The following is a 144179-nucleotide window of genomic DNA, read 5'->3' as shown; positions in this document are numbered from 1 at the left end:
ATAAGAAATCATATATACCCCAAACTCAGCCAAAAGCTAAAAAACTCCATAAAATTCACTGTGTGCTCCTCTAAGACCTATCACCCTTGACCTGCTGAAACCCCCCCAAAATTGAAACAACAAGGCTTTATAAACATCATACTAGGTGTGTTGTTTTTTGTTTGAAAAACCCAATTTGAAAAACAACCACAAATAGCCAGGCCTTAATTTGGTAGCTCACTTTTATGACCTAAATACTGCCTAACTTCACTACTGCTCCCCTAGCCCTAGGCAACATTCCAACGAGATGAGCTAATCTCTTTCTCCTGGTTATCCCCAGTCTTAACCCATCAATAATTGTTTGTATCAATCTAATTCCTCATTTCCCGCTAAACCATTTCAGTTCGCTATTCAATTTATTTAACTGTTCTCTCTGATTATGCCCTAATTAATGAAACAACTACTTGCTATCGTTGATTAGCATACATTTAATGATGTTTCTACCATCTGAACTGTACTGTCTCTCACCCTCCCCTTGCTCCTTCGGGGAGAGCGCATGGTAACCTTATAACACATGTGTCAAACTCATTCCACGGAGGGCCGAGTGGCTGCGGGTTTTCACTCCTCCCTTGTCCTTGATTGATGAATTAAGGTCACTAATTAGTAAGGAACTCCCCACACCTGGTTGTCTAGGGCTTAATTGAAAGGAAAAACCAAAAACCTGCAGACACTAGGCCCTCCATGGAATGAGTTTGACACCCCTGCCTTATAACATATTTTCATAGACTTTTCTAGAATACTTCTATTTAAGCTATCTAATTCAACCTTTCACATTTCTCAATCCACATAGTAATCTAGGTATATAGCCCCACTGCGAAACCTTTGTCTACTGTCCCTACCTGTGTTCGAACCAGGGACATCGCCAGTTACTCCACACCATCTACGATTCTCTCAAAGTAAATACTTTCACGTCGCACATCCAGCCACGTCATCACCCCCGTCTAGCCAGCCCTTCCGTCTCAAACACCCTAGTAGCCAAAATAAAACACACTCTCTAACAGCGTTCTGCATTTACCTCTATCATCGGGTTTAAGAACTAACGTAACAACATTAACTATTCTCTATTGCTGTAGTAACATCTTGTTTGGTTCAGTTTATTTATTACGGAGTGTCCATAATACTATAATAATACATAATCGAATTCCCCTCATGCATACAGATTTCACCTTATGCCATTGAAATGCCAAATAAACCATAATAGTTCAATGGAGCCCCCTATTGGCTCTCCCCTACCTATACATTACTTCTATAACCACTTTAGTTATGGTCCGATTACAAATTAAACCTTATCACATGATCAAACAACGCCACAACCTTAAACTCATATGGGGCGGCAGGCAGCTTAGTGATCAGTAGCGCCGCGCCAACAACCGAGAGGTCGCCGGTTCCAATCCCCGAGCCGACCAGGCGAAAAATCTGCCGATGTGCCCTCGAGCAAGGCACTCAACCCCAATCGCTCCTGCAAGTCGCTCTGGACAAGAGCATCTGCCAAATCACCAAAAATGCAAATGTAAATATTCTCTACTTTCTCACCCATCTCATCCCTCGTCAGAAACCCACAGGCACCTCTCAAATAATCACCCCGTGGTGTTCCCAGCCAACTCCAGTCTTTCCTCGCTCCAAAAGCCACACTTTCACTCTCTCCAGCCCCTCCCCTCGCAACTCTCTCTTCAGCTTTTGAGGAGCTGTGTTTCCAATATTCTGTCGTTATTTAAGGTACTTTCATCTAGTTATTTAAATCAAATTATTCCCACCTAATTAGTTAAAGTTGGTGCATGTTTATATTTAAACGATAGACCGAATTATTTCAGTCTAATTGTTTAACCAGTATTTTGCAGGGTCAAACATCAAACGTTAAATCAAATAATAAACCGAATTGCTTCAACACAACTATTCAAAACCAGTATTATGCTATGTCAAACATCAATAACAGGTTATACGGTTTTAAGCAACCACAAACCCAACAGTTATCCCCAAATTTATACAGTTTGGACAGGCACAGACGTCTTTGATTCCCAATTAGTTTTCTATCAAGGTATACTGGTTTATCATTCACACTCTCATGCATACATCACCCCTGTCTTAAAGAATTTTAAGTGTCTCCTTTGAACCTAGTCATATCTAGTCTGAACTGATATGTGCCATAGCGTCGCACTGCCTATTTATTTAAAGTACCTCCTATGGGTGTCTTTTGTTAACGTTTGCACAATTGAAACTTTGTTTCCTAATTGTAATTCTCATTATTTACCGTTTTAAAATATTGTTTGTATTCTCAGCCAAAATGGTACACAGTTATTACACAGTTAAACGTAGTATACAGTTATCACACAGCAAAAATAGTACACAGTTATCACACTCACTCACAATACACAGTCATAATCCTATCACACAGTCAAATATGTCACACAGTCATAAATGACACACTTACAATCGACACACAATCTATTTGGGCACACAGCCTCCTCTGTTTGGGCACACAGCCTCCTCTGTTTGGGCACACAGCCTCCTCTATTTGGGCACACAGCCTCCTCTATTTGGGCACATAGCCTCCTCTATTTGGGCACACAGCCTCCTCTATTTGGGCACACAGCCTCCTCTATTTGGGCACACAGCCTCCTCTATTTGGGCACACAGCCTCCTCTATTTGGGCACACAGCCTCCTCTATTTGGGCACACAGCATCCTCTATTTGGGCACACAGCCTCCTCTATTTCCCATGGGTTTAACCATCACAATTATCAAACATTTGCATAGTACATTATGAAATCGAAGTAGTATACTGTAATTGTTATTTATAGTAGAATAGGGTTCACTTACATCAAACAGGTGTTTCACAAAATTAATTTGGATAAAGACAATGTGCAAAACTTTAGTTATATTACAATAGGTGTTTTGCTTACCTTTTTAGAAGCCCGGGCAATTTGTGAAACACAGTTCGATGACAGTGATGTCCAATAGGCTGGGTGAATTCCAGCGAAGTGAAGTTACGCTACCAGATCACAGTCGGAGGTCACCAATTGTTAGAAATTGCGTAATTCAAATCTGGTATTGGAATAAGAGAAAACATAATCAAGAGATATTCAATCCAAGCTAAATTTATTATATGCAAAATGTATGTATGATAAGTATGAAGGTTCGTATACGGGCTCACTGAAAAACCACGCAGGGCAGACAGAGAACTATAATTATTGTTTACAGATTATTTCTCAAATACTCTGACAGAAAGCCTCCACCTCTTCTGTTGGCCAACCAGAGCAAAGGACTGAGTGTGGTCCAGACTCCATTCAGCCAATCCGTTGGCGCAGGGGTTGGTCCCAACTCCTCTGCACTCCATTTGTTGCCAGGCATAAGTTGCTATGATAATAACCTGCAGAGTCAGCACCCAAAAGACACCATTCCACTGTACTCCATGTTCAAGGACAGTTTCACAGACTACAAAGAGAGAGTGTTCGTATCTGTAAGAAATACAAGTCTTATCTGTCCTACCCCTAACGTTCCTTACATGAATAACAGCCTGTTATGTGAAACAATCCATATCAGTACAGTGCTCCTCATTAATGCATTCCTTCCAAGCTATTCATCACATACAGATCCAATTATGAGAAAAATCAAACCCAACAGTATCAAGCATTGTTCTGTGCATTGATGAAAATGTTATTTTTCTATTGCAGTGGAGGAGCTAGCCCAGTTGTTGAATGAGGCCATCAGCTGTGGTGACAAAGAGGAAGCCAAGAGGTGTTCAGAGCAGCTGGCAGAGTTGTGTGTACCAATGTCTGTCAGGATCTCCCACAAGGCTTACTCCCAGGACTCTATTCGGTATGTGGAATCATTTAGTAGTGTTCTGTTGGTCATACTTAACATTACATAGGATTGGCCTACACTGTATATGAGAGCAAACGCAAGTGGAATAATCAACATGTAACTACGAGGTACAAGCAATTGTGGATTACTTACTTTACACTTTAGCTCCCACCTTTCTCTTGAAAAACTGAATGAATAGTAAAACCTTTGTAACTGTGTTTTAGTGCGGAGTAATTTAGACCCAGTTACCTCTTCTGGTTGCTTTGCTGCAGGTTGAAGGTGGGAGTTGGGGATGCACATTCAGATAACTATGTTCCTTTTACCTTGTTGGTAACACCGACATGACCATTTCAGATCTGAAAGAGAAGGTAAAACAAATTATTGATGCAACTCCATTTTCACGAACAGCAATTGAACAATATCATATTTATTTTTAAAATATGTTGTATTTCTTCTCTGACATTTATTCAGTATCTTTAATACATGTATTTGTATGAAAACAAGGAGAGACCGAGACCCCATGTTTCTTCAATCTCTCTACAGATCAATACTGACTATGGATTTCATCGATCTCTGCAGAGCTGGGTGATCGGGAAGTGTCTGGCCCATGACTCTAACACTCTGTATAGCCATGGGTTGAGGAAGAATGAAGACTAGGCCTACCTGTACATCAAAGTCTGCCAAGGCTGTCAACCTCAGCAACTGAACCAGGAGGAGAACCGTCGGCTAGACCGTAAATGGACCAGCGCATCGCCATGGCCATCTGCCTGGATAATCTCCTGCGTGCCCGTCGTCGCCCATCCCAGGGGTTTGGGTCTCTCCCAGGAACCTCCAGCGAGACTGAGCCCATGGAGGTGGGCACGACGCACCTTCCCCCAGAGGAACGTCAACGCCGCCGTCAACAGGGTCTCTGCTCCTACTGCGGGGAGTAGGACCACCCCTGGAACACCTGTCCCAGAAAGAGAACCAGGCAAGGAAGTGACAGGACGAGGAGCGCTCCTGCACCTTCCCAGGTAGGCGTGGACGTGCCTTGCTCCTCTCTGTTCATCCAGCCCATCCTCCTCCCTGTCACCTTCCCGGATTACCCTGGTCCCCTCTGAGTCCTGCCCTAGTGGACTCCGGTGCTGCAGGCAATTTCCTAGACCGGTCAGTGGCCTTATCATTACGCATTCCTCTAGTCCCTTTACAACCCCCTATCCCAGTCCATGCCCTAGACAACCGTCCCCTAGGAACAGGACTGGTGAACCAGACCACGATTCCCATTTCCCTCACAGTTGATCACAACCACCATGAACGCATCACTTTCCTAATCTTAGACTCTCCTGCACACCCCGTAGGTTTAGGTCTCCCCTGGTTACAATTGAATAACCCCAGTATATCGTGGACAGAGAGGAGGTTGTTGGGTTGGTCGCAGGAGTGTCAGGGGACGTGTCTCTCTGTGTCTATCTGTGCCACCTCCGTGGAAAGTCTGGACCATGCCACCCACGTCCCTATCCCGGAGGAATACCGGGACCTACAGGTGGCTTTTTCAAAGACTCGTGCCACGTGCCTGTCCCTTCATTGCCCATCGGACTGCACTATCGACCTACTGCCTGGTTCTACCTTCCCGCGGGGGCCCATCTACCCTCTCTCACATGCAGAGACCGAAGCCATGGAGGTCTACATCCAGGAGGCGCCGGCCCAAGGATTCCTCCGTCCATCCACCTCTCCGGCCACTTCCAGCTTATTTTTCATGAAGAAGAAGGACGGAGGTCTCCGCCCCGTATCGATTACCGGACACTGAATAAGGCTAAGGTTAAATTCAGTTATCCCCTGCCTCTCATACCCACTGTAATCGAACAGATGCACGGTGCAAAGTACTTTACCAAATTGGATTTACGCAGTGCCTAAGCCTGGTGCGCATCAGAGAGAGGGATGAATGGAAGACCGCCTTCAGCACCAGCACCGGGCACTACGAATACAGGGTAATGCCCTATGGCCTGACAAATGCACCCTTGGTGTTCCAATCCTTCATTAACGAGGTGTTTAGAGACATGTTGGGTCGCTCTGTAGTGGTGTACATAGACGACATCTTGGTGTACTACACGCAAGCAACATGTCTCTCATGTCAGGTCCGTTTTGGAGAGGCTGATGGGGCATCACCTGTGCGCCAATGCGGAGAAGTGCCTTTTCTTCCAGCAGGCGGTCTCCTTCCTGGGCTTTCGGATATCCACCGCGGGAGTGGAGATGGAAGAACAGAGGGTCAGTGCAGTACGGTCGTGGCCTGTTCCCTCCAACATCAAGGCGGTGCAGCTCTTCCTAGGTTTTGCCAACTATTTCAGGTGCTTCATTAGGGGTTTCAGCACAGTGGTGGCCCCTCTCACCTCCCTCCTGAAGGGAGGTCCTCGACAGCTGCGCTGGACTGGGGATGCCAACAAAGCCTTTCGTGCGCTCAAGGAACGGTTTACGAACGCACCGGTTCTGGCTCACCCTGACCCATCTCTGCCCTTCATCGTGGAGGTGGACTCTTCCGAGGTTGGAGTAGGGGCTGTTCTCTCCCAAAGTACTGGATCGCCGCCTAAACTCCATCCATGCGTCTTCTACTCACGGAAGCTATTTCCCGCGGAGCGGAATTACGACGTGGGGGATCGTGAGTTGTTGGCCGTCAAGAAGGTGCTGAAGGCATGGCGGCACTGGCTGGAGGGTGCTCAACACCCATTCCTTGTCTGGACGGACCACCGGAACCTAGAGTACATTGGAGCAGGCCAGGCCAGGTGGGCCCTATTCTTCACCAGGTTTGACTTTACCCTCTCCTACCGGCCGGGATCTAAGAACGTTAAGGCCGATGCGTTGTCCCGGGTGCATGACACAGAGGATCGGAGGGACCGTCTCCTCGCCTGGGCACACACAGCACCTGTGTCGGGGCACCCGGGTATAGCCCGTACTATCGTCTGTCTCTCCGCCAAGTACTGGTGGCCCACCTTGGCCTGCACCACTTGCGCACAGAGCAAGACACCGAGACACCTCCTCTATGGCAAACTCCACCCGCTGCCAGTTCCACAACGACCCTGGTCCCATCTCTCCGTGGACTTTGTCACAGACCTTCCCCCCTCGGAGGGGCACACCACCGTCCTGGTCGTTGTGGACCGGTTTTCCAAAGCCTGTCGTTTGATTCCTCTGCCTGGTCTCCCTACGGCCATGCAGACCGCGGGGGCTCTCTTCTCTCACGTCTTCCGGCATTACGGGATCCCGGAGGACATTGTGTCTGACCGTGGTCCTCAGTTCACCTCCCGTGTCTGGAAGGCCTTCATGGAACGACTGGGGGTCACGGTCAGCCTTACCTCTGGGTACCGTCCCCAATCAAATGGGCAGGTGGAAAGGGTAAATCAGGAACTGGGTAGGTACCCTCCGTCACTCCTCCACTAACCTCACACCGTTTCAGTGTGTTCTAGGCTATCAGCCGGCCCTGGCACCGGAGTCAGATCGAGGCTCATGCGGTGGACAATTGGTTCCGGCGCACCGAGGAGGTATGGAACACAGCGCACACCCGTCTCTAGCGTGTCATCCTCCGGCAGAAGGCGCAGGCTGATCGTCACCGCAGTATGGCCCCAGTCTTTCACCCCGGTGACAAGGTCTGGCTTTCTATGAAGGACCTGCCCCTCCGCCTGCCCTGGCGGAAGCTGAGCCCGCGGTTTGTGGGGCCGTTCAAAGTCCTGAAGAGAATCAATGAGGTGACGTACAGATTACAGCTCCCCGTCAATTACCGTATCTCACCCTCATTTCATGTATCTCTCCTCAGGCCAGTGGCAGCTGGTCCCTTAGCTAGTGCTGGACCCCAAGATGCACCTCCCCCTCCCTTGGACGTCGAGGGATCCCCGGCATACTCCGTCCGCAGCCTGTTGGACTCAAGGCGTTGTGGGGGGTCTCTCCAGTACCTGGTCGACTGGGAGAGGTACGGTCCCGAAGAGCGGTGCTGGGTTTCCGGCGAGGGACGTCATGGACCGTTCTCTCATTCGGGTACTGTCACACCAGCCTTCGCTTTGGCGCCCCTTCCTGTCCAGCTCAGGCGTTCGGCGTCACCAGCCTTCTAGCTGCCGAACCTGCTGCTGGCAAACGCCCTTCACTCATCAACCCCGGACTTGTCTCGTCATCATTACACACACCTGGTTCCAATCCCCACTCTATCACTGTATATATATATACTCCCTATGTCATTTATCTTTGTTGGTCATTGTATATGTTGCTTGTTTTCCTGAGAGGAATCTCTCCTACTATTTAGTACTTTATATTTTGTACTGTGGGTTTCGTACCGCTTTAAGCTGTGGTGCTTTAATAAATTCAGTGGTTTTAAACCTGCGACTGCCTCCTCCTCTCTACACTTGTGACAATAATTGTATGTGTGGGGTACAGAGATGAGGTAGTCATTCAAAAATCATGTTAAACACTGTTATTGCACATAGTGAGTCCATGCAACTTATTGTGTGACTTGTTAAGCACATTTTGACACCTGAACTTATTTAGGCTTGCCATAACAAAGGGGTTGAATACTTATTGACTCAAGACATTTCAGCTTGTCATTTTTAATTAATTTGTAAACATTTCTAAAAACATAATTCCTAAATGTAATCCATTTAAATTCAGGCTGTAACAATTTTGGTGGGATAAAGTCAAGGGGTGTGAATACTTTCTGAAGGCACTGTATAGTTGGTTTGAGGTTTTTAAGTCATTGAAATTTGGAGCTATTGACATTTAAAAAATATTGTCCGATGTATATTTTGTAATTTACTGATGGTCCCTAACTAGCCCCATAGGTATATCGAATGTCAAACCAAATTGACCATGGACATTACAATCGGGTCCCTGTGGGCAGGTTTGAAGTAAACCCAACCCAAGGAAAACTGTTAGGGTACCCTTCATTCCGTGACATACCATTTTTTACTATCATCTTGCAAATCTCCGTTTTGGACAAGACTGACTTTATGACCAAAATTATCCTATTTGACACTGTAGTCAATTTTGACACTAGAAATGTTTTTGACTCATATCGATGCCACATAGGCCGTTTTCAAAACAAGAAGTGGTTATTTAGGGGCTATCGCTAAGTAAATTACCTGCAATCCTACACATTTTGCCATAGCTTATGACGTGCTCACATGCTATCTGGAGGGTCCCGGACCTCCAGGGGGCCCACAACTGACGTGTTCATACGCTATCTGGGGGGGCCCGACCTCTAGGGGGCCCCCAACCGATGTATTCATATGCTGTCTGGGGGGGCCCTGACTAGAGGTTGACACGGGAGTGAGAATTCATTCCTGTCCATCTTATCCTGTCAATTTTTCCCATACTGTCCTGATCTCGCAACAGTTATATAAAACCATAACAGTTCTATTACTTTCTTGTCCTGTCCCGATACAAATCACTCCTGTCCCGTACCGTGCTAATTTTAACCGCATGCTCAGTGCTCACGAGATGAGAGAACTGTTAGCTAGCTACTGTTTGATGCCTGCCAGCTGATAAAGGCCTATTATAATTGTTTTAATAGTAATTGAAGATTGAAGAACATGTGTTACTGTTGGGAGAAGGAGTGGCATGGGCAAAAAAAAACATTCAAAACAATATAACCTTCTAAAATGGCTTATAACACAAAAATAACTCAATTTTAAATCATTCCTGTACTGCCCATCCTGTGGACTGTTGATCCTGTCCCATCCTGTCCGGAACTTGCCTCTGGAATTTCACTCCTGTTCCTGCAGGAATCCTGCGGGAGTGCTGTTCCCGTGTCAACCTCTAGTTCCGACCTCCAGGGGGCCTCCAACCCAAGGCATGTGCCCTGCATGCCCATTCGGTAATTTCGCCCTGCTCAGTAAGGGTTCAATCCTAACCTGGACTTTGAAAAACTCATGCACTGGTGTCAAGGGATGATTTGTGTAAAAACTTGAGTTGTACACATAACTTGTTAGGATTCGGTTCGGTCCTTTGTGCAGACACTGGCTGGTCTTACTTCCAAAGGCACTTAATATTATTTTTCTGTTGGAACTTTGAACACCATTGAGGGTCTGATGATTCCAGATGAGAATAACATAACGGAATAACATTATCCTGGTGTTTAATTGATGGTTCAAAGGATGTTGGTATATCACTAATTTTATTACCTAGTTGGGAGATTGATATCATTATTTTGCACTGTACATGCAAAACTATTTGTAAATAGTCAGAGGCATATCACCACCTATATCTGACAGGGGACACACCATTTGAACAAAACAAGGTTGTGATATAAATTCAAGATGCTTGTTGTTTTCTATGTTTATGTTTTTGCTGAATGGCAAGAGTCTCAGACCCAATAAGAATATTGTCTTTCATGTAGTAAAGAAATGTCATAATGTTGGCTAATTGTTTAACTTCAGCAGTAAACTGAGATGGGTCTCCATGAGGTGCTAGTCATGACCTTAATGCATTAATACTATACATACTGTAAAATAACCTTGTAACAGAGATAAGTACACAGCAACAAAACATGCAGACTAACTTTCCTTTCGACAGAGCATGTACAACTGTAATAAAGGGGCATTTAACATATTCATTTGTTCTGTTAGATTTTGTAAGTTGTTAACAAAGGTGGTAATGAACAATCAAATTTCTTCTGTAGTATGGATTGGCTGTTCCTCCAGCCATATATTGGAAGTATTTGTTTGAACACTCCAAGCAGAAGCCATACATTTTTGTCATTGATGACTACAACTAAGCCAATCTGTTCAGCATAGCCAATTTCTTGTTTTTAACACTGCAGTATAATGTAAGTCGTTCATTAGCTACTTTTTTTAAAGGATGATACCATTGTAGGGCACAATGAATGTCTACAATAAAATGTTGTTTGATGAATGTAAAGCATTATTTACTTTGGGAATAAAGAACAACTTTTCATGATGAATGATCCAGAAAAGGGATTTTCTACTTTTACTGCTTGAAGATTCATTTTTAGCCCTTAGTGTAAACAGACTGTATAAACTGTAAATAGACTCTGGTGTATGAACATTTCCTTCTTTTTTTTTTTTACTGCTGCATTGACCCTAAAAAAATACTGTATAAGGTAGCAATAAATACATAGGGAACTAAACAGATACAATTGTCCACTCAACCTATGCAGTTTCTTTACTTTGATCTTGTAAATCTTTGCATTGTTCTCATGACAAATAACAGAAAACAAAAAAGGCAAATAAAAACCATTTAGTGCAACGATACAGAATGAGGCTATTTCAGTGCAACGAAAACCATCTATTGCAAATAAGACTGATGGAGTTGTATTGTTTGGTATCCAAAATAGGCACCGCTGAGTATCTGTGTGTCGCAATCAAGTCGACTACACGCATGTAATTCTATTGAACAAATATGAGCAGGTCCAATGCATTACATTTTTCAAATTCTGTCAACTGTAGTCAATAAGCTCAAGTGGCATTGCTAAATATGAAATGTGCAAAAACCTTGTCATTTCTACAACCAAGCAATTTGGTGAGTATAATGAGTTATGTTGAAATGTGAAGACCTGTGGAAATAACTTAATAGGATTTCATTATTGTGCAATAAAAGCATGGGATCCAGCCAGGGCTTATGGGATGTTTGGGAGTGCCATTGGTGCTTTGTCCAACATCAAAGCTAACCTATTACTCACCTATTTTAGGCATGCTGTGGAAAATAATTAATGCAAATTGTCATCCATAAGGTCCGAATACCAAAATGGATTCCTTCATTTTTAATTTGATGTTAAATATGGGTGGTGTGTTTGTACAAAAATTATATTTCCTACAACTTTAATAATAATGATGCTTTAGAAAATGATCAAATTAAGTGCTAAACATACAAAGACTGGACTTAGTTGTGTATTTGGTCTTGGTACAGTAATTAAAGGAAGAGGGTCATTATGTGTTTTGAGGGCAGAGGATTTGACTTGATCTGCCGGGGGGAAAGAACCAGGCTAGGGGAACTGTCCTTGTGCCAACATGGCCCATGTGAGGCTCAGAGGGACATTTAACTCACCCCTGAACCTGATAGCACGGACACGCACAGAGACACAGGTACAAACCCACACAAGGGCTGCATCTGAAATGGCACCCTATTCAGTGCACTACATAGGGACTAGGGTGCCATCTCGGACACAACCACACACACACACACACACACGCTCTTCATTGGCATCAGTTTGAGCCCAGTGACTACTCTTCAACCTAGTAACCCAAAGCCTTCGATACTAGTTGCCGCTTGCCATCACATAAATAGCTTAATCCCTCTGAGCACAACATTTATCACTATCCAGTTATTTTATTTACAAATATAATTTAAAGACAAAGTCAACAGTCAAGTCTCTGTTCCATTCTCATCCTTCATAATAGGGTGGAACAGAACTCCATATTCTCTTCACAAAGATCTCTATTTTCTCTCCCTCTCATGGACGGCTTCTGCTGTAATAGCCGCCCAGTTTAAGTCTGTACGTCAGCCCCCTCTTCTCCCCTCTAAGTCCCCCCTCTCGCTCAGGGGAAGAGATGCAGGTCCAGTTTGGGCGCCCACTCCAGGGCTGTGTTGACCAGGGTGAGGGCAGCTGCCCCCAGGGCCACAGTGAGCCCCATGACGGCCAGTCGGACGAAGCGTCGGGCCGCGGTGGGTTGGGCCGTCGCCACCATGGCCCCTGCAGCCGCTCCTTCCAGCGCCTGCTTCTCCCTCCGCCGCCTTCGCAGCACTGAGTCGGGCCGCTGCTGCTCTGAGGCCAGATCAAAGTCTTTAAAGGTGGAGGCTGCTGTCCTGAGAGACCAAGGAAAACAATAACACCAGCCATCTTAGTGTCAGGTAATTAAAGCGTCAGTTCACCTGTCAGGGGAGATGAAGGTTACTGTCAGATCACACTATCTCACCCGAGAGTGTTAATGAGGGAATGTGACTCACAACAGCAGGGAGGAGAGGGAGGGGGGAAGAGAAAGACAGGAGATATAGGAGGAGGTAGAGGATCTGTGGGGGTGGGGGGAGAGGGAACCCATAGGCAACTACGTGACAAAAAGAGACAAGCGAGAGATGAGGTAGACAGTCTTACTGTTGACTGTACTGCTGGGCAGCCTCCCTGGCCAGCTCGGAGGGGGGGAACTGTACAAAGAGGTCTCCTGCGCGGCTGATGAGTGTCTCGTAGGGCAGGTCCTGGGGGATCTGGGACAGGAGGTGGTGGACCGACGCCATGTCACACTCACAGTCCAACACCTCCTCCTCCCGGTACAGCACAATCTGGAATAGCCACCGACCAAATAGTGCACACACACACACACACACACACACACACACACACAATACAACAACCAGTTAACAGCATGCGGTCTATGGCCTATGCCAGGGTTTCCCCAACTCAGTCCTCGCATAAGTGGTCAGCTAAGCTCTGCTGCAAAAAATATATATGTTTTTCATAAGAAAACATACTCGATTTGTGAGGCACATTTGAACTCCAAGAATGGCTACATCCACATTTCTAAATATCTGATCTAGCCCCTGACAAAAGGAAAAAAATAGGGTTATGTTTGGGGTCACTTTAGTCCCAAAAAGAGGACACTCACCACAGCAGCAAAGTAGATTGGCATCAGAGGATGGCAGGCCAAGAAGAAGTCATACAACCGCACGACGTGGCGGAAATCTGACAGGACGTGGCCAAACCAGGTGATGAGCCAGCTAAGGGCGAAGATGGTGCCCACCTCCGCCCTGGAGACACATTCAATGCAACATAAGTGATTAGTCAAATTATTGGTATTGTATCTTCATTAGTTGTGCTCATTAGTTATTTGACAAATTACTGATTGTACTAACAGAACAAGAGAAAATATTCTTACTGCTGCATGAAGTCATGCACCTCTGGGTTGATCCTCTCGATGATTGGCATCAGATAGTTAAGGATGTGTTTAGTGTTGTCCATGGTGGGGTCCATAAAGTCCCTGCAGTAAACGAACAGCAGAGGACCACAACACATGACAAACTGAACCAGGATTAGAGAATCAACATGACAGTTTGTCAGTCATAAACATAGAAAGTAGCACTGTGTGTGTAATTCAAATGAAATGCTTCAAGATATGTCTTGTCTCCACTAGCAACTGTTTAGGATGACTCATCTGGCCAACTGTGTGCAGTTTACACACTAAAAAAGCTCAAACAAACTGTTATTCTACAACCGGCTACGTTCGCTTTTCAAAATGGATTCCCCTTCTACTCAGTTGGTAGAGCGCTTGCAACGCCAGGGTTGTGGGTTCGTTTCCCACGGGGGGCCAGTATAAAAAAAAGTAAAAAAATAAAATAATGTATGCACTAACAGTAAGTCGCTCTGGATAAGAGCGTCTGCTAAATGACTAATATGTAATATGTACTTAACCCCTATTTTAAAGCCAAGCTCCTGTGGGAAGGGAACACCGAAACAGACAGAGACCCACCTGAGGTGGTGCGTAGAGAGTTTCTCCACCAGAGCGGTGGCCAGACGCTCGTCTAGCACCAGCAGGAAGGTGACCACGATGTCATGGTAGCCCTGGTAGTAGTGCAGCTGGGTGTTCCTCCCCAGCACCCGCAGGATGATATCAATCAGCTTCTCCTGGAGGTCCTCACGCTGCTCGTCTGGCATGCCTACACATGGAGAGGGGTCAAAAGTCAAAGGTCACAAGTCAAAAGGCCCAGCTGATTTCCTCATTATGGGCCAAATCCTAACTAAAGAAAGTAAATGTATAACTTGGCCTTTATGCATATTATGTACTGATGTCAACAGAAGACTATAGGAGTTAAGCAGGCAGCTCCCACGGTAGGATTCTGTATTATACAACCATGGGTGCTTTTCTCCAGGGGTCCCTGTTCGGGCGCTAGTTCTATAGCGGTATTGTTAGAGAATGGTAAAGATAAAGATTTTTGTTTCGAATGCCAGGCAGGTATTAACCCTGCCGAAAGGAAAAGAGTAAGATAGATAGTAACGCTACCAGACACACACACACACACCAGCAGAACAGACTGCCTAGAGTGTAGCCTGTTCGCCAGATAGCCAGTGGACAGAAAGGATAAGACACACCATCTAAAACACAAGTTACAGCACAGGGGTAACCCGACCAATAATACCTCATACAAGAATAATGGTAGAGCAATTCAAAGGCAACTTCATAGATACAATTGACAAGAAAGAACCCAGTCATAAACCTTAGAGAATTTGCAATATTCTGTATTACCTCCCAGTGGAGGAGTGAGGGGGGTATTAATGGGTGTGTTCATAGACAAAACAAAGAAGGCCTTAAAATGTCCAAAAATCTTCTTGGCCAAATGTCAATAGTCCCACACAAAATCAATACAGTTCAAACAATAAACAAACTCACGCAACCTCCCTTTAACTAAAATGTCAAACAGTCCTACAGTGCATTATTAGTTCACCAAACATAAAAGGAATCGCAGCACAAAGAGAGAAATGTATTCAGTGTAAAGAACTGAAGGAGATAAAGAGAGATGGGCTTAGCAGTTGCATCCAGGCTTGAACATGCATTCGTCCATCCAACACAATCCTTGGTTGTTTGTTTGACAAAAGCTTGCAACAATGTTGCTAGTAATCCATGTGATCAGAAGATTGGAACCGTTCAACGCATCAGGAGTAGCTCTATAAAGGCGATCAAACGTATAACTTTTATAAACTAAGCACACTGAAACTACACAAGACTTCTGCAGAGTTGCACACGCCGTCAAAACTGCGGCGCTAACCGAGGGCCCCTACACAGAGCCGGAAGAGCCATCTTTATTTCCTCCTTCCCGACTGCTGCTGCGCTCTTAAAGTGGCAGCGCACGGTGAAGCCTCCGTGCAGGATTTCGCCACAAGACAGTCATGCCCTTTCTGACAAAAATGACCAAACTTTCCCGGGCCGAGAAACAAGCATGGCAGAATTCCAATGAATTTCAAAGCGCCCAGTAAATCAGATTATTCTTTCTCCATTTTGGGACTTCCTAAATAATAATAATTTGGTGGGTGCATATATTTGTCAATGTGTTTTTGCATATTCCAAGGCCCCGAGACACCCTCGGAGAGTGGGGTCACAGGCAGGGTCCGCCATTACCAACAGCAACATTGCAGCAATTAGGGTTAAGTGCCTTGCTCACGGGCACATCGGCAGATGTTTCACCTTGTCAGCATGGGGATTCGAACTAGCAACCTTTGGGTTTTTGGCCCAACGCTCTAACCGCTAGGATAGCTGCTGCTTTGATAAAGAAAGCAGTAATATACAGACACATAGAACACCCTCCAAAAGAAACAAATACAAAATGACAGGGTTGCATAGTCTGTAGATCTACAGTGGGGAGAACAAGTATTTGATAACCTGCAAAATCGGCAGTGTTTCCTACTTACAAAGCATGTAGAGGTCTGTAATTTTTTATCATAGGTACACTTCAACCGTGAGAGACGGAATCTAAAACAAAAATCCAGAAAATCATATTGTATGATTTTTAAGTAATTAATTTGCATTTTATTGCATGACATAAGTATTTGATCACCTACCAACCAGTAAGAATTCCGGCTCTCCCAGACCTGTTAGTTTTTCTTTAAGAAGCCCTCCTGTTCTCCACTCATTACCTGTATTAACTGCACCTGTTTGAACTCGTTACCTGTATAAAAGACACCTGTCCACACACTCAATCAAACAGACTCCAACCTCTCCACAATGGCCAAGACCAGAGAGCTGTGTAAGGACATCAGGGATAAAATTGTAGACCTGCACAAGGCTGGGATGGGCTACAGGACAATAGGCAAGCAGCTTGGTGAGAAGGCAACAACTGTTGGCGCAATTATTAGAAAATGGAAGAAGTTCAAGATGACGGTCAATCACCCTCGGTCTGGGGCTCCATGCAAGATCTCACCTCGTGGGGCATCAATGATCATGAGGAAGGTGAGGGATCAGCCCAGAACTACACGGCAGGACCTGGTCAATGACCTGAAGAGAGCTGGGACCACAGTCTCAAAGAAAACCATTAGTAACACACTACGCCGTCATGGATTAAAATCCTGCGGTGCACGCAAGGTCCTGCTGCTCAAGCCAGCGCATGTCCAGGCCCGTCTGAAGTTTGCCAATGACCATCTGGATGATCCAGAGGAGGAATGGGAGAAGGTAATGTGGTCTGATGAGACAAAAATAGAGCGTTTTGGTCTAAACTCCACTCGCCGTGTTTGGCGGAAGAAGAAGGATGAGTACAACCCCAAGAACACCATCCCAACCGTGAAGCATGGAGGTGGAAACATCATTCTTTGGGGATGCTTTTCTGCAAAGGGGACAGGACGACTGCACCGTATTGAGGGGAGGATGGATGGGGCCATGTATCGCGAGATCTTGGCCAACAACCTCCTTCCGTCAGTAAGAGCATTGAAGATGGGTCATGGCTGGGTCTTCCAGCATGACAACGACCCGAAACACACAGCCAGGGCAACTAAGGAGTGGCTCCGTAAGAAGCATCTCAAGGTCCTGGAGTGGCCTAGCCAGTCTCCAGACCTGAACCCAATAGAAAATCTTTGGGAGGTAGCTGAAAGTCCGTATTGCCCAGCGACAGCCCCGAAACCTGAAGGATCTGGAGAAGGTCTGTATGGAGGAGTGGGCCAAAATCCCTGCTGCACTGATGTATCAAATACTTATGTCATGCAATAAAACACAAATTAATTACTTAAAAATCATACAATGTGAATTTCTGGATTTTTTTTTTGATTCCGTCTCTCACAGTTGAAGTGTACCTATGACAAAAATTACAGACCTCTACATGCTTTGTAAGTAGGAAAACCTGCAAAATCGGCAGTGTATCAAATACTTGTTCTCCCCACTGTACATCACACAAGTGAAATTCAAGAGGGACAGCCAAAACAGACAATGATGACAAAACACAACCTCACATGACTTTGTGCCATTCTAAGAACATGGTCTGAGGTGTGCATGCACACCCCACAAGACATGCCAAGACCAGAACAGACTATGGGAGGCGCACAGTACTACATAGTTCCATGACCACGGTTTGATGCCCCCTGGGGCTAGTGCAGTGGAGGAGATCTTTGTGGGCTATACTCAGCCTTGTCTCAGGGTAGTAGGTTGGTGGTCTGTTGATATCCCTCTGGTGGTGTGGGGGCTGTGCTTTGGCAAAGTGGGTGGGGTTATATCCTGCCTTGTTGGCCCTGTCCGGGGGTTTCGTCGGACGGGGCCATAGTGTCTCCCGACCCCCCCCGTCTCAGCCTCCAGTATCTATGCTGCAATAGTCTATGTGCCGGGGGGCTAGGGTCAGTCTGTTATATCTGGTGTTATTCTCCTGTTTTATCCGGTGTGCTGTGTGAATTTAAGTATGCTCCCTCTAATTCTCTCTCTCGCTCCCTCTCCTCCCGGAGGACCTGAGCCCTAGGACCATGCCTCAGGACTACCTGGCCTGATGACTCCTTGCTGTCCCCAGTCCACCTGGTCATGCTGCTGCTCCAGTTTCTACTCTTCTGCCTGTGGCTATGGAACCCTGACCTGTTCACCGGACGTGCTACCTTGTCCCAGACCTGCTGTTTTCAACTCTCTCACACCTGCTATTTCAAACTCTAAATGCCCGGTTATGAAAAGCCAAGTGACATTTACTCCTGATGTACTGACCTGTTGCAACCACTGTGATTATTATTTGACCCTGCTGGTCATCTATGAACGTTTGAACATCTTGGAGAGAAATCTGGCCTTAATGGCCATGTACTGTTATAATCTCCACCCGGCACAGCCAGTAGGGGACTGGCCACCTCTGAGAGCCTGGTTCCTCTCTAGGTTTCTTCCTTTCTAGGGATTTTTCCTAGCCACCGTGCTTCTACATCTGCTTTGCTTGCTGTTTTAGGCTGGGTTTCTGTATAGCACTTTGTGACATCTGCTGATGTAAAAAAGGGCTTTGTAAATACATTTGATTGATTGAACTCTATTCCACATCAGGTAACTGACTGTACTCCTGAGTGGCGCAGTGGTCTAAGGCACTGCATTGCAGTGCTAACTGTGCCACTAGAGATCCTGGTTCGAATCCAGGCTCTGTCGCAGCCGGTCGCGACCGGAGACTCATGGGCGGCGCACAATTGGCCCAGCGTCATCCAGGGTAGGGGAGGGAATGGCCGGCAGGGATGTAGCTCAGTTTATAGAGCATGGCGTTTGCAACGCCAGGGTTGTGGGTTCGTTTCCCACGGGGGGCCAGTATAAAAAAATTAAATACAAATACAAAAAAAACTAAATAAAATAAAAACAATGTATTCACTAACTGTAAGTCGCTCTGGATAAGAGCGTCTGCTAAATGACTAAAATGTAAATGATGCAAGCAGTAGAATCAGATTTAAAAAACAGATAAAAATACACCTTATGGAACAGCGGGGACTGTGAAGAGACACACACAGGTACAGACACGCATACGCACATGGGCGCTGTACACACACGTACATTGGAATATTGTTGTATGGTGGTATCATACATTTTGTGTTGTAGATATGTAGTGGTTGTTATTTGTTGTACTGTTTTATATTTTGTTTTATGTGTAATGTAAGTGCCTTAATGTGTATGGACCACAGGAAGAGTAGCTGCTGCCTTGGCTAATGGGATCCCTAATAAATACAAATATGTGTCACTCACCAGGAGGGAATCTTTTAAGGGAACGCTGGACATCCAACAGCACCTGGTTATAGTCCTTATGATTCTGCCTCTCTACTTCCTCTGGAGAAAAGACAATGAGAAAGGGTGAATATGTGCCCCTGCACTTGATTGTGGTCTAGTACCCTTTGTAGCCTCAGTGGCATCTATGGTCTGTCAGTAGCAGTGCCCACTGCCCAGGCAGCTCACCTGGTTTCTCAGGCAGGGTGGCGGTGGGCACGTTGAGCAGCCAGGGCCACACTTTACAGCGGATATCGTCTGTAAGCAGCCCCCCCTCGCTGATGGCCATCCTCCTTAGCAGCGCCACGTCCACCGGCGTCAAGTTCAGGGCCTGAGAGATCTCCGCCACCTTCCTCTTCCTCCGGGAGTCCCCATCTGTCCACATGACAACGGTTCAGCTGAGGTCCCTCAACTCACAGCAGCACAGTGGCCATTAGCCAGAACATCCTCCTGAGATCGCTTCCGAGTATAGCTGAGAGGCATAATGGCCATCAATCAAGTACATCCCTCACAAAACTGAACTGCAGACACCCAGCTGGCTAGAGGGAGTACTCCAATAAAATAACCACGTTTTCAGAGTTACAACAGCCAGCACTCATGTAATGTAGTAGTGAGCCCAATTCATGACCTTATGCCTGGATTTGTAAGACAGTCCCCCTGCACTTTACTGGATAGTGATGCCACTTTGCCACACAAAATGGGAATAATTGTGTGTTTTCAGTATTTAGAAATATGAGTTAATTTAGTTACCTAACATCCTGTATTTCAAGGAAGCCTGTAAGTACAAGTAGTATGTATTGTTGTCCATATGTTTGATGAAAGACTTAGAAGGAGACAATGTCAAATCAATGGGTACCAGTCAATGATGTAAGTGTTTTTAGCGAACGTTAATGCAATTAGCTAGTTACATTTTCCAGCTGGTGACATTCGCTAGCTAGCGAATCTAACACGAACTACGTGCAAGCATGACAAATAGCTAACTAGTTAGCCACAGACAGAGACACCCTCTCGACTAATTCAGGTAACTAGCTAACTTAGCTAGCTTACTAAAACTTTTCAAAAACCTGTCCATGACGCTAGCTAGCAATACATACCTTGTTTTCCAATCCCATTCAAAGGTGAAGACGCATCAACACTTCTAGTTCTTTTCATGGTTTCCACGATACAGTCTTGTTGTCATCGTAGATTACTCGATCGATATACTTTTCTTACTCCACCAAATTGATTATACATGACAAATGGTCACTCCTACTTGCTAGAGAGATAGCCAGTTGCCAAGCTGTTCCAGTGAAATAGGCCACATCATTATGGACTGCACAAGGTAGCTAGCTGCTGCTGCTGCTTTCTTCTTCTTCTTCTTCTTCTTCTTTGGGATTGGGTTGTCGGATCGCATCCAACCTTTAAGGTGCCGACACCGCCACATACTGTACTGGAGTGTGAGGCCAGTCACGGCCTACCTACAGTACAGTACATTACATTATCTTCATTAGTCCTGTTCTTCTAAGAAAGTGAACTAGAGCCATAGACACCACTTCCCTCCCCTTTCCTTCCCTCACTACACCACCCAAACCCCTTCCAGCCTCTCTAACCCTTTCACACAATCTATCCTTATCTAGGTCATACAGTTCACAAAATATCAACACATGCTCCACCGTTTCCTCCACTAAACATTCATCATACAGACCTGTTTGTTATGTCTTCCTATCAACCACAACGTGACATTCAAACCTGTGTGACCAAACCGTAGTCTACTCCACACAACTTCCTCTCTCCTACATCCCATACTCCCCACCTCTTCCTTTACTGACCGGTGCACAGGATAAAATTGCCTCCCCTTAGAGCTAGCATCCCACTCCCTTTGACAAAGATTGAGCCCTTTTTCCCGGATCAAGGACTTGACTTCCCTGCGGCCCAGCAATACCTGAATATCTACCAACTCTCTCCTCACAGCACTCTTAGCCACCACATCGGCCTTCTCATTACCCTCCACACCCACATGGGCGGGAACCCAGCAAAAGTTTACCACCACTCCTATCCTCTCCAATCCCATTAACAGCACCATCATCTCCACAAACAAGTCTCCCCTATCCGACCTGCCCATCTTCACACTACTCAACACTGCAGCCGAATCAGAGCAGATCACCACTCTGAGTGGTTTCACCTCCTCCACCCATCTCAAACCTATAATCATGGCCATCAACTTGGCTGCATACACTGACACATAATCAGTTAACCGCGTACATACAATAACATTGAAATCTGGAATATACACCCCTGCCCCCACCCTACCACTGACTGGATCCTTTGAACCATCTGTATATATCCCAGAACCATCACATCCTCACCCCATTCTCTCCTGCCCTCAATCATGTCCACATCTACACTTGGTTTTAAAGAAACGTTCCCCAATGCAATTGCTGGCCCTATCTCTCTCTCCCCCAATCCATATTCTACCACCTTCTGCCCGATTGTCCACCCGTACACCCTCTACTTACCCACACCTCGCTCCCAGCATTTCCCAGTTGCCGTGACCGCAGGATGTCCTTCTGAACTCCCTTTCAACTTCGCCCAGTACGCTAATGCAAATTTGTCCCGACTTCTCCTCAGTGGCAGTTCCCCACTATCCACCTTCAATACCTCAACAGGTGTCATCCTGAAGGCACCCACACACAATCTCAGGGCCCTTGACTGCATCCTATCCAGGCGCTGTAGTACCGTTTTGGCTGCCAGTCCATATACAAAGCACCCATAATCCAAAAATGACCTGATCAATGCCTGGTACATATACAACAGTGTTTGTCTATTTGACCCCGAATCATATCCTGCCAATGCCCTTATGAGGTTCAGCACCTTCCTACACTTAATTTCAATATACTCAACATGTCTCTTCCACGTAAGCCTCTCATCAAACCACACCTAAATACCCTATCTAAATCCTTACCGTATATTTGCAGCCTAAGTTAGCTAGCTAGATAGCCAGCTAGCTAATAATGTTAGCGAAATTAGCAAAATCAAGTTTTTTTCACCTCCTGTGTGCACACGCTTGTGGGTGCACACATTTTGTTAATGGGTGTTATAATAAAGACCATAGGCAGCTGGTGAGTTTCAAGTTTGGGGAAGCTTACAATTTATCCTACCATTTCTACCTATCTGTGTGCCAGTTATGATTATTATTTCACTGGGGACGGTGGAGACATGTCCCCCCCACATTCTGAAATTGCATTTTTGTCCCCCCTAGTTTTATCATTGGAATGTGAAACAAAACAAGGCCCGGTTTGCTTTAGGACCATGCGGATGCCTCCGAGTGGCCGGGTAGGCTGTTTGGAGTGTTTATCCGACTGGATTAAAATTATGCCCCCCCAACTTCTAAAACCAAAGTTGCGCCCTGATTATTTTTCTATGCACATTTTCATGGAACAGTTTCATTTCAATAATAAAGTTTTGTTTCTCAAAATTATTGTCACGTGGTTAATCATAAAAATCAGATTTAAAATGATAAAAATCTAAAAGTTAAAATTCAACTAATGGAAGAGCACCATCCTTTGCCTTATGGACACATTGATACACCATGATCCATTGATGGCTAAAGAAATTAGCGCATGTAACTCAGAGATAGCCTATAGGCCAATGCAGCAGTATGTCGCCCCCTCCGGCTCGTGTAGTGGAGGAGATCTTTGTGGGCTATACTCAGCCTTGTCTCAGGGTAGTAGGTTGGTGGTCTGTTGATATCCCTCTGGTGGTGTGGGGGCTGTATATTGGCAAAGTGGGTGGGTTATATCCTACCTGGTTGGCCCTGTCTGGGGGTATTGTCGGACGGGGCCACAGTGTCTCCCGACCCCCCCTGTCTCAGCCTCCAGCATCTATTCTGCAATAGTCTATGTGCTGGGGGGCCAGGGTCAATCTGTTATATCTGGTGTTATTCTCCTGTCTTATCCGGTGTCCTGTGTGAATTTAAGTATGCTCCCTCTAATTCTCTCTCTCTCCCTCTCTCCCTCCCCTCCCGGAGGACCTGAGCCCTAGGACCATGCCTCAGGACTACCTGGCCTGATGACTCCTTGCTGTCCCCAGTCCACCTGGTCGTGCTGCTGCTCCAGTTTCAACTCTTCTGCCTGCGGCTATGGAACCCTGACCTGTTCACCGGACGTGCTACCTTGTCCCAGACCTGCTGTTTTCAACTCTCTCTCTCTACCGCACCTTCTATTTCAACCTCTAAATGCCCGGCTATGAAAAGCCAAGTGACATTTACTCCTGATGTACTGACCTGTTGCAACCTCTACAACCACTGTGATTATTATTTGACCCTGCTGGTCATCTCGGAGAGAAATCTGGCCTTAATGGCCATGTACTGTTACAATCTCCACCCGGCACAGCCAGAAGGGGACTGGCCACCCCTCAGAGCCTGGTTCCTCTCTAGGTTTCTTCCTAGGTTTCTGCCTTTCTAGGGAGTTTTTCATAGCCACCGTGCTTCTACATCTGCATTGCTTGCTGTTTGGGGTTTTAGGCTAGGTTTCTGTATAGCACTTTGTGACATCTGCTGATGTATTTATAAAGCCCTTTTTACATTTGATTGATTGATTGATATAACTTACATCGTCAACTAAGTAACATACATAGGCCGAAAGGCGAAACAGTAGAAAATATCCTGATGAAAATTCAGGTTCTTTCAATCACATGAATCTCTCTACTCCGTCTGTCTGCCTCCCTTTCTGTATGTCAGGGATCATCAACTAGATTTTGTGAGTGGATGGTCGGGGGGCCGGAACAGGCAGGGTTGGCAGATAGCCTAGTGGTTAAGAGCATTGGGCCAGTAACTGGAAGGTGACTGGTTTGAATTCCTGAGCCGACTAGGTGAAAAATCTGTAGATTTAGCATGACAATGTCCCTGTGCACAAAGTGAGGTCCATACAGAAATGGTTGTCGAGATCGGTGTGGAAGAACTTGACTGGCCTGCACAGAGCCCTGACCTCAACCCCATCGAACACCTTGGAATGAATTGGAACGCCGACTGCGAGCCAGGTCTAATCACCCAACATCAGTGCCCAACCTCACTAATGCTCTTGTGGCTGAATAGAAGCAAGTCCCCGCATCAATGTTCCAAAATCTAGTGGAAAGCTTTCCCAGAAGAGTGGACGTTGTTATAGCAGCAAAGGGGGTTTAGGTTTAAGGTTTTATTTATTCGCACCAAAGAAAAGAAGTGAAATTCAAAACAGTTCAGATAAAAAGCGGGTAAAAACGGTGTGCAAGCGAGGTTGGAAGCCCAAAAGGGCTTATATGAAACCACACCAGAAATATACATAAAAAAAAAAAAAGTTTGTTCAATCAGTTAAGCAAAGCATATTAATTATAATTGTACATGATATACTCAGTATACAATAAAAACCATGTTTGTGCATGTGTGTGTGTGTGAGTGTGAGAATTAGGCTACATGGAGGGGATTATTAGGTAGTTTGGTTCATCAGGCTGACCCCCAGTCTTCGCTTGAGGGATGATGAGGTTTTGGCAATGTGAAGATAAATATTCCAGAGTATGGTACCTCTGTATCTGATAGAGAATTGACTATGTGAGGTGCGGCAGTGGGGAGGGTGAAGGTTATCGCAGTGTCTTGTGTTATATAGGTGGATTTCACAATGAACCTGGTGGAATCCATTGAAGGGTTTAGGTAAACTGTCTGGGAGGTATGAGTATTTGTAGATTAAAGTGCATAATTGGCGTACATTAATGTCGTAAATAGACAAGATATTGAGTTTCTTAAACAAAGGTGCAGATGGAGCCAGGTAATTAGAGGAGGTGGCTAGTCTTGCAAATGTATTTTGTATGACGAGTAATTTGTGTAGGTAGGAGGCATATACAGTGGGGAGAACAAGTATTTGATACACTGCCGATTTTGCAGGTTTTCCTACTTACAAAGCATGTAGAGGTCTGTAATTTTTTATCATAGGTACACTTCAACTGTGAGAGACGGAATCTAAAACAAAAATCCAGAAAATCACATTGTATGATTTTTAAGTAATTAATTTGCATTTTATTGCATGACATAAGTATTTGATCACCTACCAACCAGTAAGAATTCCGGCTCTCACAGACCTGTTAGTTTTTCTTTAAGAAGCCCTCCTGTTCTCCACTCATTACCTGTATTAACTGTACCTGTTTGAACTCGTTACCTGTATAAAAGGCACCTGCCCACACACTCAATCAAACAGACTCCAACCTCTCCACAATGGCCAAGACCAGAGAGCTGTCACAGTTTCGGCCGAGGCTGCTCCTCCTCCTGGTTCGGGCAGGCTTCGGCGGTCGTCGTCCCCGGAGTACTAGCTGCCACCGATCTATGTTTCATGTTCGTTTGGTTTTGTCTTGATGTTGTACACCTGTGTCTTGTTAGTCCTCGTTAGTGTCCTATTTAGTTCTCGTTGTGTGTGTTTGTCTTTGTGTGTGACTGCTCTTCTGTTTTGTGTTGGAGCTACGTACTTCCCTCCAGTGTTTTGGAGAGGTGTTTCGCACATGTTAGTGCGCCGTTTGTTTGACACCTGTGTGCGCCGTTATTTTGCCTTCGGGCTTATTGTGCTTATTTTCTACGTGAATATTGCACTAAAGTCTTTTGGACTGAGCTTCTGCGTCCTGCGCTTGATTCATGCACCACACCCACCTTCAGCACCCCTTGACAGAATCACACACCACAATGGAATCAGCAGGATCTGCAGTTACGCCTGAGTCGCTCGAGGAGCATGTTCGCGGTCAAGATGACCAGATACGACAACTGGGGACCGCTCTACAGGACGTCATCAACACCCTGCACCGATGGGAGGCCAGCGGGGTACCCACACCTCCACCTACCCTGCCAACCCCATCAGCCGGTCCACCAGTCCCAGGTCCGGAACCCAGGGGGATTCGGCTCTCGCTCCCGAGGGCGTATGACGGAACCGCTGCCGGGTTTCAGGGGTTCCTCTTGCAGGTGGAGCTCTACCTGGCCACTGTACACCCGGTGCCCTCGGGACACGAGAGCGTTTCCGCCCTCATCTCCTGTCTCACGGGCAAGGCGTTGGAGTGGGCTAACACCGAGTGGAGGAAGATGGACGCCAACACCATCTCCTACGCCGAGTTCTCCCGCCGCTTCAAGGCCGTGTTCAACCATCCTCCTGAGGGCAAAGCGGCGGGGGAGCGTCTAGTCCACCTGAGACAGGGGAGGAGGAGCGCACAGGCGTTTGCTCTAGAGTTCCGGACTCTAGCGGCGGACGCAGGGTGGAATGTACGGGCCCTCATCGACCATTTTCGATGTAGCCTACGGGAGGACGTTCAACGTGAGTTGGCCTGCAGGGATACCCATCTCACCTTCGACCAGTTGGTCGATATGTCCATCCGTCTGGACACCCTGCTGGCCACCCGTGGACGTCCCGAGGGGGGTCCGTCCATTCCGCCCTCCGGCACCTCAGAGCCGAGCCCTATGGAGCTCGGGGGTGCCGGCGCTAGAGAAAGGAGGAGGAGGAGCCTGAGGGGGCCTGTCTCCTGCACCAAGTGCGGTCGTGGAGGGCACACTGCGGCCAGGTGCTGGGGAGGGTTCTCCGGGGGAGAAAACAACAGGCCACGCACTGGGGGGGCCTCCCAGGTGAGTAGACGTCCCACTTACCCAGAGCTTTCTGTTGCGCACTTTTGTATACCTGTGTGTTTTCCACAGGTTGCACCTCATTCCCAGCATAAGGCGCTAGTAGATTCAGGCGCAGCTGGGAATTTTGTTGATCGGAAGTTTTGTTTAGATTTAGGGATCCCTCTCCTACCTGTTGACAAACCTTTTCCCGTTCATGCCTTAGATAGCCGCCCGTTGGGGTCGGGGTTGATTAGGGAGATCACAGCACCACTTAGGATGTGTGCGCAGGGGGGTCATGAAGAGACTATACAGCTGTATCTGATCGACTCTCCTGCGTACCCAGTGGTGCTGGGAATTCCCTGGTTAAGCACCCATAACCCTGCTATTTCGTGGCAACAGAGGGCTCTCGATGGGTGGTCTGCTCAGTGCGAGGGGCGATGTCTGGGTGTTTCCGTGGGGGCGACTTCGGTGGAAAGTCCAAACCAAGTGCCCGCACTGCACCTTCCGCCTGAATATGGGGATTTAGCTCTCGTGTTTAGTAAAACTAGGGCGACGCAGTTGCCTCCTCATAGACAGGGGGATTGTGCGATTGATCTCCAGGCAGGAGCAGCGCTCCCACGGAGCCACGTGTATCCTTTGTCTCAAGAGGAGAGAAAAGCTATGGAGACTTACATAGCCGAATCTTTGAGACAGGGATACATTCGGCCCTCCACTTCTCCCGCCTCCTCGAGTTTCTTTTTTGTGAAGAAGAAAGATGGAGGGTTGCGCCCGTGCATTGATTACCGTGGTCTCAATCAGATTACTGTGAAATACAGTTATCCACTCCCTCTGATTGCGACCATGACAGAGTCATTGCATGGAGCGCGGTTTTTCACAAAATTGGATCTCAGGAGCGCGTATAACTTGGTGCGCATTAGGGAGGGCGACGAATGGAAGACAGCGTTTAGTACCACGTCAGGTCATTTCGAATATCTCGTCATGCCATATGGGTTGATGAATGCTCCATCAGTCTTCCAATCCTTCGTAGATGACATTTTCCGGGATATGCAGGGACAAGGGGTGGTCATGTACATTGATGACATTCTGGTGTACTCGTCTACCCGAGCCGAGCATATAACCCTGGTGCATCGTGTATTGAGGAGGCTGTTGGAGCACGACCTATATGTCAAGGCAGAGAAATGTCTGTTCTTCCAGGAGTCGGTCTCCTTTTTGGGTTATCGGTTGTCCGCGTCAGGGGTGAGAATGGAGGTGGATCGTGTGTCCGCTGTGCGTAATTGGCAAACTCCAACCACTGTAAAAGAGGTGCAGCAGTTCTTGGGCTTTGCGAATTACTACCGGAGGTTTATCCGGGGTTTTGGACAGGTGGCAGCTCCCATCACGTCCCTTCTGAAAGGGGGTCCGGTGCGCCTGCAGTGGTCAGCTGATGCGGACAGGGCCTTTAGGAGACTGAAGGACCTGTTTACGTCGGCTCCGGTGCTGGCGCATCCGGATCCCGCATTACCCTTTCAGGTTGAGGTAGACGCGTCTGAGGCTGGTATAGGGGCCGTTCTCTCTCAACGGTCCGGCACGCCACCTAAACTCCGCCCCTGTGCTTTTTACTCTAAAAAGCTCAGCCCGGCGGAGCGTAACTATGACGTTGGGGACAGGGAGCTGTTAGCTGTAGTTCAAGCCCTTAAGGTGTGGAGGTATTGGCTTGAGGGGGCTCAACACCCTTTCCTCATTTTGACTGACCATCGGAACCTGGAGTACATCCGGGCAGCGAGGAGACTGAACCCTCGCCAGGCTCGATGGAGTATGTTTCTCACCAGGTTCGTATTTAAAATCACGTACATCCCTGGGTCCCAGAATGGTAAGGCAGATGCGCTGTCCCGGCGGTATGACACGGAGGAGAGGTCCGTTGAGCCTACTCCCATACTACCGGAGTCTTGCCTTGTGGCACCGGTGGTGAGGGAGGTCGATGCCGAAATCGAGCGAGCGTTGCGTACCGACCCCAGCCCTCCACAGTGTCCTGAGGGTCGGAAGTACGTTCCGCTCGAGATTCGGGATCGACTCATTTACTGGGCTCACACGTCACCCTCCTCTGGACATCCGGGTATTGGCCGGACAGTGCATTGCCTTAGCACTAAATACTGGTGGCCCACTTTGGCTAGGGATGTGAGGGTTTATGTCTCCTCCTGCTCGGTGTGCGCCCAGTGTAAGGCGCCCCGACATCTGCCCAGGGGTAAGTTACAACCCCTGCCCGTTCCACAACGACCATGGTCCCACCTCTCGGTGGATTTTGTGACAGACCTTCCCCTCTCTCAGGGGAATACCACCATCCTGGTCGTTGTGGACCGGTTCTCTAAGGCCTGTCGTCTTCTCCCTATGTCGGGTCTTCCTACTACCCTACAGACCGCTGAGGCCCTATTTACCCACGTCTTCCGGCATTACGGGGTACCGGAGGATATAGTGTCTGATTGAGGCCCCCAGTTTACCTCCCGTGTTTGGAGAGCGTTCATGGAGCGTTTGGGAGTCTCGGTTAGCCTTACCTCAGGGTACCACCCGGAGAGTAACGGGCAGGTAGAACGTGTCAACCAGGATGTGGGTAGGTTTCTGAGGTCGTATTGCCAGGGCCGGTTGGAGGAGTGGGCACGGTACATTCCCTGGGCCGAGATGGCCCAGAACTCTCTCCGCCACTCCTCTACCAACCTAACCCCCTTCCAATGTGTGTTAGGTTACCAGCCGGTTCTGGCACCTTGGCAGCAGAGCCAGATCGAGGCCCCTGCGGTGGATGATTGGATGAGGCGCTCGGAAGAGACGTGGAACGCTGCCCACGTCCACCTGCAGCGGGCCGTCCTTCGTCACAAGGCGAGCGCCGATCTCCACCGCAGTGAGGGGCCGGTGTACGCACCCGGAGATCGAGTCTGGCTCTCTACCAGAAACCTGCCCCTCCGCCTGCCCTGCCGGAAGCTGGGTTGGCGGTTTGTGGGGCCCTTTAAAGTCCTGAGAAGATTGAACGAGGTGTGTTATAGGTTACATCTACATTTTTTACATTTTAGTCATTTAGCAGACGCTCTTATCCAGAGTGACTTACAGTTAGTGAACACATATACATATACATATATATACATATACATATACATATACATATACATATACATATACATATACATACATACATACATACATACATACATACATATATATATATATATATATATATTTTTTATACTGGCCCCCCGTGGGAAGCGAACCCACAACCCTGGCGTTGCAAACGCCATGCTCTATCAACTGAGCTACATCCCTGCCGGCCATTCCCTCCCCTACCCTGGACGACGCTGGGCCAATTGTGCGCCGCCCATGGGTCTCCCGGTCGCGGCCGGCTACAGCAGAGCCTGGATTCGAACCAGGATCTCTAGTGGCACAGCTAGCACTGCGATGCAGTGCCTTAGACCACTGCGCCACTCGGGAGGACGGGAGTCTACCTGTTGAGTATAAGAATATTAACCCCTCGTTCCATGTGTCTCTTCTCAGGCCGGTGGTAGCTGGTCCACTCCAGGACAATGAGATAGGGGAGACTCCTCCGCCCCCACTGGACATCGAGGGGGCTCCGGCGTACACCGTTCGGTCCATCTTGGACTCAAGACGCCGGATGGGGGGTCTCCAGTATCTCGTGGAGTGGGAGGGGTACGGCCCGGAGGAGCGGTGCTGGGTGCCGCGGAGGGACATCCTAGACCCATCTCTCCTGTCGGAGTTCCACCGGGACCATCCCGCGCGCCCTGCTCCGCGTCCTCCTGGTCGTCCCCGAGGCCGGGGTCGGCGCACGGCTGGAGCCGCGCGTCAAGAGGGGGGTACTGTCACGGTTTCGGCCGAGGCTGCTCCTCCTCCTGGTTCGGGCAGGCTTCGGCGGTCGTCGTCCCCGGAGTACTAGCTGCCACCGATCTATGTTTCATGTTCGTTTGGTTTTGTCTTGATGTTGTACACCTGTGTCTTGTTAGTCCTCGTTAGTGTCCTATTTAGTTCTTGTTGTGTGTGTTTGTCTTTGTGTGTGATTGCTCTTCTGTTTTGTGTTGGAGCTACGTACTTCCCTCCAGTGTTTTGGAGAGGTGTTTCGCACATGTTAGTGTGCCGTTTGTTTGACGCCTGTGTGCGCCGTTATTTCGCCTTCAGGCTTATTGTGCTTATTTTCTACGTGAATATTGCACTAAAGTCTTTTGGACTGAGCTTCTGCGTCCTGCGCTTGATTCATGCACCACACCCACCTTCAGCACCCTTTGACAAGAGCTGTGTAAGGACATCAGGGATAAAATTGTAGACCTGCACAAGGCTGGGATGGGCTACAGGACAATAGGCAAGCAGCCTGGTGAGAAGGCAACAACTGTTGGCGCAATTATTAGAAAATGGAAGAAGTTCAAGATGACGGTCAATCACCCTCGGTTACCATTAGTAACACACTACGCCGTCATGGATTAAAATCCTGCAGCACACGCAAGGTCACCCTGCTCAAGCCAGCGCATATCCAGGCCCGTCTGAAGTATACCAATGACCATCTGGATGATCCAGAGGAGGAATGGGAGAAGGTCATGTGGTCTGATGAGACAAAAATAGAGCTTTTTGGTCTAAACTCTACTCGCCGTGTTTGGAGGAAGAAGAAGGATGAGTACAACCCCAAGAACACCATCCCAACCGTGAAGCATGGAGGTGGAAACATCATTCTTTGGGGATGCTTTTCTGCAAAGGGGACAGGATGACTGCACCGTATTGAGGGGAGGATGGATGGGGCCATGTATCGCGAGATCTTGGCCAACAACCTCCTTCCCTCAGTAAGAGCATTGAAGATGGGTCATGGCTGGGTCTTCCAGCATGACAACGACCCGAAACACACAGCCAGGGCAACTAAGGAGTGGCTCCGTAAGAAGCATCTCAAGGTCCTGGAGTGGCCTAGCCAGTCTCCAGACCTGAACCCAATAGAAAATCTTTGCAGGGAGCTGAAAGTCCGTATTGCCCAGTGACAGCCCCGAAACCTGAAGGATCTGGAGAAGATCTGTATGGAGGAGTGGGCCAAAATCCCTGCTGCAGTGTGTGCAAACCTGGTCAAGACCTACAGGAAACGTATGATCTCTGTAATTGCAAACAAAGCTTTCTGTACCAAATATTAAGTTCTGCTTTTCTGATGTATCAAATACTTATGTCATGCAATAAAATGCAAATTAATTACTTAAAAATCATACAATGTGATTTTCAGGATTTTGTTTTAGATTCCGTCTCTCACAGTTGAAGTGTAGCTATGATAATAATTACAGACCTCTACATGCTTTGTAAGTAGGAAAACCTGCAAAATCGGCAGTGTATCAAATACTTGTTCTCCCCACTGTATATGTACTGTCCCAGACAATATTATAGTAAATGAGATATGGGTCAATTAAGCTATAGTATAGAGTTAGGAAGTAAGCCTGATGAACCAAACCACTAATCTTTCTGATGATACCAACAGATTTCATCACTTTGCTACAGACAAATTGAAAATGATCTTTCCAGGATAACTTTTCATCAATTATAACTCTGAGGAATTTAGTGGATGTGACTTGTTCCATTTAATTTCCACCAATTGAGATTCTGGCTCCTTTTTTTTTTATTTAATTTTTTTTTTAAACAATATTTCCTATTCTTACTAGTGAACACAATAAAGGTGGATTATCTTTACATTTAAAGATAATTTGTTTATCTGGAACCATTCAGTAAATGTGGCCATACCTGAGTTGGCTTCATTAATTAGTGAATCAAATTGGTATCATCAGCAAACTGAATGGGAAGTACGGTAGAAGACACAGCAGCAAGGTCATTAGGAATAATAACAATTATCGAACCCTGTGGCACACCACAGGATATCTTGGCCCTAGTAGATGCTCAGCCGTTTGCATAAACAAATTGTTCTCTATCATAAACATAACCAATTATATGTACTATCATGAAAACCGCAATAATGCAATTTAGAAAGTAGTATTTCATGATCAACCGTGTCAAATGCTTTGGATAAACCTAAAAAGATGCCAAGAGCATATTCATTATTGTTAAGGGCTGTAAAGATTTTATCCACAAGTTGCAAAAGAGCCATATCTGTGGCATAGTTTTTATGAAAACCATATTGGTGCTCATATAGAATATAGTGTTGAAACCATATTGGTGCTCATATAGAATACAGTGTTGAAACCATATTGGTGCTCATATAGAATACAGTGTTGAAACCATATTGGTGCTCATATGGAATACAGTGTTGAAACCATATTGGTGCTCATATAGAATACAGTGTTGAAACCATATTGGTGCTCATATGGAATACAGTGTTGAAACCATATTGGTGCTCATATAAAATACAGTGTTGAAACCATATTGGTGCTCATATAGAATACAGTGTTGATTTAAATGTTTCAACATTCTCTTATACACCCATTTTTCTAGGATTTTAGAAAAACATGGTAGTACAGATACTGGGCGATAATTTGTAAAAGATCTTGGATCCCCAGATTTATAGAGGGGGATAACTTTGGCCATTTTCAAATCTTTAGGAACATTACCAGTTTGCATAGATTTGGTGAAGATATACATTAGAGGCTCAGTAATCAAGGAAGACACTGATTTCACCAAAGAGGCACCAATCTCATCATGACCTGCTGCTGATATCTTTAAGTTACTAATTACCTCCATTACATCAGGAGGATCAAACTGAAGCAGAGAAGGGAAATGTCCCTTAATGTAATCCAAGGGATTTCCATCTGTTTTCTCATTTTTCTTTGAGCGAGAGGAACCCACATACAAAAAAGTTATTAAATTCACATGAAATAACATCAGGATCACTACAGGTCTTATTTCCAACAATAAATTGAGATGGAATAGTTGTAGATGCCTTTTTCTTATTTAACAGTTGATTGATGATTTTCCAAGTTGACTTTATATAATTTAAGGATTCTTGGAAATTGTTAGTAAAATATATTTTTGGGGATATCCGAAGTAGGTGAGTAAATTCGTAAATTCGCTCCCTCAACATTTTCAGGACAGAGAAACCACACATATGCTCATTGCTCACATGGAGCACTCCAAACAAAAGACAATGAAACAATTTACAAAATCCTAAATTATGGTTATGAATTCAACCAAAACTTGTTTCTTACAAGTGTGGCAGGTTGTGAACTCTGCAAACAACGTTTCCACTCCGAGAATGAGAACGGTAAATGACTGTAGTGCATGCATTAACAGCAGTTAATGTAACCAAATTACGGGGATTAACCGTACATTTACTAAGCCTACTGGTTACATATGTAATGGGGAATTGATAAAAAATTTACAATCAAAGGGCAAACAAGTCACACAATGAAACAATGAATGTGCAAGAATTGGCGGGAGACAGCAGAGCACATTCTGGAGAGCTGAGTGCATGCATTCTGGAGAAAGAAGCCCATATCTTCGCCCCCCTCCCTTCTTCTTGTCTGAACATTTTAAATTATACTAAAGACACATTATCTTCACACACTTTAGATGCGGCAGGTAGCCTGGCGTGTAGGAGCGTTAGGCCAGTAACCGAAAGGTTACTGCATCGAATCGCGGAGCTGACAAGGTAACAATCTGTCGTTCTATCCCTGAGCAACGCAGTTAACCCACTGTTCACCGGGCGCCGATGACGTGGATGTCAACCAGTGGCAACCCGTCATTCAGGGCAGGTGGGGCAAAGTAATTTAGTTAATAAAGCCACTTTCTTGAGTAAGGCAGGTGTTTCAGCCTAGCTCAGTGCTTTCTGTGGTGGTAGGGATGCCAGCGGAAAAATATGGAGCGTAGGCATTGGTAATGTTCTCTAGTTGGGCCGTGATTGTTCCCAAATCTGGGATTAAGGGTCTCTTTTCCAAGCTTAAAATGATAAACATTCAACATTGGCCATGCTGTCAATGAAGCATGATTTGTGCCGTGCTCAAAACAACGGTTACTCGGAACTGCGAAATCGGACTTCAATGAGTTCAAGACAACTGGGAACTCGGGAAAAACGAGCTCCGACTGGGAAAATATGTTTTGAACGATCATCCAACTCTGAATTGTAAATCCGGAACTCGGGCCTCTTTCTAGAGCTATGACCTGAAGATCACTGACGTCATCATGATTCAACCTTGTTCTTTCAGAGTTCCCAGTTGTCTTGAAAGCACCATAAATCCAGAGAACGCCAGACTTTGATGACAAAATTTGCCCACGAAGGACCGTTTCGCCACCCTCCTGTTCAAGTGAGCACAGCACAACAAGGTGAATCCAACAATGTATTGTACGCTGCTGCATAAATGATGTAAATGCCAGGGAGATATGTACAGTTGAAGTCGGAAGTTTACATACACCTTAGCCAACTCAGTTTTTCACAATTCCTGACATTTAATCCTAGTAAAAGTCCCTGTTTTAGGTCAGTTAGGATCACTTTATTTTAAGAATGTGAAATGTCAGAATAATAGTAGAGAGTGATTTATTTAAGCTTTTATTTATTTCATCACATTCCCAGTGGGTCAGAAGTTTACATACACTCAATTAGTATTTAGTAGCATTGCCTTGAAATTGTTTAACTTTGGTCAAACGTTTCGGGTAGCCTTCCACAAGCTTCCCACAATAAGTTGGGTGAATTTTTGCCCATTCCTCTTGACAGATGGTGTAACTGAGTCAGGTTTGTAGGCCTCCTTGCTCGCACACACTTTTTCAGTTCTGCCCACAAATTGTCTATAGGATTGAGGTCAGGGCTTTGTGATGGCCGCTCCAATACCTTGACTTTGTTGTCCTTAAGCCATTTTGCCACAACTTTGGAAGTATGCTTGGGGTCATTGTCCATTTGGAAGACCATTTGCGACCAAGCTTTAACTTCCTGACTGATGTCTTGAGATGTTGCTTCAATATATCCACATAATTTCCCTTCCTCATGATGCCATTTATTTTGTGAAGTGCACCAGTCCCTCCTGCAGCAAAGCACCCCCACAGCATGATGCTGCCATCCCCATGCTTCACGGTTGGGATGGTGTTCTTCGGCTTGCAAGCATCCCCCTTTTTCCTCCAAACATAACGATGGTCATTATGGCCAAACAGTTCTATTTTTGTTTCATCAGACCAGAGGACATTTCTCCAAAAAGTACGATCTTTGTCCCCATGTGCAGTTGCTAACCGTAGTCTGGCTTTTTTACGGCGGTTTTGGAGCAGTGGCTTCTTCCTTGCTGAGCGGCCTTTCAGGTTATGTCGATATAGGACTCGTTTTACTGTGGATATAGATACTTTTGTACCTGTTTCCTCCAGCATCTTCACAAGGTCCTTTGCTGTTGTTCTGGGATTGATTTGCACTTTTCGCACCAAAGTACGTTCATCTCTAGGACACAGAACGCATCTCCTTCCTGAGCGGTATGACGGCTGCGTGGTCCCATGGTGTTTATACATGCATACTATTGTTTGTACAGATGAACGTGGTACCTTCAGGCGTTTGGAAATTACTCCCAAGGATGAACCAGACTTGTGGAGGTCTACAATTTCTTTTCTTTGCTGATTTCTTTTGAGTTTCCCATGATGTCAAGCAAAGAGGCACCAAGTTTGAAGGTAGGCTTTGAAATACATCCACAGGTACACCTCCAATTGACTTAAATGATGTCAATTAGCCTATCAGAAGCTTCTAAAGCCATTACATAATTTTCTGGAATTTTCCAAGCTGTTTAAAGGCACGGTCAATTTAGTGTATGTAAACTTCTGACCCACTGGAATTGTGATACAGTGAATTATAAGTGAAATAATCTGTCTGTAAACTATTTTTGGAAAAATTACTTGTGTCATGCACAAAGTAGATGTCCTAACCGACTTGCCAAATCTATAGTTTGTTAACAATACATTTGTGGAGTGGTTGAAAAACGAGTTTTAATGGCTCCAACCTAAGTGTATGTAAACCTCCGACTTCAACTGTATACTGTAGCTAAGAAAGTAATACTAAGTGTATGTTGTGTAGTAAATTGTTAGTAGCCCATGTGCCTCACCCTAATAATTTGGTCTATTTTGCCCTCTTAATTTTGCCTACTGTTCTGACTTGGTGGTGCACATGTAGCCTTTAACCTGTTTTAGAGAAATTTAATCATCGAATATTGTAAGAGCTTTCATGGTCTGCTTATATGCCCCCTTTATTTATCCTACGGTTCTGACTTGATGTACAGGGAGAACACTGTAAGAACGGCCCATGTTCTGAATTCTGTTGCTGTACATTTCAAAAGTGCTGAACAAATAGTTATATTGACTACGTCCGTCCTAGCTCGCTCATTAATGTCTTAATCGAAATCACAGATTGCCTCTTATCCGCTTGTCGTCCCCTTATGCCATAGTTTGTACATCTCAATTGTCAGTAGAAACCACATTTGTTTAAGCAAGTCAGACATATTAGCTATGTTTTTTTAAAAGGCAGTAAATGAGGCTGAATGAACTGTTTCGCTGCCAGACAAGGCTCCGCTGATAGCCAGGTGTAACAGTGGTAAGGTGTTGGGACTTCTGTTGGGACAGCTTAATGTAGGCCCTAACAGTTGTGGGCACCGTTTGTCACCATTATAGCGCAATTAATGTATTGTTTAGTGTTATGTTGTGGCTTTGCTGGCATGCATCCCACATTTTTTATTTTGTTTGTTCAGAGGGGTTGGGTTAAATGTGGAAGACACATTTCAGTTGAATGCATTCAGTTGTGCTACTGACTAGTGTCGTGGTAATTATTCTAATCAATGGAGAGACTTTTAGATTTCCTCAAAACAATTGCACTTTATTAATTACTGCAGTAATGGAGTTGGTCAGTAACCACCCTGGAGGTGATCACTGAGAACTCAGAAGAGCAGAATTGAGGTTACAGCTCTTTATAGCAAAGACACATCCTTCTGAATACATGACAAACAGCAGATGTGTGGAATGGGTCAAAAGGTACATTGTGCTCTCATGCAACAGACATCAAGATTTACATGGAGCCAAATATCTGTCTCTAGTTCATTTACTGCTTGTTTATACAGAAATGCTAATGTAACCTAGAACACTAGGTCATTCCCTCAAATGATTAAGTCCAGTGTTCATCTTCCATATAGGATAAATAAACTGGAGATTGGTTCTCCCTGGCACCGACAGACAGGCACACAGACACTAATCATGGAATGGAATGTTGGAATCACCAAGTCATCGCAAATCAACTGTCAGCGTTTAAATCTCAGAGGTTCATCTCAGTTCCACACAGACACAGGAGAGTTCTAAAAACCCTATTATGTTGCCTCTCAGAAGAACAGACGGTGTGAATGTACTCATATAGGAATACATTCTAATATAAAAGTAATGTGATTAACATAATGTTGTAATTCTACGACACTAGGTATCCATCCCCCTTTTCACTGACAGCATTTTAAACAATCCACAGCAAAAAATGTAAAGAAGCTAACGATCCTCTGTGGCTAAGTCAAGCTCTCTGGTAAAGTATTTTGAATTATTTTATTTAGACAGGAGTAATTATATAATTTTGGCAAAACATCAATTTACTTTAGGGGGAGCCAGCATCTGAACAGTGCACTGAGCACCCGCCAACTTTACTTTCCAATTCGCAAGTGGCTGAAGCCAGAGATCTGTATATAAATGACGAGATGCTCATGTCTCTGCCCTAACAATGCGAGTCGTTGTCCCAAAGGTGGGAATGCAGGCAAAAAGTTTACAGTAGGTCTGCATATTAATCCAATAGAAACACATTGGGCTTATTCAGGACAGCTTTTGGCGAGAGTGAGCCCTCTCGCTTTGCCTCTTCCTCTCTGCTGAAACTAGTGAGCGAAACAGCGCCCCACTGTCTTACTATATATAGCCCATGTATCTGATGCTGTCTGGCCAGACAGCATCAGATACATTGTCAACACATTGTGACGGCCCTCAAGTTAAAACCATTACAACATACGGAGACAGAGGGGCGCTGTTTCTGAGATTGATGCATCTTTCTGTCGGCTCGCGTCTCAGTCAAATAAATGATCAATATTTCAATTATTTATTTGAATGGGCAAGGAGGTACAGTAGGGCGGGCCAGGCCCCCTAGGTCCTACCCATAACGCCGGACCTGGCTAAATCAAACACCAAGCTAGCCTAGCTAGCTAGCCTAGCTAGCTCGCTAGCGACGGCTTTCTGATTGGCAATTTTCAAACATTTAATTACTCACATCATCAACAACATAATAATTTAGACACATAGCTAACACAACCTAGCTAGCTAGCTACATGTTTAGCTTTTGCCCGATAATTTAAATGCTTTGATGGAGGTGATTCTTGCTAGCTACTATCATCTTCTTCATCTTCTTCTTCTTTGGTGGGGTTTATCGGCAGTTGGCATCCAACCTTATGGTGCATTACCACCACCTAATATACTGGAGTGTGGGCCAGAGACGAAAAAACAAAATCCTACTTACCAGCCCCATTTCTCTTTAAAATAGATAACAATATTTGAGTCTGTATCTAATGACGTTCCACTCAGTATGCTCTTTAAACTAATTTCCTGTATCCCCTTCTCCCTCATACTGGATCTCAGCCTCTCTCTTCCCCTCTCATACTGCCTACACTGGGTCAGTACATTATCCACTGTCTCTGTTTCCTGGCAATATTCACACTTTCCTGTTGGATGCTTTCATATCACATTTAAAGTCTTATTCAACCGGCTGTCCCACCCTTAGTCTTGTAAAAATAAATGCCTGCCCTTAGTGTCTCTGTTCCACTGCTCCTGCCATCTCTGCACCACCACTGTCCATATCAGGCTTTATGCCTCTGCCTTGCTCATTGAAACTACAACATCCACATCCCCACTACTAAGTGCTTGTTTAGCCAGTACATCAGCTGCCTCGTTCCCCTCCACCCCCACATGGGCTGGGACCCAAGTAAATCATGTCTGTATACCCATCTGTCTAACCCTGCCATGGGTTTGTTGTACCTCATACAGCAGGTCTTGTCTGCTACGTGAGCTAAAGACTGCAGACTCATCAACACTGCACATGAGTCAGAGCAAATAACTAGTCTGTCTAGCTTGACTTCCTCCACCCACTGCAAGGCCAACAGTACGGCCATCAGCTCCGCCGTATATACAGCCAGGTGATCTGTAATACGTTTCCTTACTGCCAACCCACATTCCTGCACTACAAATGCTGACCAAGTACGTCCTGTCCTTAGATCTTTTGAACCATCTGTGTAAATGGCCACAAAATCCTGATATACAGTATCCAGACATCTATTAAACAAATCAGATGGATCAACCCCCTTCCTATCTTTCTGTAGTCTCTCCAACACTTCTAGATCAACTACTGGAGGCAGGAGTAGCCATGGTGGGTTCACAGGAATAGCTACCGTGGGGCTAAACTCCCTTCCATACAGTCCCATCTCTCTCACCTGAGTATTACCCACCCACCCAAAACTTGTTTTCTGTACTCGCTCATGTTCCCAGCATGCATGATTTGCATCATCCCTTTCGCAGGATGAGACACCCCATGTCCATGTAGGTTGGCCCAATAATTAATTGCCAGCTGCTGTCTCCACCTGTAGTGCGGACACTGGGGAGGTTCGAAACGTCCCACTACATATTCTGAGTCCTTGCCCCTGTATAACACCTAGCCTTTCCAGTGAAGTCCGGGCTGCCGAACCATACGCTATACTGCCATAGTCTATTACAGATCGAATCAATGCAACATACATGGTCCTCAATGAGGAATGCCCAGCCCCCCACTCCTTCCCTGCCAGACAGCGCAACAAATTTAGCACCTTTTACACTTTCCCACCACTCTCTCAATGTGTTCTTCCCAGGTCAGCCTAGTGTCAAAGTACACCCCAAGAAACCTGAAGGCCCCCACCCTCTCCAAGTTTCTCCCATATAACCTCAATAGCTACTACCATGCTACTACTAGCAGGTGATGTTGACATACAAAACAAGGATGCTGCTGGAACTTGTAGTTTCTGATAATCTGTACTGGATGCATACAAATAAAGCATCCTAGGGGTTCCTAACCTGAGCAGAAAATGAGTAACGTTTTGCCCAGGGAACTATCTAGATTTTGAAACACACACATACTTTTTTTCAGAGCCTTATCACCAGCGGCTATGTATTTCGCCATTGGCAATGTATTTCAGGGTCAATTAAAAGAGTGACTCAACATAAATATTGTCCCCCCCCTCTTTTCGAAACATTTTAGGCCCATCTTTAATGCTGTCAAAAACAAAAAAAATGATATGTTTAAATCAGTGAACACAGAATACAGATCAAGGATGAGTTTCACTTTTGGGCTCATGAGTTTCACTTTGACATGAATATAGAAGTTCTGCTCTCCCTTCAAATCACATTGAATGTTCTAATATGTTGACATGTCTACTCACAGAACTTCTGATAGAATATACGTATCTAAATGGATATATTTCTCCCAACTGAAGAAGTTCAGAATCAGAATATAATAACAAAACACAACTGATGATTCATTGTTACTATATACTTTAAATAATAAATGTAGGTCTAAACAGTGTACACTTTCTTTCTCATAATCAAAGTAGACTTCAAGGCTATTTGTGAAAGCCAAGTCAATCAAATTGTAACTTAGTGGCTTGTTTTCACTTTACACTTTTCCTGTAGGCTACAGGTTCCCTCTTCAGGGAAATTGGCTGAATAGAAAATCTTTAAAAGTATGCCACTGATGCGTGGTCATCATACATCTGTGGGCATGTGAAAGTCAAAGTGACCACTATCAACCTATAAATAACTGACACAGCTATATTAACAGACACTCCAACTTCACAGCTCTTAAAAGAGGCAGAGTAGAACAGAAAAGGCAAGTCTTACCTATTCTTCCTCTTCCTTCATTTAGATAAAAAATATAACCACTTGGTTTGTCTGATTTGCAGTGTATTTGGTTTTGTGGAGTGCTTGCGGTTGCATGCCAATTGAATCACCTGTTTGTAGTCAAGCGAATCGTCTTCCTGGCCCCTTATTGGTTGAGCCCATAGAGATAGATAGAGGACTCATCTTTGTATTTGTGCCATTATAACATCTGTGACAGCATGGGCAGCGCCATTTTAAAGTAGGCAATTTTCTTCTTCACGATTGGCTGATCCCTTCTGATGACCCGGTTGGACATGACTCCAACTGGGTCATCAGGAGGGATCAGCCAATGAAGTTGGAAGTCCCATCCAGTTGACTACATAAAAATTGTGGAAGCCCTCAATGGAGCTGCCCATGCTTAAACAGCCTTTTGGCCACTAGAGGCCTCTATCATTCTCTATGGTTGAGCCTCCCCTAAGTGTATTTATTGGCAGCTGTGGTTCAATTGTTTGGGTTGGCCATTAAGGAGAAGGAAGACAGTTAACTGGTAAGTGGGACAAGCAATTGATAAAATAATAGATTGTGTAATAATCATGATTAGGCTTATCTGTTTTTTTGCTAAATAAATTATTTCTCTACCAGACCATTCTACCTTTTTCATTTTATGCCCTTACTTTCATTCTATTGGTTGATAAATTATGATTTTTAATGTCTCCACTTAGTTATGAGAGGTGGAAGAACCAGGTGACAAATGTAGCATTAAGTTTAGCATGAATGAGAAATTCATATTTTTTGCGGTGTCTGCATTAACAAATAGTGTCCTAATGAAGCGTGTGTTTCCAATATTCATAAAAATCTCTTAATGAAAGTGTCTTTGGGTCCATGAAAAGCGCTATAGGGCCAATGTACAAATATGACAACAGTCATTTTATCTTCTAGAATATGACAGGCCATGGAGTTCAATAAATTGGGGTTAAGTCCTGAAGGACCCATGTCGTCTGATATCGAATTAGTCATAGGCTAAATGGAAAAGTAAACTTAATCTAGACTTTAATTGATGAAAGCTTAACGTTGGCTGTAGCCACTGATAGAAAAACACACTTTCCTAGAGATTTTCCAAGTTGCTCTTTCTGCTGGTGAGAGCCCAGATGGTTCAAGATCTGAGGGGCTTCCAGCTGATTGACCCTGACGTGGGCCATCTCAGAATTCTGCTTCATGGACCTGTGGGAGCAGGGAAGTCCAGCTTTATCAACTCTGTCAATGTCTTTCAAGGACATGTAACACAAAATGCCTTCGTCGCCTCCATGTACGGCACCAGCTTCACCAAAAACGTAAGTGTATATGATGGTGACATTGACATATTAAGTAGTTTTCAAACCATATTTGAGATAGTGCACATCACACAATGGTCAACAGATGATTTCTTTGTAGTACAAAACATTTTAAATACAAGATGGAAGATCACGTTTGCCCTTATGCTTCAATGATGTCATGGGTCTGGAGAGGGACAGTTCAAGTGGGGTATGCACAAAAAAAATAAAAAAAATATAGACAAATAAAATAAAGAAAAACAAAGTACAAAAAAAATGTATGTACTCACTAACTGTAAGTCGCTCTGGATAAGTGTGTCTGCTAAACGACTACATTTACGTCATTTAGCAGACGCTCTTATCCAGAGCGACTTACACATTGGTGCATTCACCTTATGATAGCCAGTGGGACAACCACTTTACAAATCTTATTTTTTGTTAATTTTTTTATTTTTACTTGTTCTTTTTATTTCTTATATTTTGTATTTTTAGCGTATATTTGTACTTTTCATTTGTTATATATATCGTTTTTTCCCTTGGTTTCTTTTTTCTTTTTGTATTATTTTTATAGTTATTTTGTTTTCTTTTTTTAAACAATAAAAAAAAAATTGGGGGGTAGGGGGGTGTAGAAGGATTACTTTTATACTATCCCAGGTATTCCTTAAAGAGGTAGGGTTTCAAGTGTCTCCGGAAGGTGGTCAGTGACTCCGCTGTCCTGGCGTCGTGAGGGAGCTTGTTCCACCATTGGGTGCCAGAGCAGCGAACAGTTTTTACTGGGCTGAGCGGGAACTGTGCTTCCGGAGAGGTAGGGGTACCAGCAGGCCAGAGGTGGAAGAACGCAATGCCCTCGTTTGGGTGTAGGGACTGATCAGAGCCTGAAGGTAAGGAGGTGCCGTTCCCCTCACAGCTCTGTAGGCAAGCACCATGGTCTTGTAGCAGATGCAAGCTTCAACTGGAAGCCAGTGGAGTGTGCGGAGGAGTGGGGTGACGTGAGAGAACTTGGGAAGGTTGAACACCAGACGGGCTGCAGTTTTCTGGATGAGTTGTAGGGGTTTAATGGCACAGGCAGGGAGCCCAGCCAACAGCGAGTTGTAGTAATCCAGACGGGAGATGACAGGTGCCTGGATTAGGACCTGTGCCGCTTCCTGTGTAAGGTAGGGTCGTACTCTGTGAATGTTCGTTCCAAGATGGCGTAGCAGTGCGGTCGCTTTTATTCATTGTCCCTGTGTAAATATCCCGTTTCTTGTTTTTTTTGGTCTATTTTGTATATATTTCTCAATTTTTACTTTTCATTCTTTAACTAAATATACTCTCCTGCAACCCGCCTCACCCAACGTGGAAAGGATTCTACTATTTCTTTAACTTTCATCAAGAACCGTAAGCTGAAAATAGTATAGCTGCAACTGAATGGCTACTTGTTATTAGTCACCGTTAGCGTCTTCACCACTGTCCGTGGCCTACACTATCCACCAGCCAGCTCTAGCTCTAGCCTGGACAATTCTCACTCGCCGGCCAGTCTGCACAGCGTGCTATCGACCCAGCGTGCTATCGACCCAGAACTTATTGGACTTTCTGCCGGAATCACTGGACCCTAGCGCCGGATCATCGCAACCAGCTAGCTAGCTGCAACCTGTTGTTGGCTGATTACCATTGCCCTATAGCAAGCACCAGTTAGCCTTGAGCTAGCCTCAGGCCCATCTCCCGGCTATCTACCTCTCTGTCAACCGGACGGGACCTCCTAGTGTTGACACTGAGCCTCGCCGATCCAACACGACTGGTCTGCCGAAGAAATATTCGGATGTGGTTTCAACAGGCTTCCCGTTGCGACGACCACGAAGATCCATCTGCCAGCCCCGGCCCGCTAGCACACGCAAACTACAACTGTGCTCCCTGCTAGCTGTGCTGAAGCACCAATTTGAACTGCTCTCGGACTCACATATTGCTGTTCACTCTGGACCTTATGATCACTCAGCTGCACAGCTGATGCCTGCTGGACTGTTCTTTTACACGGTACCCTGTCCTGTTTATTCTGTTTAGCCTAGCCCAAACGTTATCGCTATTTCCAGTTGTTGTCTTAGCTCTCTCTAATAACACCTGTGACTGCTTTATGCCTCTCTCCCATGTCAATTATGCCTTGCCTAATGCTGTTTTGGTTAGTTCTTATTATACAATTTCACTGTAGAACCCCTAGTCCCTCTCAAACTGCCTCAAATAGTTCCTTTGTTCCACCCCCCATACACGCCGAGACCAGCTCAATCGGTGCCTCCAGTGACGCTATCTCTTTCATTGTTACCCAACGCTTAGGGTTACCTGAACTGTACTCATATCCTTCCATATCCTTTTCTGTACATAATGCCCTGAATCTTTTCTACAACGCCCGGCGAACTGCCCCCTTTATTCTATGTACCCAACGCACTAGAAGACCAGTTCTTAAAGCCTTTAGTCGTATCCTTATTCTAGTCCTCCTCTGTTCCTCTGGTGATGTAGAGGCTAACCCAGGCCCTGCAGCCCCCAGTATCACTCCTACTCCCCAGGAGCTATCATTTGTTGACTTCTGTAACCGTAAAAGTCTTGGTTTTCTGCACATAAATATCAGAAGCCTCCTTCCTAAGTTTGAGTTATTCACTGCGTTAGCACACTCCGCCAACCCTGATGTTCTAGCAGTGTCTGAATCCTGGCTTAGGAAGGCCACCAAAAATTCTGAAATTTCCATCCCCAACTATAACATTTTCCGTCTAGATAGAACTGCCAAAGGGGGTGGAGTTAGCCTGCAGAGCTCTATCATACTATCCAGGTCTGTGCCCAAACAGTTTGAGCTTCTACTTCTAAAAATCCACCTTTCCAGAAATAAATCTCTCACTGTTGCCGCTTGCTACAGACCCCCCTCAGCCCCCAGCTGTGCCCTGGACACCATATGTGAATTGATTGCCCCCCATCTATCCTCAGAGTTCGTACTGCTTGGTGACCTAAATTGGGATATGCTTAACACCCCGGCCATCCTACAATCTAAACTAGATGCCCTCAATCTCACACAAATTATCAACGAACCTACCAGGTACAACCCTAAATCCGTAAACATGGGTACCCTCATAGATATCATCCTGACTAACTTACCCTCTAAATACACCTCCACTGTCTTCATCCAGGATCTCAGCGATCACTGCCTTATTGCCTGCGTCCGTAACGGGTCCGCGGTCAAACGACCACCCCTCATCACTGTCAAACGCTCCCAAAAACACTTCAGCGAGCAGGCCTTCCTAATTGACCTGGCCCAGGTATCCTGGATGGATATAGATCTCATTCCGTCAGCAGAGGATGCCTGGTTGTTCTTTAAAAGTAATTTCCTCTCAATCTTAAATAAACATGCCCCATTCAAAAAATACAGAACTAAGAACAGATATAGCCCCTGGTTCTCCTCAGACTTGACTGCCCTTGACCAGCACAAAAACATCCTGTGGCGTACTGCATTAGCATCAAATAGCCCCCGCGATATGCAACTTTTCAAGGAAGTTAGGAACCAATATACACAAGCAGTTAGGAAAGCAAAGGCTAACTTTTTCAAACAGAAATTTGCATCCTGTAGCACTAACTCCAAAAAGTTTTGGGACACTGTAAAGTCCATGGAAAATAAGAGCACTTCCTCCCAGCTGCCCACTGCACTGAGGCTAGGAAACACTATCACCACCGATAAATCTACAATAATCGAGAATTTCAACAAGCATTTTGCTACGGCTGGCCATGCTTTCCACCTGGCTACCACTACCCTGGCCACCAGCTCTGCACCCTCTGCTGCAACTTGCCCATGCCCCCCCGCTTCTCCTTCACACAAATCCAGACAGCTGATGTTCTGAAAGAGCTGCAAAATCTGGACCCCTACAAATCATCTGGGCTAGACAATCTGGACCCTTTCTTTCTAAAACTAGCCGCCGAAATTGTCGCAACCCCTATTACTAGCCTGTTCAACCTCTTTCGTAACGTCTGAGATCCCCAGAGATTGGAAAGCTGCCGCGGTCATCCCCCTCTTCAAAGGGGGTGACACTCTAGATCCAAACTGTTACAGACCCATATCCATCCTGCCCTGCCTTTCAAAAGTTTTTGAAAGCCAAGTCAACAAACAGATCACCGACCATTTCGAATCCCACCGTACCTTCTCCGCTATGCAATCCGGTTTCCGAGCTGGTCATGGGTGCACTTCAGCCACGCTCAAGGTCCTAAACGATATTATAACCGCGATCGATAATAGACAGTACTGTGCAGCCGTTTTCATTGACCTGGCCAAGGCTTTAGACTCTGTCAACCACCGCATTCTTATTGGCAGACTAAATAGCCTTGGTTTCTCAAATGACTGCCTCGCCTGGTTCACCAACTACTTCTCAGATAGAATTCAATGTGTCAAATCGGAGGGCCTGTTGTCTGGACCTATGGCAGTCTATATGGGGGTGCCACAGGGTTCAATTCTTGGGCCGACTCTTTTCTCTGTGTATATCAATGACGTCGCTCTTGCTGCTGGTGACTCTCAGATCCACCTCTACGCAGACGACACCATTTTGTATACATCTGGCCCTTCATTGGACACTGTGTTAACAAACCTCCAAACGAGCTTCAATGCCATACAACACCCCTTCAGTAGCCTCCAACTGCTCTTAAACACTAGTAAAACTAAATGCATGCTCTTCAACCGAACGCTGCTTGCACCCGCCCACCCGACTAGAATCACTACTCTCGACGGGTCTGACCTAGAGTATGTGGACAACTACAAATATATAGGTGTCTGGTTAGACTGTAAACTCTCCTTCCAGACTCACATTAAGAATCTCCAATCCAAAGTTAAATCTAGAATCGGTTTCCTATTTCGCAACAAAGCCTCCTTCACTCATGCTGCCAAACATGCCCTCGTAAAACTGACTATCCTACCGATCCTTGACTTTGGCGATGTCATTTACAAAATAGCCTCCAACACTCTACTCAGCAAATTGGATGTAGTCTATCACAGTGCCATCCGTTTTGTCTCCAAAGCCACATATAATACCCACCACTGTGACCTGTACGCTCTTGTTGGCTGGTCCTCACTACATATTCGTCGCCAAACCCACTGGCTCCAGGCCATCTATAAATCACTGCTAGGCAAATCCCCGCCTTATCTTAGCTCATTGGTCACCATAGCAACACCCACCCGTAGTCTGCGCTCCAGCAGGTATATCTCACTGGTCATCCCCAAAGCCAACACCTCCTTTGGCCGCAATTCCTTCCAGTTCTCTGCTGCCAATGACTGGAACAAATTGCAAAAATCTCTGAAGCTGGAGACTTATCTCCCTCACTAACTTTAAGCATCAGTTGTCAGAGCACCTTACCGATCACTGCACCTGTACACAGCCCATCTGAAATTAGCCCGCCCAACTACCTCATCCCTATGTTATTTATTTTGCTCATTTGTACCCCAGTATCTCTATTTGCACATCATCTCTTGCACATCTATCATTCCAGTGTTAATACTAATTGTAATTATTTTGCACTATAGCCTATTTATTGCCTTACCTCCATAACTTGCTACATTTGCACACACTGTATATATATGTATTTCTGTTGTATTTTTGACTTTGTTTTGTTTTACCCCATACGTAACTCTGTGTTGTTTTTATCGCACTGCTTTGCTTTATCTTGGCCAGGTCGCAGTTGTAAATGAGAACTTGTTCTCAACTGGTTTACCTGGTTAAATAAAGGTGAAATAAAAAATTAAATAAAATGAACATACAGGATCGGGTCACCGCTTTGATGTTAGCGGAGAATGACAGGGTGTTGTCCAGGGTCATGCCAAGGTTCTTTGCACTCTGGGAGGAGGACACAACGGAGTTGTCAACCGTGATGGCGAGATCATGGAGCGGGCAGTCCTTCCCCGGGAGGAAGAGCAGCTCTGTCTTGCCGAGGTTCAGCTTGAGGTGGTGATCCGACATCCACACTGATATGTCTGCCAGACATGCAGAGATGCGACTAAAATGTAAGACCTCATCAAAGCTCAATGGCCACGTCAGAGAGGGTTACAAGGTAACACACACGCACACATCATCATCACCACCTTTCCAACAACTTAACACATTGATTCTATGTAACCAGTATATTCGTGGATCGAGAATTTATATTCTCTTTCAATTCTTCTCTCATTTGGCCAGTTCAACCTAGACTCTCCACCTGCCTGACCAAGGCCCTTCTCCCCCGATTGTTCAGTGCGGCCAGCTCTATGTGGAAACACTCTTTTTAATTATTCCCTTCATCTTGCTCACCAACACCTTGCTGTAATGTTCAAATTCTGTGAATATCATTTAGCTATTTTTGTTATTTGTTTTATTTGATCCATATTTAGCACAGGGGAAAGCATGCTTCCAGACCGGAACCCTGTGAAATGTGAAAGCGCATTCCAGAATGACAACACTTCACCTGATTGGTCGGAAGAAAAAACACTGCCCGTGGAATGGAAGTGAGTGAGGGCGAGTTAAGTGAGGTGAAAAGTATGGTGAAGAGCCCAGAGCCCAAGCCTGGCATCAATGTACATGATAAAGAATCTGGTCCAGTAGGAGTGACATTTTTGGAGAAAGTGGATCCTTGCCTTTTGGCGCATCCATTTGTGGTTTCACTGTGGGTGGGAAAGGAGTTTGGTGCAGTTGAATCAGTGAAGGTAACCTGTAGTGGACTTGTGATATTTGTTTGTTTCTTCTACCCAGAAAGAGTGGGTGCTCTGTGTCACGCAACTTGGGTCAAGATCTGTTTCTTGCTTTGCGCTTAGGAATTGTGCACCATTGAAAGGAGTGATTTCTGGGGTACCATTAAGTGTGGAGGTGGAGCAATTGAAGTTGAAGATTCCTGGTGTTTGATGCCCGCCATTTGGTGTGACACAGACCCGGTAGTGAGCGTGGTGATACAGAGGAGTCACTGTTAGTCCTTTTTGAGTCAAAGTCATGTTAGGATTTATCCTGTGCAAGAGAGGCAGGTTGAGGTGGCCAGAGTCAGAGTAGTGCAGAAGGTGTCGTATGCTGAAGAAAGTAGTGGAGGATGGGTCAAGGATGAGGGATCCCTGTGAGTAGTAGATCTGTGCCAGCACAGCGGGATAGGCCAACGAGTGATCTATGCTTTAGTAAGGTTGGCTTCTTAGCGTTCATAGCAATGGTTATCAACTGTACTGCAGAAATAGAACGTAAATCACAGAAAATAGATGTTGTGGTGGCAGCTGCAGAGATGTATTTGGGTATACAGGGTGTGTTGAGTGGTGGTGTCCCTCCTCTCAGGCCGGTGGCATGGTGCAGGAGCAGGTAAGGTCAAAGTCGTGGAATGGGGTAGTGGGTTTTTAATGAGTGTAGGGTTAGTTGGAAGGGTGTTTATTATTTTTAATTATTTTTATTTTTTTCTTCCCATTTTGTATCACAAAGTATATTATAATGGATGTACAGTGGGGAAAAAAAGTATTTAGTCAGCCACCAATTGTGCAAGTTCTCCCACTTAAAAAGATGAGAGAGGCCTGTAATTTTTATCATGGGTACACGTCAACTATGAGAGACAAAATGAGAAAGAAAAATCCAGAAAATCACATTGTAGGATTTTTAATGAATTTATTTGCAAATTATGGTGGAAAATAAGTATTTGGTCAATAACAAAAGTTTCTCAATACTTTGTTATATACCCTTTGTTGGCAATGACACAGGTCAAACGTTTTCTGTAAGTCTTCACAAGGTTTTCACACACTGTTGCTGGTATTTTGGCCCATTCCTCCATGCAGATCTCCTCTAGAGCAGTGACGTTTTGGGGCTGTCGCTGGGCAACACGGACTTTCAACTCCCTCCAAAGATTTTCTATGGGGTTGAGATCTGGAGACTGGCTAGACCACTCCAGGACCTTGAAATGCTTCTTACGAAGCCACTCCTTCGTTGCCCGGGCGGTGTGTTTGGGATCATTGTCATGCTGAAAGACCCAGCCACGTTTCATCTTCAATGCCCTTGCTGATGGAAGGAGGTTTTCACTCAAAATCTCACGATACATGGCCCCATTCATTCTTTCCTTTACAAGGATCAGTCGTCCTGGTCCCTTTGCAGAAAAACAGCCACAAAGCATGATGTTTCCACCCTCATGCTTCACAGTAGGTATGGTGTTCTTTGGATGCAACTCAGCATTCTTTGTCCTCCAAACACGAGGAGTTGAGTTTTTACCAAAAAGTTATATTTTGGTTTCATCTGACCATATGACATTCTCCCAATCCTCTTCTGGATCATCCAAATGCACTCTAGCAAACTTCAGACGGGCCTGGACATGTACTGGCTTAAGCAGGGGGACACGTCTGCACTGCAGGATTTGAGTCCTTGGCGGCGTAGTGTGTTACTGATGGTAGGCTTTGTTACTTTGGTCCCAGCTCTCTGCAGGTCATTCACTAGGTCCCCCCGTGTGGTTCTGGGATTTTTGCTCACCGTTCTTGTGATCATTTTGACCACACTGGGTGAGATCTTGCGTGGAGCCCCAGATCGAGGGAGATTATCAGTGGTCTTGTATGTCTTCCATTTCTTCATAATTGCTCCCACAGTTGATTTCTTCAAACCAAGCTGCTTACCTATTGCAGATTCAGTCTTCCCAGCCTGGTGCAGGTCTACAATTTTTTGTTTCTGGTGTCCTTTGACAGCTCTTTGGTCTTGGCCATAGTGGAGTTTGGAGTGTGACTGTTTGAGGTTGTGGACAGGTGTCTTTTATACTGATAACAAGTTCAAACAGGTGCCATTCATACAGGTAACAAGTGGAGGACAGAGGAGCCTCTTAAAGAAGAAGTTACAGGTCTGTGAGAGCCAGAAATCTTGCTTGTTTGTAGGTGACCAAATACTTATTTTCCACCATAATTTGCAAATAAATTCATAAAAAATCCTACAATGTGAAAATCTGGATTTTTTCTCCTCATTTTGTCTGTCATAGTTGACGTGTACCTATGATGAAAATTACAGGCCTCTCTCATCTTTTTAAGTGGGAGAACTTGCACAATTGGTGGCTGACTAAATACTTTTTTTCCCCACTGTATATTATAGTCCAGTTGTGGGCAGTAATGCAACATATTGGATGCCAACCGCCATTCAACCCAGAAGAAGAATAAAAACCCTGCCCACCAGAGCTGTCCTGTTTTTCTCTGCTGTTGCTTGCTTGCAGAGTAGCTCTTACAAGCACAGCATTCTTTTTTACAACTATAAAACTTTTGGCAGAGGTTAGTCGCTAAATTAGTGACAAAACTCAGAGCGCGCAGATTGGACATTGGCAAATCTGGTTTTGATTCACAGAAGATTCACCAGTCACAAGTTTAGTAAAGGAGTTGCATTCATTCTCAAATTGAGTTGCATGCTTGCATATCTTACTGATTTTTATTTTCTTAACATATTAAGTTACATGTTTTGCAAGTGTTGACGTATTTATTCACACATCACGTAACGTGCTTGCGAGTGTTTGTTGCATTTTGTGCAACTACAAAACTAATTATACAGGTGCAACTCATATTTTACATGTGCAAATCACACTTAGTGTTTGTACACTTGTGTCTCTCTATTTTACCTTCATATCTTAGTAGCCTACTATTTGGGTGCCTGGATCCTGTCCAAACACAAATCACTGAGGGCTTGGACTGTTACATATAAATGTGCGAGGCCTGATGTCTAAACAAGACTTTCTGGATATCTGGGTGCATGACACTAGCCCAGACGTTCTGGTTATCTCAGAGACCTGGCTGAATAATTTGATTATGGATAAGGGCGTTGCCATTGCGTACTACAACCTTTTCAGATGTGATAGACAAAACAAAGGGAGGGGTGGCTATTTAAGTCAAATCTACTCTTATGCCATCATGCTCTCTTAGCATCTCTGTCCCAAAATGTGTGAGCTGTTGGTTGTAAAAGTGTCCATAAGCAAAAAAAATTGCATATAGTTATTGCTGCGGTCTACTGCCCCCCAGCTGCTTCAGCGGAGGCTGTTGGTATTATTTCTGATTATTTAAAACCCTTTCTGTTATCTGAACTGGTTGTGTTAGGAGATCTAATTATTGATTGGCTTACACATGCCTCAGATCAGTTTAAGAATATCGGTCTTGAATTCAACTTGACTCGGCTGATAAGGAACAGCTGGGGTGAGATTTTGTGGTCCTCTGTAGCTCAGCTGGTAGAGCACGGCGCTTGTAACGCCAAGGTAGTGGGTTCGATCCCCGGGACCACCCATACAAAAACAAAAATATGTATGCACGCATGACTGTAAGTCGCTTTGGATAAAAGAGTCTGCTAAATGGCATATTATATTATTATTATTATTTTATTATTATTATTATTATTATTATAACAAAACCCACTCGGATTAATGTAAAAAACCTAGCAAACTCCTTATTGATTGACCTTATCCTGACTAACCATCCCCTAGTGGTGTTTTTGCAAAAGATATCAGCGACCACTGCCCTATTGCTTGCATTAGAGATACCAAATTGAAAAACTCTGATCCTCGTATAATTGTAAAGATAAATGATTTTTTTTTAATTCTCACCCCAGCTGTTCCTTCATGATCTATATTATTCTGAGCATTTTTCTACTAGACCCTATTTTCGCACTTGAATATTTCTCATCCATTTTCACCACTCAGGCTGATAAACATGCCCCTTTCAAGAGACTCAGATTCAAAAACCGAACTAATCCATGTTACTCTCCTGTACTCTCAGACCTCCTCTTGATGAGAAATCAAGCCTGGGCCAAAGCTAGACAAACTGGCTCGTTAGTTGTTTGGCAGCTATTTAGGCAATTGAGAAATAGGTGCACTGCCTCAGTTAAACAGGCCAAATCAAACTACTTCCTTAGCTCTATGGCAGACTCTGTTAGTGATCCTTCTAAATACTGGAAAACCGCTAGTGCACTGATGCAGGGTAATTCCTCTACGTCGCTGCCTAAGCAAGGAGTTTTAGACTCTTGCATCATTACTGAAAAACTTCAGATTTGTGATGCTTGTAATCAGCATTTTATCTCAGCTGGTTTCTTATTTTTAAAGAAATGGTGGTCATACTGTTCTTGGCCAGTCAGTTGACTGTTCTTCCCACATACAGCCTCGATGGATGATCAGTCAACCTCACGTGAATTGGGAAATGGCAGTCAGGGTTGTTATTTTTGGCAACTCACAGAAACAGAAGTTCTTGCTGCCTTATTAGTTATTGACACCCAGAAGTCATTAGAGGCTGACAATTTGAACCCGTCTCTGCTTAAGTATACAGCGCCCCTCATTACTGGCTCAGTAACACAATTATTTTTATTTAACTTTAGTATCAGGAAATATTCCAAATGTGTTGAAAGCAGCTTTTGTGCTGCCACTCCAAAAGGGCGGGATAGAAGTGATCTCTATAATTATCGACCCATTTCCAAGCTCCCTTGTCTTGAGAAAATCCTAGAATCATTGGTCAACAAACAGCGACGCTATTTTCTATCTCAAATCAAATTTTGTTTGTCACATGCGCCGAATACAACAGGTGTAGACCTTGTGAAATGCTTACTTACAAGCCCTTAACCAACAATGCAGTTTTAAGAAAATATAGTTAAGAAAATATTTACTAAATAAACTAAAGTGAAGAAAAAAAAAAAAAAAGTAACACAATAAAATAACAATGAGGCAGGGGGTACCGGTACCGAGTCAAAGTGCGGGAGTACAGGTTAGTCGAGGTAATTTGTACAGGTAGGTAGGGGTAAAGTGACTTTGCATAGATAATAAACAGCGAGTATCAGCAGTGTAAAAACAAAGGGGGGGTCAATGCAAATAGTCCGGGTGGCCATTTGATTAATTGTTCGGCAGTCTTATGGCTTGGGGGTAGAAGCTGTTAAGGAGCCTTTTGGACCTAGACTTGGCGCTCCGGTACAGCTTGCTGTGCGGTAGCAGAGAGAACAGTCTATGACTTGGGTGACTGGAGTCTCTGACCATTTTTTGGCCCTTCCTCTGACACGCCTAGTAATAGGTCCTGGATGGCAGGAAGCTTGGCCCCAGTGATGTACTGGGCTGTATGCACTATCCCTCTTTAGAGCCTTACGGTCGGATACCGAGCAGTCGACATACCAGGCGGTGATGCAACCGGTCAGGATGCTCTCAATGGTGCAGCTGTATAACCTTTTGAGGATCTGGGGACCCATGCCAAATCTTTTCAGTCTCCTGAGGGAGAAAAGGTGTTGTCGTGCCCTCTTCATGACTGTCTTGGTGTGTTTGGACCATGATAGTTTGTTGGTGATGTGGACACCAAGGAACTGGAAACTCTCGACCCACTCCACTACAGCCCCGTCGATGTGAATGGGGGTGTGTTCGGCCCTCCTTTTCCTGTAGTCTACGATCATTTCCTTTGTCTTGCTCACGTTGAGGGAGAGGTTGTTGTCCTGGCACCACACTGCCAGGTCTCTGACCTCCTCCCTATAGGCTGTCTTATCGTTGTCGGTGATCAGGCCTACCACGGTTGTGTTGTCAGCAAACTTAATGATGGTGTTTGAGTCATGCTTGGCCACGCAGTCGTGGGTGAACAAGGAGTACAGGAGGGGACTAAGCACGCATCCCTGAGGGAACCCTGTATTGAGGATCAGCGTGGCCGAAGTGTTGTAGCCTACCCTTACCACCTGGGGGGGGGGGGGGCGCGGCCCGTCAGGAAGTCCAGGATCCAGTTGCAGAGGGAGGTGTTTAGTCCCAGGGTCCTTAGCTCTTCAACTGGATCCTGGACTTCCTGACGGGCCGCCCCCCCACATTCTCACATAGGTGTTCCTTTTGTACAGGTGGGAAAGGGCAGTGTGGAGTGCGATTGAGATTGCGTCATCTGTGGATCTGTTTGGGCGGTATGCGCATTGGAGTGGGTCTAGGGTTTCCGGGATGATGGTATTGATGTGAGCCATGACCAGCCTTTCAAAGCACTTCATGGCTACCGACGTGAGTGCTACGGTGCGGTAGTCATTTAGGCAGATTACCTTCGCTTTCTTGGACACAGGGACTATGGTGGTATTCTTAATGTTAATCAATCCGGATTCAGACCTAAACACAGTACCACTACGGCTATCATGCTTGTTGTAAATTATATTGCAAATGCATTAGATTATAGAAATAATTGTGCTGCCATGTTTGTAGACTTGTCAAAAGCTTTTGATACTGTAGACCATGTTATTCTGTTGAATAAGATGTCCTCGAAAGGGTTGGTTACTGATGCTTGCCAATGATTTCATAATTCTCATTGACAGAACTCAGGCCATCAAGGTAGATGAGGTCAAATCTGAGTTCCTTGGGTTACATAAAGGGGTGCCCCAAGGTTCGATACTCGGCCCACTACTGTTACAATCTATATACAATGAACAAAAATATAAACGCAACATGCAAAAAGATTTTACTGAGTTACAGTTCATATAAGGAAATCAGTCAATTGAAATAAATTCATTAGGCCCAAATCAAAATGTATTGGTCACATACACATGTTTAGCAGATGTTATTGTGGGTGTAGTGAAATGCTTGTGCTTCTAGCTCTGACAGTGCAGTAATATCTAACAAGTAATATCTAACAATTTCACAACATACAGTGGGGAGAACAAGTATTTGATACACTGCCGATTGCAGGTTTTCCTACTTACAAAGCATGTAGAGGTCTGTAATTTTTATCATAGGTACACTTCAACTGTGAGAGACGGAATCTAAAACAACAAAAATCCAGAAAATCACATTGTATGATTTTTAAGTAATTAATTTGCATTTTATTGCATGACATAAGTATTTGATCACCTACCAACCAGTAAGAATTCCGGCTCTCACAGACCTGTTAGTTTTTCTTTAAGAAGCCCTCCTGTTCTCCACTCATTACCTGTATTAACTGCACCTGTTTGAACTCGTTACCTGTATAAAAGACACCTGTCCACACACTCAATCAAACAGACTCCAACCTCTCCACAATGGCCAAGACCAGCGAGCTGTGTAAGGACATCAGGGATAAAATTGTAGACCTGCACAAGGCTGGGATGGGCTACAGGACAATAGGCAAGCAGCTTGGTGAGAAGGCAACAACTGTTGGCGCAATTATTAGAAAATGGAAGAAGTTCAAGATGACGGTCAATCACCCTCGGTCTGGGGCTCCATGCAAGATCTCACCTCGTGGGGCATCAATGATCATGAGGAAGGTGAGGGATCAGCCCAGAACTACACGGCAGGACCTGGTCAATGACCTGAAGAGAGCTGGGACCACAGTCTCAAAGAAAACCATTAGTAACACACTACGCCGTCATGGATTAAAATCCTGCAGCGCACGCAAGGTCCCCCTGCTCAAGCCAGCGCATGTCCAGGCCCATCTGAAGTTTGTCAATGACCATCTGGATGATCCAGAGGAGGAATGGGAGAAGGTCATGTGGTCTGATGAGACAAAAATAGAGCTTTTTGGTCTAAACTCCACTCGCCGTGTTTGGAGGAAGAAGAAGGATGAGTACAACCCCAAGAACACCATCCCAACCGTGAAGCATGGAGGTGGAAACATCATTCTTTGGGGATGCTTTTCTGCAAAGGGGACAGGACGACTGCACCGTATTGAGGGGAGGATGGATGGGGCCATGTATCGCGAGATCTTGGCCAACAACCTCCTTCCCTCAGTAAGAGCATTGAAGATGGGTCATGGCTGGGTCTTCCAGCATGACAACGACCCGAAACACACAGCCAGGGCAACTAAGGAGTGGCTCCGTAAGAAGCATCTCAAGGTCCTGGAGTGGCCTAGCCAGTGTCCAGACCTGAACCCAATAGAAAATCTTTGGAGGGAGCTGAAAGTCCGTATTGCCCAGCGACAGCCCCGAAACCTGAAGGATCTGGAGGTCTGTATGGAGGAGTGGGCCAAAATCACTGCTGCAGTGTGTGCAAACCCGGTCAAGACCTACAGGAAACGTATGATCTCTGTAATTAAAAACAAAGTTTTCTGTACCAAATATTAAGTTCTGCTTTTCTGATGTATCAAATACTTATGTCATGCAATAAAATGCAAATTAATTACTTAAAAATCATACAATGTGATTTTCTGGATTTTTGTTTTAGATTCCGTCTTTCACCGTTGAAGTGTACCTATGACAAAAATTACAGACCTCTACATGCTTTGTAAGTACGAAAACCTGCAAAATCGGCAGTGTATCAAATACTTGTTCTCTCCACTGTATACCCAGTACAAACAAATCTAAGTAAGGAATGAATTAAGAATATATACATATACAGTGAGGGGAAAAAAGTATTTGATCCCCTGCTGATTTTGTACGTTTGCCCACTGACAAAGAAATGACCAGTCTATAATTTTAATGGTAGGTTTATTTGAACAGTGAGAGACAACAAAAAAATCCAGAAAAACGCATGTCAAAAATGTTATAAATTGATTTGCATTTTTAATGAGGGGAAAAAAGTATTTGACCCCCTCTCAATCAAAGATTTCTGTCTCCCAGGTGTCTATTATACAGGTAACAAACTGAGATTAGGAGCACACTCTTAAAGGGAGTGCTCCTAATCTCAGTTTGTTACCTGTATAAAAGACACTTGTCCACAGAAGCAATCAATCAATCAGATTCCAAACTCTCCACCATGGCCAAGACCAAAGAGCTCTCCAAGGATGTCAGGGACAAGATTGTAGACCTACACAAGGCTGGAATGGGCTACAAGACCATCGCCAAGCAGCTTGGTGACAACAGTTGGTGCGATTATTCGCAAATGGAAGAAACACAAAATAACTGTCAATCTCCCTCGGTCTGGGGCTCCATGCAAGATCTCACCTCGTGGAGTTGCAATGATCATGAGAACGGTGAGGAATCAGCCCAGAACTACGAGGGAGGATCTTGTCAATGATCTCAAGGCAGCTGGGACCATAGTCACCAAGAAAACAATTGGTAACACACTACGCCGTGAAGGACTGAAATCCTGCAGAGCCCGCAAGGTCCCCCTGCTCAAGAAAGCACATATACAGGGCCATCTGAAGTTTGCCAATGAACATCTGAATGATTCAGAGGAGAACTGGGTAAAAGTGTTGTGGTCAGATGAGACCAAAATCGAGCTCTTTGGCATCAACTCGCCGTGTTTGGAGGAGGAGGAATGCTGCCTATGACCCCAAGAACACCATCCCCACCGTCAAACATGGAGGTGGAAACATTATGCTTTGGGGTTGTTTTCCTGCTAAGGGGACAGGACAACTTCACCGCATTAAAGGGACGATGGACGGGGCCATGTACCGTCAAATCTTGGGTGAGAACCTCCTTCCCTCAGCCAGGGCATTGAACATGGGTCGTATAGATGGGTATTCCAGCATGACAATGACCCAAAACACACGGCCAAGGCAACAAAGGAGTGGCTCAAGAAGAAGCACATTAAGGTCCTGGAGTGGCCTAGCCAGTCTCCAGACCTTAATCCCATAGAAAATCTGTGGAGTGAGCTGAAGGTTCGAGTTGCCAAACGTCAGCCTCAACCTTAATGACTTGGAGAAGATCTGCAAAGAGGAGTGGAACAAAATCCCTCCTGAGATGTGTGCGAACCTGGTGGCCAACTACAGGAAACGTCTGACCTCTGTGATTGCCAACAAGGGTTTTGCCATCAAGTACTAAGTCATGTTTTGCAGAGGGGTCAAATACTTATTTCCCTCATTTAAAATGTAAATCAATTTATAACATTTTTGACATGCATTTTTCTGGATTTTTTTGTTATTCTGTCTCTCACTGTTCAAATAAACATATCATTAAAATTATAGACGGATCATGTCTTTGTCAGTGGGCAAACGTACAAAATCAGCAGGGGATCAAATACTTTTTTCCCTCACTGTATGGACGAGCGATGTCAGAGCGGCATGGACTAAGAAACAGTAGAATAGTATAGAATACAGTATATACAAATGAGATGAGTAATGCCAGATATGTAAACATTTATTAAAGTGGCCAGTGATTTCTAGTCTGTCTATAGGCAGCAGCCTCTAATGTGCTAGTGATGGCTGTTTAACAGTCTGATGGCCTTCAGATAGAAGCTGTTTTTCAGTCTCGGTCCCAGCTTTGCTGCACCTGTACTGACCTCGCCTTCTGGGTGATAGAGGGGTGAACAGGCAGTGGATGTGGTGGTTGATGTCTTTGATTATCTTTTTGGCCTTCCTGTGACATCAGGTGCTGTAGGTGTTCTGGAGGGCGGGTCGTTGTGCAGACCGCACCACCCTCTGGAGAGCCTTGCGGTTGCGGGCGGTGCAGTTGCATGCCAGGCGGTGATACAGACCAACAGGATGCTCTCAATTGTGCATCTGTAAAGGTTTGTGGGTTTTAGGTGCCAAGCCAAATTTATTTAGCCTCCTGAGGTTGAAGAGGCTCTGTTGCACCTTCTTCACCACACTGTCTGTGTGGGTGGTCCATTTCAGTTTGTCAGTGATGTGTACGCCAAGTAACTTGAAGCGTTCCACCTTCTCCACTGCGGTCCCGTCGATGTGGATAGGGGGTGCACCCTCTGCTGTTTCCTGAAGTCCACGATCATCTCCTTTGTTTTGTTGAAGTTGAGTGAGAGGTTATTTTCCTGGCACCACACTCCCAGAGCCTTCACCTCCTCCCTGTAGGCTGTCTCGTCATTGTTGGTAATCCAGCCTACTACTGTTGTGTCATCTGTAAACTTGATGATTGAGTTGGAGGCGTGCTTGGCCACACTGTCATGGGTGAACAGGGAATACAGCAGTGAGCTGAGCACACACCCTTGTGGGGCCCCAGTGTTGAGGATCAGCGAAGTGGAGGTGTTGTTTCCTACCTTCACCGCATGGGGGCGGCCTGTCAGGAAGTCCAGCACCCAGTTGCACAGGGCGGGGTTCAGACCCAGGGCCTCAAGCTTAATGATGAGCTTGGAGGGTACTATGGTGTTGAATGCTGAGCTATAGTCAATGAACCTCATTCTTACATAGATATTCCTCTTGTCCAGATGGGATAGGGCAGTGTGCAGAGTGATGGCGACTGCATCGTCTGTGGATCTATTGGGGCGGTAAGCAAATTGAAGTGGGTCTAGGGTGGCAGGTAAGGTAGAGGTGATATGATCCTTGACTAGTCTCTCAAAGCACTTCATGATGACAGAGGTGAGTGCTACGGGGCGATAGTTGTTTAGTTCAGTTACCTTTGCTTTCTTGGGTACAGGAACAATGGTGGACATCTTGAACCATGCGGGGACAGCAGACTGGGATAGGGAGAGATTGAATATGTCCGTAAACACACCAGCCAGCTGGTCTGCGCATGCTCTGAGGACACGGCTAGGGATGCCATCTGGGCCGGCAGTCTTGCGAGGGTTAACACGTTTTAAATGTTTTACTCACGTCGGCCACGGAGAAGGAGAGCCCACAGTCCTTGGTAGCAGGCCGCGTCGGTGGCACTGTGTTATCCTCAAAGCGGGCGAAGAAGGTGGTTTAGCTTGTCCGGAAGCAAGACGTCGGTCTCGGGGACGTGGCTGGTTTTCCTTTTGTAGTCCGTGATTGTCTGTAGACCCTGCCACAAACGTCTCGTGTCTAAGCCGTTGAATTGCAACTCCACTTTGTCTCTATACTGACGTTTTGCTTGTTTGATTGCCTTGCGGAGTGAATAACTATACTGTTTGTATTCTGCCATATTCCTAGTCACCTTGCCATGGTTAAATGCAGTGGTTCGCGCTTTCAGTTTCTTGCGAATGCTGCCATCTATCCACGGTTTCTGGTTAGGGTAGGTTTTAATAGTCACATTGGGTACAACCTCTCCTATTCACTTCCTGTATACTCAGTTACCGTATCGGTGTATTTGTCTATATTATTTTCGCAAGCTACCCGGAACAAATCCCAGTCCGTGTGATCAAAACAATCCTGAAGCGTGGATTCGGACTGGTCAGTCCAGTGTTGAATAGTCCTTAGCACGGGTACTTCCTGTTTGAGTTAGGAAAGCCTATAGGAAGGGAGAAGCAAAATGGAGTCGTGGTCAGATTTGCCGAAATGAGGGCGGGGGTGGGCCTTGTAAGCAATGCGGAAGTTTGAATAACAGTGGTCCAGAGTTTTAGCAGCGCGAGTACTACAGTCGATATGTTGATAGAACTTCACCAGTCTTGTCCTCAAATTTGCTTTGTTAAAATCCCCAGCTACAATAAATGCAGCCTCAGGATATGTGGTTTCCAGTTTGCATGAAGTCCAGTGAAGTTCTTTGAGGGCCGTCGAGGTATCGGCTTGAGGGGGGATATAAACAGCCGTGGCTATAACGGAGGAACAATCTCTTGGGAGATAATACGGTCGGCATTTGCTTGTGAGGTATTCTAGGTCGGGTGAACAAAAGGACTTGAGTTCCTGTATGCTACTACAATTACACCATAAGTTGTTAATCATGAAACACACACCTCCGCCCTTCTGCTTCCCGGAGATATATTTATTCCTATCTGCGCAATGAACTGAGAATCCCTCTGGCTGGACCGATTCCGACAGAGTATCCCGAGAGAGCCATCTTTCAGTGAAACAAAGTATGTTACAGGCCCTGATGTCTCTCTGGAAAGAAATCCTTGCCCTGAGCTCATCAACTTTGTTTTCCAAAGACTGAACATTAGCGAGTTATATACTCGGAAGCGGTGGGTGGTGTACGCGCCTCCTAAGTCGAACCAGCAGGCCGCCTCGAGGTGCCTCTCCTCCGCCAGCGACATTTTGGATTGGCCTCTGGAATCAGTTAAATTGCTCTGGGGAGAGCGAACAAAGAATCTGCTTCGGGGAAGTCCTAATGCTGGTAGTTCTGGTGAGTTCTGATATCCAATAGTTCTTCCCGGCTGTATGTAATGACACAAAATATTTCCTGAACTAATAATGTAAAAAATAAAAAAACAAAATACCGCAAAGTTTCCTAAGAGCTAGTCGTGAGGCCGCCATCCCCGTCAGCGCCATCATTCTCTATGGATTTCACATGACTGGGAATACAGATATGCATCTGTTGGTCAAAGATACCTTTTTTTTTTAAGTAGGGGCGTGGATCAGAAAACTCAGTCAGTATCCGATGTGACCACAATTTGCCTCCTGCAGCGCGACACATCTCCTTTGCATAGAGTTGATCAGGCTATTGATTGTGGCCTGTGGAATGTTGTCCCAGTCCTCTTCAATGGCTGTGCAAAGTTGCTGGATATTGGCGGGAACTGGAACACGCTGTCGTACACGTCGATCCAGAGCATCCCAAACTTGCTCAATGGGTGACATGTCTGGTGAGTATGCAGGCCATGGAAGAATCGGGACATTTTCAGCTTCCAGGAATTGTGTACAGATCCTTGCGACATGGAGCTGTGCATTATCTTGCTGAAACATGAGGTGATGGCGGCGGATGAATGGCACGACAATGGGCCTCAGGATCTCGTCAAGGTACAGTATATCTCTGTGCATTCAAATTGTCATCAATAAAATGCAATTATGTTCGTTGTCCGTAGCTTATGCCTACTCATACCATAACCCCACCGCCACCATTGGGCACTCTGTTAACAACGTTGACATCAGCAAACCGTTCGCACACACAACACCATACACAGGGTCTGCGGTTGTGAGGCCAGTTGGACCTACTGCCAAATTCTCTAAAACGACATTGGAGGCGGCTTATGGTAGAGAAATTAACATTACATTCTCTGGCAACCGCTCTGGTGGACATTCCTGCATTCAGCATGCCAATTGCACGCTCCCCCAAAACTTGAGACATCTGTGGCATTGTGTTGTGTGACAAAACTGCACATTTTAGAGTGCACCTGTGTAATGATCATGCTGTTTAATAAACTTATTGATATGATACACCTGTCAGGTGGATGGATTATCTTGGCAAAGGAAAAATGCTCACTAACAGGGATGTAAACAAATTTGTGCCCAAAAATTTGAGCGAAATAAGGTTTTTGTGTGTATGGAACATTTCTGGGCTCTTTTATTTCAGCTCATGAGACATGGGATCAACATTGAACATGTTGCCTTTATATTTTTGTTCAGTGTATTTGGTTTTAATATCATCACCTCTTGAAGAGCATAGTCAGAACTACACATTTCCGACTTGTTTCACATTTAGCTCTGTCAGTTATACAGCAAGTAACTGCATGCTTTTCATGATCAGTAAACATCAATTTATCATGTATCTTGAGATACACGTCGATCCAGAGCATCCCAAACATGCTCAATGGGTGAAATGTCTGAGTATGCAGGCCGTGGAAGAACTGGTATATTTTCAGTTTCCAGGAATTGTGTACAGATACTTGCAACATGGGGCCAATTTGCCCACTGAAGTCAGTTACAACGCCGAACTGCAGTACGGTTTCTGACAGTTTGTGCAGAAATTCTTAGGTTCTGCAAACCCACAGTTACATCAGCTGTCCGGGTGGCTGGTGTCAGACGATCCCCCAGGTGAAGAAGCCTGATGTGGAGGTCCCAGGCTGGCGTGGTTACATGTGGTCTGCGGTTGTGAGGCCGGTTGGACATGCTGCCAAATTCTCTTAAATGGCGGCTTATGGTAGAGAAATGAACTAACATATGAATTGTTTTAAGATGGTCGTACCATTGATCATTTAGCTTATTGATTTAGAATTTGAGGACTCCTTTAAATAAATACAAATTATACCAATTTTATTTTATAAAATATTGAATTTGGCCTTTACTACTATAGCCCATAGAAATGCATTGAATAACACATTTATAAATGTCTGTCCTATATCTAGGAGCTATAAGAAAGCTCAGGAAATATTTTTGTTTTTTGGACACATTTAACCCCTTATTTTTGTAATAAGGGGTTACAAAGCCATTTCCATTTATTTTGGAAATGGCTATGTAGTTGGCCCTGGAGGGGCATGTGTTACAGGCTCACTAGACCTCAGCTCTGATCAGCGGAGGTACTATACTGCCCTAACTACCACCTTGAGGCAGTTGTTTGGCAGTAGAGACTACAGCGAGAGCATGCCGGAGAAGGCAAGACAAAACCAAAAACCCATTGGCTTAACAATAAAGTGGCAAGGGGAATCACCAATATAACCTTGTTACACTCCCCCCTACTGAATTCCACTTGCAAAGAAAAATAATGAAAAATACAAAACGGCACTGTGCAAACACTCAACATATGTACAGAATAATTCAGAGAGAAAAAAATATATAGATATTTTTACACTACCTAATATAGAAAACTAAAAGGTAAAGCTGTGTATATCGAGGATGCAGACCCTGCTTTAAAACAGTCTCTAAATATTCCAATCATTAGACTATTCTCCTTGAGAATTAGAGTGAAAAGCGGTTGATCAATCCCCTTAGCCCTCATAGGTAAACATGCCTGTTACATGTTAAGAACACTCAGTGACTTTAAAACATCCAAGTAATAAAATAAACAACCATAAGAGACTTTATCATATCCGTCACATTACCATCCTGCAACCTCTAATCATGGTCACAATGATGTAAAAACAAAACAAATAAAAGATGTCAATACCATTCACATACTAACCTTCAAGAGCTAACTTTCTGCTGATTCATAATCTCAATCTGTCTAGACACTGGTTTAAATATTATTCCTGCCCTTGACCTAAATACGACCCGAGTACCTTCAACTGCATAAGGTGTTGTGTACTGTTGCAATAGTGGGTCTGTCAACACAGTCAGTGCGTAACTGATCAGGTAAGGAATGGTCCGAGTTTGGTAGGTCAGTACAGATATCGTAAGCAGACTGGTCAATTATCTCACTCACTACACTGTTACGGTCTCGGTCAGATTCTTGAAGACTCTCTGATGGAGGCAGACCTTCCAGCTGCAGTATATCTTCCACAGAATCCAAAGGTGGAATATCCTGAGCTTCCAAGGATCGCACATCACCCTCCAGGCTTGTGTCACCTATTCCTTCAGAAAGCAACTCTGACACCCACACTCTTGTTCTGTACTCAGCATCATCATCCACTGCAGTGTCCATGGCAGCCGAGACCACAAAGCTGTCATTCATGTCCTCAGACTCTGTTAATCCAGACATGTCTGTTCCCTCATCAACGGCAGCATGGGGAAGAGGAAGAAAGTTGACTGGCATTATCAGGTTGCGATGTACCGTCTTCTCCTGTCCAGTGGAGCTGTTCTGAATCTTAAAAGTGTGACTGTCAGCATTCAATCCAGTGACAAGGTAGACAGTATCCTCCCAACGGTCAGCGAGCTTCCGCTTTCCTCGCTCCCCCTTGTTAGCCAGCAACACTCGATCCCCAATCTCCACTGGTGCTCCTCTGACTCTTCTGTCATAAAGGTCAGCGTGCCTCTTCAACTGCTTCGCTGCAGATGCCTGTGCTGTATTCATGGCTTCTTTCAAATCTCTCCTCAAAGACTGAATGAATTGATCAAAGTCGATAACTTCTGGGTTCTCTATGACAGAGCCAAAGACTATGTCAACAGGCAGTCTTGACGTCCTCCCAAACATTAGCAAGAAAGGGGCAAAGCCTGTGGTCTCGTGGATGGTACAATTGTACGCAAACGTGAGGGACTTCAGCGCCTGAGGCCATCTGTGCTTTGCTCTCGTCGGCAGGGCCTGGATCATGTTTCCCAACGTCCTATTCATCCTTTCACAGGACCCGTTCCCCATCGGATGGTACGGCGTGGTGTGAGACTTCTGAACACCTGCAACACTCAACAGTTCGGCTATTAAAGCGCTCTCAAAGTTGCCTCCCTGGTCTGAGTGTATACGGCGAGGCATCCCGTAGACAAAGAAATAGTTGTTCCACAACTGATGAGCTACTGACTTAGCAGACTGGTTCGGGCACAAGAAGGCATGAGCCAATTTGGTAAAGTGGTCAGTAACAACGAGCACATACAAGGACTTGTTTGAAGAATCTTCTGCAGACCAAAAGTCTATGCACACTAGTTCAAGAGGCTCAGTTGTTATTATGCTCTCAAGAGGAGCTCTAGCTTCCGGATCAGGAGTCTTGCTCACGACGCATCTCCTGCAGCACTTCACATATGCTTTTACCTCCCTCTCCAGGCCATGCCAGAAGAACCTCTGTCTTGTCAGGTAGACTGTTCTCTGTTGGCCCTGGTGGCCAGCTTCATCATGGACACCCTTCAACACCATTGCTTTCATGGAGGCTGGAACCACATATAGATACATCTTCCTCTTTGTAACCACATTCTTCGAAACACGATACAGTACACCCATCTTCATGGTCAACTTGTCCCAACTTCTGAGAAGACACAAAACCTCAACACTCATGGGCACGCTCTCTCTGGGATGGTCTTCTCCCCCTCTCCACAAAGAAGATCACTCTACTGATCACGTTGTCATCACGCTGCTTACTCATCAGTAGGTCGTGTGGCAGAACATCGACATCGGTCTGCTCTGATGGCATAACAGCCTGTGGAAGCTGTGGCAACAGTAGTGCATGTGAGCCCACTTCACCCACCCAGCACCTGTGTGAATGAAGAACAGCTGCAACTTCATGTCTTGATAAAGCACCAGATGGGGGGTCAACAGTAGCCTGACAGTTAATGACCACTTCGTTGGAGTCAGAGGCTTTGTCAAAGGGGTGGCTGGACCAGCGAAACACATCTTGCACTCTGTCTGTGCGCACAGCGTTAGCTTCAGCTAGTAAGGTCTCGTATGGGACCATTGTCAGGCGATGGAGTGCACTGGGTCGTACGAAGGGCTCTCTGCTCAAAGCATCTGCAACAACATTTATTTTTCCAGGGATGTACTTGATGTCAAACTTGTACGGTGCTAGCTTGGCGGCCCATCTCTGTTCACAAGCATCAAGCTTTGCTTTGGTCAGAATGTATGTCAAGGGATTATTATCCGTCCATACCGTGAACTGCTGGCCCCGTAGCCAGTGGTGGAACTTGTCACAGATAGCCCATTTCATGGCAAAGAACTCAAGCCGGTGCGCAGGATACCTCGACTGCGCATAACTGAGGGACTTGCTCGCGAAGCCTATAGGGCTCGCTGTAGCTCCCTGCACCTGGGACAGCACAGCACCTAAGCCGTTGCTGGATGCATCCACCGAGAATAGAAAGGGTTTGTCGAAGTTGGGGTGGGCCAACAAAACCTGCTCCAGTAAGGCTTGCTTTAGCTGGAATAAGGCCTGTCTGCATTCTGTTGTCCAGTCGGCAGCCGTCAACTTCCTGACAAGTGAGCGTCACTTCTTTTTCCAGCGTGGAGCCTTGTCCAGTAGTCAATCCAAAGAGAGGCTTTGCGATGGTCGAGCAACCTTCAATGAATTGTTGATAATACACCACCATCCCAAGGAATGACCTCAATTTCTTCTGAGATGGAATGTCAGTGCCATCTTCCATCAGATCAGCTTCTGTTACTCCTGTAATGGCCCTCACCTTCTCTGGGTCTGTAGCTACACCATCCGCACTAATGATATGTCCCAGAAACTTCACAGACCTCTGCAGAAAGTTACACTTTTTAGGCGTCAACTTCAGGTTGTGAGCCTTGAGACGCTCAAAAACCATTTCCAGGCGCTGTATAGCCAGATCTTCAGTGGGTGCATAGACCAAGACATCGTCAAGGTAACACAGCAGGCTAAGAAAGTTCTGATCCCCAAAGATGTTTAGCATCATCCTCATAAAGGTTGCAGGACTATTACATAACCCCTGTGGCATACGATTGTATTCGTACAATCCAAATGGCGACGTAAAAGCTGTGAATCTCCGGTCATCCTCATGCACTAACACATTGTAGTAGCCAGAGGTAAGGTCCATTGTCGAGAAAAAGGCATTTCCACCTAAAGCAGCCAGCGCATCAGCCTGGTGAGGGAGTGGGTGTGCATCCTTTATGGTGCGAGCATTGAGCAAACGAAAATCAGTACAGTCTCAGGTCTCCAGATTTCTTCCATACAAGGACAAGGGGAGAGTAGAACTCACTACTAGACTTCCTTATGATTTCACGTTCTTCCATCTCATTCAATGCTTGCTTGAGCTTCTCATAATGATTTGGTGAAAGGCGTCGGTAGGGCATCGGAAAGGGTTTCTCATCACTCAGTTGAATGCGGTGAAGACATCCAGAAGCTTTTCCAAAATCCAACTTGTGCCTGGAAAAAAATTACTGGTACTCAGCTATGAGCTGGATGAGTTTCTTCTTACCAGCAGGAGACACTTGACAGGAGTCGACATCAATATCAGTCAAACCTAAGTCACGTAAGACCTCAGGACTGCTTGAACTGTCAGGTCCGTCAGTATCGTGAAATTGTCTGGAACCGTCATCAGTCAGTGTCAAGTCATCTTGGCAGTCAGTGAGTATATCAGCCGGTCTCTGCACTTGCTGCTGAAAAGCTGCTGATGAATCATCATTCACACACGAACAGTCAAAGTCCTCTAGAGCCATGCAAGGAAAGACATCGGCTAGAGTGGCATTTCGTCTCAATGTCACTGTCTTCTGAGAAGGGTTTATCACTCTAACAGGGAGCCACCCATCCCCCGCAATAGAGCTACTGTCCTCCCTACCAGGATTGACCTTGGTGTTGACCTTGAACTGCTGGGCTCAATGAGAACAGCACTGCCCGCTGATAGATTCTGGGGGCTCTCCTCACCCCCATCACACACAGGAGTATAAAGCCTCTTCCAGAGATCTCCATTAGTCTTCAGGTGGCAAATCAAGTGCTTTAGGAGATTGCTGCCAAAGATGAGGTCATCACTCTGGCCTTCAACCACCAGTGTAGGCACGGCAACTCTACAGCCGTACACCTCCAGCTCACATTCTCCCGAAGGCCTCGTCTTCAACCCACCACAACCAACCAAGACTACCTCTGTAGGACTCAATGATGGACTTTTCAACACTCCTGCATGCAACAGTTCAGGTAAGACCCTAGAGCTCAAGGTACAAGCCATGGACCCACTGTCAAGCATAGCTCTCACTTCTACTTCTCCTCCCATTAACACCTTGGCATAGAATAAATCATCATATGGGGAAAGTCTCTGTGTGTTCTGCATTATGATACTCTTCTCAGTCTCCATTTCGTCACAAACACTTTTATATACAGACTCCAAATCAACAGCTCTCACCGATGGGGACTCTACAAAAGGCCCTTCTACGTGCAGGCCTACTAGTTTCCCGGGAGCTGTGGCCTTGGCACTGAGAGCGTGCGTGGCCAGCTACATGACAAAGAAAGCAGAGGTGATTGGCCCTGCAGTGAAAGTAAGTATCATGTCCAGCATCCCCGCACACATTACATGGCCCATTAGACTTCAATTTGCTCCTATTCTCTTTTTGGAACTTACGGTCAGACTGTTGTGGCCTCTGCTCCTGCATTGCAAGGATACGTTCCATCGGCTCAGCTGAGCCCTGAATAGTCTGGGCTGGAGAAGGCAACGCATTAGGTACTTCCATGTGGGGCCTCACAGCAGGCATGGTGATTTGCATGACAGCACCAACTTCCTGCTTCATTGTTGCAATGGCTGGGGTCACCTTAGATAAGTGAGAGTACCTCTGCTCCCTTCTGTATTCATCCAACCTCTCATGAACATCTGCAGCAGTCCACTGTTGTAATGGTTTGCACTTAAAGATAAGCGACAGTTTGGCGTTAGGGCAATGTCTGATGAACATGACCGTGAGCTCATGAGATGGGTCTTCAACACTTTTTTTCTGTCTCTTTAGACAATATTCAGCAACCTCCATAGCCCTGTTAAGTCTGAGCCAATAGTCGAATGGTTGTTCATCAGTCAGAGGTAATGTGGCATAAAAGTCAGCGAGGGGCATGCTTGAAAAAGCAGTGTCACTAAAATGTTGTTTCAGTATGTCAAAGATGGGACTCGGGCCTTTGGATAAATCAACGGAGGGATTGCTGCGTATGCCCACTTTAACAACATCACGGGCCCTTCCCATAAGCCTACCAATAACCTCATCTGCTTGGTCCATCACAGATACGCCCCTCGTACGCATGTAAACCATGACCATATCCTCCCACTCATGCACTGTGCACTTCTCAGAGCCATCCCCCCGAAAGTACACCGGTTCCCTGATATCAGACTTCAATACCAGGTTCAGGCCTGACACATCCATACCCCTAGAGCTGCATGCATTTCCCATAACATTGTCACCAACATGTCCAACAATTGCCTTTGACTTCAAACAGGAGGTAACGTTCTCCCCAATGGAATGACCAATCTGCAAAATCGAACCTATATCTAGTACACTGGTAAAACTCACCCTACGTATATCAGATATACGTTAGAATTGCAAATAAACAAGTAACACACAAGTTATATCGTTTATCAGTGAAGAGAAAGTCTCAACCAGAGAAATCATCCATTTCGATAGTAAAACGTTGCAGTAGCGCCCTCTTGTGGCGAAATGCGATATTGCCATAAACTGCACCAGCAACGTCTTATCTGATTCTTCAACGGCAACCACGGCGAAGTTCTGAGATGGAAATCCAGCGAAGGATGATCCGATCCAGAAGAACGGTCATGGCACCACTGTAACAGTACTCTTCTTGCGTTGTGTACAATCAATCATCAACACGAACTCCATCTTGTAACACCAGTCATGGAGCTTTATTCTGATAGGAACAGCACAAAATTGCACGTCATGCAATGCACGGCTCACCATCCAACTCTGCACTCACGCACGCTGGTTTGGTGCTTTTTCACTGGGACTGTAGTTACCAAAATAATACAATTACAATATAATGTCTTTAACAATGTACCTGATAGGAACAGCACAAAATTGCACGTCATGCAATGCACGGCTCACCATCCAACTCTGCACTCACGCACTGTACAACATATACAAACCCCCCACCAGAAATACAAACCCCCCACAGTAAGTTGCTAGCTAGTATTAGCTGGAATTCTCTACAACAAAATGCACAACAAATATTCACCAAAAAACACTGCATCTTATGTGTGATGTTCAAATAACATTTACAAACAAATTGATATAAATTATACATTTACATAATCACTTGGGAGTATAAAAATCACTTTTGAAGTACAGTGCTTTGCAACCAACAACTTACCGCTGGTTTGGTGCTTGTTCACTGGGACGATTCTAACTGAAGCATCCTCCCTCGTAAGCAAGCTAGGCCAACCAGCCAATAAGATGCCATGTTGAGTAGGTGAAGGCAAGACAAAACCAAAAACCCATTGGCTTAACAATACAGTGGCAAGGGGAATCACCAATATAACCCTGTTACACCAGGACAACAACCTCTCCCTCACTCATCATCAAGATCAAGACAAAGGAGATGATCGTGGACTACAGGAAAAGGAGGGCCGAGCACGCCCCCATTCTCATCAACGGGGCTGTAGTGGAGCAGGTTGAGAGCTTCAAGTTCCTTGGTGTCCACATCACCAACAAACTATCATGGTCCAAACGCATCCTGACTGGTTGCATCACCGCCTGGTATGGCAACTGCTTGGTATCCGACCGTAAGGTGCTACAGAGGGTAGTGCGTACAGCCCAGTACATTACATTTTACATTTTAGTCATTTAGCAGACGCTCTTATCCAGAGCGACTTACAGTTAGTGAATACATATTTTTTTTATACTGGCCCCCCGTGGGAATCGAACCCACAACCCTGGCGTTGCAAACGCCATGCTCTATCAACTGAGCTACATCCCTGCCGGCCATTCCCTCCCCTACCCTGGACGATGCTGGGCCAATTGTGCGCCGCCCATGAGTCTCCCGGTCACGGCCGGCTGCGACAGAGCCTGGATTCGAACCAGGATCTAGTGGCACAGTTAGCACTGTGATGCAGTGCCTTAGACCACTGCACCACTCAGGAGAGTGGTGGGGCCAAGCTTCCTGCCATCCAGGACAGGACAGGTGTCAGAGGAAGGCCCTAAAAATTGCCAAGGACTCCAGCCACCTTAGTCATAGACTGTTCTCTCTGCTACCTCACGGCAAGCGATACCGGAGCGCCAAATCTAGGTCCAAAAGGCTTCTTAACAGGTTCTACCCCAAGCCATAAGACTGCTGAACAGCTAATTAAATGGCTACCCGGACTATTTGCATTGACCACGCTGCTGCTACTCGCTGTTTATTATCTATTATCTATGCATTGTCACTTTACCCCTGCCTACATGTGCATATTACCTCGACTAACCTGTACCCCTGCACATTGACTCAGTACCGGTACCCGTTGTATATAGCCTCGTTATTGTTATTTTATTGTTGCTCTTTTATTTTTTACTTTAGTTTATTTAGTAAATATTTTTATTATCTCTTATTTTTCTTAAAACTGCATTGTTGGTTAAGGGCTTGTAAGTAAGCATTTCACGGTAAGGTGTTATATTCGGCGCATGTGACAATTTGATTTGATTTGTTTCAGATCTACACAAGTGCCTAGGGAGGAGGGGTTAGGGTTTCTTCTGGACAGGACAGAGCCTAACTACTGGCCCAATAAGCACATGCCCTAGAGATATCACTTATTAGGACAGTGGTTAGGGGGACGTTGATGGAATGTTCTCCTGAACACAATGTTCTTGCAACGTTCCCATGAAATATGTCTAGAACATTCATATCTTAAATTATAAGAACATGGTAACCACGTTCTGGGTACATTTTGACATTTGACATTAAGGGAATGGTCTTGGAAACATTCCATGCACATCAGGGAACATACCTATGAAAACGTTAGTTAATTACCTAATGAGACTCTTAAGGGAACGTTCTCTAAAGTTGTGGGAACGTTTGTTGTTAGCTGCCTAAAATGTCTGTACTTCAACCCATGCCAGATATCCCTCAGGTTGTTGTAATGACTATGGTGGATGGCAACCTGAAAAAGATCTTTACAAGTAAGAAAATCTAACACTTTCAACACTGTTGAAGTTCCTTTAAAAGTACCATAATGTGCCAGTTATGCCAGTATTTATTGGCCGACAAATATAATCTGTAATGTCACATTTCAAGCTGGGGAATGAGGTTACGAAGCTAAATCCGTCACATAGAGAAGCAACACATTTCTGTTTGATTCAATCATCTTTCTCTAGATGGAATGCAGTAATCAGCTGGGCATCCCAATGAACTGCACCCTTCCCGTAAAGGACTGCGATAAGGAGGGAAATGTAAATTAAGATGTAGATGTGCTGCTGCTGAAAGCGATCATCAAAATCACACATTTTGAAAAGGACTACATACAGTGAGGGGGGAAAAAAGTATTTGATCCCCTGCTGATTTTGTACGTTTTCCCACTGACAGACATGATCCGTCTATAATTTTAATGGTAGGTTTATTTGAACAGTGAGAGACAGAATAACAACAAAATAATCCAGAAAAACGCATGTCAAAAATTTTATAAATTCATTTGCATTTTAATGAGGGAAATAAGTATTTGACCCCTTTGCAAAACATGACTTAGTACTTGGTGGCAAAACCATTGTTGGCAATCACAGAGGTCAGACGTTTCTTGTAGTTGGCCACCAGGTTTGCACACATCTCAGGAGGGATTTTGTTCCACTCCTCTTTGCAGATCTTCTCCAAGTCATTAAGGTTTCGAGGCTGACGTTTGGCAACTCGAACCTTCAGCTCCCTCCACAGATTTTTTATGGGATTAAGGTCTGGAGACTGGCTAGGCCACTCCAGGACCTTAATGTGCTTCATGAGCCACTCCTTTGTTGCCTTGGCCGTGTGTTTTGGGTCATTGTCATGCTGGAATACCCATCTATACGACCCATTTTCAATGCCCTGGCTGAGGGAAGGAGGTTCTCACCCAAGATTTGACGGTACATGGCCCCGTCCATCGTCCCTTTGATGCGGTGAAGTTGTCCTGTCCCCTTAGCAGAAAAACACCCCCAAAGCATAATGTTTCCACCTCCATGTTTGACGGTGGGGATGGTGTTCTTGGGGTCATAGGCAGCATTCCTCCTCCTCCAAACACGGCGAGTTGAGTTGATGCCAAAGAGCTAGATTTTGGTCTCATCTGACCACAACACTTTCACCCAGTTCTCCTCTGAATCATTCAGATGTTCATTGGCAAACTTCAGACGGGCCTGTATATGTGCTTTCTTGAGCAGGGGGACCTTGCGGGCGCTGCAGGATTTCAGTCCTTCACAGCGTAGTGTGTTACCAATTGTTTTCTTGGTGACTATGGTCCCAGCTGCCTTGAGATCATTGACAAGATCCTCCCGTGTAGTTCTGGGCTGATTCCTCATCGTTCTCATGATCATTGCAACTCCACGAGGTGAGATCTTGCATGGAGCCCCAGGCCGAGGGAGATTGACAGTTATTTTGTGTTTCTTCCATTTGTGAATAATTGCACCAACTGTTGTCACCTTCTCACCAAGCTGCTTGGCGATGGTCTTGTAGGTCTACAATCATGTCCCTGACATCCTTGGAGAGCTCTTTGGTCTTGGCCATGGTGGAGAGTTTGGAATCTGATTGATTGATTGCTTCTGTGGACAGGTGTCTTTTATACAGGTAACAAACTGAGATTAGGAGCACTCCCTTTAAGAGTGTGCTCCTAATCTCAGTTTGTTACCTGTATAAAAGACACCTGGGAGCCAGAAATCTTTCTGATTAAGAGGGGGTCAAATACTTATTTCCCTCATTAAAATGCAAATCAATTTATAACATTTTTGACATGCGTTTTTCTGGATTTATTTGTTATTCTGTCTCTCACTGTTCAAATAAACCTACCATTCAAATTATAGACTGATCCAAAACATTGTGGGCATGTCCAGCTTGCCTTGGATGTATTGGATCTTTTTTGCTGTACTATAACCTGTCTTTTGAGAAGATTAAATTAGTTAATTGAAATGTATTGGTACATTTTGAATTCTTTACAAAGAAAACTGTGATGAAATTAGGAATTATACTGTACAACGTTGACTACAGTTTTGTTTTGTCGATCCTGTAGTAGATGACTGACTCTCCAATACAATGTAGAGTCAATAAACTTGGATACATGCAGATATACTGTAAACACCTGTGAAAAGCTAAAGACAATTTAAAAACCTTATTTTCCAGGACAAAATACCATACCAGTTTAGCTTTGTATTTATTCACACAAAACAAAATACATTTTTTTAATAAGGCAACACAATATATACATACAATGACTTATATATGAATACCGTATTTAAATGTAAAGTTATTTCATGACAAACAAGTCATTCAGTACCAGCACTAGCCTGAACACAGTCATGGTTTAGCAAGTCTTGTAAAAGAGTACCAGATGCTAAAGCTTCTTCAAAAGTATCCTTCTTGTTGGTGTCCATTAGAAATGTGGAATTTTGTAGAATTATCTAAGCAGATACAAGCTTTTGACAGTGATGTCTCTGACAAAACATCCCTTTCCGATTGTGTACTATGAACAATGGGACATAAAATATCAAGACCCAGAACCCTTTTCCAAAAGAAAGACTCAGAACAGAAACACTTTTGTTGAAATAACTTCCAATACAAGACCACTGAATCCTATTCATTTACGTACAGCGCAACCAAACTCCAATAGCATTTACTGAGCACATTTCTTGTTACTTTCATTAGCTGTGTAAGATACAACAAAAACATATTATCCGATATTGAACATCTTGATCACTGAGGATTCATGTTAGAGACATTTGGGCAATATGACGGATGACTTCAGAGTGCTTGCATGGTGAAAGCTCCATTTGTTTAGTGTTAAATGTCTCCACATGCAGATCACTATTTGGCAACTGTGTTTGACTGTACAAAGTAGAATAATTATAGAAGAAAAACATGTGACAAGCCTACAAATGGCTTACTGCTTGATCTGAGTTTGATACCTAGCTTATTAGTATTTCTCAATATTTTGTGCCCTAAACCATGTCTCTGAAGTCAAATTAGTAGGTTGCTAGAAAGTTTGTGTTCCTTCTCTTCACTGCTGAGACTGAGTTCACAATCATTTACAAAAATATAATTATATTCTGCATAACAAACATCAATAATATAGATTAGTACTGAATTAGAAGATGAGCAGACATGGAGAGTGACTTGAAAACAACACCTTGGAAAATACCCTGGCCCATGAAGTATCAGTTCAAACCTGACCTGGGTTCAAATGCATGTGTATTACTTTCTATTTATATACTTGTGTTTGAGTATTTTCAAATAATTTGGCCTGAATCAACTACTTCTATTGGAAGCCTACTATTTGAGAGTATTTTCAAATACTTATTTCAAATACTATTTTCAAATACCTGGGTTAAATGCATGGGAGTGTATTTAAGTCAGTGCATTTGAGTTTAGTCAAATACATGCCAATACATTCCAAGTGTATTTCCAAATAGATTCCAATATTCAACTACTTGTCTTTTCAAATAAAAAATATCTGAATATTTACTTGGAAATGTATATGAAAGTAATTGAGATATTTGAAATAGTATTTGAACCCAGGTCTGGTTCAAACAGATCTGGTTCTGTTGTTATGCATGATGCAATAGTGGGGCTCAGCTGTAACTGTTCAAAACACACAGTTGATAAGGCCATGAAGTGATGTGTTACGAAACAAAATATTAAGGTTCGTATCAAGCTCATATCATAATAGTGATTTAAATATGATGGTACACTTAATGGTAGTACCCTGCCTGGATTATTTGTGGACAGTTGGATTTCAGAGCATTAGATAAGTGACGTCTACAGTTCAGGATGTAGTGGCTAGGGGATGTGTGTGGTTTCCTTGTCTTACTACACACAAACGCAATAATGCCCCACACACACCTACAGTCTCTCTCTCTCACTCATGTGTATGTAAACACAAAACAGGCCTTCCACACACACACACACACACACTTCTCAGCCATAGTTGTAGGTGAAGTTGTAAGTGCTGGGCTCCTTTGGCACGGGGGGAGGGGCTTCGGGTATGGTGATGTTCTCCAGGTCCAGGAGGCGGAGCTTCATCTCCATGGAGATGAGTGTGTCCAGGTCGCTGCGGGTGAGGTCACTGCCCATCTCTCGGCCCAACAACGCACACAGCCCATCAGTCCAGATACAGTACTGCTCCATGCACAAGCAGGCAGACAGGCACACAGACACACAAAGCAGACAGAGAGCACAGGTCAGATAACATACAGTACATTTGCAACACACACTCATATACATGTCTTCAGAGTTGTATTTATTCTGGGGTTAAACGGGTTGCTTACCTCATATTTGTTGGGAGCCACAAAGTTGAGGTTCTCATCAGGATCGTACAGGATGGAGAAGGCCAGCTCCAACACCTCCTACACACAGAACAGAGATCACATCTCATATCCACAACTCTAATATGAACTGCATGCACTAGAATGACTAGATATTTCATGGATGGGCCCTGGTCAAAAGTAGTGCACTATAAAGGGAACAAGTTGCCATTTGGGACGCATCCATAAACATTGAGATGAATAAGATGAAGGGCTAGTAGTTACATATCAGTTAAAGGCATGCCCTCTGCTGGTAGGCTCCAGTACAGTACCTTGTTTTGTTTCAGTGCACTCTTCTCCTTCATGTGGGGACAGTCCTTCCCCGTCACCACTGACTTGATATCAGACACGGGGACTGCAGGGGAAGATTAGAAAGAGCAGGAAATTAAAAAGAGATGAAACAGGCATGTATCTAGGTCAGCCACTGCACAGTTCCACTGATCTAGGCGTGATGTGGATCAGTCCGTTTTAAGACTTGGTTGTTTACCATCCATATCTGTGCAACATCAGCTCAAAGCTAGACTGAGAACAACATGAGGTGTGGCCTATGCCTAAAAAAAAACAGTAAAACTGAAGCCTTTCCATGTGCTTTGAGACTTCACCTGATGAGCTTTTAGATGGACAACCTCACTCAAATCTCATGATTGCACAGGTCACAGAGCCCATCGCTGTAGAGAGTGAGTGGGAGACACTTAGTGTTGTAGCCAGGAGACTCACTCTTGTCGGTGAGCAGCTCAAAAGGCACTTCCCCCTGGGGAGACTCGTCCAGATCTCCATAGTGCAGCACCTTGTGGTTCAGAGACAGGCGGCAGAACCAGAACTTCTCTGAGGAGGACAAAACAAAGGACAAAGTTAGGAATAAAGACAAAGGTAGTGATCAGTCCTCTGAAGTAAATCAACAGCAAGAAAATATTTTTATTAAAACATCAGGTAAATGCTGCCATATTTGTTATTGTGTATGTGTGCGTGTAGGGTTCCCACCTTGTCTGCGGCGGTTGCCAAGCTTGCGGAAGCAGCTTCCCTCACACAGGCGGTTGAGTCGCTGTTGCTTGATCAGCTCCAGTATCTCAGGCTGGATCCTCTCACGCAGTTCACTGCAACAAACAAACACACACACACACACACACACATACAGTAGGTCTCTAAGTATTGAACAGCAACTAAGACAAGACTGAGGCAAGGCTAAAATAATGACATGAGGGGTTAAGAAGCCAAACACAGAGGCAGACTAATCTAATGGACAAAGTCTAAGAGTTAACATGGATGCGTGACTGACATGATGGGTGGTGACTGGAAGTCGTCCTGGCTCATCCTCTCTGACTGGCGCAGACGCAGGATCTCAGAGTAGCTGAGGCCTCGTAGTTTCCCTTTTAGCTGGTCCAGGGACGAGGGCTTCATAGCCAGAGCCCGGGTGATCTGCTCCCGAACCACCTGCATCACCTGACCAACCAAGGGTTAGCAACACAATGGATTACCAACCACAGTCAACCACGCATTGGAGCCAATGGCTACATCCAATATTCCACAATTTTCCAGTAGTGTGCACTTTAAAAGCATAGGATTGGTGTAAGCATTGGCTGGAGGGAGTTTCCACATTGTAAAATCCATACGAGAAAGTGTGCAAGTGCACACTTCCGGACAAGGGTGAAGAATCGTGACTCAGCCTATGAGGTTCAGAGATTCTGCGGTGGTCAAAGGTCTCTAGGTGGTTGAACTCTGACCTTGTTGAAGTCCTCGGCCGTGGCCCTCATCTCCTTCCAGGTCTTGTTGAGCAGTTGGATGCAGACGCAGAAGAACTCCTCCCACGCCCGGTCGTGAGTAAAGAACATGGGGTGGTAGTCGTTGCAGCCCTCGTTGGCTGGAGAAAGGGAACACACACAGTGGATGCTTATTATAACACGTGGTTGTCATGAAAAAGAATGAATCAGTTATCCCTCTGACGATACATGTACAATAGAACTGATGAGATTGGCCATTCTGATTAGCTTGGAAAGCTCCAAACAGATTGAGGCTAGCTTGAATGCCACATCAGCCGTAAAGCCATCTGTGATGTGTTGTGATGAGTCCATGTGTGAGGGTGTGAGAAGTGGGAGCATTGTACTCACGCAATTCTCCCACTTGCAGTATCTCACACAGCATACGGGTGAGCTCGATGGCACAGCGTCCGAAGGGACACTCGTGTTTGTCCTCGCGGCTGCTGTTCTCCAGAACAATCTGATGTGAGAAACACACACACACATTATATATATATATATATATATATATATATATATATATATATATATATATAGAGATAGTCACACTCGGGAAAACTGAAGTTCTACCATTTGAAATCTTCAAATATTTGTTTTCAGATTTCTTTCACAGACAACTAAAATGGCAAGCTATTCCCTATATAGTGCACTATAGGTAAAAAAGTAGTGCACTATATAGGGAATAGGGTACCATTTGGGCCGCACATACAGACTCACCCTGATGTAGGTGTCCTGGTGCAGCTTGGCCAGGTAGAGCATGTTGTCCAGGGCCAGCATGCCTGGAGGGGTCTGAGTGAAGTCCATGGCAGGGTTCACATGGTTCTGGAGAGACAACAGACATGAGCGTCAATGACACAGACAGACCCATAACAACTCCTCTAGAGAGCAGCAGCTCTACCAACCCCTCTACAGAACCAAACAATCCCTTTATGACACCAAACAACCACTTTAATACATCCACACACACTCCGACTCAAACAACCCCTCTAGAGAGCTATACAGATGAAAACAACCCACTAGCTGGACTCACAGTGAAGCCCAGCATCTTGTAGTCCTTGGTGTACATGGCCTTTCTCTTCTCTGTGCCACTAGGGTCATTCTCCCCGTCAAACGCAATCCTGCGCAGCTCAAAAATAATGTCCCTCTGGGCCTGGAGATGGATGAGGGCAGAACATAAAAACATCAAACAGTATGAATATGGCCAAAAGGGTTCAGCTAAAAGATTCAGGAAATGCAAAAAAAAGAAAAGACCGCTTTTGTTAGTTTCTGGTCATTTTACCTGGTCACTGGGATCCATCTTGGTCATCATGCGTTCTTCCAGAAGGTTAAAGGTCAGCACCTGCAGCACGTACAGCTGGTGTGCCATCTCAGCTTTGATTGGTCGGTTGCCTCGGATAACGTGCTGTGAAAGATGACACATATATTAGGAGTTCTGGATCTGTAATGTTAAGAAAGCATCACGTTATTATGAAGGGCTGTTTAGAAAGCATCACGTTATTATGAAGGGCTATTTAGAAAGCATCACGTGATGCTTTCTAAATAGCCCTTCATAATAAGGTGATGCTTTCTAACAGCCCTGCATAATAACGTGATGCTTTGTAAATAGCCCTTCATAATAACATGATGCTTTCAAAACAGACCTTCATAATAATGTGGTGCTTTCTAAACAACCCTTCCAAATAACGTGATGCTTTCTAAACAGCCCTTCATAATAACGTGATGCTTTCAAAACATTCCTTTATAATAATATGATGCTTTCTAAAAAAAAGTCATAATAATGTGATGCAACAAGTCCTTCATAATAACGTGATGCTTTATAACAACCCTTCATAATATCGTGATGCTTCCTAAACAGCCCTTCATAATAACGTGATGCTTTCTAAACAGCCCTTCATAATAACGTGACGCTTTCTAAACAGCCCTTCATAATAACGTGATGCTTTCTAAACAGCCCTTCATAATAACGAGATGCTTTCTAAACAGCCCTTCATAATAACGTGACGCTTTCTAAACAGCCCTTCATAATAACGTGATGCTTTCTAAACAGCCCTTCATAATAACGAGATGCTTTCTAAACAGCCCTTCATAATAACGAGATGCTTTCTAAACAGCCCTTCATAATAACGAGATGCTTTCTAAACAGCCCTTCATAATAACGAGATGCTTTCTAAACAGCCCTTCATAATAACGAGGTGCTTTCTAAATAGCCCTTCATAATAACGTGATGCTTTCTAAAGCATTGTGTTATTATGAAGGGCTGTTTAGAAAGCATTGTGTTATTAAGAAGGGCTGTTTAGAAAGCATCGTGTTATTATGAAGGGCTGTTTAGAAAGCATCACGTTGTGAGAGTCAGGCATCACGTTATTATGAAGGGCTGTTTAGAAAGCATCACGTTATTATGAAGGGCTATTTAGAAAGCACCACGTTATTATGAAGGGCTGTTTAGAAAGCATCTTGTTATTATGAAGGGCTGTTTAGAAAGCATCTCGTTATTATGAAGGGCTGTTTAGAAAGCATCTCGTTATTATGAAGGGCTGTTTAGAAAGCATCTCGTTATTATGAAGGGCTGTTTAGAAAGCATCACGTTATTATGAAGGGCTGTTTAGAAAGCGTCACGTTATTATGAAGGGCTGTTTAGAAAGCATCTCGTTATTATGAAGGGCTGTTTAGAAAGCATCACGTTATTATGAAGGGCTGTTTAGAAAGCATCACGTTATTATGAAGGGCTGTTTAGAAAGCGTCACGTTATTATGAAGGGCTGTTTAGAAAGCATTGTGTTATTATGAAGGGCTGGTTAGTTGTAGCTCTGGTTTGTGCCATCCAAGACAAGTACACTCAGGCTTTCCCTGACACTCACATTGAGGATGATGGATCGTAGGTGTTTCTGTGCCAGGGTGCTCGCCATCTCCTGAGAGGAAGATAGACAAATACAGTGAGACTCAAAAGCGAGGCCTGGTATGGAAATAGTTAGCCAATAAGCTTACTACCAGACAACAATATCTAATTTGAGGAAAGGCTTACAGCCATATCACACAACCCTGAAAGGGGTTCATAACTGTTACATTTCCATTTTTGGGTGGGGTCACATCATCAGAAACATATCTCCCCCTTACAGCAGTGAGACATGTCTCAGAGTGCAGAATGCTGCTTCTACAACTAGGGGGATCCAGAGTGACTATGAAAGGATTGCATAATGTATTCTTCACGGCTGACTTTATCTAAGTTGATTGGACGATGACGGTGGCAGTCCACAGTTCTCTATGGATCAGGAAGGGGGGGGGGGGGGGGCTGAGGGGATGGAGTGAAGGATTGTGGAATGATGTGTACTCACAGTGAGCTGCTGGTCCAGGGGGTTAGTATGCTCCTCCTGAGGGGGTGGGTTGGGAGGAGGGGTGCAGGCGTGACGGCAATGGAAACAAAGAGTGCACACTTATAGGCACACATCACAAGACACAGCATGCACAGTAACAGCATGGTACAGTACAGTACACCTTGGTAGTGAGGAACAGCACATCACAGCACAATACGGCAATGCACAGCGGAGTATGGCACAGCACTGAATGAGATGTACAACACAATGCAGTGTTGTGTGGCAATGCATGAACACACAGCACAGTAGAGCACAGTACAGTACAGCATAGCATGGAGTCTCTAGAGGCTGAAAGACAGAGCTCAGACTGACATGCTCCTCTGGTTGTATGAATAGTATACATGTAGGTTTGATGTCAAATTTTATTTTTGCACTTCAAAATATGATATCTTCACTTCATTACTTTTGTAAAATAAATATACTACACTGAACCAAAATATATAACGCAACAATTTCAACGATTTTACTCTGTTACAGTTCATATAAGGAAATCAGTCAATTGAAATACATTTATTAGGCCCTAATCTATGAATTTCACGACTGGGAATACAGATATGCATCTGTTGGTCACAGATACACTACATGACCAAAAGTATGTGGACACCTGCTCGTCAAACATCTCATTCCAAAAAAATTGGTATTAATATGGAGTGTGTCCTCCCTTTGCTGCTATAACAGCCTCCACTCCTCTGGGAAGGCTTTCCACTAGATGTTGGAACATTGCTGTGGGGACTTGCTTCCATTCAGCCACAAGAGCATTAGTGAGGTTGGGCACTGATGTTGGCCGACTAGGCCTGGCTCGCAGTCTGCGTTCCAATTCATCCCAAAGGTGTTCAATGGGGTTGAGGTCAGGGCTCTGTGCAGGCCAGTCAAGTTCTTCCACACCGATCTTGACAAACCATTTCTGTATGGACCTCACTTTGTGCATGGGGGCATTGTCACGCTGAAACAGGAAAGGGCCTTCCCCAAACTGTTGCCACAAAGTTGGAAGAACAGAATCGTCTAGAATGTCATTGTATGCTGTAGCATTAAGATTTCCCTTCACTGGAACTAAGGGGCCTAGCCAGAACCATGAAAAACAGCCCCAGGCCATTAATCCTCCTCCACCAAACTTTACAGATGGCACTATGCATTGGGGCAGGTAGCGTGCTCCTGGCATCCACCAAACCCTGATTCGTCCGTCGGATTGCCAGATGGTGAAGCATGATTCATCACTCCAGAGAACGCGTCTCCACTGCTCCAGAGTCTAATGGCGGTGAGATTGACACCACTCCAGCCGACGCTTGGCATTGCGCATGGTGATTTTAGGCTTGTGTGCGGCTGCTCGGCCATGAAAACCCATTTCATGAATCTCCCGACTAACAGCTATTGTGCTGACGTTGCTTCCAGAGGCAGTTTGGAACTCGGTAGTGAGTGCTGCAACCGAGGACAGAGGATTTGTACGTGTTACGCGCTTCAGCACTTGGCAGTCCCGTTCTGTGAGCTTGTGTGGCCTACCACTTTGCGGCTGAGCCGCTGTTGCTCCTAGACGTTCAGCATTATCATGCTGAAACATGAGGTGATGGCGGTGGAGGAATGGCATGACAATGGGCCTCAGGATCTCGTCACGGTATTTCTGTGCATTCAAATTGCCATCGATAAAATGCAATTGTGTTCGTTGTCGGTAGCTTATGCCTGCCCATACCATAACCCAACCGCCACCATGGCGCACTCTGTTCACAACGTTGACATCAGCAAACCGCTTGCCCACACAATGCCATACACGTTGTCTGCCATCTGCCCGGTACAGTTGAAACCGGGATTAATCTGTGAAGAGCACAGTTCTCCAGAGTGCCAGTGGCCATCAAAGGTTAGCATTTGCCCACTGAAGTCGGTGACGATGCCGAACTGCAGTCAGGTCAAGACCCTGGTGAGGATGACGAGCATGCAGATGAGCTTCCCTGAGATGGTTTCTGACAGTTTGTGCAGAAATGATTTGGTTGTGCAAACCAACAGTTTCATCAGCTGTCCAGGTGGCTGGTCTCAGACCATCCTGCAGGTAAAGAAGCCAGATGTGGAGGTCCTGGGCTGGCGTAGTTACACATGATCTGCAGTCGTGAGGCCGGTTGGACCTACTGACAAATTCTAAAAAAATAAGTTGGAGGCGGCTTATGGTAGAGAAATTAACATTACATTCTCTGGCAACAGCTCTGGTGAACATTCCTGCAGTCAACATGCCAATTGCACGCTCCCTGAAAACTTGAGACATCTGTAGCATTGTGTTGTGTGACAAAACTGCACATTTTAGAGTAGCCTTTTATTGTCCCCAGCACAAGGTGCATCTGTGTAATGATCATGCTGTTTAATCATCTTATTGATATGCCACACCTGTCAGGTGGATAGATTATCTTGGCAAAGGATAAATGCTCGTTAACAGGGACCAACATTTTACATGTTGTGTTTATATTTTTGTTCAGTGTTCTGAGTCTGACAATTATTTATTTTACAGTGTGCGGCCACCTCTTTTAATTGCATAATGTCAAATTTGGAAATCAAAATGTTCTCTCTTTTCCCCATGCATCTACCAGACAGGATGTAAGAGAAGAAAGTATTGTGTGGGTGACTTCCTACATGATGTCATAGCACACAAACTCCTGTATCCACATCTGTCTGACACATACTGTCTGTCTGTCTGCCAAGGCAGTTCTACTCTGTTTCTCAGAGAAACTCTGTGCTGGTATATTAGAGTGGTTGCTTGACAGTTTACTTTATGATGCATAACATTTTGCATTTTAGTCATTAAGCAGACGCTCTTATCCAGAGCGACTTACAGTTAGAGCATTCATCTTAAGATAGCTAGGTGGGACAACCACATATCACAGTAAGTACATTTTTCCTCATTAAAGTAGCTATGAGCAAAGTCTGAGCTAGTAAGGGTGGGGGGGGGTAAAGTGCGAGTGTTGGTTCACGAAAGGGATTATTTTGGAAGGGGGTGCGAGGGGGGGGTGCTGTGGGATTATTTAAGATACTCTTTGAAGAGGTAGAGTTTCAGATGTTTTCGGAAGATGGCAGGGACTCTGCTGTCCTAGCTTCAGGGGGAAGCTGGTTCCACCATTGGGATGCCAGGACAGAGAAGAGCTTGGACTGCGCTGAGCAGGAGCTGCCCTCCCATAGAGGTGGGAGGGCCAAGAGACCAGAGGTGGCAGAACACCACCTTTCATATTGTGTGTGCACATTTCAAGGTAAAGACCTACTTCAATAAGGAAAATAAGAAAATAGGTGGACTGACTAAGGTGAAAATAGGTGGACTGACTAAGGTGAAAATAGGTGGACTGACTAAGGTGAAAATAGGTGGACTGACTAAGGTGAAAATAGGTGGACTGACTAAGGTTAAAATAGCTGGACTGACTAAGCATAGCATAGAGAGCAGAGCACAGAATGACCATAGATCATAAAACTCAGTGACAGTGGGGTTGGCCTATATGACATGGGTTATGTATTACAGAACATGATATGTGTATGAGTGACCATGAAGTGTGTATTAACAGTGAGCTTGCATTACATTACCCTGATGTGTGTGCTAATGACTGTACCATATATGAGACCTGTGTTAAGACTTTCTAACCCTTATATGTGCTATGCATGTACGAGTGACGATGGTTGAGTGTAAATATGTTGCAGAGGACCCGTTCAGTGGGGGTTATGTGCTAGTGACTACAATACATGAAAACTGGGTTAAGACACTGTCTATCCTTTATAGGTGGCATTCATGTATGAGTGATCATAGTTAAGTGTCAATATTTTGCAAGAGGACCCTTCCGGTGTGCTGGTGAGCAGGTCCTGTACTGACCTGCCGTCTGTCCTCCGGTGCCTTGAGGAAGAGGGCGTTGATGAGTGCGATGGCATATGTCTGGATCTCCTGATTGGATCTAAAAGTTACATCAGACACAGCAACACCAGTTAGAAGCATCTGGTTCTAGGAATTGTCACATGGGCACAAAATGTTAAGTTGCCACTGGTTAAGTGTATTAGTACAGTACTCATAGTATTAGTCTGGGGTTCTACACTTCTAAGCTCAGTCATAATTACAAGGAGGCAGAGCAAGGCAAGGCTTGTCATCTACGCTCTATTGCACTGACGTTAGTCACGCCACTACATTTCTACACACTAACTCCGACTACATCCCCCACACAACTGTATGTGGGAGGCCCCAGTGCGTGTGTGTGTGCTCACACTTGCAGGTGTCCGATGAGCTGTCCAATGGTGATCTCCTGCGCCACCCGGTGGTAGAGGCTGTGGCTGTTGAGGACCATGCTTTCCAGGATGGCCAGTGAGCGCTGCAGGATGGACACGTCCACCATTGGCTGGTTCACGTAGCCCGCAATCTGACCAGACAAGGGAGGGAAATACTATTTTAAAATGGACACCTAAATCTAGGGTCTTGTTGATTACACCTAGGTTTATGAGGTAGATTTGAAAGCTGATTTACTAAGGTTTGAGATTAGGACTTGAAATGTATGTCTGTCAAATGACATACAGTTGGCAGTTGGATCCATATGATCCAAAAACGATCCAAACGATCCATAGCTATAGCCCATAGAAAGACACATACAGTTGAAGTCGGATGTTTACATACACTTAGGTTGGAGTTATTAAAACTCGTTTTTCAACCACTCCACAAACTTCTTGTTAACAAACTATAGTTTTGGCAAGTCGGTTAGGACATTACTTTGTGCATGACACAAGTAATTTATAAAACAATTGTTTACAGACAGATTATTTCACTTATAATTCACTGTATCACAATTCCAGTGGGTCAGATGTTTACATACACCAAGTTGACTGTGCCTTTAAACTATTAAATTATGTCATGGCTTTAGAAGCTTCTGGATAGGCTAACTGACATAATTTGAGTCAATTGGATGTGTACCTGTGGATGTATTTGAAGGACTACCTTCAAACTCAGTGCCTCTTTGCTTGACATCATGGGAAAATCAAAATAAATCAGCCAAGACCTCAGAAAAATTGGTAGACCTCCACAAGTCTGGTTCATCCTTGGGAGCAATTTCCAAACGCCTGAAGGTACCGCGTTCATCTGTACAAACAATAGTACGCAAGTATAAACCCCATGGGACCAAGCAGCCGTCATACCGCTCAGGAAGGAGACGCGTTCTGTGTCCTAGAGATGAACGTACTTTGGTGCGAAAAGTGCAAATCAATCCCAGAACAACAGCAAAGGACCTTGTGAAGATGCTGGAGGAAACAGGTACAAAAGTATCTATATCCACAGTAAAACTAGTCCTATATCGACATAACCTGAAAGGCCGCTCAGCAAGGAAGAAGCCACTGCTCCAAAACCACCATAAAAAAGCCAGACTACGGTTTGCAACTGCACATGGGGACAAAGATCGTACTTTTTGGAGAAATGTCCTCTGATCTGATGAAACAAAAATAGGTCATAATGACCATCGTTATGTTTGGAGGAAAAAGGGGGATGCTTGCAAGCCGAAGAACACCATCCCAACCGTGAAGAACGGGGGTGTCAGCATCATGCTGTGGGGGTGCTTTGCTGCAGGAGGGACTGGTGCACTTCACAAAATAGATGGCATCATGAGGAAGGAAAATTATGTGGATATATTGAAGCAACATCTCAAGACATCAGTCAGGAAGTTAAAGCTTGGTCGCAAATGGGTCTTCCAAATGGACAATGACCCCAAGCATACTTGCAAAGTTGTGGCAAAATGGCTGAAAAAGCGTGTGTGAGCAAGGAGGCCTACAAACCTGACTCAGTTACACCAGCTCTGTCTGGAGGAATGGGCCAAAATTCACCCAACTTATTGTGGGAAGCTTGTGGAAGGCTACCCGAAACGTTTGACCCAAGAAAAACAATTTAAAGGCAATGCTACCAAATAATAATTGACTGTATGTAAACTTCTGACCCACTGGGAATGTGATGAAATAAATAAAAGCTGAAATAAATAATTCTCTACTATTATTCTGACTTTTCACATTCTTAAAATAAAGTGGTGATCCTAACTGACCTAAGACAGGGAATTTTTACTAGGATTAAATGTCAGGAATTGTGAAAAACTGAGTTTAATTATATTTGGCTAAGGTGTATGTAAACTTCCGACTTCAACTGTATGACTTGTTTTCCTTGTATAGTGCTTGTTGTTGTGCAGCACGTCAGAGGACTTCATCAGGGAGAAAACTATCCACAGAAGATGCAGCTGAAAGAGCTCCAAATAACATGGGGTGTTGCTAGGTAACAGCAACCCACTCAGTTCTGGCAGCCAATGAGGGGTTGAAGGTCAAGTAATTAAAGAAAAGAGAGAAAAAAAACTAAGGGGAGGACTTCGAGATAGGCCTCAAACTACTGAAACTACCCAAACTAATATACAGACGAAAATTCACATATAAGTTTCATCAAAATAATCAAGAAATACATTACGTATTTTTTCCATTGCAGACAGTGTAGGAATCTGACATATGGGCTTCCTTATATGCCACGTTTTATGAAGAGTGGTGTGTTTTGTGGAAGTAAAGAGGCGAGTTCTAACCTGTTTGATGAAGGACAGAGAGATGAGGTCCCAGGACACGATGCCATGGTCCATCAGCTCCAGGAAGGCTGTGAGAGTGAAGGCCAGCATCTCCCCAAAGCTGAGGAGGAGAGCGCAGACTAGAGTCAGAGGACAACACTCTATACATACACTGAGTAAACAAATAGGGCCATATTCACAAACAAAGCCATAACACAACTCTCCCTATGCACCACCAACAACTACAGCCACAAACAAACAGCATGCTATCAGTATGGGGCAATCAGTGTTAGCCCACAGTAACCATCTCCGGAGAGGCTTCTAGTAGCCAGTAGAAGTACCTTTAGACCAAGGGTCTCAATCTAATTTTGCCCTGGGGGCACATAAAAAATTGACTTGTGGGCCGACTCTGGCCCGTGGGACGCCAGTTTGAGACCCCTGCTTTAGACAAATGCACATTAATGTCTATGGCTGTGGCGTGTAGCCTACAATAGACCCATGGTTTGTCTGTTTGTATGAGACTCACTGGGTGCCACTCTCCACCAGGCGCGCCAGGGTCCCAATGCCCTCCATGTTGATGAACTCGGTGGCGAAGGTGGGGTCAGCTGACAGCTTGGCCAGCTCCTTCAGGGCCTCCAGGCGGGCGTCTATGCCGTGGGACTGGATCCTGTCCAGGAGCTGCCGCGCTGCACGGGCCTATTTTTTTTTGGGGGGGGGGGGGGGGGGGGGGCAATCAGGCACGGCAATGGTGGCCATTATTGACTGTTTTTACCTGCTTTACCTCAATGACTACATTAGCTTGATGCAGGCAGCAACTGTTGCTGAGACGTCTATAACTTAGCAATAGGGTTTGTCTAATGCAGCTACCATTATTGTGCACTGCAATGCCGTCATTATATAGAGTTAATAAAATTCAGTGGGGGAAAAAAGTATTTAGTCAGCCACCAATTGTGCATGTTCTCCCACTTAAAAAGATGAGAGAGGCCTGTCATTTTCATCATAGGTACACGTCAACTATGACAGACAAAATGAGAAAAAAAATTCCAGAAAATCACATTGTAGGATTTTTAATGAATTTATTTGCAAATTATGGTGGAAAATAAGTATTTGATCAATAACAAAAGTTTCTCTATACTTTGTTATATACCCTTTGTTGGCAATGACACAGGTCAAACGTTTTCTGTAAGTCATCACAAGGTTTTCACACACTGTTGCTGGTATTTTGGCCCATTACTCCATGCAGATCTCCTCTAGAGCAGTGATGTTTTGGGGCTGTCGCTGGGCAACACAGACTTTCAACTCCCTCCAAAGATTTTCTATGGGGTTGAGATCTGGAGACTGGCTAGGCCACTCCAGGACCTTGAAATGCTTCTTACGAAGCCACTCCTTCGTTGCCCGGGCGGTGTGTTTGGGATCATTGTCATGCTGAAAGACCCAGCCACATTTCATCTTCAATGCCCTTGCTGATGGAAGGAGGTTTTCACTCAAAATCTCACGATACATGGCCCCATTCATTCTTTCCTTTACACAGATCAGTCGTCCTGGTCCCTTTGCAGAAAAACAGCCCCAAAGCATGATGTTTCAACCCCCATGCTTCACAGTAGGTATGGTGTTCTTTGGATGCAACTCAGCATTCTTTGTCCTCCAAACACGACGAGTTGAGTTTTTACCAAAACGTTATATTTTGGTTTCATCTGACCATATGACATTCTCCCAATCCTCTTCTGGATCATCCAAATGCACTCTAGCAAACTTCAGACGGGCCTGGACATGTACTGGCTTAAGCAGGGGGACACGTCTGGCACTGCAGGATTTGAGTCCCTGGCGGCGTAGTGTGTTACTGATGGTAGGCTTTGTTACTTTGGTCCCAGCTCTCTGCAGGTCATTCACTAGGTCCCCCTGTGTGGTTCTGGGATTTTTGCTCACCGTTCTTGTGATCATTTTGACCCCACGGGGTGAGATCTTGCGTGGAGCCCCAGATCGAGGGAGATTATCAGTGGTCTTGTATGTCTTCCATTTCCTAATAATTGCTCCCACAGTTGATTTCTTCAAACCAAGCTGCTTACCTATTGCAGATTCAGTCTTCCCAGCCTGGTGCAGGTCTACAATTTTGTTTCTGGTGTCCTTTGACAGCTCTTTGGTCTTGGCCATAGTGGAGTTTGGATTGTGACTGTTTGAGGTTGTGGACAGGTGTCTTTTATACTGATAACAAGTTCAAACAGGTGCCATTAATACAGGTAACGAGTGGAGGACAGAGGAGCCTCTTAAAGAAGAAGTTACAGGTCTGTGAGAGCCAGAAATCTTGCTTGTTTGTAGGTGACCAAATACTTATTTTCCACCATAATTTGCAAATAAATTCATTAAAAATCCTACAATGTGATTTTCTGGAAAAAAAATTCTCATTTTGTCTGTCATAGTTGACGTGTACCTATGATGAAAATTACAGGCCTCTCTCATCTTTTTAAGTGGGAGAACTTGCACAATTGGTGGCTGACTAAATACTTTTTTCCCCCACTGTATACCTAAGAAATACTGGTAATTTATATGAAAAAAAAGAGAAAAGAACTGCATGTACAAGAAGAGAAAGTGTCTCACAGGAGATATGGCTAATCGAAGGATGGTTCCATTCTTGATTTCACTACGGCTCTGGAAAGAAATAAAATGAAATTGTGAACATTGCTACTACCACAGCACTTCTCTAGAGTCATTGGTAATATGCCATAGTAACAGTAACATACTAAGGAACCATGTAGTGTATTACAGTGAAGAATTGTAAACAGCACTTTATATATGCCAAGGTGCTGAGGCTCACCTGCTCAGTAATGTAGAGCTGAGGACCGTCAGCATAACGCAGGGCAAACTGCTCCGAGCCAGACAGAGACCAGCTGTGGACACACACACATGCACATGCACAAAATCTATTTAAAAGTAGGTGACTGAATTCACCAATATTCCACTCAATACCGAGTGCACTGACCTCCCTAAACATGAGGCAGACAGAAGCTAAACCCACACATTTCTCAATAAGACCTACTACTATAATGCTGTGCGTTTGTTTTTCCAACCTACAGAAAATACCATGTGCATAAGGTTTACAAAAGTCATTATCGGAGCCTGCAGCATTTCTATTTGCCAGAAGATCAGATGGAGAAGACTGCACAAGGAGATATTCAGTGGGTGTTAAGTGTTAGAAAACAAATGTAATGCATTCAGATGTGAGAGAGGGAGACAGCGAGGGAGTGGGAGGAAGCATTGGAGAGAGAGGAGAAGTAGGAAGTTAGAAAAAGTCTCAGTATTCATGATGGACAGACAAGGTGGATCAGGAGACAAAGGAAATGGAAAGACAATGAGAGGAGGCACTCGGGGAGAACGAGTCAGAAAGAGAAATATGAACATTCAGACAAACGGGGACAAAAAGTGAAAAAGAGAGAGAAATCAAAATGTTTATGAAAGCATAAAAACACGTCTGGCCCCTATCTGTGAGCCACTACACCTATTATTTTTAGTGTAAGAACGCCTTTTAGAAACGGACATGAGAGACAGAGAGGTGGATGGGACAGAGAGAGGGAGGGAGAATGGATGAATATAACTAACTCCAATAGTCAGATATCAGCTTAGCCAAACGAATTTAACCCCTAAGCACACTTACTTAGACTGTGTCTGGCCTAAGTGCAGATTAAGGTCACCTTGGATGCGTCCCAAATGGCACCCTATTCCCTAGATATTTAGGGAATAGGGTGCCATTTGGGACGTAGTCCTTGTGTGGCATACTTTGGATTTAGTGAGTGAAGCCTGAGTATTGGCTAGAGGTTGTGTCTGTTTATTGGCAGTGGTACAGTGGGGAAAAAAAGTATTTAGTCAGCCACCAATTGTGCAAGTTCTCCCACTTAAAAAGATGAGAGAGGCCTGTACTTTTCATCATAGGTACACGTCAACTATGACAGACAAAATATTTTTTTTTCCAGAAAATCACATTGTAGGATTTTTAATGAATTTATTTGCAAATTATGGTGGAAAATAAGTATTTGGTCAATAACAAAAGTTTCTCAATACTTTGTTATATACACTTTGTTGGCAATGACACAGGTCAAACGTTTTCTGTAAGTCTAAAGTTTTCACACACTGTTGCTGGTATTTTGGCCCATTACTCCATGCAGATCTCCTCTAGAGCAGTGATGTTTTGGGGCTGTCGCTGGGCAACACGGACTTTCAACTCCCTCCAAAGATTTTCTATGGGGTTGAGATCTGGAGACTGGCTAGGCCACTCCAGGACCTTGAAATGCTTCTTACGAAGCCACTCCTTCGTTGCCCGGGCGGTGTGTTTGGGATCATTGTCATGCTGAAAGACCCAGCCACGTTTCATCTTCAATGCCCTTGCTGATGGAAGGAGGTTTTCACTCAAAATCTCTTCTGGATCATCCAAATGCACTCTAGCAAACTTCAGATGGGCCTGGACATGTACTGGCATAAGCAGGGGGACACATCTGGCACTGCAGGATTTGAGTCCCTGGCGGCGTAGTGTGTTACTGATGGTAGGCTTTGTTATTTTGGTCCCAGCTCTCTGCAGGTCATTCACTAGGTCCCCCCGTGTGGTTCTGGGATTTTTGCTCACCGTTCTTTTGATCATTTTGACCCCACGGGGTGAGATCTTGCGTGGAGCCCCAGATCGAGGGAGATTATCAGTGGTCTTGTATGTCTTCCATTTCCTAATAATTGCTCCCACAGTTGATTTCTTCAAACCAAGCTGCTTACCTATTGCAGATTCAGTCTCCCCAGCCTGGTGCAGGTCTACAATTTTGTTTCTGGTGTCCTTTGACAGCTCTTTGGTCTTGGCCATAGTGGAGTTTGGAGTGTGACTGTTTGAGGTTGTGGACAGGTGTCTTTTATACTGATAACAAGTTCAAACAGGTGCCATTAATACAGGTAACGAGTGGAGGACAGAGGAGCCTCTTAAAGAAGAAGTTACAGGTCTGTGAGAGCCAGAAATCTTGCTTGTTTGTAGGTGACCAAATACTTATTTTCCACCATAATTTGTAAATAAATTCATTAAAAATCCTACAATGTGATTTTCTGGAAAAAAAATCTAATTTTGTCTGTCAAAGTTGACGTGTACCTATGATGAAAATTACAGGCCTCTCTAATCTTTTTAAGTGGGAGAACTTGCACAATTGGTGGCTGACTAAATACTTTTTTTCCCCACTGTATGTGAGTAAGCTCTGAAAGGGTGGAGTACCAGAGCATTTATGTGTCACTGGGGATTACGCTGAAATGCCTGGTATTTTATTGAATAAATATCTGCACCTAATGCAAAATCATTCTGAACTTGTACAATTACGTAGCATAGTGAATCAGTATAGCGTCACTAGAATCAATTGGTATGATGGAGCAAGAATGTAGAAGGCATTCAAATGGGATTTGTTATTGTGTGCAGAACCTTCAGCAGTATGCCAATAGGTAGTCAGTTACTCCAAACTGTTCAATTTCTACACAGGATAATATATAATATATATACAGTGTCTTCAGAAAGTAGTCACACCCTTTGACTTTTTCCACAGTTTGTTGTGTTACAGCCTGAATTTAAAATGGATTAAAATGAGATTTTGTGTCACTGGCCTAAAACTGAGGATGGATCTACAACATTGTAGTTACTCCACAATACTAACCTAAATGACAGAGTGAAAATGAGGAAGCCTGTACAGAATAAGAAATGGCTAATAAATGTCCTGTCACTTTATGTCCTGAATACAAAGCGTTATGTTTGGGGCAAATCCAACACAACACATCACTGAGTACCACTCTTCATATTTTCAAGCAGGGTGGTGGCTGCATCATGTTAGGTTGTATGCTTGTCATCGGCAAGGACTAGGGAGTTTTTATGATAAGAAACGGAATAGAGCTAAGCACAGGCAAAATCCTAGAGGAAAACCTGGTTCAGTCTGCTTTCCAACAGACACTGGGAGACAAATTAACCTTCAAGCAGGACAATAACCTAATACACAAGGCCAAATATACACTGGAATTACCAAGACAACATTCCATGTTCATGAGTGGCCTATTTACAGTTTTGACTTAAATTAGCTTTAAAATCTATGGACTTGAAAATGGCTGTCTAGCAATGATCAACAACCAACTTTACAGAGCTTGAAGAATTTTTGTAAGAATATCTGCAAATATTGTACAATCCAGGTATGCAAAACTCTTAGAGACTTATCCAGAAAGACTCACAGCTGTAATCGCTGCCAAAGGTGATTCTAACATGTATTTACTCAGGTGTGTGAATACTTATGTAAATGAGACATTTCTGTATTTCATTTTCAAACAATTTGAAAACATTTTCTAAAACCCTGTTTTCACTTTGTCATTCTGGGCTATTGTGTACAGATGGATTCAGGCTGTAACAACTACATGTGGAATAAGTCAAGGGGTATGAATACTTTCTGAAGGCACTGTTTGTCGTTGGCTACAGCTAGAAATGCTGCAGGTGTCATTTGGTTAGCTAGCAAGAAATGTGAATCGCTTTGTTAGCTAGCTGTGGATAACGACTGTTATCCACAGTTAGCATACTATATCTCTTAGTTGTCAATCAAATGTATTTGGCATCGATCAAATGGGCGGGCAGGCCAGTTCCCATTCAGTTGTCAAAACATGGGTTGGGACAAGCATGCATTGGCAGCAAACTGCAGAAGGACGAGCAGGATATTATTCCCCATCGTTTATCGGCCAACTAGCTGAAAACGTTTGAGAGGGTTTATCTAAGGTTCCCTCGTTAGATTTTAGCTCATCTCGCTCTGGCTAGCGTTAGTTGTTGATCTTGTTGTTGTTGATGAGCATAGGCAACTGAGGGAGAGATAGCCTACCTTTTCATGGTTGTTTGATCAATAGGTTTGTGAAGTTCCCAAATGTAAGAGGACTCCCGTGGTATTTACATATTTGCAGAAATCCATTCAGGTGTATTTTGTGGCTTTTGGCGAATATTTTCTAATGATCTAAAGTCACGCTGTTGCTACTGCCTGTAAACACACAGTCCAGTTCAAAGTGAATGATGGCAGGCCCGTATGGCAAATGGCTTATTTGCATATAGGCCTACTGTGGCTCTGATTGGCTATGTCGCACCGGTCTGCATAGACACCGGTATTGGACAGGACAGATGTTTTTATTCGGTTTTATTACTGCAGTGTATTAATTGTCCAAACACAAGGCCGCTTTCCCACTCTATATTGCTATAGAATTTTCACAAATGCCTTACTATACGTCATTCCCAAACATTCTATGAATTGATGACATGAAAATGACCATATCTAAGTGCTCGCTATCTAAGTGTGAAAAAAAGGTGTCATATTCTTCCTGGGGATATGAACAGATTTTAATAAGATTTCATTTTGCTAAAATGCTGTCAGTTCCACTTTAATGATATAAAGCAAAATTATATAATACGAATTCTGGCATGAAGAACATGTGTGATCCAGTCCATGTGTAATGGCTCATACTAATGTTTCTCTGTGTGTTCTTATTATGGACCTGCTATACATCTGGCTACCACTGAGTCCGTCTAGCTAGCACTAGTCTTACGTAAGTGAACGCAGGGTGTGTGTGTTCATATCACACACATATATAAATCAGTCATAAACATTGTGCCGCCATTAGCTCCAGCGAGAGCAGAAACAGCTGGGTGTGGAGCTGGTGCTTACCCATCACACACCTCCCGTATGATAGATGACAGGGGCTTCTTCTGCAAAACACACAACAGACAAAAAAACTGTCAAACTCTGCAAAGCCACTGCAATCACAGGATAGTTGCTGATTGGTCAGAAAATACCCTTTTATAACTTTAACAATGGTTCTCACTCCTTGCTTTGCTTGGCTTTCATCAGAGGAAAATAAACGTTGATGGATTTGTTGGTGGGTAGGCGCCATTGAAATTGTGTTGGACAAAATCAAATCCACTGTATTGTGTTGCAGCAACATACAGAGAAATAAGATATGTGCTAGAGCTAGACTGACCAACAAAATCTCAGTGATGTAGTTTATGCTTGTCTGAGAAGAAAAAACATACTGTAGCTGTCTTTTCCCTTCAATTATTTAATGTGGAGTCTCTTGAGTTTAAAGTAGCTGGCACAGGGAAAACAGACTTCAATAAAAAGTTTGGTTGAAGGGCCTCCCGAGTGGCGCAGCGGTCTAAGGCTCTGCATCGCAGTGCTAGAGACGTCACTCCAGTCCCTGGTTCGATCCCGGGCTGTATCACAACCGGCCGTGACCGGGAGTCCCATAGGGCGGCCCAGTGTCGTCCGGGTTAGGGGAGGGTTTGGCCAGGGGGGCTTTACTTGGCTCATCGCGCTCTAGCAACTCCTTGTGGCGGGCCGGGTGCCTGCAGGCTGACCTCGATCGTCAGTTGAACAGTGTTTCCTCTGACACATTGGTGCGGCTGGCTTCCGGGTTAAGCGGGCAGGTGTTAAGTGCGGTTCGGCAGGTCATGTTTTGGAGGACGCATGACTCGACCTTCGCCTCCGCCGCCCGTTGGGGAGTTGCAGCGATGAGACAAGATCAAAATTGGGGAGAAAATGGGGTTAAACAAATATACAAATGAAATTGGGTTGAGTAGACAGAGTGGAGGATTGATGCTGTTAAGGACAAGACAGACCAACAGAAACATCAGCATTGCACAGCGGCTGGCCGTCCTATCGCCTCTGACCACAGAGGCTGTCATTTTCTGTTCATTTCTCTACGATTCTACATGTTGAATCGCCAATGTTCGTCGATACCCAGCAGGCAATCTACAGCGCACAACCGATGTTCGTGTTGGTCTGTCTTGTCCTTGAGTGATGTTTTTAGACTGGACACTGACCTGGTCAATCTCGATGAGCTGGGCGTTGGCACCGGGCCACTCGATGGCCACCTTGACAATGTCAGAGGGGGGTGGCATGGCTGCTGTCCTCTCACACACCACTGGAGGACAGACATCACAGAGAAGAAGAAACAGCACCTTATTACTGTTACATTATTAGATATATGGATCCCACTTCTGCCACCATGACCACGTTATGGTAGCTTAGTGGTTAAGAGCGTTGTGCCAGTAACCGAAAGGTCGCTGGTTCTAATCCCCGAGCCGACTAGGTGAAAAATCTGTCGATGTGCCCTTGAGCAAGGCACTTAACCCTAATTGCTCCTGTAAGTCGCTCTGGATAAGAGCGTCTGCTAAATAAAAAAATTAAAAAACATGTTGGCATTAATGTTTGACAGCAATAGTTAAATCACTCATTCTGTGGGCCCACATGTGGCTTAAAACACCATGAAACCTGTCGCAAAGTATTGTTCTAGAACGGCCTGTTCCTTACTATTGGCACAAGGTCAGACGAGTACCCTTCTCTTCATTGCCAAACAACAGTATCCATTCAATTTGGTCTCATTACAGTCCAGTTTGCCCTAGCCCATCTTAGGTATAGCCTTCCCCACATGACAATACAAGGCTTTTATGAGAGTGTGTTAGGGTAGAAAGATGGGACCAGGACCGCTTTTACGGCTGTAGTGGCTTGCGGCAGCGTCTATCAGTGCAATTAAATCCTCATATTTAATACCCGAGGTGCTTGTAGCTACACACTTTGTATGCCCATTAGCTAAATCCACTTAAAATAGGAATTTTAACAGCCTGACGGATGATGGTCTGGGCCATCGATGGGGAGACGAGGGCTTTTATGTGGACGTCCTCTAAATATCAGTGGCCAGGGGTTTTCAACATCAAAGCCCTAGACCACCAAGTGGAAAACAGGCTGATACTATGCAGCCTGAACTAAACTTCAGCTCTGTGTCACTGACAGAAATAGTCTAGCACTAAAACCAGATGACCATTTGACAAAGAAAAACATCCCATGTCTTGCTGTTTAAATACACATTGTTTTGTCTGTCTGTGTTTACTCCACTATATGGTCACATTCTCTGTTGTTGCCGACAGAAACATAGAAACATTTTCATTCATCAACATTGTATTCAGACGCCTACAGAACCTTTCGAGATTCTTTCTGCGCATTTCTGTCCAGCAAATGTGTATGCAGGCACACACACGCACGATCACACGCACAAGCACTGCATCTGGGGTAGTTAGAAACAGTAGGTTTCACATATCCACATCGCTGGTAGGCTCAGTCCTTCCAGTCAGGAGCCCTAGCACCTGGTGGGCTGGGTTGGTTTACCACAGCTCCCTGATCTACAGCAGATAAAACAGCACCACAGCTCCCTGATCTACAGCAGATAAAACAGCACCACAGCTCCCTGATCTATTGCAGATAAAACAGCACCACAGCTCCCTGATCTATTGCAGATAAAACAGCACCACAGCTCCCTGATCTACTACAGATACAACAGCACCACCGCTCCCTGATCTACTGCAGATAAAACAGCACCACAGCTCCCTGATCTATCGCAGATACAACAGCACCACAGCTCTCCAATCTACTGCAGATACAACAGCACCACAGTTCCCTGATCTACTGCAGATACAACAGCACCCCGATCTACTGCAGATACAACAGCACCGCAGCTCCCTGATCTACTGCAGATACAACAGCTCCCTGATCTACTGCAGATACAACAGCTCCCTGATCTACTGCAGATAAAACAGCACCACAGCTCCCTGGTCTACTGCAGATACAACAGCACCACAGCTCCCTGATCTACTGCAGATACAACAGCTCCCTGATCTACTGCAGATACAACAGCACCACAGCTCCCTGATCTACTGCAGATACAACAGCACCACAGCTCCCTGATCCACTGCAGATACAACAGCACCACAGCTCCCTGGTCTACTGCAGATACAACAGCACCACAGCTCCCTGATCTACTGCAGATACAACAGCTCCCTGATCTACTGCAGATACAACAGCACCACAGCTCCCTGATCTACTGCAGATACAACAGCACCACAGCTCCCTGATCTACTGCAGATACAACAGCACCACAGCTCCCTGATCTACTGCAGATACAACAGCACCACAGCTCCCTGATCTACTGCAGATACAACAGCACCACAGCTCCCTGATCTACTGCAGATACAACAGCACCACAGCTCCCTGATCTACTGCAGATACAACAGCTCCCTGATCTACTGCAGATACAACAGCTCCCTGATCTACTGCAGATACAACAGCTCCCTGATCTACTGCAGATACAACAGCTCCCTGATCTACTGCAGATACAACAGCTCCCTGATCTACTGCAGATACAACAGCACCACAGCTCCCCGATCTACTGCAGATACAACAGCACCCCGATCTACTGCAGATACAACAGCACCCCGATCTACTGCAGATACAACAGCCCCACAATATACTGCAGATAAAACAGCACCACAGAGCTCAGGTTTACCCCTGCTAGCCTCCCTATTCTAAATCCACAGGGATTATTTGCTCTGCGCTTGGCTGTCGTCAGGCAGTGCGATGACAGATGAGTGTGCATCAAAGGAGTAGAAATCAGTTCCAACAGAGGGCATTTTACTGGGGAACCACACAACGCATAATCAAGCAGTGCTTTTCACTGCACGGTACAGATGTCGGCACTCTCTGAACCAACACTTTTTGTTGAGTCTTCGGCGGTGGGAGGAGAGGAGGTTGTTAAGGGGGCTTTTTTGGGTTCCAAAAACTGGTTTGTTTTGGGAAATGTCTGTACACTGTCTTTTGCCAAACGCACAATGCCTGGAAGACATCCAAAGACATCAGTGAACAACCCTTCTCCCAGAATTCCCTCTGTCTCCGGGGGCCCCACTCTGGCTGGGAAGGCAGTTGGTGGGTTGACATGGCCGTGGTTAAAAGTGTCCCTGTTTGTTTGCCTTGGTTCTCTTGCTGTTTTCTATAGACAGTTTTCAAGAGGGATATTTTCAAAGCAGACACAATATCAGAGTATTTCCAGGTCCAGTGAACTAATAAATTCAAGCACCAGTTTTATTATCGATTGATCATACTGAAAATATATTGTACTGCAAAGACAGTTCAATTCATAAATCATAATCTGTGATTATTATTCTGCAGTAGTTGCCTAATGATCAACTGAAGTGGTCTGTGCAACACTTGTTTACTTTCTTGAGGAAAATGTAATTCCATTCGTAACACCTCTAATAACAAGCTGGGTCCATTCAATATCGCCTTTGAATAAAGTATTACCTCTGCTCTCATATCTTGCAATAATATCCATACATGAGGAGACTCTCCTGGTTATGCAACTCAAGGGGATAGGAGAATTTTGAGAAATGAGAACAAGTCAAACCACAATCAGTGATGAGACTTGCCTTGGAATGAAGAATGGGGCATTGTGCAACAAAGCCACTCCTAAACAGGCTGTGAAAAAGCTGCCGAAAAATACTGAGAATTGAGTCCAAGACTGGCAAGCGCAGGATAGCTTATCAACAGTGTAGATTCAGAGACTGACTCTACTACAGACCACCACATCATCCACAAAGGAAAGACCAGTCACAAAAACAGACTTGTAAAGTTTTAACTACACTGTTATACACAAAAAGCATATGCTAGTAGGCTATGCTCCACTGCTGCATAAAATTACACAAACGTTTTATAAGAACACATCAAAAGTGTTGGGGATTGTTTGAGTGTTTAATTCTTTAAAAAGTAATTTAAATATATTTTTCTTTCCACGCTGTCAGTGCATTTGTGGCCAAACATCAACAACAAACAGAAGCCGGAAGAAACATAGCACACGTAATTAGGGCTGGGATGACACCAGTATCGCAAAAATATATATATATGGCAAAATTGAAAACACGATGCAGACCAAACTCTTTGGTCCTTTCAAAATCAGCTGTAGGCCTATGTAAAATATTGTGTGCTATAGCTTGCATAATAAATAAATGTGACTCTGGATGACAACATAATGATGTTTGTTCCCAACATTAGGACTGTTTTCCTAAAGAAGTTAAATCCACTTTGTGTTTTGTTTCCTTGACACGATACTAATGAGTATGGTGATACTGGTATATTCCCGGCCCTACATGTAATGGCTAAATTAAAAGGTAGACTCAGCGAAATGACGTTGACACAAGCAGCAGCGCAGATATTGAGATGAGTGAGATGCAAGACTTCGCTCTCACACAGTCACACACAGTATCTGTGCATGTGCCAGGGCACCAAAACAACAGAGAAGTTGAGCCTCACACTTTAACGGTTTTAGTTATTGCGGAAATCGACCCACTATGCTGTTTACTTTCTGCCTCTACGTAATATCGCTGAGTCTACCTTTAACCTTGCTAGACAGGAATTCCTGCCATGATATATCAACTGGGCCACAATGCTGCCATTGTCTGGGGGTATAAATGAGAGAAGTCCATTCCGTCTGAAATCGTACCCTATTCCCTATGTAGTGCACTACTTTTAACCAGGGCCTATAGGGCACTGGTCAAAAGTAGTGCACTATATAGGGAATAAGGTGTCATTTGGGACACAGTCGTCCATTCCCAGTCCCAAAGCCACTGACCACAGCCTCCACAGAGGAACCTCCATGATGACAGTTTGAACAGCAGCACCAGTGGAGTCCTGTACAAGTGCTACTGCTGCTGTCAGCTCCACTTTGTGAACAGACTTTTGATACCATGAACTGGCAAGAACGGTGTTCATTTTCTCAGTTCACTGACTAGCTCTACAAAAATCATTACATGAGGGTCTTTCAAATTCTTCAATCAAATGCAGCAAACGTCAGACCGCTAGATCAGAATTGAACTTGAAATGAGGGAAAGAATTAGGAGCCAAATCAATATTCTAATGGTGAACAATAATGGCATGAAACACAAGTCCAGCATAGTGAGGACACCGTCTGAATATCAACTGTGAATTCCATTAGTTGACAGAGGGCCAAGTGCTTACGATCACAATGGTGGGAAAACCCACTAAGAAACCAGAGTCCATGAAGGACAGGGCTAAGAGGTTGTAAGAGACAGTGTGTGTGTGTCTAGGTAGAGAGGGGGGGGGAATCTGACAGTCAGTACAAGTCAGGACCTTTATGCCTGGGCAATTACGGAGGGAATTGAAAACAGATGACAAGTAAGCCTGAGAGAGAGCCATTCTTAATTTAGCAGGCTTCTCCCTCTCCCCATAACAAAGACTATGCAGTCTCAGGCTCAGCAGCCATCTTGTTCAACATGAATTCAAAACAAAAAACCCACTGCTGTTCCTTCCTAGCACAACTTTCCCACACACATTTGAAGAGCAGACTCAGCCGGGGCTCTTTTTAATGCTAAAAGGCATATCTCTCAACTCTGCGTTGCTAATCCCTTAAAACCATTAGATGGGTACATTGTTTCTGTTTCCTCCTCTGATCCTGGGTCTTATCTTCACGAGATATGGCGACCGGACCTCACCTGTTGGAGGAGCGTTGAGTGGGCACCTCACTCGCTCTCTCAGTCTCACAGTTCAGAACATGGCATCAGTTCCCCTGCAAAGTCAGACAGGCAAATAACTGTCAGAGGAACTGTAGTACAGTCAAATATTCACCCTCTGTCTGAGGTTTATGTCGAGCACTCCTGTAAAATGTATTCTTTGAGAAGTTCCCTTCAGTCTTTTCTTGATGTTATTAACCAATCAAATACTGACAACCTGCTTTCATGCAGACATTTCATCTAAAACTGCTTCAGTTACATATCAGATTGAAACCAATCTTGGAGAACGCTTTCAACTGATATTGTTTGAGTGTTTTGAATTTCTTATTTTTTAGACAGGGAGAGATTCTGTCTTGCATTTCATATTGGAAAAGCTGCAAGCCAAAATAAGAATTTCCAATGGCATCCTGGCTGAAAATAAGGGACAGTACTGCTGGTGATGCTGCTTTGGAGCTCAGCTACTCTAGCAACCACTGACCTATCTAATCTGGGAAAGGTAAGTGAGACTCCAAATAACTGATCCTAAAGACCCCATTGCCTGCCTACCTACCACTGCAATGCCCCTGAGTGACAATGGTACAGTAACATCTTATGAGTTCATCCTTTGTTTTCAGGACACAATCACATGCATGATCCTGGCTCCTGACATTATATTGTGACAGGTAGGTAGGTACCTAATCTGATAGGCTACAGAGTGACACAAAATGTCTCCAGCTCGCGGGAGGACAGATACTGAACCTTCTGTAGAATGATGGGGACAGAATCTCCCTCACACAGATGTCAAGGCAGCTGGATACATTTGTAACAATGTTATCAATTGCTCTTCACCACAACTGTAGCAGCAACATTATTACTCAAGACGTACTGAGCTGCAGCGAGGATGCATAGTGACAGCATTGGCTGTAACTTGCTGATTAATTGGATTGAGCTGGCTTTAATAAGGCATTCCTGCTGTCAACGCTGTATTTTTAGAAACCATGGCCAGCATGGTCAATTGTGAAATAGATATTAGTACCCATTTTATAAACCATGTTATAACATCACATGTAGTGAGCATTCGTAATTAGCTAGCTACGAAGGCAGTGGGCTGCAAATGAACCGCATCGCGCAAGCCATGTAATTCGTTACTAATTTGGGGCGAAACAAAGCTAGCCTGAATTAAATTGTAGTCAGTAGTCAATTTAATACATTGAAATTAAGGGCATTCATATTTCCAAACTGAAATCCCCAGCAATTGAATTACATGGAAAATGTATAAAATGTACAGAACGTATTCGTCTCAAGAGGGAATCACCACACTGAAAAAAGCATTCACGCGATATTCCTGTCGGCGAGCGATTTCTTCCTACGCAAACATCTATCTTTCAGCAGGCTATTGCCGATGGGCTTTTTGGTTTGCAGGCGCGCGAAATAGTAGTTACAATTGAACGACAAATTGATCATTTATCCTAATTTTGTATTTACTGATAGTAAATCGTTCGTGTAACGGTATTTACTTACCCCATGGCTTGGACCTGATCGCCGCTGTTTGATACTTCTACCAATGGAGCGTCTGTGGTAAGATGATACATCACCACGCCTCATAGGCGGGACATAAGGTCTGTGTCCATGGCGCTGCACATGACACTCGTCTTTCACACAAGTTAAAAACACTTCGATTTTAAAATCAGTGCATGTGCAGCGCAATGCAATACATTTAAACATTTAATACAAATCGTAATGTGATTAAATCTTCTACAAATATTATATCTATCCACCATTAGAAAAAAAAGTCAAAAACATACATGTATACGTTTTTATTTAGCATACAGACAACAGGTGGTGCAGAGAAATACACCCACAACCGGAACTGTTACATATTTATAGAGTACAGTACTATAAGGGTCAAGCCTACCGTAATCTTATGGTTTACATTAGAGTTAAGAGCACTGGAGGAAATTCCCTTCAATCAATCACCATTTTGGAACGATAAGTTAGTGGAACTCAAAGAAGAAAACAACTCACCAACGCCCAATGCACTTAGAAATACAATGATGTTTAAAAATAAAATAAAAAATCAACTATTTATTTATCTCCAAACCATAGTTACATTAGGATGCATTAATCATTTCATGTACAATATCGAAAAATAGTAATTTGTTGACTGAACAATGATATCTACAAAAGATTGCCACCCACAATCTCCAATGTGACAGTCAAAACATGAATAGACAAAAAGCACATATTGTACTTTTGTGAAAAGTTCTGTTAGGCCTATTTTTCACACATACCAAATGATCTACAGTGAGATTTGTAGATCTATAAACAGGATCTCTAACATTTAACATCCTTTAGATTAAAGCACTGGAATTCATTGACTAATAAAAAAAACATTTTGGGACTAAGAATATGTGATTTTGCCTGGTGGAACTAGCATAATCACTACGTTCATCTTCAGGCTGGTTCCACCAGACTGATTAGTCTTAACTGAAAATGTTAAGTCGTCATAAAACATAATACAGTACAAGAAAAATCATTATAAAGCATCAGACATGTGGAGGCAAACTAAACAGCAGCACCTCGTTTTACTTTTATATTTTATCATACATGCTGTCCAGCTAATAAGGGAGAACACACTCACACATACACCCAAACACACACACTCTTAAAACCAAACTGACAACGGTTTATCAATAGATAGACTGAGGACAGCTCTTTAAGGCTGGTAACATTAAAATAGAGGGCAGGGGAGATACAGCACTATTGCAGAAGATGCACTACTACACAAACATTGCACAGTTATCACAGTTATCCTAGTTTACATCTCCGGTCATTAATTTTGTGTAGAAAACATGCAAATCTTAACAGATGGTCTTTGTTGCCCTTTTAGCAGAAGCACTTTTCATTCACACAAGACAATGCATGCCACGCCATATCAGCCCATAAACTGTGGTTCCACCAGAAAAACAGCCAGGGGAAGGAAATGCCAACAATCTGGTGTAACTAAGAAATAGTAGCCTCATCATCTTTCTCAGGAGTAGAATAATTATCTAGGCAATGCCTCAGTCTCTCACATACATACAGGGTGAAATTGAGGGTTCCACCTCCTTACAATGGGAGACTGCAAACAATTTAAATTAATCTGTTAAATGACCATGGAAAAGTCACTCAAAAAACATGCATGACTCGAACAAGGCCGGGATTAGGCCTAGCCAAGCCTACATGGCTGAAGTTAGAGTGAATCTCTGGGACCACCTTATTCTGCACTTCCATGTAAAACATGTGGCTCATTTTAGAAGTCCAGCGAATAGCTTTATTTCAAATCAGCAGTTTTCAACATCACTCGAGAAGTGAATGTTTGTCAGAAATTCACTGTACAAATCTGAATTTTGTATCAAACTTTCCTGTAAAGATTATTACATAACTGGCCTGAGATGTGTTCTTTGACTGTTGTTTGACTCAACATTATGTTGATCTCGTCAATTATGCACATTTATCAACTCATAAAAACTTGGATGCAACACTTAAGACCAAGACTGAAAATCTCATCTCACTGAGAAAGGGTTGATTTTTAGTGTTAAAAGGACAACAGACACAACATAGACTACATCCCACTAAGGGTCAACTGAAGTTTACGGAGGTCACAGAAGGTTGCTGTGGTGGTCCCACAGGTTTGGCAGTATTACATATATGCAATGAAGCATAAGTCATCCTTACCCCAAAAACGAATGTGTCTAGTTCTCAACACACACAATCATTTTACAGATTAAAACACATACTGTACATTAAATGAACACATGATCACTCATATTACAGTAAGTGGATGAGGTTAATACGATCGACAACCACTGATTGGGTGGCGGAATAGTACTTTTATACTATCAACCTCTTTTTAGACCAGGTTGTACATAAACCAAAGTGTACTTCTCGTCACCTGTTCATCAAAATAACCAAATTGTACTGACTCATAAGAGTCTTCTCTTCAGGTTTCAATGAAAAGAGGACTGAGGATGTATAAAATAAAAAATAAATTCTTCAAATAATGTACTTGCATCAGATGAATCCAGCAACTACATTTATACATGTAATGCCATTGCACAATGTTAAGCATCATCCTACCAAGGTTAGTTGCAGTAATAAATCGACACAACAGAACGTTTTGACCGTCAATTTTTGTCAACACAGACAGCACTGTTGGGGTGCAATCCAGGGATGCTGGCTTTACATGATAACACACTAAACTGGAGTCCAGTTCCTTGTCAACGTCATTATGCATCATGTGTAAACAAAGTGGAAATCCCGGTTTCTCGTGGGATAACCATAGACAGACTGGGCTCCTCTCACTCTAGACACTCTGGTTCAGTAGGTGACTGCTGCCATCTTTAGTTGAGGATGATTAAATTGAACGCCTGAATATAGAGCAGGGCTATTTAAACTGGCGGCCCGTGGCCAGATCCGGCCCATTTATTAATTTAGACTTGCCCTTTGATCAATTCTGAACATTAATAAAATATCTGGAAAAAAAAAAAAGCCAAAATTCGACATTCATTGCCAAAATGACAAGCAAGTGTAGTTTTGGCTGTTTTTAGCACCTATGTGGCATGTTGGTAATTTTTTTTCTTCATATAAATTTGTCTTTAGCGTTTGAACGGTTTAAGCTACAAAATATTATGACCCCATTCCTGAAAGCTACGAACACGTCCATGTCTTCGGTTTCCATTGCTGACGCTCACAAGGACTCGTTAGAAGGGAGTGTGACAAAAAAAATGCACCTAATGACTGAGGGAAATGAATTCAAAGAATACTTCCTTGGCATTACCTGATTTGACATATCTTTGTGTTTATTGAGATGCTTAGTTTTCAGATGATTTTCTAATGACCTAATTACTTTTAAGAAGCTTTTAATAGTGGTTTAAATAAATAAAAATAACGGTGAGCGAACGTTGCTCCTTTTATTTTTCAATGATGATAACAAAATGTCGGTTGCACCTCGACTCACGTTGCACCTCCCCTTCTTTCTTAATTACTTTTAGCAACATTTAATTTGACAAAAATGTATTTATTGGTGTGTGTCTCCTTAGAATAATCACGTGGAAAATGTCCTGCAACTAACCTTTTTTTTTTTTTTTATCTGGCCCCCGTAAGAATATAGTTGAATAGCCCTGCTATAGAGTCATAAAACCAAGATGGCACCTTGCCTTCTAATATGGAAACAACTTTAAATATTACATAAGATGATTATACCCCTGCTCACATTTTGATTTTTGAACTCCTGCAATTAAAGAAAATAACTTTATTTACACAAATCCAGCCAAATTAAAATACACTACAGACTGCTTTAAAGTTTGTGAATATTCAGGTATATTCAGTATGCATTTAACTCAATTTACTTTTAATTGATTCTTATTGAGGAATAACATAACATACAGAACTGGCATTGAGCGCAGCCCAGGTTAGAGACAGAACTGTGCAACTGTAAAAGTGCCTGTGAAAAGGAAGGAAAGAGAGAAGGTGGAGAAAGAGAAAAAGGGAGTAAGGGAGAAATAGAGCCGGGGAGGAGAGTGGGAGTGAGAGGCCTCTACCAGTCTGCATTGTCCCAGGTTTCCTCAGCAGGTTTGTCAGGGGCGGCAGCGGGGCTCTTCTTGCACTTGGCCTCTTTGCCGCTGCCGGCGTTGTCCCAGTTGTTGTCCCAGGCCTCCCAGCTGTCTCCAGTGCTGTGTTTGTTGTTGGTTGCCGCCTCCGAGCCCCAGTTGTCCCAGCTGTCGGAGCTCTTCTTCTCTGTGGCAGAATTGTCGACGTTGGTCCAACTGTCGCTGCTTGGAGACTTCTTGGGCTTGGAGGAGCTGGTGCTTCCAAAGGTCTCCCAGAAGTCCTGCGCAGGGGCCTGGCCTGGTTCTGGGCCTGAGGAGTTGCCCTGGTAACCCTCAGTGGCGTCCATGTTCTGGTAGCTCTCTCCTTCTGACCTGTGGAAGAGGGTTAATCAAATAAAGCCACCCACCTAACTAAGGACATATACGGTATGTCATATCTCCAAGCCAAAGTATTTGATATTACCCGTCCTCTGGCTTTCCAGCAAAGAAGTCGCTCATGTCTTTCCAGCCTTTTGCACCAGCGCCCTGGACCTGAGAAGCGGGCACGTGTCAAACTCCAAAAAACATCTAGACATGAAATTATGTTGATAAAAAGTTAACTAATGAAATCAAGGGTTTACAAACATGTTTGTGTCAGATTCCAGTCAAAATATAACCTTTTCACCTAATCATTGACCTCTGTATTCATCACAATAGTTCATCACATTGTCCTTTACTTGACTCAAGTGAAGCTTGAACAAGTTAATATAATACAAGTACAGTTACATCTACATAGTACTCACCACCAGAATAACAATGGCAGCAAGAGAAATGGGAGATCAAATTGCATCATTATCTTCAAAATGTACATCAACACACCCAAACCAGTCTCCTTTTCAGGATAAGTCATTTCTAATGAATGCATAGCTTCCCATGACCCTTGCTCAGGAGACTGGTTGTCGGTTTGCAGTGTGGCAGAGGTCTGCCTTCTCCTACCTTGGATGCCAGCCCAGCAATGCTGACGGACATTTCATCTAGCAACTTGCCATCTTTTACCTGGACAAGCCAAATCAACGTTAATGGAAGAATGGAGACAACTTACAGCATCAAGAGGTGGGCGTGCAAATAAAGACATCACCCACCTAGGCTAGCTCAGGCAGTATTTCTTATTGAGAGCGATTGCAGATTTTACTGTGAGCAAAGTGGTTAGGCTTAGATTTTGTACTGAGAGGACATTAAGAATGTGGTGATTAGCCTATTTATAAGGAGACAGCAGGTGATTTCAGTTAGTCTCAGTCAACACCCATTTTTAGCAGCTATGTGGAATCTTTCTACATCAAGCAATTAGCTATTACACATGCACAGTGCACACTATCTAGACAGTCACCACAGCAGACACATTCCAAAGGACACAATGCACATTCAAATTTAAAGCTGGTTCTATTAAGCATATTAGCCTAAAGGGACCCACCACCAAATTAACATTAACTTCAAACAATGTTACCTTTTCGTGGGTAGGTTTGATAACATTCTCATTTAATGTCTGTCCTAACTCTGTGGCCTAGTTGGGAGTGAGAGGGAGAAAATGTGTGAATCAAACGAACAGTTCGACATTCACGGCAACGAAAGACACAGTTTCTGAGTAGCAGGCAGCTGAGGCAGGCGGGGGAACTGTCATTCCATTCATTAGGACATTAAACGAGCACAGTCAGCACAGCGGACGGACAGCTGACCAGCAAAGGGTAGTGAGCAATGGAACTGTCATACATGGATGGATAACCCTATGGTCAGTGAGTACAAAAGTAACGGTCACTTTACCCTGCCTTAATGTACATATCTACCTCGTACCCCTGCACATTGATCTGGTACTCCTTGTGTATAGCTTAATTATTGTCTACTTTATTCCTCGTGTAAGAATTTCACGGTAACGTCTACACCCCTTGTATTCGGCACATGTGACAAATAAAATTTGATTTGTTTATTATTGTGCCAAGATTTCTTTCTTTGTAAATGACAGGAATGTTCACACTCCTAGAACAGGTTCTAAACCATTTGGTATTATGAGCTACTAAATTTAAAGTGACCAAGAACTTCATATTAATAAATTATTTAACACTACAACCTTTAACATTAAGATTATCCATCAACTTAAAAAAAGAGAGACAGGAGAATGTTATTTGTCTACAGCCAAGCAAAAGCTTACAGTAACAGTACAGGTTGGGCTAACTGCATCAACCATTTCACAGGAGCAGGTTTAAACATTTGTACATACAATATTGACCAGCCAACAAGCTCTGGGTGTGTGAGAATGAATGCATTCATAAAAACAATAAGTACATGAGATATGCAGGTATCATATGGACAAAGAGCATGCATTTGTTATTGGTTTTACCGGCTCTGGGGGTGGCTTATAGCCCCTTAACTATGTTCAGAGAAAGCGAGGTTAAAGAAGCGTCAAACAGTTCAAACTACAGTCAATTCACAGAATAAGGTCAGTTATTTCTGTCCAGTTAATTTATGAGCAAAAATACAAGGGAAATGTGTGTGGGGGAAAAAAATCTATGTTCCATGAGCTCTAAAGGCTAAACATTTGCACTGCCGTTTCTACTGCAGAGGGAATAACATTCAGTAGTGCATCCATAGAAAGAATGAAGTTCTAGAACATCATTATTTTTCTGTGGGTACATCACATGGAATTAGGAGATTGAGCCTCAACCAATATCTCGCTATGGTTGAATTATGATCAATGAAAATGTCTTATCACTCAAATCAATTACCCTAGCTTGGTATTTCCTTAGAGAGGGGGGCTAGAACTCTGTCTCTCTATAGCAGAGCATCATGTTAGTTATTACTTGAGCCATGAGAGAGAATGAGCATATGAATGGTTTCCTTATTCAACAAAAGGGGATTCACATAATCACGTCTTTATCAACTTTGTTAAATGGCATCTTAGACTTGTAAGGTTAAAAGAGTTTGTTTGTATCTACAAATCCATATAAACAGTCTCATTTAAATACAAGTTTTTAGAGCACATGTACAGTAAATTGCAAAATTATGCTAAAAAATAATAATTCATAACGATATCTTAGTAGTCAGGGGTTTTTTCGGGATAAAAAGGGGCTTAGGTGTTAGGCGTGGCAGGGGCAATGGGCACGGTCAATGGCATGGTCGCCGACTGAAAACTTGAGGCCCTCCTCTTGGCCATAGAGACAAAGTTTTGCTGGTTGAAATAAAATTTCCTGCAATTTTACACATTTTACCATGGGTCTGAGAGACATTTCAGTAAAAAAAAAAAATACTGGGCCAAAATAACACTTGGTGGCCCGGCCAATACTTTTCTATGCAGAAAAAACCCTGGTAGTAACTAAAGGTAAGACTAATCAGTTACTAATAACTGTTTAACAAAAGGAATTCATACCTTTAGGGTTGCTGAAGTTGCAAGTTTTGCGGTCTGTTTCAGTGAAAAGATGGGAAAACGCAATTAATAAACAGTAAAATTAAGTTATTTGACAGGATAACAACTTTCCTTGGAGATACTTACATTATCCTTGGCGACTGCAGCAATTTTGCTAGCGCCGATGGTGAAATTGCTCCAGCCCTATAAAACAAAAGACGTCACACGAGTCATCATGTGTCCCAAATGGTACTATTGCAGCGTTCAAGACTGGTAACTTGGAAATCTAAGACTTCAGTGCGTTCAAACAATGAAGATCAGTGACGCCATGAGTTGACCTTGTTTGTTCCCAGTTGTCTTAAAAGCACCATACAGTGGGGAAAAAAAGTATTTAGTCAGCCACCAATTGTGCAAGTTCTCCCACTTAAAAAGATGAGAGAGGCCTGTAATTTTCATCATAGGTACACGTCAACTATGACAGACAAAATGAGAAAAGAAAATCCAGAAAATCACATTGTAGGATTTTTAATGAATTTATTTGCAAATTATGGTGGAAAATAAGTATTTGGTCAATAACAAAAGTTTCTCAATACTTTGTTATATACCCTTTGTTGGCAATGACACAGGTCAAACGTTTTCTGTAAGTCATCACAAGGTTTTCACACACTGTTGCTGGTATTTTGGCCCATTCCTCCATGCAGATCTCCTCTAGAGCAGTGATGTTTTGGGGCTGTCGCTGGGCAACACGGACTTTCAACTCCCTCCAAAGATTTTCTATGGGGTTGAGATCTGGAGACTGGCTAGGCCACTCCAGGACCTTGAAATGCTTCTTACGAAGCCACTCCTTCGTTGCCCGGGCGGTGTGTTTGGGATCATTGTCATGCTGAAAGACCCAGCCACGTTTCATCTTCAATGCCCTTGCTGATGGAAGGAGGTTTTCACTCAAAATCTCACGATACATGGCCCCATTCATTCTTTCCTTTACACGGATCAGTCGTCCTGGTCCCTTTGCAGAAAAACAGCCCCAAAGCATGATGTTTCCACCCCCATGCTTCACAGTAGGTATGGTGTTCTTTGGATGCAACTCAGCATTCTTTGTCCTCCAAACACGACGAGTTGAGTTTTTACCAAAAAGTTATATTTTGGTTTCATCTGACCATATGACATTCTCCCAATCCTCTTCTGGATCATCCAAATGCACTCTAGCAAACTTCAGACGGGCCTGGACATGTACTGGCTTAAGCAGGGGGACACGTCTGGCACTGCAGGATTTGAGTCCCTGGCGGCGTAGTGTGTTACTGATGGTAGGCTTTGTTACTTTGGTCCCAGCTCTCTGCAGGTCATTCACTAGGTCCCCCCGTGTGGTTCTGGGATTTTTGCTCACCATTCTTGTGATCATTTTGACCCCACGGGGTGAGATCTTGCGTGGAGCCCCAGATCGAGGGAGATTATCAGTGGTCTTGTATGTCTTCCATTTCCTAATAATTGCTTCCACAGTTGATTTCTTCAAACCAAGCTGCTTACCTATTGCAGATTCAGTCTTCCCAGCCTGGTGCAGGTCTACAATTTTGTTTCTGGTGTCCTTTGACAGCTCTTTGGTCTTGGCCATAGTGGAGTTTGGAGTGTGACTGTTTGAGGTTGTGGACAGGTGTCTTTTATACTGATAACAAGTTCAAACAGGTGCCATTAATACAGGTAACGAGTGGAGGACAGAGGAGCCTCTTAAAGAAGAAGTTACAGGTCTGTGAGAGCCAGAAATCTTGCTTGTTTGTAGGTGACCAAATACTTATTTTCCACCATAATTTGCAAATGTATTCATAAAAAATCCTACAATGTGATTTTCTGGATTTTTTTCCCTCAATTTGTCTGTCATAGTTGACGTGTACCTATGATGAAAATTACAGGCCTCTCTCATCTTTTTAAGTGGGAGAACTTGCACAATTGGTGGCTGACTAAATACTTTTTTCCCCCACTGTATATATGGACCCCTTTACTTCAGGGCTATGCATATTTCCAAATGCTGTGCCATATTACTGCCGTACCGAATAAATGGAAGATAGAGCGTTGTTCAGGACATCATCCTCCTTCTTCTCTGGAGTCGGCGTATTCCCAAAGCCAACATAGCGGTTCTCCTGATTCCCACTATAACCCCCACCACTACAGGGGAAATGGGAAGTTTTCATAAATGACAAGTCCCTATTCAGTGACCAAAAACATATAATATATGCCATTTAGCCAATGCTTTTTTGGAAAGCAACTTACAATCATGAATACACACATGGGTGGACCCAGCAAGAAATAAAAAAATTACAATATGGTTGAAATGTAGCTTTATGCAAAAGTTTAAATTTTGTATTCTGTGGCATCTTACTTTTGTATTAAGACCCTGTGCTACAATTTGGGTGAGCATTCACTGATAAAGTCCTTGAAGTTGTTAAGTTTGATAATTATGGTTAAGAATACATTACATAAGAGAAAACCAGATTAAAGTGATCTTCTTTTAACAAAACAAAAATGTTCTCTGTGGCATCTTACTTTGGATTTAGACCATGTGCTTTATGTGTACTATAAGAGAAAAGCTGTACAGCTGCCTCAGAGAGGAGTGAGTAATGTTTACGATGGTCTCACCTCTGATAAGAGTTCACATCGTCACTCAGCCAGTCCTCAAACGCCTTGTCTGAAGGTTTGCCCGAGTTCTGCCCTGGGCCCCCTGAGCTACATTGGAAAACAGATGACAGATTATTATGAGACTTGATAACATTGGACATTGGTACTTTGGAAATATTCAAGTAGTCTAATACTTCAGCTATATGAAATAACACTCTTTTCACCCTTACCGATGGGGCTAAAAATCAAACTTATGGGCGATTCACAATATATATATACACACACACCTCAATTTTTTTTTAAATGTTCTCTAAATAAGCTTTGTTGTACAATTAAAAGGTCAAATACACTGCATTTCAAACAATCAGCAATAATCTAATTCAGGTTGTGTGAAATTAGGCGAAATATAAGCCCCACTAATAATTGTATTATTTTATAAAAATAGTTTACCAGATTTTTTGCAATAATCACTGATCTGCCTTTGAAGTCTGTCTATGAAAATGCCCTTTTTGTTACAAATGTAACCAGAACCATGCATAATGCACATTCAATAATAATGACAAACTTCTTGTAGCAGTTATTAAAGAAAGTTAACACAGGTCTCAAACAATCTCTCAAGCACAAACCGGTGTGCTCGTGAGTAGCCAGCTAATCTTTACATTTCAATTGTAGTCAACTAGGTCTATTTGCTAGCTAACAAGGCAGAACAGTTATGAACACACACACACACACACACACACACACACTTCTGTCCATCTCCAACTGTTTGAACAGTATGCTAGCCTTTCCACTTTGTTCAGATGTTGAAATCAAGTGGCCTACCATATCTTTCAGAATGAGAACGAGTTTCCAATCCCTTATATAACTGTGTTTTATGCTTATTCCACATTTATAAAACACAGACTAGACAGCTAGTATAACAGTATTTAGCTAAAATGCTGCTGGTGGTACCACAATGCCACGCACGACAAACTGCGCATATATTTTCCAGAATCAATGTTAATTGATACTCCTGTTTTAGTAGTGTCTTATCTGCGTGCAATTTCAGTGGTTGAGACATAAAAAGGGTATCGTTAGAAAGGTTAACTTCTCTATTACAGTAAAATAATGTCGCAATGTGTATCGGTGTCCATATGACCGATTCTGATGGACCAAACCTCAAATGCAAATAGTGAGTTGAAACCGCTTGTCAGAGAGAAAAAAGTGATCTCTCAACTTTGTTGTTGTGTGGCAGGGGGAGGGGCTTGATGTGTGTGTGTGTGTAAACAGAGTTGAAGAGGTGAAGCGAGAGGTTCAGGGGGCATACACATTAACAGATGGGATTTCATTACTTTTCCATGACTTAACCAAATTTCTATGACCAACAATTGGCGGTGTCTCTATGTACGAATAAAAAAGTATGCGTAATGTGGTATCGACACTGCAAGGTTGCTCTCTGATCCCATGTCCGATCGATCTCCTGTCGTTGAGAAAGGCACTTAACCCCCCACAAAGTAGAATACCTGTTAGGCAACTGTATAAAACGTGGTCAACCCTCAGTCTGGAGAGCTACTGGGTGTGCAGGCGTTTGATCAAGACCTGCTCAAAACAGAGCCAGTTTATCAAGGTCCGGTTGAGCAGCTCATTTCTAAAATGTGGTTTGTTAGAGGGGAATAAAACTGTAGACCCTGCCTCCAAAACTATTGCGTGTGCCGTCTTTAGCCAACTCTTTTGCTATCTCTCTCAGAATGACCTTCTTGATCCAAACCAGTCAGGTTTCAAGACTGGTCATTCAACTGAGACTGCTCTTCTCTGTGTCACGGAGGCTCTCCGCACTGCTAAAGCTAACTCTCTCTCCTCTGCTCTTGTCCTTCTAGACCTGTCTGCTGCCTTTGATACTGTGAACCATCAGATCCTCCTCTCCACCCTCTCCGAGCTGGGCATCTCCGGCGCGGCTCACTCTTGGATTGCGTCCTACCTGACCGGTCGCTCCTACCAAGTGGCGTGGCGAGAAGCTGTCTCCGCACCACGTGCTCTCACCACTGGTGTCCCCCAGGGCTCAGTTCTAGGCCCTCTCCTATTCTCGCTATACACCAAGTCACTTGGCACTGTCATATCCTCACATGGCCTCTCCTATCATTGCTACGCTGACGACACACAACTAATCTTCTCCTTTCCCCCTTCTGATAACCAGGTGGCGAATCGCATCTCTGCATGTCTGGCAGACATATCAGTATGGATGACGGATCACCACCTCAAGCTGAACCTTGGCAAGACGGAGCTGCTCTTCCTCCCGGGGAAGGACTGCCCGTTCCATGATCTCGCCATCACGGTTGACAACTCCGTTGTGTCCTCCTCCCAGAGTGCGAAGAGCCTTGGCGTGACCCTGGACAACACCCTGTCGTTCTCCGCTAACATCAAGGCGGTGACCCGATCCTGTAGGTTCATGCTCTACAACATTCGGAGAGTACGACCCTGCCTTACACAGGAAGCGGCACAGGTCCTAATCCAGGCACTTGTCATCTCCCGTCTGGATTACTGCAACTCGCTGTTGGCTGGGCTCCCTGCCTGTGCCATTAAACCCCTACAACTCATCCAGAATGCCGCAGCCCGTCTGGTGTTCAACCTTCCCAAGTTCTCTCACGTCACCCCGCTCCTCCGCACACTCCACTGGCTTCAAGTTGAAGCTCGCATCTGCTACAAGACCATGGTGCTTGCCTACGGAGCTGTGAGGGGAACGGCACCTCCGTACCTTCAGGCTCTGATCAGTACCTACACCCAAACGAGGGCACTGCGTTCATCCACCTCTGGCCTGCTGGCTCCCCTACCTCTGCGGAAGAATAGTTCCCGCTCAGCCCAGTCAAAACTGTTCGCTGCTCTGGCACCCCAATGGTGGAACAAGCTCCCTCACGACGCCAGGACAGCGGAGTCACTCACCACCTTCCGGAGACATTTGAAACCCCACCTCTTTAAGGAATACCTGGGATAGGATAAAGTAATCATTCTACCCCCCCCCCCCCCTTTACTCCAACCCCCCACAAAAAATAAATAATAAGGATAAGAGCGTCTGCTAAATGACGTAAATGTAAAATGTAATGTCTTTTACCAAATAGGGATATCTTCTGTATACCCCCCCACCTTGTCACAACACAACTGATTGGCTCAATCGCATTAAGGAAAGAAACTCCACAAATTAACTTTTAAGAAGGCACACCTGTTAATTGAAATACATTCCAGGTGACTGCCTCATGAAGCTGGTTGAGAGAACGCCAAGAGCGTGCAAAGCTGTCATCAAGGGTGGCTATTTGAAATATATTTGGATTTGGATTTGTTTAAAAAAAAATTGGTTACTACATGATTCCATGTGTTATTTCATAGTTATGTCTTCACTATTATTCTACAATGTAGAAAATAGTACAAATAAAGAAAAACCCTTGAATGAGTAGGTGTTCTAAAACTTTTTACCGGTAGTGTACGTTTTGGTAACTACGCTCATGGTAATCAGAATACTTAGCACCCTAACCACCGCCCGTTCGGAGTAAGAAACCAATGAATGTATTCACGTGTTTGCAGCTCGTCTAGCTCTGTTGACCCAAGCCCTCATGGAAAGGAGGTTTTGGCTGGGTCTTCGCTCAGCTCACTTGTAAGGCTCTGATTGTCCACCAGAGGTCACAATGTCCTTCTTAGAGCTTCTCTGGTAGTGAAGTGTTTGTTAGAACAATTACTTCAGATGCACCAATGGTTGTCTGAGATGGGATTGTCCAGCTGCAGACTGGTAATGCTACGGTCTAGTGAGTTTCTTCTTCTATGTTTTCTCACCATTTCAAACATGTGGATTAACGTCTCACGTTTCCTGGTCTTAGAGTGTCAACCATTTGTAACGTTCAGCTCCCACTGTACGTCGGCTGGTCTGTAGAAGTTCAACCATTTGTAATGTGAGCTCGCGCTTCACGTCGGCTGGTCTTTCTGGTCTAACCATCTTTAGCCGTGTAGACACAGCTCCACGCTTCCTGGTCTTTCTGGTCTCTGATTCAAAGTTCTAACGCTTCTAAACGTGCAGTCGCCACTCTCACGTTTTCTGGTCTAATGTACATTTCGTTACCAAGGCTTTTATACTCGGGTAAAAAGGGGCCGTTCCATCACGCCAACACAATGCCTGTGCTCACTTGGCGTGGTTACTGACTGGGCAAAAGTTTATATAAAACAATTCTCAGAAGAATAAAATCACATTTATATCTCCACAAAAGTACTCTCATACTTAATCATATTTTATACAACATTTAGATGTAAACTTGATAACTAGAATGTGTACACTTTCAGAGTTATTTATTTATTTATACCATCCTTAATGACATCACAAAATAATAAACAATATGACATGATTATTCTTTAAGTTCCTACTGACCATTCTGAACATTTGGATGTCAGAAATAATGTTCCAATGTCCACGTAAAAGTTTTGGCGGCAAAAGTCTCTGTAACAAAGAGATTTCTTTCCCAATACTGCAGGGCAAGAAAGACCCGTTTGCTGCACACAATTTATGACCAGGTGTTAAGGTGTCAAAACCAGCACAACTCCCCCTCTCCTCTCCTGTGGGAGAGGGGGGGGGGGGGGGGGGGTCTGGCTATCTGTCAGCCATTTGCCACTTTGATCTGGCACCTTTAATCCTCACCAAGGAGAGAGTCATGACACTTCAGAGTAAAGCATTAAAAACAAATCAAGCAACCCAGAAAAGTGCTAAAAATAGCCCATATTAACATATGTAGCCTAACAAACAAGGTTCATGAAGTCAATAACTTCCTTGTAACAGATGACATTCATATTCTGACTATCTCTGAAACCCACTTAGATAATACCTTTGATGATACAGTGGTAGCAATACATGGTTATAACATCTACCGAAAATACAGAAATGCCAACGGGAGCGGTGTTGCGGTCTATATTCAGAACCACATTCCTGTAAAGCAGGGCTGCCCAACCCTCTTCCTGGAGATCTACCGTCCTGTGCGTTTTCAAACCAACCCTAATTTAACACACCTGATTCTACTTATTAGCTGCTCAAAAATACCTTAACTAGCTGAATCAGATATGTTAAATTAGGGTTGGACTGAAAACCTACAGGACAGTAGATCTCCAGGAAGAGGGTTGGGCAGCCCTGCTGTAAAGCTCAGAGAGGATCTCATGTTAAATACTGTTGAAATAATATGGCTACAGGTTCATCTGCCTCACCTAAAGCCCATTCTTGTGGGAAACTGCTATGGACCACTAAGTGCTAACAGTCAGTATCTGGATAATGTATGCGATAAACAGAAAAGTATATTTTATGGGTGATCTAAATATTGACAGGCTTTCATCAAGCTGCCCACTCAAGAAAAAACTTCTAACTGTAACCAGTGCCAGCAACCTTGTTTAGGTGGTCAGTCAATCTACCAGGGTAGTTACAAAGAGCACTAGAATGAAATCATCAACATGTATTGATCACATCTTTACTAATGCTTCAGAAATGTGCTTAAAAGCAGTATCCAAATCCATAGGATGTAGTGATCACAATAAAGTAGCCATATCTAGGAAAACCAAAGTTCCAAAGGCTGGGCCTAATTAGTTTATAAGAGGTCATACAATAAGTGGTGTAGTGATTCTTATGTTGACGATGTAAATAATATTTGCTGGTCTGTACTGAGGAGCAACCAGATGCTCCACTTGACACATGAAATTGCTTACTCCAGTTACTGATAAGCAAGCACTCATTAAGAAAATGACTGTAAAAACTGTTAAATCCCCTTGGATTGAAATATAGTATGGTTGAGAGGGATGAGGCAAAAGGTATGGCAAATAAGTCTGGCAGCCCAACCGATTGGCAAACATACTGCAAATTGAGAAATCATGTGACTAAACTAAATAAACAGAAACTACACTATGAAACAAAAATAAATTATAGAAAATTATAGGAAAAAGCTTTGGAGCCCCTTAAATGACATTTTGGGAAAAAATGCAAACTCTGCTCCATCATTCATTGAAACAGATGGCTCACTCATCACAAAACCCACTGATATTGCCAACTACTTTAATTATGTTTTCATTGGCAAGATTAGCAAACTTAGGCATGACATGCCAGCAACAAAACGCTGACACTACACATCCAAGTATATCTGACCAAATTATGAAAGACAAGCGCTGTACTTTTGAATTCAGGGGTGCGTGTTTAGTCCCCTCCTGTACTCCCTGTTCACCTACGACCGAGTGGCTAAACTGTTGTGCTGACGACACAACAGTGGTAGGCCTGATCAGCGACAACGATGAGACAGCCTATAGGGAGTTGGTCAGAACCCTGGCAGTGGGGTGCCAGGACAACAACCTTTCCCTCAATGTGAGCAAGACAAAGGAGCTGATCATGGACTACAGTAAAAGGCGGGCCGAACAGGCCCCCTTTGACATCGACAGGGCTGTAGTGGAGCGGGTTGAGAGTTTCAAGTTCCTTGGTGTCCACATCAACAACAATCTATCATGGTCCAAACACACCAAGACAGTCATCTGGGTCCCCAGATCCTCAAAAAGTTATACAGCTGCATCAGAGAGAGAGCATCCTGACCGGTTGCATCACCGCCTGGTATGGCAACTAATCGGCATCTGACCGTAAGGCGCTACAGAGTGTAGTGCGTACAGCCCAGTACAACACTGGGGCCAAGCTTCCTGCCATCCAGGACCTATATATACACACACACACACACACTAGGCGGTGTCAGAGGAAAGGCCAAACATTTTTTGTCAAAGACTCCAGTCACCCAAGTCGTAGACTGTTCTCTCTGCTACCGCACGGCAAGCTGTACCGGAGCGCCAAGTCTAGTACCAAAAGGCTCCTTAACAGCTTCTACCCTCAAGCCATAAGACTGTTGAACAATTAATCAAATGGCCACCCAGACTATTTACATTGACACCCCAGAGCGACTTACAGTTAGTGAGTGCATACATTTTCATACTGGCCCCTGTGAGAAACGAACCCACAACCCTGGCGTTGCAAGCACCATGCTCTACCTACTGAGCTACAGGGGACTACACTGCTGCTAACCGCTGTCTATTATCTATGTATAGTCACTTTACCCCTACCTACATGTACAAATTGACTCGGTACCGGTACCCCCTGTATATAGCCTCGTTATTGTTATTTTATTGTTTTACTTTGTATTATTTTTTACTTTAGTTTATTTGATAAATATTTTTACTCTTTCTTGAACTGCATTGTTGGTTAAGGGCTTGTAAGTAAGCATTTCACGGTAAGGTCTACACCTGTTGTATTCGGCGCATGTGATAAATAAAGATTTGATTTCAGTAAAATGAGTGTGGAAGAGGTGAAAAAATGATTGTTTTCTATCAACAATGACAAGCCACAGGGGTCTGACAACCTGGATGGAAAATTACTGAGGATAATAGCGGACGATATTGCCACTCCTATTTGCCATATCTTCAATTTAAGCCAACTAGAAAGTGTGTGCCCTCAGGCCTGGAGGGAAGCAAAACTCATTCCGCTACCCAAGAATAGTAAAGCCCCCTTTACTGGCTCAAATAGCCGACCAATCAGCCTGTTACCAACCCTTAGTAAACTTCTGTAAAAAATAGTTTGACCAGATACAATGCTATTTCACAGTAAACACATTGACAACAAACTTCCAGCACTTTATTTTCCGTGCCATGCAGAGTATTGGGAGAGGAAATTTCCCTGTGAGAAAAAGGAAGTCTTCCCACCAAGACTCCAACATCCAAAAGTGGATAATGAAACAATATTCCTACTTAAAAGACGGTTGGTGGGGACTTAAAGAACTATCATGTCAAATTCGTTACTATGTTGTGATGTTATTAAAGACTGTGGAACAACATAACTATCTCTGGGGGTGTACACTTCCCAGTTATGGGGTTTGCATCTAATGGTTGCATAAAACAAATGATTAAGTATAATAACACTTGTGAAGATAATGTGATTTAAGCATTCTAGATGAGATAATCGTTTTCCATATTGAATTGTTCTCAGTCAGTGGCCACGCCCAGATGAGCGCAAACATGATGGAACGCCCCTTTTACCCCGAGTGCATAAAAAGCCTTGTGACGAAATTCACCTCAGACCAGCAAGCCCCACGGCTTAAAATGGTTGAAACCCTACAGACCAGCAGACGTTAAACGTGAGCCAAACGTCGCAAATGGTTGAATGTCTACCAGACCAGTAAACTCCACGTCTTAAAATGGTTGACACTCTACAAGACCAAGAAGCGTGAAGCTGAAGCTACACGTTACAAAATGGTTAGACTAGAAAGACCAGAAAACGTGACGTTAGTCCACACGTTTGAAATGGAGAAACTCTGAAACTCTCAACCTCTACATGAGGTGAAGAAGAAGAAGACAATGCACTAGACCAGCCAACCCCAATAAGCGGCCCGCGGGCCAGATTCGGCCCGCAAGAGCCAAATGTCTGGCCCACACTGACAGCATTGGCATTCACTTGTAATAATAAACATGAATTTAATATCCGCGGCTCTGCTTTATTTTGAAATGATCCCACACCTTGACCTGTGGCCTTTACCGTGTGCATACGTAAGACGTGCTTCGCGCGCTTTGCGTACTCGTCTCCACTCGACTAGCTACCTAGTGTAGTGTCACACACACACAGTAGCCGCAGCCGCTCGCCAGTTAACCCTCTTTCATCAAAAGGACTGACCACTTCCTCACAAAAAAGTATTAAATACATGGCATTCGTCAAGATACGCAAGGTAGACCAGGAGAACCGTCAGTTAAAAACTGACTGGACTGAGAGGTATTGCTTTTTTTTACCGGACCACAAGTGCTAAGCCCACATGCTTAATATGCATGCAGACTGTAGCTGTAATCAAAGCGGGCAATCTGAAGCGGCATTTTAACTCTATTCATGCTGCCAGTTTTAATGCAAACTACCCAGAAAAATCAGCGACTTTTTGAGCTTTTTAACTGACAAGGTGATATCAGATGTTACTTTCTTGTGTGACATCATGTCTCATCTAAATCACCTTAACCTGCGACTACAAGGCAAGAACCACACAGTTGCTGACATGTATGAGGCGATTGAAGCTTTCCGGTCAAAGCTGCACCTCCTGGAGAGAGACATTCATGGGAGAAAGTTGCACTTTCCACGTCTGCGTGAGCATTGTGAGAAGAGTAAAATGCAGGAAGATCCAGCAATGAAGGATTGTGTCTCCAGGCTGGCAGAAAACTTCAAGGAAAGATTTGAAAGCTCCCCTAAACTCTCAGCTGACATCCTTCTCTTCGTAAGACAGCCGTTTTCTGTGTCAGCTGACAGCCAGTGGACTGCAGAGGCCAAAAAGCTGGTGCCTTCCATAGATGAGGCTGCTCTTCAGATGGAAATCTTGGAGATGGGAACATCTGATTTGCTCAAAGCTCAACACAAGGATGCACTGGTGAATGACTTTTGGATCAACGTGGTTCCCCAAGCTCGTTTTAAAAACACCAGAGATATTGCAATGCTCCTACTCACGATGTTCCCCTCAACATACATCTGTGAATCAGCATTTTCTTCAATGAATGCTATCAAGAGCCAGGACAGAAACAGACTCTCAGATTCACATCTTGGACAGTGCCTCAGGATTGCCACAACAGAATACAAGCCTGACATCAGAAAGGTTGCCTCATCCCGTCGCTCTCACTTCTCTTTTTTGCTATTTTTCAATCTTCTTGTGGTATAATAATTATTACAATGAAATAACCATTTCATATTTAATAGCATGTTTCCTACTAAATATGCTACACAGCTTAAATAAAAGTAAATGGCATCCAACTAGTTAGTAAAATTTCAAATACACAAATAAAAGCTAATTAATTATATTGTCACATTAATATCAAACACTTTTGGTTGTTAACAGCTTGATATTATTTGGTTCACATATTTTAAAAAGTTTAAAAACTAATGTGGCATATTCTGATAACACATTTGAAAAGTACCTAACTAAAAATCTCTGTCTGTCTGTGTTTGTCCTTCTGTCTCTTCTCTTAGAAAGACCGCCTGAACGCAGATATCCAAAGCATGGGTGTTCCAGACAGAAGTGGGCGCTGTGTGTGTGTGTGTGTGTGTGTGAGAATGTGTTTGCTGGACTTTTTGTTTGCTGACTGTTTGCACAGAATATGCTCCAGGGGCATTTCATAATTAAATAGTTGGTTTTGGACTCCTAACACGACTACTAATAATTATAAAATCACAATAGAAGTGAAAACTGATAAAACATAAAACTGTCGCCAAAAAAAACAAACGTTGGCCCTCGGCTTGGCATGCCTGACCAAATTTGGCCCTTTTGGAAATCTAATTGAGGAACCCTGCACTATACCTTATCATTTCAGTCTGCAGCTGGCATGAATAGTCATCTAGAGAAATTTCACTAAAGACACGAAGTGAGAAGGACAATCCCTCTCCGACAACCATTGGTACATCTGAAGTATCCATTCTAACCACAACTACGACCAGAAACTCTACCAAGGACATTGGGATCTCTGGTGGGCAAACCAGAGTCCTACATCATCAACTCAACTATCGAGGACAGCTACACGTAAATACATGTTGCATTTCTAATCCGACTGAGCGTAGTTTCCAAAGTAACCACGATAGAGATTCAAACTGTCTCTCCCTTCCACTCTGACCCTCCTTCTACCCATGCTATTGTTAGTCCAGTCCACTAGGGACCTGTTTTCATTGTATTACGTTAGTAATCAATAACCTATGTGTGTTTGTATTGTGTTATTATTTAGTTAGTAAATAAATGATGAAGCCAATTTGTGCATTGCTGATTCATCAATAAGGTTAGGGTTCTTGCAGGTTCAAGGATTATGTGACGTTCAGAATGCAACTGATAAGAGGTAATTATTTAATAAGTGACTTATCGATATAACATATATATATCTAAGAGTTTAATTCGGGAGATGGTAACTCGTTAAACAACTTCTTCCGTGGTGCCCCAAATTCCTAATGAGTTAATTGTTACATGATTAATTTAATCAAGTGACAATTAAACATAGATAGGTGATTCGATAAATAACAGTCATACATTAAAGTAAGTCACGTCACGACAGGTGCCACAAAGAGGGACTTAGGAAAATTAGGATTGGCTCAGAACAGGGCAGCACGGCTGGCCCTTAAAAGTACACGGGGAGCTAACATTAATGATATGCATGTCAATCTCTCATGGCTCAAAGTGGAAGAGCGATTGACTTCATCACTACTTGTTTTTGTAAGAAGTGTTGACAAGCTGAATGTACCGAGCTGTCTGTTTCAACTACTAGCACACAGCTCGGACACCCATGCATACCCCACAAGACATGCCACCAGAGGTCTCTAAACTTTTCCAATACCTGGTTTGAATACCCATTGTTGCCTTAGTTAGCATTTACTGGTAGATATAAGTTGAAACGTCTTTCCTACCCTACCGGATACTGAAGTCATTCTTCTGTGAACTACTCCATGCCAAAACCAGTTGAGAGCTGCGCACTCTTGATGCCTGCAGATGATATTCCGCTGCAACTAGGCTGTGTGCGGCTCGCATGTGAATATATTTCATATGCTTTGCGATTGTTTAGGCTACTTTGTGCATGACTTCTCGATTGTACTACATAATTGATAAATCGTATACCTCCACTACACTACTTTGATACGCATCAATAGGGAATAAGTAGTGAGTATACGCAATACCCACTGAAAAAAAAAGTGGGTACATGGCTTATACCTGCATAACCCTCCCTCCACTACACCACCGTCCCTTAGTTTTTTACAAAAAGTGCATAGTGCGCTGGTATTACGGTTGCTGTCCTTTCAGAATCACGAAGCTGTCACACACTGAAGGCCTATTGTTTTGCCACTGCGAACATGTCTATAATAGATATAAAGGCTGTTAAGATAGTCATGTTTAAAGAAAGGAGTGTACATATTTGGGCTGGCGAAGCAGTTTTATGCGCTGACTAAATGGAAGCTGATAATGAGTTTTACACTCCACTGGTCTCGGGAAGGAATTACGAGTTCTCACTGTGAGACCGAGTCAAGACCGAGAACAAATGTATTCAACACGGAGACAAGACCGAGAAACTCAATATGTGGTCAGTTACCCAGAGGATATAAGATACAGTAACAGTACATGTCCAAAGGTATGTGGACACCTGCTCATCGATCATTTCATTCCAAAATCATGCTGCTATAACAGCCTCCACTCTGCCCTATTCAACAAGAGAGGCTAGATCACCATGGCCGAGATTCAGAATGTGACTCTGGAGGGTGGTGTGACTGTTGGGGCCATGGACATGATGATCTCCCCTGCAGCCGCCTATGCCCTGGAGGTCATGGGCTGCACCGCCTGCTTCATGGGATACAGGTACCTCACCCTGTTCCTGGCCCGCCACTTCAGGATCCAAGACCAGTCTGGCATCCACAATCTCCACGGCCTCATATCCTGCACGACCGGCATTTATGCCATCCTTATGGCCAACAAAGAAACCTATGGCCCCAGTATGTACCAGATCTTCACCCATCGCGCACCCATGGAGGGAGACCCAAAGCTACACTACATGACCAAAAGTATGTGGACACCTGCTCGTCGAACATCTCATTCCAAAATCATGGGCGTTAATATGGAGTTGGTCCCCCTTTTGCTGCTATAACAGCCTCCACTCTTCTGGGAAGGCTTTCCATTAGATGTTGGAGCATTGCAGCAGGGACTTGCTTCCATTCAGCCACAAGAGCATTAGTGAGGTCGGACACTGATGTTGGATGATTAGGCCTGGCTCGCAGTCGGCGTTCCAATTCATCCCAAAGGTGTTTGATGGGGTTGAGGTCAGTGCTCTGTGCAGGCCAGTCAAGTTCTTCCACACCGATCTCAACAACCATTTCTGTATGGACCTCGCTTTGTGCACAAAGGCATTGTCATGCTGAAACAGGAAAGGGCCTTACCCAAACTGTTGCCACAAAGTCGGAAGCACAGAATCGTCTAGAATGTCAATGTATGCTGTAGCTTTAAGATATCCCTTCACTGGAACTAAAGGGCCTAGCCTGAACCATGAAAAACAGCCCCAGACCATTATTCCTCCAACACCAAACTTTACAGTTGGCACTAGGCATTCGGGCAGGTAGCGTTCTCCTGGCATCCACCAAACCTAGATTTGTCCGTCAAACTGCCAGATTGTGAAGCGTGAATGTCAAATGGTGGCGAGCTTTACACCCCTCCAGCCGACGCTTGGCATTGCGCATGGTGATTTTAGGCTTGTGTGGCTGCTCGGCCATGGAAACCCATTACATTAAGCTCCCGACGAACAGTTCTTGTCCTGACGTTGCTTCCAGAGGCAGTTCGGAACTCGGTAGTGAGTGATGCAACCGAGGACAGACGATTTTTACATGCTGCGCGCTTCAGCACTCAGCGGTCCCGTTCTGTGAGCTTGTGTGGCCTACCACTTTGTGGCTGTGCAGTTGTTGCTCCTACACGTTTCCACTTCACAATAACAACACTTACAGTTGACCGGGGCAGCTCTAGCAGGGCAGAATTTTGACAAACTGACTTGTTGAAAAAGTGGCATCCTATAACAGTGCCACGTTGAACGTCACTGATCTCTTCAGTACGGGCCATTCTACTGACAATGTTTGTATATGGAGATTGCATGGCGGTGTGCTCGATTTTATACACCTGTCAGCAACAGGTGTGGCTGAAGTAGTCGAATCCACTAATTTGAAGGGGTGTCCGCATACTTTTGTATATAAAGTGTATGTTTTGAATTGGCTACCTACAGTAGTTATTAGTCTGTTCTCTAACATATTTTATAGGCCTACCTACTGCTGCAATGTCCGAATGTCTCTCTCTCCTTAAGGAATCAGCATGCTTCAGTTCGGCTGGCCCCTAGCCGAACTCGGCTAGCCGAACCGAATGAGTGCGCTCACATACTCCCTTAAAAGACTACAGTTTGTCCATTGAGAAGCCGTAGTCAGTATACACTTCCTCAAAATAGTCAGAATTAATCTAAGATAACTCAAGAAAGCTGTCATTAATTTTTGACATTTTTGCCAAGGAGATCTTAGCCGCGCAATTTGACATCTAACTAAGATGTTTGGTACAGTATTTCGCAATGAAAAAATGTGCATGAAAACGAGTTCTCTCAATGAATGACAACAAAGACTTTACTGAAGTATCCCTACTGTTGACCAATCACTGACGAAGGGGCGTAGATGTCGCCTACCGACATACTTGCCTCAAGAAAACAAATGGGGTGCCCGAACAACCGAAAAAACTATTACCGAAGTCGAAAAAAACGTCACAAAATGTCATATACTGAAAAAATATATAAATGCTACATGTAAAGTGTTGGTCCCATGTTTCATGAGCTGAAATAAGATCCCACAAATGTTCCATACGCACAAAAAGCGTATCTCTCTCAAATTGGGCACAAATTTGTTTACATCCCTGTTAGTGAGCATCTCTCCTTTGCCAAGATAATCCATCCACCTGACAGGTGTGGCATATCAAGAAGATGATTAAACAGCATGATCATTACACAGGTGCACCTTGTGCTGAGGACAATAAAAGGCCACTAAAATGTGCAGTCTTGTCACACAACGCTACAGATGTCTCAAATTGAGGGAGCACGCAATTGGCATGCTGACTGCAGGAATGTCCACCAGAGCTGTTGCCAGAGAATTTAATGTTAATTTAATTTCTTTACCATAAGCCGCCTCCAACGTTGTTTTAGAGAACGGTACGTCCAACCGGCCTCACAACCGTAGACCACGTGTAACCACGCCAGCCCAGGACCTCCACATCCGGCTTCTTCACCTGCGGGATGGTCTGAGACAAGCCACCCGGACAGCTGATGAAACTGGGTTTGCACAACTGAAGAATTTCTGCAAACTGTAAGAAACAGTCTCAGGGAAGCTCATCTGTGTGCTCGTCGTCCTCACCAGGGTCTTGACCTGACTGAACTTCGGTGTCATAACTGACTTCAGTGGGCAAATGCTCACCTACAGTGCCTTGCAAAAGTATTCATCCCCGTTGCGGTTTTTCCTATTTTGTTGCATTACAACCTGTAATTCAAATGGATTTTTATTTGGATTTCATGTAATGGACATATACAGAATAGTCCAAATTTGTGAAGTGAAATGAAAAAAATAACTTGTTTCAAAAAGTCTAAAAAATAAATAACGGAAAAGTGATGCATGCATATATATATATTCACCCCTTTTGCTATGAAGCACCTAAATAAGATCTGGTGCAACCAATTACCTTCAGAAGTCACATAATTAGTTAAATAAAGTCCACCTGTTTGCAACCTAAGTGTCACATGATCTCAGTATATATACACACACCTGTTCTGAAAGGCCCCAGAATCTGTAACACCACTAAGCAAGGGGCACCACCAAGCAAGCAGCACCATGAAGACCAAGGAGCTCTCCAAATAGGTCAGGGACAAAGTTGTGGAGAAGTACAGATCAGGGTTGGGTTATAAAAAAATATCAGAAACGTTGAACATCCCACGGAGCACCATTAAATCCATTATTAAAAAATTGAAAGAATATGGCACCACAACAAACCTGCCAAGAGAGGGCCGCCCACCAAAACTCACAGACCAGGCAAGGAGGGCATTAATCTGAGGCAACAAAGAGACCAAAGATAACCCTGAAGGAGCTGCAAAGCTCCACAGCGGAGATTGGAGTATCTGTCCATAGGACCACTTTAAGCCATACACTCCAGAGCTGGGCTTTACGGAAGAGTGACCAGAAAAAAGCCATTGCTTAAAGAAATAAAATAAGCAAACACGTTTGGTGTTCGCCAAAAGCCATGTGGGAGACTCCCCAAACATATGGAAGAAGGTAATTCTGGTGAGATGAGACTAAAATTGAGCTTTTTGGCCATCAAGGAAAACACTGTGTCTGGCGCAAACCCAACACCAACACCTCTCATCACCCCAAGAACACCATCCCCACAGTGAAGCATGGTGGTGGCAGCATCATGCTGTGGGGATGTTTTTCCATCGGCAGGGACTGGGAAACTGGTCAGAATTGAAGGAATGATGGATGGCGCTAAATACAGGGAAATTCTTGAGGGAAACCTGTTTCAGTCTTCCAGAGATTTGAGACTGGGACGGAGGTTCACCTTCCAGCAGGACAATGACCCTAAGCATACTGCTAAAGCAACACTCGAGTGGTTTAAGGGGAAACATTTAAATGTCTTGGAATGGCCTAGTCAAAGCCCAGACCTCAATCCAATTGAGAATCTGTGGTATGACAAAGATTGCTGTACACCAGCGGAACCCATCCAACTTGAAGGAGCTGGAGCAGTTTTGCCTTGAAGAATGGGCAAAAATCCCAGTGGCTAGATGTGCCAAGCTTATAGAGACATACCCCAAGATACTTGCAGCTGTAATTGCTGCAAAAGGTGTCTCTACAAAGTATTGACTTCGGGGGGGGTGAATAGTTATGCACGCTCAAGTTCTGTTTTTTTGTCTTATTTCTTGTTTGTTTCACAATAAATATTTTGCATCTTCAAAGTGGTAGGCATGTTGTGTAATTCCAGGTTGTAAGGCAACAAAATAGGAAAAATGCCAAGGGGGTGAATACTTTCGCAAGCCACTGTACCATGGCCACTGGACAAGTGTGCTCTTCACGGTTGAATCCTGGTTTCAATTGTACAGGGCAGATGGCAGACAGAATGTATGGCGTCATGTGGGAGAGCGGTTTGCTGATGTCAACGTTGTGAACAGAGTGCCTCATGGTGGCAGTGGGGTTATGGTACGGGCAGGTATAAGCTACGGACAACGTACACAATTGCATTTTATTGATGGCAATTTGAATGCACAGAGATACCGTGACGTGATCCTGAGGCCCATTGTTGTGCCATTCATCCACCGCCATCACCTCATGTTTCAGCATGATAATGCACCGCCCCATGTTGCAAGGCTCTGTACACAATTCCTGGAAGCTGAAAATGTTCCAGTTCTTCCATGGCCTGCATACTCGCCAGACATGTCACCCATTGAGCATGTTTGGGATGCTCTGGATCGACGCGTACGACAGCGTGTTTCAGTTCCTGCCAATATCCAGCAATTTCGCACAACCATTGAAGAGGAGTGGGACAACATTCCACAGGCCACAATCAACAGCCTGATCAACTCTATGCGAAGGAGATGTGTCGTGCTGCATGAGGCAAATGGTGGTCACACCAGATACTGACTGGTTTTCTGATCCACGCCCCTACTTTTTTTTTTTTTTAAAGGTATCTGTGACCAACAGATGCATATCTGTATTCCCAGTCATGTGAAATCCATAGATTAGAGTGTAATTTATTTCAATTGTCTGATTTCCTTATATGAACTGTAACTCAGCAGAATCTTTGAAATTGTTTTGTTTATATATGTATGCACTCACTAACTGTGAGTCGCTCTGGATAAGAGCGTCTGCTAAATGACTAAAATGTAAATATTATGTTCAGTGTATATGCACAAACTCTTCCGAATTGTTTCGGCTGGAAAGAATGCGGACGCCTTTAAGCAACAGCCCCACTCGTCTTGCACACTTGCAAAGTGCCATTCTGATCCTGGCTGATGTGTTGATAATTTATTTGATTGATAAAAACGGTGCTTAAATAAATTACATGAACGGAAATTTACTACATTCATTTCCAGACCTTTTCGGATTTTATAATTTTGCTAAATTTTTTCAGGCCTGGAAAACAAAATGTAATAATTCTATGACTTTTCCAGGATTTTCATGACCATACGAACCCATGAGGTTTCACTCTCACCATAAATCAGTCAAAAATATGTCCAATGCATTTATATGGGCTTATTTTGGACCTAAGCTTGTCGCCTGCCTTCCCGCCTTCGGGACAACGACTTCCATTGATAGTGCGGAGACATGAGCATCTCGTCATTATATTCAGATCTCTGGTGTAAATGGGAAGGTGCACACAGCACAGAAGGAGCGAAGTAGACAAAACCAAAAAGACAACATGAGAACATGTGGACATAAACGCTCAGAAAAATGAACTACACAAAACCTTGATTCTTCCAATACAGGTATTTGGAATATCATGCAAAAACAAATTTGAATTAAATATATCGCCCAGCCCTACTTACCGACGAGACGACGAAAGTCCTGTCTTGGGCTGAGGTGGAGTCCAGTCCTTGACAGAGGAAGTTTCAATAGACCACTCCTTCCCTTCTGCAATGGTTGCAACCTGTCAATGGAATACAGAGGCATGGAATTAAGTGAGTGAGACCATTTTATACGTCCTGTCTGATATTAGCATTGGAAATCCATAAATGGACATTTGGAGTGTCCCCGGCAATTGTGCAGCGCATTACCATTAAATTATGACTCATGAGAGTGAGGCTTCCTCACCTTGTCTCTGAAAAGTGCAGCAGCTCTGCTGTTATATTTGTCCTGCATGGTCCAGGTGGCATCGTAATCATCTTGGAGTTCCAGAAACATACGGAACTTTCCATTCCCTCCCGCCTTCATCTTCTCCAGCTCAATGTCCTTCCACTTGTCCATGGTAACAGAGCGCACAAAGCTAAAGTACAGAGATCACATCGGGGGTTCAATTCTTCCAAACACACTGACTAACAGTCAGGAAAGAAGAACTGTCAATGGCTGCTGGGTATGGTGGGTTAACAAAGAATATAACTGCTAATCATCATCTTAGAAGAGCATGGCTGAAAGCAATAAACAATGTATCCAGGATAAGAGAGGATTTTGACATTCATGCACATAGACAAGCCTCTGCTGGCAAGCATAACTCCCAACACAATCAGCAAAATTGTCCTTTTGGAACTTTGAAGTTACTCACCTAAGGTGTACTCCCAAGCCTCTGTGTTTGCCAGAACACTCCAGACAAATCCAGATCCCATAGGTCACACTAACCCATTGAGGGTTGAAGCCCCCACACTCAAAGCAAAGCTGAGAAAAGGAGGGGGAATTGTTGTCTATTTGATGTCGTTGTCGATATTGAAAAAGTGAATGTGGACACTGGACAATTATCACATTGAATATATCAGCAGAGATTGTTCAGCCTTAGCGATGGTTAACTCCAGTGTCCATATAAAACTTTAGCTAGTTCAGCCTAGGCCCTGCCCTGCCTTGGGCAATCAAGTAGTGACTAAAGCGTGACGCATGCTTCCCAGTCAAAACAGTTCACACATACAGTGCATTTGTAAAGTATTCAGACCCCTTGACTTTTTCCACATTGTTACATTACAGCCTTATTCTAAAATTGATTCAATTGTTTTTTTCCCTCATCAATCTACACACAATACCCCATAATGACAAAGAAAAAACAGGAAATATTACATTTACATAAGTATTCAGACCCTTTACTCAGTACTTTGTTGAAGCACCTTTGGCAGCGATTACAACCGAGTCTTCTTGGGTATGACGCTACAAGCTTGGCACACCTGTATTTGGGGAGTTTCTCCCATTCTTCTCTGCAGATCCTCTCAAGCTCTGTCAGGTTGGATGGGGAGCGTTGCTGCACAGCTATTTTCAGGTCTCTCCAGAGATGTTCGATCGGGTTCAAGTCCAGACTCTGGCTGGGCCACTCAAGGACATTGAGACTTATCCCGAAGCCACTCCTGCGTTGTCTTGGCTGTGTGCTTAGGGTCGTTGTCCTGTTAGAATGTGAACCTTCACCCCAGTCTGAGGTCCTGAGCGCTCTGGAGCAGGTTTTTATCAAGGATCTCTCTGTACTTTGCTCCGTTCAGCTTTCCTCGATCCTGACTAGTCTCCCAGTCCCTGCCGCTGAAAAACATCCCCACAGCATGATGCTGCCACCACCATGATTCACCATAGGGATGGTGCCAGGTTTCCTCCAGACGTGACACTTGGCATTAAGGCCAAAGAGTTCAATCTTGGTCTCATCAGACCAGAGAATCTTGTTTCTCATGGTCTGAGAGTCTGTATGACAAATTTGTGGCGTTTTTGTTTGTTTAAAGCCTGTCGCATGCTTCCCAGTTGAAACAGTTTGTGCAGATAATATGATAACATTGTGACGTTGTTGTTCGTTTTGTTGGTCCTCTGTAGCTCAGCTGGTAGAGCACGGCGCTTGTAACGCCAAGGTAGTGGGTTCGATCCCCGGGACCACCCATACACAAAAAAAAAATGTATGCACGCATGACTGTAAGTCGCTTTGGATAAAAGCGTCTGCTAAATGGCATATTATTTATATATTATTAACCAAAAAATTTATTGAGGCAAGTCGAAGTTTGGTGGCCGTAGTCTACGCCCCTTCGGTGATTGGTCAACAGTAGTGTTTGTTTTCATTCAACGAGACACTAGTTTTCATGCACATTTGTTCACTTGAGATGTAAAATTGCACAACTAAGACCTCTGCAAAAACGCCCCGCCTTCGGGACAACGACTTCCATTGATAGTGCGGCGACATGAGCATCTCGTCATTATATTCAGGTCTCTGCTGTAAATAGGGCTGCAGGTAGCTTAGTGGTTAAGAGCGTTGTGCCAGTAACCAAAAGGTTGCTGGTTGTAATCCCCGAGCCGACTAGGTGAAAAATCTGTCGATGTGCCCTTGAGCAAGGCACTTAACCCTAATTGCTCCTGTAAGTCGCTCTGGATAAGAGCGTCTGCTAAATGACCAATTTATTTATTTTATTTTATTTAAATGGGAAGGTGCACACAGCACAGAAGGAGCGAAGGACACGAGACCAAAAAGACATGAGAACAAGCGGACATAAACGTTCATAAAAACAAAAAAATACAAAAACCTTGATATTTCTGATACAGGCATTTGGAATATCTTGCAAAAACATCAAATTCAAATTACTTCAACATGTCGCCAAGCCTTAACTGTGTACATATCTGGCTGTGTTGGCAAATCCCCTACATATCCCATCGAACCAAGTGGGGAGAGGCTGCCCACTGTCACAGTTCCTAGACCAGTCAGAAACGTCCAGCTTACCCTACGCTAGGCTTGGGCGGTATACCGTGGTATTTAGAAAAAGCTACGGGATGGGTTTTCAATATCGTCAAAACTATTTACTTGAATTTTTTTAAATAAATGTGAATATTTGTACATACTTTTTAATTAAATACCTGCAGTCAAATTGTGCAATATGTTAGGAGATAAAGATTGCATTCTTTATTTCACCTGTCACACAATTTTTCATTATGAAGCTTACCGGTAGTCCCCAGTCACTTGGTGTTTGTTTACAAGCACACAAAAACGAGACCGGAACCTTGTGAGTCACTCACTGTTGTGCAGCATGTGCCAGGTGATCTAGTTACAGTATGGAATTCACAACTAAATGTTAGCCAGCTAGATATCTTATAACTATTAAGTTACCTGTTTAAAATGTGCTAATTGCTCTGCAGTTGTGCATTTGGTTTGTTAATTTAATAGCTATTTAGCTAAGTGGTTAGCTTCTTCCAAAATCAAGCATTTGCTTGGTAACAGCAGAGAATCCCCTCCTGGATCAAGAGACTTGCTGTCTAATATTTGTTTTGTGCATGTAGCACACTGTGAGTAGCATTTTTTAGTTACTTGTATACTTTAGGTCAGAGACTGTATAAAATGTTCACAATGCATTCATTGGCATTTAGTTAGCATTCTCTATGAGATTCTACATGTACTTGTTAGCATTGCTAACCTTTGGATTACAGAGTATCAGTGGGGTTTGAAAAAAGCCCCCCTTGTGTTTAGTTCCGGTATTACTGAATATCCCAGTATGGCACAAGGTCGGTATGAAGGTATGACAATCTGGATACCGCCCAAGCCTACCCTACGCCAATGGGTCTCAAAACTTAACTTGGATCCACATTAAGTAGCAATGGTATCCTTCGCCACAGTTGTCTTATGACAGAGAGCTCGAACCAGTCATGACTTTTCAACAAAACAATAAATATTTTTCCAGTTTCTTTCCAGCTAATTTCTTTGTTACATGATTGTATAACTAGCAAAGGAGTTTTGAAGTTGAGGGTCCAGTATTTATAAAGTTTGGTAATGAGGACGAAAACTAACATAGTTCAGCTAGCCAGCTAGTTTAGCCAGGGAAAACAAACTTGGGACAGGATATATCTGGGTGCACATGCGCACTAGGCTAATTTAAGACACCGATTGTAGTTCTTATACCGTGATATCAGGAGCTAGTGGCGAAAAGTTGGATTAAACAATTAAAGTGACAAACGAATACATCAGATTACAAATATTTAAGGAGAGCAAATCGATATACATTCCCAAAATCAGCTGTAACCGTCAATAGTAAAACAAAGCTTAAAACTATGTTTGAGTGAACCTGAATCCAGAAAATATGGCGAAGTCGCTTCTGGACACTCCTCCTCCACACCACTCTATTGCACACATGCACTTCACAGTGAAGGTGTTCCCTAACAGAAATATGCAAATACATGCCAGAACATGCCAATAGGATCTCGCTTGGTCGTGCTTGGCTCTGCCCACCTCCTTGCTTGTTCTGCCCACTATGCTTCATTTACTCCCATTGAAAAAGACATGGATGAACCATCTTGGGTTAGATATATACAGTGTCTTCAGAAAGTATTCAGATCCCTTGACTTTTTCCACATTTTGTTAGGTTACAGCCTTATTCTAAAATTGAATCAACTGTTCCCCCCCCCCCCCCTCAATCTACACACAACACCCCATAATGACAAAGCAAAAACAGGTTTTTAGAAATGTTTATAATATGGAAATATTACATTTACATAAGTATTCAGACCCTTTACTCCGTACCTTGTTGAAGCACCTTTGGCAGCGATTACAGCCTCAAGTCCTCTTGGGTATGACTACAAGCTTGGCACACCTGTATTTGGGGAGTTTCTCCCATTCTTCTCTGCAGATCCTGAAGCTCTGTCAGGATGGATGGGGAGCATTGCTGCACAGCTATTTTCAGGTCTCTCCAGAGATGTTCGATCAGGTTTAAGTCCGGGCTCTGGCTGGGCCACTCAAGGAGATTCAAAGACTTGTCCCGAAGCCACTCCTGCGTTGTCTTGGCTGTGTGCTTAGGGTCGTTGTCCTGTTGGAAGGTGAACCTTTGCCCCAGTCTGAGGTCCTGAGCGCTCTGAAGCAGGTTTTCATCAAGGATCTCTCTGTACTTTACTCAGTTCATCTTTGCCTCGATTCTGACTAGTCTCCCAGTCCCTGCCGCTGAAAAACATCCCCACAGCATGATTCTGCCACCACCATAGGGATGGTGCCAGGTTTCCTCCAGACGTGACGCTTGGCATTCAGGCCAAAGAGTTCAATCTTGGTTTCATCAGACCAGACAATCTTGTTTCTCATGGTCTGAGAGTCTTTAGGTGCCTTTTGGCAAACTCCAAGCGGGCTGTCATGTGCCTTTTACTGAGGAGTGGCCTCCGTCTGGCCACTCTACCATAAAGGCTTGATTGGTGGAGTGCTGCAGAGATGGTTGTCCTTCTGGAAGGTTCTCCCATCTCTACTGAGGAACTCCAGAGCTCTGTCATAGTGACCATAAGTTTCTTGGTCACCTCCCTGACCAAGGCCATTCTCCCCCGATTGCTCAGTTTAATTTAACTTAGTCCAGAATGATGGAGGCCACTGTTCTTGGGGACCTTCAACGCTGCAGAAATATTTTGGTACCCTTCCCCAGATCTGTGCCTCGACAACAATCATGTCTCGACGCTCTACAGATAATTCCTTCGACCTCATGGCTTGGTTTTTGCTCTGACATGCACTGTCAATTGTGGAACCTTATATAGACAGGTGTGTGCCTTTCCAAATCATGTCCAATCAATTGAATTTACCACAGGTGGACTCCAATCAAGTTGTAGAAACATCTCAAGGATGATCAATGGAAACAGGATGCACCGGAACTAATTTCGAGTCTCATTGCAAAGGGTCTGAATACTTCTGTAAATAAGGTATTTATGTTTGTAATGTTTAATAAATTAGCAACAATTTCTAAAAAACTGTTTCACTGTGTCATTATGGGGTAGTGTGTAGATTGCTGAGGATTTCAATCAAAAAATTCAATCAATTTTAAAATAAGGCTGTAACGTCCATGTTGAAAAAGTCAAGGGGTCTGAATACTTTCCGAAGGCACTGTATCTTTGGCTATACTGCTCAAACAGCAAGCTAATGTCGTTAGCTATCCAACAGTAGTTACTCACGTTGTTTTCTTCCTGAGTTCTCACTTCCTTCAAAACTCTTCTAGTCCTTGGGCTTGCCATTTTGACTGACACTGAAAGATAGTAATCATTATCAATCTTACACAGAAATCACGTCCCATGTATCTCTTATCACCGAGCCATCAAAGCACCAGGCACTAGCTAGCTACCAAGCGGCTAATTTAGGCAGCCTTGGACAGGCTTTGAAAGCCATAGCTAGTTATCTAGCTAAATAATCAACAATATTCGAAAACAATGAAAATACGAACTGACAGCAACTAGAAACCTGAATGGCATTCAATAGTCTATGTATGATATATTGTGTATCTGGAGCGCCGTCTGGATAACGCCGGTAGCTAGCTAGCTGATGTTAGCTACTGTGCTACTGCTAGTCTCTTACCAGGCTGGGTAATGTAGAAAGCGTCTGAGTTGCTTAGTTCGATATGGCTTTTTGCTAAAGACGTGGAGTTAAAATGTATGGAAAATATGTGTCAGCTCAAATTACGTCCATTGAGAAGAGCTACGAACGCTAGCTGATGGCAGATTTGCCTACGTTGGCATTGCAATGCATTATGGGAAAAGCATCGTTCTTCTTCTTCTTCTTCTTCTTCTTCTTCTTCTTCTTCTTCTTCTTCTTCTTCTTCTTCTTCTTCTTCTTCTTCTTCTTCTTCTTCTTCTTCTTCTATCGTATATTGGCGATCGCACAATGTATGGAAACAGGATTCCTCAAAATGGAACAAAATACCCCCCAAAAAACTACCAAAAAAATAAAAACTACTTCAAATAAATTTTATTAAAAATAAATAAAACAGATCTGATCCCTACACAGGTTCAAGAGGAACCTGGGAGGGCGGGTCTTCAGGTGCCAGTACCCCTTGCAAGTCTTCAGATGTAAAATCCTTAAGTCCCAAAAACGTTTCTGTCGCAGCCACAATAATGTCCAGTTTCTTAGACTTCTTTGAGACTTGTGCCGTACAGTTTATAAAATGAATGCCACAAAATCCACCTTTTTAATACACGGTATCTTTTGACTGGCAGCAAACATTTACAACAGGCTGTGGTGCGTCCACTACCATATCTTCTCTAGCATCACTTGTTTTCTCAGTTCTTTTTTAATCGCCTTCACATAGGAGATTCGATTGACCGCTCTAACTTTTGCCACCTCAATCTCCTTCACCCTTACAGGGCACTCCAGGAACTCGGGGTCAAGATCCCCACCAGAATTGCAACACAGGTTGTCCTACCTACACACCGTTCTTCAATATACTCTGTCCGTCTGCACACACTTGAAACATGGTCAAATCCTTTACAATTCTTACGCTGAAATGGTTTGGGGACGAAGCTCTTACTGTGTATCTTACATAACCAAGCTTCACATGCGTAGGTATTTGCTCTCTATTAAAATACAACAGGAACGACAGACTTTCTTATTTTTCTCCATTCACCCAGCGGGTCAGATGCCGGGCACCAACCACACCATGAATTTTCTTCAGGTATTCAACCTGAATATCCGTCGTCACCCCTGAGGTGACTCCTTTGACGGGTGCTCTACTCCGAAGTTCAAAACACAAAACTTATGTTGTTCTGATTATTTTGAGGCTCACTGCAATCTTCCTCTGTTCTTCAGAAATACAATTAATCAAAATAAGACCACTCCTGGTCACTCTGACAGACTCCACTTTTCCCAGCGCATACTTCACCATTTTCAAGACCTCAAACGGGTTTCCAACATATAATTTACATCCTTACTCAACAAACGCATCCCAATAAGAAGCGATTCATTATCATACACGTATCCAATTTTAGACAATTTCCTTTTTGTTCCAGTTTTCACTACTACGGTTGTCCATTCAGAACATTCGATTTCACCAACTTTGCTCGACACGCTGCTTGATTTGAACTCAGCATCCACTTCCACCATCTTTTTCCTGAACCGGAACAGTGGTCCTCAAACATCACGATTTGTTGGTGGTCAGTGCTATCAAGAATCCTTTGGAAGTGCCTACCCTAAACCCACAGCCTAACCTTTTTATTTTTATTTATTTAACCTTTATTTTATCAGGGAGTCATACTGACACCAAGTTACAGAAAATACACACATCAAAATATAAATACAAAATGCAAGCAGAAAGAAAAACACAGTCATAAAAAACAAACACATTCATCAGTAATAAGGTCCTCATTCAACTTTCTGGATTGCCCTAGGGGCATCAAAACATCAAATTAAAGAACATTTTGAAGACTGTTCCACAAATAAGGTGCAAGAAAACTAAAAGCTGATTTATCTAACTCAGTAGAGACCAAAGGAATTTCCAGAGTTAGCCATCCCTGAGACCGGGTGTGGTAAGTGTCAAACATGTTGTAAAGATGTTAGGTACAGTGGGAATTTTTGGAAAAGGGCTTTATAAATGAAAACATAGCAATGTATCAACCTATGTGACATCAAACTCTGTCAGGTTGGATGGGGAGCGTTGCTGCACAGCTATTTTCAGGTCTCTCACAGAGGAACTCTGTAGCTCTGTCAGAGTGACCATTGGGTTCTTGGTCACCTCCCTGACCAAGGTCCTTCTCCCCCGATTGCTCAGTTTGGTCAGGCGGCCGGCTCTAGGAAGAGCCTTGGTGGTTCCAAACTTCTAACATTTAAGAAAGATGGAGGCCACTGTGTTCTTGGGGAACTTCTATGCTGCAGAAATGTTTTGGTTCCCTTCCCCAGGTCTGTGCCTCGACACAATCCTGTCTCGGAGCTCTACGAACAATTCCTTCGATCTAATGGCTTGGTTTTTGCTCTGACATGCACTGTCAACTGTGGGACCTTATATAGACAGGTGTGTGCCTTTCCAAATCATGTCCAATCAATTTAATTTACCACAGGTGGACTCCAATCAAGTTGTAGAAACATCTCAAGCATGATCAATGATCACCTGAACTCAATTTCGAATCTCATAGCAAAGGGTCTGAATACTTATGTAAATAAGGTATTTCTGTTTTTTTGTTTTTAATACATTTGCAAAGATTTCTAAAAACCTGTTTTCACTTTGTCATTATGGGGTATTGTGTGTAGATTGCTGAGAATTTTAGTTTTTTTAATCCATTTTTTTAAAAGGCTGTAACGTAATAACATGTGGAAAAGGTCAAGGGGTCTGAATACTTTCTGAAGGCACTGTGTGCTTAAATTTGTTATTTTTATGCGCTCTAGAGAACAACATATACTTAGTTTTATCTGCATTCAATACTAATTTCAGGTAGATATTTTTTTTTGCAGTACAATGAAGGCAGACTGTAGTTCAGATAGCGCCTGGTCAACCGTGGGGGCAAAAACGTACACAACAGTATCATCGGCATACAAGTGCAGGTTACATTTTTTTTTACAGAAAAGTCGATATTGTTAATGTAAACAGTAAAAAGTACAGGACCCAGAATTGACCCTTGCGGGACACCTTTCGTAATATCAAAGAAACCTGATTTAACACCATCAGTAAGTACACATTGAGTTCTATCTGTCAAGTAATTTTTAAACCAGTTACATGCAGCCTGGTCTAGGCCAATTGAGGAAAGCCTCTGAATTAGCAGTGAGTGATCAACAGTATTGGAAGCCTTTGACAGGCCAATGAAGAGGGCAGCACAATGTTGTTAATCACATCATTTATAACTAATAATATAATAATACGCCATTAGGCAGCAGAGATAGTGCTATGACCTGGTCTAAAACCCTACTGATGTACATTTAGAATACATTTCAAAGATAAGAAGGATCTTAGCTGAGAATTAATTAATGATTATAATATTATATCTAGGCAAGAAAGTTTAGAAATAGGGCAATAATTATTTAGGTCACAAGGGTCAACACCTTTGTGAAGTGGGAATAAATGGGCTGCCTTCCAAACCTTGGGGATATTACTAGATATAATCGTCAGGTTACAAATATGGGTTAATGATTCAGCAATCAGGGGGGACAGAGAGCTGCAGCAAAAATGAGTTAAGCATACCAGCCCCAGTGGATTTTTTAAAACATAAATCTTAAACAATGCATCTAGCACATCACAGATAGTAAATTGTTGAAATGAAAACAAAGATTCACTAGAAGTTGGCGGGTTAACCGTCAAGTCAGCTAGATGCTAGCAGTGGGAAGAGCAGTCGATTGACTGACCAGGGCCAATTAAGTTTCTCTCAAATAAAAAGCCTGCCAAGATAAAAAATGATACTTTTTATCCCATTCTTCTCAGTTAGGATACCAGAGTCAGACAGAACTTGCTTAGGCAGGGAA

At 44.0% G+C, this 144179-nt stretch overlaps 3 protein-coding genes across 8 annotated transcripts; all 3 read right to left on the bottom strand.

Annotated features, from left to right (window-relative positions):
• Positions 1–10694: 10694 nt before the first annotated feature.
• On the bottom strand, positions 10695–20846 carry LOC311133383 (TBC1 domain family member 20-like). Of its 2 annotated transcripts, none has more exons than XM_084166884.1 (8): positions 20572–20846; positions 19667–19852; positions 19460–19540; positions 14267–14453; positions 13676–13777; positions 13406–13547; positions 12898–13082; positions 10695–12611 (listed from the first exon to the last, which is right to left on the bottom strand). In XM_084166884.1, exons 1-8 carry the CDS (start codon positions 20627–20629, stop codon positions 12344–12346), a joined length of 1209 nt encoding a protein of 402 aa, XP_084023010.1. In that variant the 5' UTR covers positions 20630–20846; the 3' UTR covers positions 10695–12343. The 2 variants fall into 2 exon arrangements, with proteins under 2 accessions (XP_084023010.1, XP_084023011.1); XM_084166885.1 differs by having other exon boundaries at positions 10880–12611; positions 19667–19949; positions 20572–20841.
• Positions 20847–76062: 55216 nt separating this feature from the next.
• LOC311133803 (engulfment and cell motility protein 2) lies at positions 76063–105826 on the bottom strand. 5 transcript variants are annotated; one of them, XR_014613631.1, is made up of 24 exons: positions 105745–105789; positions 104227–104300; positions 98716–98816; positions 97562–97602; positions 92686–92758; positions 92469–92519; positions 90400–90569; positions 89895–89994; positions 87568–87719; positions 87185–87263; positions 83317–83352; positions 82843–82893; positions 81265–81387; positions 81016–81135; positions 80703–80807; positions 80337–80445; positions 79953–80089; positions 79508–79671; positions 79213–79325; positions 78949–79056; positions 78504–78586; positions 78196–78273; positions 77460–78046; positions 76070–77096 (listed from the first exon to the last, which is right to left on the bottom strand). XR_014613631.1 is itself a non-coding variant. In XM_084167378.1 (23 exons), the coding sequence occupies exons 3-23, from the start codon at positions 98791–98793 to the stop codon at positions 77846–77848; spliced, it is 2166 nt and encodes a 721-aa protein (XP_084023504.1). In that variant the 5' UTR covers positions 98794–98816; positions 104227–104300; positions 105745–105826; the 3' UTR covers positions 76063–77845. The 5 variants fall into 5 exon arrangements, 4 of the variants coding, with proteins under 4 accessions (XP_084023504.1, XP_084023503.1, XP_084023506.1 ...); XM_084167378.1 differs by having other exon boundaries at positions 76063–78046; positions 87574–87719; positions 105745–105826; XM_084167377.1 differs by having other exon boundaries at positions 76063–78046; positions 105745–105800.
• A 3019-nt stretch (positions 105827–108845) lies between these two features.
• On the bottom strand, positions 108846–140501 carry LOC311133613 (ADP-ribosylation factor GTPase-activating protein 1-like). The gene is made up of 13 exons (XM_084167132.1): positions 140316–140501; positions 139919–139989; positions 134613–134722; positions 134165–134336; positions 133900–134000; positions 115816–115902; positions 115230–115344; positions 113335–113391; positions 113212–113244; positions 111298–111354; positions 110790–110849; positions 110278–110345; positions 108846–110186 (listed from the first exon to the last, which is right to left on the bottom strand). The coding sequence occupies exons 2-13, from the start codon at positions 139976–139978 to the stop codon at positions 109802–109804; spliced, it is 1305 nt and encodes a 434-aa protein (XP_084023258.1). The 5' UTR covers positions 139979–139989; positions 140316–140501; the 3' UTR covers positions 108846–109801.
• Between the last annotated feature and the right edge of the window lie 3678 nt (positions 140502–144179).

Source organism: Coregonus lavaretus (assembly GCF_964263955.1).
Source record: "Coregonus lavaretus genome assembly, chromosome: 8".
NCBI lineage: Eukaryota > Metazoa > Chordata > Actinopteri > Salmoniformes > Salmonidae > Coregonus > Coregonus lavaretus.
This window is presented reverse-complemented; position numbering and strand designations above follow the sequence as displayed.

Bases quoted from the DNA above. Each gene is read 5' to 3' on its own strand.
- LOC311133383 (XM_084166884.1), bottom strand. From the start codon at position 20,629: ATGAAAAGAACTAGAAGTGTTGATGCGTCTTCACCTTTGAATGGGATT. The intron at 19,853-20,571 runs GTATGTATTGCT...TCATGTGGACAG, and splicing joins GAATGGGATTGGAAAACAAG to ATGGGGACTCCCGGAGGAAG. The intron at 13,548-13,675 runs GTAAGAATATTT...ATGTGTCTCCAG, and splicing joins GTGCATGACTTCATGCAGCA to GGCGGAGGTGGGCACCATCT.
- LOC311133803 (XM_084167377.1), bottom strand. From the start codon at position 98,793: ATGCCACCCCCCTCTGACATTGTCAAGGTGGCCATCGAGTGGCCCGGT. The intron at 80,446-80,702 runs GTGAGTCTGTAT...TTCTCACATCAG, and splicing joins ACCAGGACACCTACATCAGG to ATTGTTCTGGAGAACAGCAG. The intron at 79,057-79,212 runs GTGGGAACCCTA...TGTCCTCCTCAG, and splicing joins TGGCAACCGCCGCAGACAAG to AGAAGTTCTGGTTCTGCCGC.
- LOC311133613 (XM_084167132.1), bottom strand. From the start codon at position 139,978: ATGGCAAGCCCAAGGACTAGAAGAGTTTTGAAGGAAGTGAGAACTCAG. The intron at 134,001-134,164 runs GTGAGGAAGCCT...TTCCATTGACAG, and splicing joins CTGCACTTTTCAGAGACAAG to GTTGCAACCATTGCAGAAGG. The intron at 110,346-110,789 runs GTAGGAGAAGGC...CCCGCTTCTCAG, and splicing joins TTGCTGGGCTGGCATCCAAG to GTCCAGGGCGCTGGTGCAAA.